General features: G+C 34.7%; 6 protein-coding genes across 8 annotated transcripts in view; 3 read left to right on the plus strand and 3 right to left on the minus strand.

The window, feature by feature from the left end:
- Nucleotides 1-4661, plus strand: part of LOC117914289 (40S ribosomal protein S8-like) — a 4892-nt gene extending 231 nt beyond the window's left edge. Inside the window, exons 2-5 of one of the 2 annotated variants that reach the window (XM_034829553.1) lie at nt 1-20; nt 1593-1923; nt 4005-4180; nt 4271-4661. The exon at nt 1-20 is cut by the window's left edge and continues 53 nt beyond it. In XM_034829553.1, the coding sequence (XP_034685444.1) occupies nt 1-20; nt 1593-1923; nt 4005-4180; nt 4271-4355 (612 nt within the window). In that variant the 3' untranslated portion in view covers nt 4356-4661. The remainder of the gene's footprint in view (nt 21-1592; nt 1924-4004; nt 4181-4270) is intronic. The other variant, XM_034829554.1, reaches the window with a different exon arrangement.
- Nucleotides 4662-7534: 2873 nt separating this feature from the next.
- On the plus strand, nt 7535-42911 carry LOC117914989 (protein transport protein SEC23-like). The gene is made up of 12 exons (XM_034830527.1): nt 7535-8492; nt 8594-8767; nt 8914-9075; nt 22108-22250; nt 32100-32175; nt 32328-32500; nt 32602-32683; nt 35920-35997; nt 36461-36622; nt 36714-36977; nt 38512-38616; nt 42214-42911. Exons 1-12 carry the CDS (start codon nt 7743-7745, stop codon nt 42358-42360), a joined length of 2316 nt encoding a protein of 771 aa, XP_034686418.1. The 5' UTR covers nt 7535-7742; the 3' UTR covers nt 42361-42911.
- Nucleotides 42912-46739: 3828 nt separating this feature from the next.
- On the plus strand, nt 46740-54615 carry LOC117915226 (protein PUTATIVE RECOMBINATION INITIATION DEFECT 1). Its single transcript, XM_034830789.1, has 9 exons — nt 46740-47162; nt 48237-48346; nt 48449-48624; nt 49300-49611; nt 50073-51042; nt 51127-51841; nt 51921-52201; nt 52293-52962; nt 54078-54615. The coding sequence occupies exons 1-9, from the start codon at nt 46740-46742 to the stop codon at nt 54291-54293; spliced, it is 3873 nt and encodes a 1290-aa protein (XP_034686680.1). The 3' UTR covers nt 54294-54615.
- Nucleotides 54616-55165: 550 nt separating this feature from the next.
- Nucleotides 55166-58316, minus strand: LOC117914941 (pentatricopeptide repeat-containing protein At4g14190, chloroplastic). The gene is made up of 2 exons (XM_034830465.1): nt 57808-58316; nt 55166-57434 (listed from the first exon to the last, which is right to left on the minus strand). The coding sequence occupies exons 1-2, from the start codon at nt 58177-58179 to the stop codon at nt 56286-56288; spliced, it is 1521 nt and encodes a 506-aa protein (XP_034686356.1). The 5' UTR covers nt 58180-58316; the 3' UTR covers nt 55166-56285.
- Nucleotides 58317-59001: 685 nt separating this feature from the next.
- On the minus strand, nt 59002-73118 carry LOC117914939. 2 transcript variants are annotated; one of them, XM_034830463.1, is made up of 6 exons: nt 72936-73118; nt 72124-72327; nt 71481-71717; nt 65689-68289; nt 64826-65290; nt 59002-59723 (listed from the first exon to the last, which is right to left on the minus strand). In XM_034830463.1, exons 1-6 carry the CDS (start codon nt 72973-72975, stop codon nt 59494-59496), a joined length of 3777 nt encoding a protein of 1258 aa, XP_034686354.1. In that variant the 5' UTR covers nt 72976-73118; the 3' UTR covers nt 59002-59493. The 2 variants fall into 2 exon arrangements, with proteins under 2 accessions (XP_034686354.1, XP_034686355.1); XM_034830464.1 differs by having other exon boundaries at nt 64826-65281; nt 72936-73117.
- LOC117914942 (L10-interacting MYB domain-containing protein-like) lies at nt 61734-64634 on the minus strand. The gene is made up of 3 exons (XM_034830466.1): nt 64518-64634; nt 62499-62825; nt 61734-62414 (listed from the first exon to the last, which is right to left on the minus strand). Exons 2-3 carry the CDS (start codon nt 62823-62825, stop codon nt 61800-61802), a joined length of 942 nt encoding a protein of 313 aa, XP_034686357.1. The 5' UTR covers nt 64518-64634; the 3' UTR covers nt 61734-61799.
- Nucleotides 73119-110027: the final 36909 nt, after the last annotated feature.

The raw sequence follows: 110027 nt of genomic DNA on the forward strand, positions 1-110027 counted from the left end.
GCCTGGAGGAAGAAGCGAAAGTAAAAAAAAAATTCTCTGTATTTTTCCTTCTTTTTTTTTTTTTTGTGCCGAATGATAGTACAAATTACCCCACCTCCACTGTTTGTTTGCTGAGAAAATGAAGGAAAAGGGAAGGAAATAAAATAGTGCTTTTAACCTCTTCTTGCTCTGTTCTTTTAGTGTCTTGGAAATGAAATGAGGAGCTCAATTTTGTTGGATAGTTGTACTAGGCTCCGTGGATTCCCAGGAATGTTAATCGTGTTTTTATTGGTTTTCTTCCTAGGTTTTCTCGGTAGCCAAACGTCATTTTTGCATTTTTGCATTCTAAGCTAGTTTTTTACAGGTTAGAAATTTCTTACCTTGTGGATGTTATGTTGTGCATTAATGTAGAGGCGTCTGTTTCTTTCAGCATTCAGTGTCATAACTTTTTGTCATTCTGAATTTATTTCTCTTCAGTAGCAGATTCACACTTCATTAACAACATCTGTCCTTTTTTTTTTTATTTGACGATGATGTACCCAAGAAACTAGAGACCTTGATTTTGCAATGCCTATGCAACTATTTTTGCTTTGGTTTGTTGAGTTGAGCTTTTGCATTTTCAAGAAATGAAAGTAATGGAAATTTTTTGCATAGAAAAACAACCAGAAGAAACAGATGAATTTTTTATATGGTGAAAAATAAATATGAAAAATATGCAAACATAGCTATATATATCGGAAGCATGAAGTATAGAGTAATATATGATCAATTTCATGAAAGAAAGTAGAATTAAAGAATTAAACTATATATACCATATGAAATATGAATCATTAATAGGCCCGTCACAAAATCTACACAAAGTAAGCTTTTTAAATTTTCAGATATGATTTTTAGTTCCAAATTCTAATTAGGGATGTATACTTATATGTTGATATATATGTCTGAATATGTCATCTCCAAAGTTCCAACTCTTCATGCTTGTCATCATTTAATAATAATAATATTATTATTATTATTATTATTATTATAAAAATAAACTTAGTATATTAAGTTTTTATTCACCAATTGTTATTGTTTTCAATGTGAACATCCAAATAAAAATTCTCCAAATTGTAAGAATAAATTTACTTAACTTCTAGTATGATTTTTAACGACAAGAATGTAGTTTTTCATGTAGAATTATTTTGCATCTCTCCTTTTTATGATCAATTTCTCATGTCACTATATATTTTAATAAGTTAATAATATAATTCTTTCAATAAAGAAAATTTTGAATTTGATTTTTGTTAAAAAATTTAAACATAGTTGAAGGTATATGTATTGTTTTATCATTGTATCACATATTGTATATGGTATCATATGGATATCATAAGATGAGTTTAAGATAAGAAAAGGATTGTGATATATATTAGTTTCTACAAAAAAAAAAGTGTATTGTATCGTTGTATCATGTCATAAGGTTTTAACAACTTTGTAAATAATTATTAAAATTGCTGATGGACCTTTTTATTTTAAAAGACTGCGTTTAATTTTTGCATGCTTCCATATGCTTAGTTACATGGCAAATTTTTGGTTAAAGCATCTGATTATCATTTCTTTCTGGGTCTTTGTAGGTATGAGCTTGGTCGTCAACCTGCCAATACCAAGCTATCAAGCAACAAGACAGTGAGGCGAGTTCGCGTGAGGGGAGGCAATGTGAAGTGGAGGGCCCTCAGGTTGGACACTGGGAACTATTCATGGGGTAGTGAAGCTGTCACCCGCAAAACGCGTATCTTAGATGTGGTTTATAATGCCTCGAACAATGAACTGGTCAGAACACAAACCTTGGTGAAAAGTGCAATTGTTCAGGTGGATGCAGCCCCATTCAAGCAATGGTACCTTCAGCATTATGGGGTAGACATTGGTAGGAAGAAGAAGACTACTGCTAAGAAGGAAACTACAGAGGTACCATAGATGCTTTCTTAAAATCTACATTTTCATATATGCATATTCAATTATTTGCCCATTATTATTTTTGTAACAGCTACATTTGTCTTTTCTGTAAATATCATTTTTTTTGTTTTTGACAAGTGAGTAAAAGTATCTTATTACCATTCCTGTAAATTTCAATTGCACTTTCATGTCTCCAATTGATGGCTCATAGAGCAAAATGTCTGCTTTGTCACCATAGTTCTTGGCTTACAATACACATTCAATGTAAAAATGTTTTTGTAGATGCAACTCAATCTTTCATTGCATACTCTAGTGTAGGCAGTTCTTGGCTTACAATACACATTCAATGTAAAAATGTTCTTGTAGATGCAACTTGATCTTTCATTCCATACTCTAGTGTAGGTAGGTGTCCCTCTTGTTCTAGCAACCAGATAAATCTGTCTACTTTGATCTCATATAGTGGATTGTAGATTAAAGGTCTTGGACTCCATGGTTTTTTATCTCCACAGTTAGTGTGGGGGTTTTCCATGTAAAAATTATTGTGTCTCTTGCTTGATCTTTAATTACTTTGATTATCCCTAATATCTGTAGGTTTAAATTTAGGTTATTTTATTGAACTCTTATATTGTGATCTTTAAAAACACCCACTCACACCCTCTAGGTGTTGCCCTACTAGACAAACAGTTTTTCAGTTTCTTTTATGGGGTCGAATGTCGGGGTGGTTCATTGGAAAGATGGTGAGACTACTAGCCCCAAAGGGAGAGAACCTCACACTAAGTCTTGTGTCTTATGTTCAAACCAAAACATGTGTCCTCTTAGGAGACGGTAATATCCTTAATGGCATTAATTTAAATTATCATGGGGCTGTATGTAAGGCATTTTTAAGACTGGTCTTTCATTTCTTAGCATAGTCTCTTGACAATGTCACAATGGCTCCCTGTCGCATCATCTAACCATTCTAGAAGTCCCCCTTATCTTCATCCATGGTTCCTTCAAATAATTATCCATGTTTTTCTGAGTGGTCTTTTCCATTCTCTGCCATCTAGAGAACAACAATCATCTTTTCTGTTAAATATATCCTTCATGTTAGCTATTTGTCTCTTTTTGGGAAATTCATCGTGGTGAAGGTGGAAACTTGGCTCACTGAAAATTTATTACTGTTGAAATTTTATTCTTCTGTTGAAATTTTATTCTTTGTTATGTACCATTTGCATATTCATTGAATTCATTCTGTTTTTGCAAACATTTTAAAGAACATTGTATGTCTAGCAGGCATTCTCTAGGGTCCTTAACAGTAACATGAGAGGCGTGAGATTGAATGCGATTTGTTGATTGTTTTACAGGAACTACAGTTTTGAGTTTGTTCTATTAACTGCAGCATTACTGCCTGTTACTCATCTTCTGAATACTTGTTTAATTGGAACATATTGTTTGGCAATGCAATCAAAATTTGCTATTCCAGATTCAATCGTCATCCACGTCTAGACAGCACACAAGTTGACAAGTTTACTTAAAACGCATTGTCCTTTTGTGCATCACTCTTGCACAAAAGTTAGCCCCTCCCTTGATGGATCTTTATTCCAAACTCCGTCCCAAACTATCAAAAACATTTTTGACTTGGCAGTCTTTTGCTTTGATGTATGATGCAATGGATTCCACCAAATTGATCTTGAAATCAATCATTTAGATCAACTATTCCGATGCTCTTCAGAGCTTGATACGTGAATCCACCGAGGATTGCCCCCACAGCAAGGGGCTAATAGCACTATTATTTAGCATATCTATTTGTGTTGACATAAACAGAAAATACATGTGGACATGTATGAGCACACCTATGCATGTTTCGATTTTTCTTGAGATTGTATCGGCTTTGCTGTTTTGTGCTGGTTTCTTGTCAAAGCATCAAGGTTTCACCTCTGTGATTGGTTCATCCTCTTCCAGCACAATATATCTAACCTTTTACTTCCTGGGTACATGCCTCTACTCCTAAAAATTGGAATTTTGCTGGGGCTTGTCCTTTCAAGACTAGATGTACTGTTGTCTATTTTTTATGGTATATTTTGCTTTAAATAAATGAATTTCATATGTATTAGCAGGAGGGAGAAGGTGGTGCCACAGAGGAAACAAAGAAGAGTAACCATGTTCTCCGCAAGCTTGAGAAGCGCCAACAAGATCATAAACTTGATCCTCACATTGAAGAGCAGTTTGGCAGTGGTAGATTGTTGGCTAGCATCTCTTCCCGACCAGGTCAATGCGGCAGAGCTGATGGGTGAGTTAGAAGAAACACGATATTTTTTTTGCATTCATACTCTGTCTGTTGGTTTACCTGAAATTGTTCCCATCAAAATTCCAATTGCAGATACATCCTGGAAGGAAAGGAACTGGAGTTCTATATGAAGAAGATTCAAAGGAAGAAAGGCAAGGGCAGTGCTGGTGCCGCCTAATTAAATGTGCAAGCTGGTTTCTTGTTCTTTCTTATTCCTCAATGGGTTGTCATTTTTTGGTTATGGTAATATCATAACTGATATAATTTTGAGAATTTTGCATGCCAGACAAAATGGTTTTACTTTTTCTCTTCGGGTAGTTTGATTCTTGGTTTTGTTTCCCATACCAATGTTTAGCAGAACATGAAATGTATTTGGAAAGCATATCTTCTTATACAGGTGTTGTTTGCTGTTGCTTAGGCACAACTGTAACTTTGAAAAACATCCCTCTAAAATGGAGGTCTTTTGGAAGTGATCTTGAGAGAACTAGAAACGCCTCATATTACTTGAAAGCGAAAGGGTTTCCTTGTAAGAATTAGGTGTTTGATAAACTTATGAAAATCATTTCGAAAAACTTGGAGAATCACTTGAGTGATTCGTGGAGGGTCGCATTATAGGTGATTGTTCTAAAAATCACTTAGATGGTCCTTCCTGGTGCCTTTCCAATCACTTGATAGCATTAAGGCTGATAAAAAAGAGTCTTAGTTTTTATCATGGTTCTCGCTATTTGTATCTTGACAATGTTCTTATTTTCAGTATTTAGGTTTTATTTCTTTGTGATTTGATCTCATTTATTTGAATTAAATTTATTTAACAACTGAGTTCTGATCATATACATCAATAAATAGAACTTAGATTGAAGTTTAGTATTGATGCCATAGGATTTTTTTCTCATATTCACTGGGTTTCCCAAGCAAACTTTTGGTGGGCTTTTGTTTTGGTTTGTTTGGTTTTTTTTTTTTTCTTTCTAATTATGAAACTTCCATTTCTTTTCTAAAATTCATTGGGATGAAATTTTTAAGTGACAATTTTAAAATTATTTTAGGCTATGTTTGGTTCCCCAAAAATACTAAGAAAAGAAAAAAAAAATATTAAAGAAAATGACTTTTTTCATATTTTGTTTTAACATGAAAAATATGAAATAAAATCAAATATAATTAAAATTAAATAGAAATATATATTTAAAATTATTTAATCTTTACATAGAAGATGAAAAATAGGATAAATGAATTTGAAGTAGTATATAAAATAATTTATTGATTTAAACTTAGTTTTTATTTTTCTTCATTTTTTATTTCTTTATACTTTTCTTTTCTTTTTTTTTTTTCCTTCGCATTTTTTTTTTCATATTTTTTGAAAACCAAACATAGCTATTATGTTTGGTTCCTATAAAATTTGAAGGAAAATGTAAGGGAAATAAAATATAAAGGAAAAGTAGAAGGAAATAAAAAATGAAAGAAAATAAAAAAATAAATTAAAAGTTGATAAATTATTTTTTTTTGTTACTTCAAACTCATTTTATTTATTTTAACTCATCGATATAAAAATTAAATAATTTAAAAATATGTAAGTTTTTAATTAGTTTTAATTATATTTGATTTTATTTGATATTTTTTATAGGAGAATCAAACATGCAAAAATTATTTTTCTTTACATTTTTTTTTTCCTTAGTATTTTTCGGAACCAAACATAATTCTTGGAAAGTTTTAAAGGGAAAGAAAATAAGGGAGACAATTATAGAGGAGAAAAAGGTATAATAGAAATTTATAAAAATTTTCCTCCATTGTCCGGAATGTATTATTTTTTAAATTTTCCTCGTCTTTATTTAATAAAATTTTTTGTTAATTATTTTTTATTTTTTATTTTTTGTTTTGTTATTTTCTTGGTTCATAAGTATTAGAATTTTATAGTAAATTTGGTAATAATTTTATGAAAAAATTATAATCTTTTTAATACTTAAAATGTAAAATTTGCAAGTGTTAAAAAGATTAAAAGCACTTCTATAATTACTATCCAAATACACTCTTAATTTTTTTAATCTTTTATTTCTTTGAGGAATAAAAAATAATGGATTCAGTCCTTTTCTTATAAATATGTATTTTGGGTTACACTTGCATACTTTTTTCTTCTTTTTCTTTTTCTTTTTTTAAAAATAGATTAAATAAAATGTATACAATTCTACTGAAAAGTTAGGCACATATCTTATATATTTAAAAAATATTTGAAATTTTAAATAAATAAAAATTTTAATTTCCTCAAAATTTTAAAATATTGAAAAACATTTTTAAGAATATAAGATATATTTTTAGTTTTAAATATGGAAAATATATTCAATTTGGTATAGAATCCTCTCAATTAGTGGGATCTATTTGGGAAAGTTTTCAAAAACAATTCTTAAAAGTAGTTTTTTAGAATATTTTTCAAAAATAGTTTTCTGAAACAAAAGTCTATTTGAGAAATTGGAACAATTTCGAAGTGTTCCAAATTCGAAGAATTTAAAAATATGTTTTGTGTTTTCAAAAAGAAATTAAAAATAAATTTTATCTACGTTTTCTTTATCATTCTCTTGTTGGTACAATTATTTTTTTAAATGATCCTTAAAAAGTAATTATAAACCATTAAAATATGTTTTTAGAAAACATTCCATTTTCATAGCAAATTTTTAAAATATAATTTTTTTGTCAAAAAAATTGTCAAGTGTGTTTTCAAGTCTAGAAAATAATTTTTTGATTTTTAGAAGAAAAAAAATTAAAAACAATTCTCAAACAAATTATTAGTTTCTTAAAATCAAAAACTTATAACAAGGTTGGAAATTACCATTTTAGAAAACATGTTTAGTACAAAGCTTCTTGAAATATTATTTTACATTGTAAAAAAATTTAGCCCATTTTTAAGTCATTGAGGTCGTTTTTAAAAATAATTTATAAAATCAAATTTAAAAAAACATGATCAAACGATACTTATGTTTTCCTTTTGTTTATAAAAATGATGAAAATAATTCCTACTTATTCTTTAAAAATTATTTACAATAACAATAATCAAATAATGTTAAAAAATTTTAAAAATAATGTTAAAAAATTTTAAAAATAAAAGCCCGCTCTTAACATATATAAATATTTAAAAATAAAACTATTAAAAAAAATATTTAGATGTGCTTAAAAAATGTAAAGCTATAAAGAGGATTTAACTAAAACCCCAATTTTTTTTTCTTAAAAAAGAAGAAAAAAGAAAGTGCAAAATTCTGGTGATCCCTGACATGGTATATAAATACACCCCAAATAAATTAGAAAATGGAAATTGAATTTATGAACCAACAAAAGTAAGGAGGAAGAAGTGATGACCAAATCCCCAATTACCCAATTACCATAGAGATGCACCAACGCATTCGTCACATTCTTCACATCCTCCCAGAAAACTAAAAGGCTTCGGAACCTCTCTCCATCTCCCTCTCTCTTTCTTCCTCTCTGTCTCTCTCTTGTATTCAATTTCAGCGGCAGAGAGAAAGAAGAGAAACTAAAAAGAAAAAACCAAAAAAAAAGAAAAAACACTCACACAGAGAAAGGAAAGATGTCGGAGATGGGCGCAGATCAGGAGGGCATCGATGGAGTTCGGATGACCTGGAACGTCTGGCCCAGGACCAAGGTGGAGGCCAGCAAGTGCGTGATCCCAATCGCTGCTTCGGTTTCTCCGATCCGATCGCATCCTGACATTCCCACGCTCCCCTACGCGCCGCTTCGTTGCAAGACCTGCATCTCCCTTCTCAACCCCTTCTGCCGCGTAGACTTCGCCGCCAAGATCTGGATCTGCCCATTTTGCTTCCAGCGCAACCACTTCCCACACCACTACTCCATGATCTCCGAATCCAACCTCCCCGGGGAGCTCTACCCGCAATACACGACCGTTGAGTACTCTCTTTCTAACCCTGGGGCGGTTCCCGATGTCGCCGCGCCTCAGTCCATTCCGCCGGTGTTTCTTTTTGTGCTTGATACGTGTATGATTGAGGAGGAGTTGGGGTTTGTGAAATCGGCGCTTAAGAGGGCGATCGGATTGCTGCCGGAGAATGCGCTAGTGGGGTTTGTGTCGTTTGGAACGCAGGTGCAGGTTCACGAGTTGGGGTTTTCGGAGATCTCGAAAGTGTACGTGTTTCGTGGCTCCAAGGAGATTTCCAAGGACCAGGTTTTGGAGCAATTGGGGCTCGGCGGCGCAGGGCGGAGGGCGGTGGGTGGGTACCCGAAGGGGGTGCAGAATGGGTATGCGAGTTCGGGGGTTACGCGGTTTTTACTGCCGGCGTCGGACTGCGAGTATACTCTTAATTCGGTGGGGTTTTTGGAATTATGCTCCTGGTTTTGTGTTTTGGTTTTGATTCATGGAGAATTGGGATGCTAATTTTTGGGACTTTTTTTTTTTTTTTTTTTCAGTTATTGGATGAATTGCAAACGGATCAGTGGCCGGTGCAACCAGGTCATAGGGCGTTGCGGTGCACCGGAGTGGCGCTGAGTGTTGCGGCAGGTTTGCTTGGCGCTTGTTTGCCTGGCACTGGTGCAAGGATTATAGCTTTAGTTGGGGGTCCTTGCACAGAAGGCCCGGGAACGATTGTAAAACCTCTAATTCTGATGTTTTTGCTTGTTAATACTTTCTAAATTTAATGATTTAATTGTGTTTGTTTTCTGTACAGAAATGAATGCTATATTTTGCATGCCACAATTCATGAACTTGTTAATTTTATTGTTTTTCACAGATTGTATCAAAAGATTTATCAGATCCAGTACGTTCTCATAAAGATCTTGATAAGGATGCAGCACCATATTTTAAGAAAGCAGTCCAATTTTATGAAAATATTGCAAAGCAAATGGTCAGCCAAGGTCACGTCTTGGACCTTTTTGCTTCTGCTCTTGATCAGGTTTGTCTTAGCCTTTATATTCTGTTGTAAATTCTAAAATTCCTGGCTTTGTTTTTGCCCATATATGCTGCTTAGACTGGAATACTTATTTTGTAGTTTGTTTTCTTACGCATCTCTTTTTGGAATGAGAAAAAGTGTTGAACATTTTTATTCAGCCAATTTATATTGCTAGGGTTGTTATTCAGGTGGCTTGGGTTGAATGCAAATTATTATTATTATTATTTTTAAATTTGCATAAAATTTAGCTGATTTTGGTTTTGAACATTTTTTGTATTGGAACAACTATAGTTAACAAGATATTACTCTTATAATATTTCAGAAACTCTTATTTCTTTAGTGTATCTTCTGAGTTATATTTCTTGGCTATGGTCACTTCTTGGGGTGGGCTGGGTTGAAGGGCCACCAACCCTACCTTTAAAACTTGAAGAGGTTGCCTAAGCCCAATACAATTCAACTTATGGGAGGTGATGTCTTGGATTAGGTTAAATAGAGAGTTTAATAACATGTATTGTTTGTCTTGGTGTAAGATATGGTGTGGGAACATTCTCCATCATGGTTGTTTCCTAAAATTTTCCATATTGCTTTTAATATATTGATAACAAATAAATGGTACTCATAAAAAAAATATTGATAACAAATAAATGAAGCAATGCCATCACTAATGAGTACTTGCAATCCTACTTGGAGAATCTCTTGTTGTTGTAGACTTCAAGTTGGTTTCCTCGAGGAATATGGGAAGGGATGAGCTGGGTAATATTGGTTCTGGGCTATGCATTTTCAAAACTAGAAATAGAATTATTTTTATGGTGAGAAATCACATACTTTCATGAGTTATTTGTCTTTTTTAGATTTCCTGATTATGAAATGGGATTTGGTATGGCATCTTACTCCCTTGCTATATGGCTTGCCATCTTAAAGAAATACTTTGCGTATGCTACTTTTTGATTGACTTAATACTGAATTTCATGGTTGGAAATCACAGTTGGTTGTCATAGATGGTCAAATATCTTGTGATGGGTGCCGTTCGTACTCACAATGGGCTTCTACTTTCATCATCTAGAACATCTACTAGGCTTTATCTCAGCCAAGATTTATAGCAGGCCTCTATCCTAGTATCAATAGGCATGTAGAAATTCATAGAGCATTATATCTGATTGTGAGACTCTTCGGGAGAGGAAGGGGTTTGGAGTCCTAGGTTCTCTAGGTTCTTCAATGACTGGGAGGTGGAAGAGGTGGAGAGATTACTTTTGACAATCCGGGGAAGGAGGCTTAACCCTCATTTGGAAGATAGAGTGCTGTGGAAAGAGACTAAGGATGAGATTTTCTCAGTTAATTCTCTTTATTGTGCTCTAGTTTCTAGAAGTGTTGTTCAGTTTCCTAATAACATTATTTGGAGTCCTTGTGTTCCTACCAAAGTGGGTTTTTTTGCTTGGGAAGCCTCTTGGGATAAGGTGTTAACTTTGGATCAACTTAAGGAGAGGGGGTGTATTTTAGCTAACAGATGCTTTCTTAGTTGTGTGGAAGAAGAGTCTAGATCATATCCTTATTCATTGCACTAAGGCAAGAGTTTTATGAGAGTTATTGTTTGCTATTTTTGGAGTTAATTGGGTTCTTCCTCTTTCGGTTAGAGATACCCTTTTTGGTTGACGTGGGTTTAATATGGGCAAGAAGCGTAGAAAGGTGTGGAAGGCAGCCCCTTTGTGTCTTTTTTGGGAGATTTGGAAGGAAAGAAATAGGATTGTTTTTGAGAATGAGGAGCTCTCGATTCATGGGTTGAAAAATTATTTTGTATGTAATCTTTGGCTTTGGACTAAGTCGGTTGTAAATGAAGGTCCTCTTCCTTTATTCAATTTTTTTGATTGGTTGGGTTCTAGGTGAGGGCTGGTGATTTTTGTATCCCCTCTTCTTTTGTTTGTGCCTTATGACGCTTTTTGTATACCCCCGTATGTTTTTGGGTCAGCCTTAAGGTGCCTTTTTTCTAATATATTTCTTTCTCTGTGTTTTTACTTATAAAAAAAAAAAAAAATCTAATTGTGAGACTGTCCAACAATCTCAAATTCTGGTGAGTCATACTTCAGGCCATAAAGCCGACCCAAGATAGGATATGACTAGGTGTTTTTGTTTTTAAACTATGTTTCCTTAACAAACTTATACAAATTAAAATAACTGCTCATTAAAAGTATTTTCCTCAAATTCCCTTTAAGAAATTAAAAAGAATCTACCAGGAACTTCGATATAGAGCATATAGGTTCTATTTCTGAACCTAGAATTGGGATATAATGATAGTTGGTCTAATCTTTCCATGGAAATGAACCTTGAACCTGGATACTCCCTTATTAGGGATGGGTCATCTGATGGTTGATACCTGTTAGCCCATGCTACCAGAGACTAGTCAAACACACAGATCTTAGAAGCAGTATATTAAGCATGTAAGCCATGAAAATTTCTTATAGTATCTCTATAAAGAATTCTTTACTTTTTCATGCTCATTGATTGAATAATCTACGAGTCCTTACCCTACCAAAAGCCTATGTTCATTGTCTTAGAATTCCTCCAAACTTAATTTCAGGTCTACATAAATTGTTATTTCTGAAACAAAGAATGATAGTTAGGAGTTCTGTAATAGAATATGTGGAGTCTTGGGCTCTTAAAGTGTTAGGAAAACTTCATTCATTGACATGTCCATTTAATGCAGTGGTTCAATTGTGTAACAATGGTTTAAGCTGTTGAGCAATATGATTGCATTGGCAAATTAATCATTAGCATGACTTACTTATGGAGATTCTAGAGATTGCTATATTTCTCTTTTGCCATTAATTCTAGAGTCAAGCAAATCCAAAGATCTGTTTTGCTGCATGGAACTGGGATCATCCTGCCTAGTTTGTGAAATCCTTTTTCTCTCAAGTCAGTGTAGAAGGTGTTTGTTTGCATTAACATGAATCTGAATCTTAATAGGCTTGTTATGATTTATCTTTGGCAGCAACTGTGACATGGTCGTTAGTTATATCTCTCATTTTAAGTAGGTGAACAAAAACAGATGAATAGAAATATAATACAATAGAGCTTTTGAATGTGATTGGGTTGGGATTTTTGGTGGAATGATCATAGCAAGTGAGTAGCCTGGCATAATAAGATATATAGTGCCATGTTTTCTTGGGTTTCCTCCATCTGTCACCACATCTGTTTTTAACATAAAAGTAGCAGTTGACTGCATTAATTTAACGGCATGTTTACTTAATTCCTTGGGAATGAGAAAGGGAGTCATTCCCTTTCCTAGGATTCCAACTTTTTACTTCATAGTTGGAATCAATCTAAGTGTGGGTCCCACCTATTTTGAGGAAACTCAGTCCTCCAAAATGGAGAATGGGTTTTCCTCATCACCCCCAAAGAATCCCATTCCCGTTCTTTGGGAAATAGATATTTGGCTTTTTTGCCCTTATCTTATTGCTTTTATTTTTTATCAATTAATGTGCAAATATTATATGAATTATGATTATCCTAAATTATGTAGTTTAATTAGAAATAAATTATTACCTTTATATTAACAATATGATTCTTAAACCATCAAAAGAGTTTCTATAAAAGATTATTCTTTTATATTAAAAATTAAAATAACAAGGAGAATATTTTTTTTTTACTTCCAATCATTTTTATTGATGTAAAATCTTTAAAAAAATAAACTAATAAATAAAATATCTTAGATTTTATAAATAATTAGACCTTAAAAAATAATTAGAAAATTTTGCTAAAGTATCAAGCTTAGTCATTTCTCAAAAAATTTCAGCTTTTACTTACTATTTATTGTAAAATATTTATTAGCACAAGCTTGTTTCAATGGGCAATTTCTTCCCTCACAAGTTGATTTGAAAAAATGAATACACTATTTCTTCCCTCACAAGGGACAGCTCGATGCACAGTCTCTACAAGAAATATTTGACTTGAGTTCCTATAAAAGAAGACTGCATGAAAACCAAACTGCCACTGTACTCTATCCTTAATCACATGTTCTGTCAGATCTTTGCCTCATGTCACTCTTCTATTCTTTTTTTTTTCCTCTTTTGATAAGAGAGTGTATTAAGAAGCGCACAAGAGTACGCCCTTTTTATTGTCTCATCTTCTAAGATTACAAAAGAGTAACGCAATACTCTGATCAAAAGTTATTTCAAATTCTAAGCTTTCTTATCCACTATCAAACACACATCAATGTGTGTGGAGCCATTCACTGCACCTGGATCTACTAAAGAAGCATCTCTGTGCAGAAGGAAAAGAGCAATTAAGACCAGGTGATTGTCTGCTCCTGGCTTAGATTTTTGTAGTATTCCTAAATCCTTGTCAATCAAGTTATTCACTGATAATCTGCTGCCAATTATCTGTTGACCACACAAAGAAGGTGGCTCTAGACGGTGTCAGAGAGAGAGGGAAGGAACAAACCATCTCTCATTTCACAACCTGTAATAGTTTTTTGTTATTCATGACCCACTGGCCAACCTCCTGCTTTCCTTTTCCATTGTAATATCGTTGTTTAATCGAATCATCCTGTTACTCAACCTCACAATTTTGCTGCCTTATACAGAGGATGGGGTTCCAAACCACTCACCATTGTTCCAGGCAGATTATTTTTTAACCCTTGCATTCTTGTTTCTGTGCCTTAAGATCTATGAAGAAGAAATTGCTTCGGAGCTACATATCAGAATGGGAGAGAGAGAGCGAGAGAGAGAGAGCGAGCGCGACAACGTGCGAGCTCGTGAGGCCGGAAAAAGGAAAGATGACGCCGGCGAGGGAGATGAAGATAAGGATGGGTCCCGAAGAAGGCGAAAGGGGAGCAGGTTTGTAGTAGAGTCTAAGGTGTTTGAGCTAGAACTGTTAGAGAGAAGAGGAAAATCCCAAATATTGATAGAGGAAAGCAAAGGGGGAGTCTCGTCTTGGGTTAGAATGGGAGTGGAGAGTTTAGGGTTCTTTTTGGAGGGCTTAAACTTCTGTATAAGGGACGAGAAGGAAGATAAATGGGTGAAGGAATGGAAGGAAAAGGGGAGATCCTTCTCCCTGTTGCGAAGTGCAAACAAAGCGGGTTGCTTCCTCCGGCTAGGGGTAACAGATTTGGAACGAAAACATATTGTATCTTCATCCCAAAAGGCAGAGGAGGAAAAAGGGATGGATTGAAATGGCGGAAAATTTACAGGCTCTGTGTAGGTCGCTGGATAGGAGGAACAATACGCAAAAAGAAAAGGTAGGGGGAAACATGGATGTGAAGAGAACGTTTGCGGAGTGGTGAGAAGACCGATTTGCAGAGTTGCAGTGAAGGTGAGAAGGGAGGATACTATAGGACTGTTACAGAAATTGGGTCATTGTGCTGTGGCGAGTTGGGAGGATAGGTCAGGGGGAAAAGATGACCTAGCGAAGGTGGGGCAAATCTGGGCAAAGTCGTGGAATCTCAAGGGTAATTTAGGGCTGGCTAAGCTGGATAAGGAAAGAGTGTTGCTGGAGTTTGAAAAATTGGAGGAGGCCAGACGCGTCGTTTCCTGTGGGAATCATAAGATGGAAGGAAACCAGGTACGGCTGGAATACTGGAGTCCAAAGAGCGGATGTCGGACAGAGGAGGAAGAGAGAAATGAAGCTTGGGTGAGGATAGTTGGGCTTCCAATCTCGCTCTGGAATCCAGAAATATTGAAGAAAGTGGGGGACGAATGTGGAGGGTTCATTGCAGTCGATGAACAGACGAAGCTGATGGGTGAACTCCAATGGGCCAGAATCTTGGTGCGACTGAGAGGAGATTTTAGACCAAGCATTCTGGAAATTGAAGCGGAGGAGGAGATTACGCGGTGTCGTTATGGTGGGAGTGCTGGCCGGTGATAAAGAGAAAGCGCAGAATCGAAGATAGCTGTCGGAACAGGGAGGTTAGGGGTGAGGAGATGACACGCGCGGGGCAGCGCGTGAGGACGGAGTGGGTGAGCGTGAGGCCCGAGGTGCAGAACCCATCAATTGATGGGATGGACGTGCAGGGGAGGGGCCGGGTCGGGTCGAGGGCTGCCCAGATCTAAACACGACATCAAGGACTTGGGCCTCAAATGGAAAGCTGCACTTTTTAAACTCATGTGTGGGCCCAAAGTTGAGCGGGCCCATGGACTTGAAAAAGAAAGGGGTGGCTGTAAGTGAGCCTGACCCAGATATAGGCCCGCCACTTAGAAAGGAAGTTGTGGGCTGCTACACTAAAGGCCCAGCTTTGCCTTTAATCAGTCCGTCAGACGCAGGCCTAAGTGGGACAAAGGGCTGCTCCCAACAGTCCGATCCTGGTGGTAATCAAAGGGAGAGCCCAAACTCGCCAGTAGCCCAAGAGGAGATGGGCTCTCTGCTGCAGTGCCTTATCCCCAGAGACCTTCATGCACCAGAACCATTCGTTGCGATGGAGTCTGAAGATACAAGGAAAATTCAAGGTGGAGTCAGGCTGACAGAGACTGATAGGGCGCTCGAAGAGGAAGTAATGAGGTATGGAATGGGGCTTAGCTCTTGGGGAAAAAGGGACTTAGGGGATTCTCATCTCAATTCTTTTAATTTTGATCGGACTCCGGAGGGGGAGTCTTTCGATCATTCTGGGGATCTGGGTGAGGTAGGTCGGGCTGATAACTCAATGTGGCTTACTGTGTACGAGGCAAGTAATGAAAGGATGAGTGGCTGCAAGGAAGTGGGACTACCCAAAAGCAGTAGTGATAAAGGTAGGGGAATGAATGGGGTTGGGGACATATATGATGTTCAAATTGAAAGAGAGGAATTGGAGGATAAATGGGAAGAGAGTGGCTTGGCGAGGTTCAGCCAGTTCCTGGGATTCCCCACGGAGGGGTTGGAGAAGGAAATACTGAATTTTTGACCAAGATCAGAAAAAGAAGGGAGAAAATTCATAGCAAAGAGCTATTGGAAAAGTCTAAATTTGAAAGAGAGCTAAGAAGGCTGGAGTGCTCAGTAAATTATGAGGGGGGGATGAAACAGAAAGGCTCGGTTCAGGGCAAAGGGCGCCAAATTGTGATTGTCCAATGAAGGTGAAAATTCTGAGCTGGAATGTAAGGGGAGCTAATGATAGCTCTAAAAGAAAAGTGATTAAGACTTTTATAAGAAATCAGAGGGTGGACTTACTTTGTATTCAGGAAACAAAAATGCAAGCTATGACGGATAGTATAGCAAGAAGTCTAGGTTCTGGGAGATTCCTTGATTGGAAAGCTGTGGATGCGGAGGGGGCTTCGGGAGGAATTTTATATGTTGGGATAAGAGGACTTTGGACATTATAGATTGGGAGAAGGGTCAATTCACGTTATCTTGCAGATTCCGTAATGTTGAAAATGGGAATATCTGGGTGTTTACGGGAGTTTATGGCCCGTTTGCTAAAGTGGAAAGGGATGCGTTATGGGAAGAATTTGGGGCAATTAGAGGGCTGTGGGAAGAGCCCTGGTGTGTAGGGGGGGATTTTAACATTACTTTGTTTCCAAGGGAAAGGAGTAGCAAAAGGAGAATTAGCTCAGCAATGAGGAAATTTGCTGAAACTGTGAATGAGCTTGGGCTGGTGGATCTTCCTCTTCAGGGGGGAGAATGTACTTGGAATGGGGGCCAAAATAATCAGATCTGGGCACGTTTGGACAGATTCCTAGTGACTCCTTGTTGGATAGATCAGTTCAGTGGGATTAATCAATGTAGACTGCCCCGTCCGGTTTCAGATCATTTCCCAATAATGTTAGTGGGGGGTGGGATAAGACGTGGGCCGACTCCATTTAGATTTGAAAACATGTGGCTTAAGGCTGAAGGCTTTAAAGAGTTGGTGCGCAGCTGGTGGCAAGAAATTGATGTAAGGGGCAGTGCTAGTTACAAGTTGGCTACCAAGATGAAGGAAATAAAAAAGAAGCTGAAAGTCTGGAATAGGGAAGTCTTCGGTAAGCTGGAGAGTAATAAATCTGAGGCCTTGCAGCAGGTGGAATTCTGGGATAGGGAGGAGGAGGAGAGAGTTTTGACTGTGGAGGAAACAGAGCTGAAGAAAGCGGCTAAAGAAAATTACAGGAAATGGGTGATAATGGAGGAAACACACTGGAGACAGCTCTCAAGGGAAATATGGCTAAAGGAGGGGGATAGAAACACGGGATTCTTTCATCGTATGGCAAGTGCTCATCGTAGAAATAATTCTCTGGAGAGAATTAAGATCAATGGGGAATGGTTATTAGAGGAGCAGGAAATTAGGGAAGGAATTGCTAAGGCGTTTAAAAATTTTCTATCAGAAGATTCGGGGTGGAAGGCGGATATTGGGAGAATTCAGATGGAGCAGATCAGCCATCAAGAGGCTGAAAACCTGGAGAGGCCCTTTTCAGAGGAAGAAATTCATGCGTCCCTGATGGAGATGAATGGGGACAAAGCCCCTGGCCCGGATGGTTTTACTCTGGCCTTTTGGCAAAGCTGTTGGGAGTTTGTCAAGGAGGAGATCCTAGAAATGTTCAAGGAATTCTACGAACATGGTTCTTTCCTAAAGAGCCTTAACAATACTTTCTTGGTGTTGATTCCCAAGAAAAGTGGGGCTGAGGACCTAGGAGATTTTAGACCCATTAGTCTCCTGGGGGGGTTGTACAAGTTATTGGCTAAAGTCCTAGCTAACAGACTGAAGACAGTGGTTGGAAAGGTGGTATCTACTTCTCAGAATGCCTTTGTGAGGGGAAGACAAATCCTTGACGCCTCCTTAATTGCAAATGAAGTGATAGACTCGTGGCAGAAACGAAAAGAAAAGGGTCTAATATGTAAGCTGGATATAGAAAAAGCCTATGATAGTATCAACTGGAAGTTTCTGTTGAAGGTGTTGCAAAAAATGGGCTTTGGGCCAAAGTGGGTGGGGTGGATGTGGAGTTGCTTATCTTCAGCCAAATTTTCAGTGTTGGTGAATGGTGTGCCTGCAGGATTCTTTCCCAGCACTAAAGGTCTTAGACAAGGAGACCTCCTGTCTCCTTATCTCTTTGTTATGGGGATGGAAGTGTTAGATGTCCTTATTAGGAGAGCTGTGGAGGGGGGCTTCTTATCAGGGTGTAATATAAGGAGTGGCAGGGAACCCTCTCTGATTATCTCTCATTTGTTCTTTGCTGACGATACAATTATTTTCTGTGAGCCAAGAAAGGAACATTTAACTCACTTAAGTTGGATTTTATTCTGGTTTGAAGCGGCGTCAGGCCTAAGGATTAATCTAGCCAAGAGTGAAATCATTCCAGTTGGAGAAGTGGTGGAGATGGAGGAGTTGGCTGTTGAGCTAGGCTGCAGGGTGGGGTCCTTACCTTCTCAGTACTTGGGTCTTCCCTTAGGGGCTCCTAATAAAGCGCCCTATTTGTGGGATGGGGTGGAAGAGAGAGTCAGGAGGAGACTAGCTCTTTGGAAACAACAATATATCTCTAAAGGGGGGAGAGTTACTCTAATAAAGAGTACTTTGGCTAGCATGCCAATCTACCAAATGTCCATTTTCAGAATGCCCAAGATTGTTGCTAGAAGGCTTGAGAAAGTGCAAAGGGATTTCTTGTGGGGAGGGGGAAATATGGAGGGGAAAATTCACTTGGTCAATTGGGAGGTGGTTTGCACAGACAAGGACAAAGGTGGGCTAGGCCTTAGGAAGCTAGCCATGTTGAATAAAGCTTTGCTTGGTAAGTGGATATGGAGATTTGCTTGTGACAAAGAGAACCTTTGGAAACAAGTGATCAAGGTGAAGTATGGGCATGAGGAGTTTGGGTGGAGGCCAAAGAAGGCTAATGGGGCAGTGGGTGTAGGGGTTTGGAAAGAGATTTGGAAAGAATCAGAGTGGTGCTGGAATAACATGATTTTCAGAGTAGGGAAGGGCAACAAGATCAGATTTTGGACAGATGTGTGGTGTACAGAGTCAGCGCTGTCCCATTGTTTCCCTCATCTCTTTGGCATGACGGTGCAAAGGAATGTAACGGTTGAGGAAATGTGGGATCAAAATTCGGGGCAAGGAAACTGGAATCTAAACTTTGTGAGGGATTTCAATGATTGGGAGATGGAGTTGGTTGGGGACTTTCTGCATATTTTGAGGGGTCACAAGCCCTCTCTGGAGGAAGATGCAGTTCTGTGGAGGAAAGGAAAAAGAGGTCAGTTCAGGGTCAAGGAAGCGTATAGCTTGCTGGCGAGGCCTGCTGATACAGATTTTCCTTCTAGGAGAATTTGGGTGGCACGGGTGCCTACTAAAGCTGCTTTTTTTGCGTGGGAGGCGACTTGGGGAAAGGTGCTCACTTTGGATAGACTCCAAAAAAGAGGGTTTCAACTTCCAAATCGTTGCTTCCTATGTGGTTGTGAGGAGGAAAGTGTAAATCATATCCTTATTCATTGTACAGTGGTTAGAGCTCTATGGGATACTGTTTTTGGTTTAGTTGATGTGAAATGGGTTTTCCCAGAAAGTGTAAAGGAGGTCTTAGCTAGCTGGAGGGGCTCGTTTGTGGAAAGAAAAGGAAAAAGATTTGGGACGCCATTCCGTTGTGTATTTTTTGGACGGTGTGGAAGGAGAGGAATAGATTAGCTTTTAGGGGAGGTGTGTTGAATGTGCAGAAGTTAAAGAATTTTTTTGTTTGTAATCTTTGGAGTTGGGCCAAATTGTATGTAGGTGAGGAGGCGTTCTCCCTTATAGGTTTCCTGGAGTGGATAGCCTCCAATTAAAGGGAGGTGATTCTTTTGTTCTTGTTGTTGTTTTTTGAGGCCTTAGCTGCCTTGTATACTCCCTGTATACCTTGTGGCGTTGTGCCTTTTGAATGAATATCCTTTACTTATAAAAAAAAAAAGATCTATGAAGAAGCATTTCAGACCAAACCAGTGCACCAAGTATCATCCTGCACTTCAACTTTTCTGCATATCTGCAAACCTTTCTTAAAGGATAAGTTCCCAGATATTTGGCATGAGTTTTTAAAAAATAGAAAAATGAAGAGGAATTTGGTGCATATTTGAGACAATATTTTATTAAATTTTGTTTATGGATTAAAAAGGAAGTGCTATAGTACCTAATACCAGTTTATCAATAAGTGGTCTCATTATTTAAATGAGTGTGACCACATTGTATTATGTGCTCAAGTAAGGAGTGTACCATCTTCCAGTTTAATGTACAACAACCCCTGTTCCATGTAATGTTGTTATAAGAGGGCTGTCAGATTTGCAAGTCATGTGCGATAAATATAAGAAATTTGAGCTAGTAGAGTGGTTGTTATGTGTATGTCTGTTTCTACATGGTTTAAAATTGTGTGGATGTCAAGTGTGGGTATATCAGACTATTAGTATATGTCTAGGTATTTGGCCCTTGAATTCCCAAATTTTAAGATATGAGTACTCAACTAAAAGGGATCTTGCAAATGGGATGGGTGCTTCAGCACAATTAAGATTTTAAATATATTGGATATTATATATTTATGCAAGACAATGTTTAATCTAAAAACAAAAATAGTACACCTAAATACACAAGACGTATACAATAACACCTAAAAGTAAGGTCGCAAAAGAGAAGCCACAAAAAACCACTCTTACTCTCAACTAGGCCCCACACAAAAAACATTTTATTAAATAAAATATATATGATTTTTAAATGTGAAGATATTTGTTGGAATTTAATTAATTTTACATATATATTTTAAATTTATATAGCCTACTATTTTGTAATTTTAAAAAATATTACATTATTTTACTTATCTTATTTACACTTTCATTATTATAAAATTTTTTAAAAGAATGAAGTTCTATTATTTTTTGGTTTGCAATATAAAATACAAGGTAAAAAGTAGCTGAGTGGAGTTGTCTTCACCTTTGGATCCTTGGGTCCAAACGTCCAAATGTCAAATCCTCATGTTGTTTTCCATTTAAAATTTTTTCTCATTGATCTATCCCATGCATTCCACATTGCACTCAGATCAGGAAAAGATGTTTATATTGATCACTCACCCAAAACAAATTGCAAGAAATAGTGCGAGGTCTAGTAGATAGTCCACATGAAGCTGGGCTTCCAGGACCCTTTTGGCTGGGCGAGTTTTGCCAAAAAATTAAAGGGGATCCAAGTTTGAACCAGCAGACCGGTTCACTGAATCAGTGGTTCACCCACCGGTCTGTCCGGTTTGATGGTAGTTTGATAGCTATTCCAGCCTAGATGGTGACCCAGACCAGATTTGGCTTCGGATGATCGTCCAACTGGTCAAACCAGCCGGTTCGGTCCGACTTTTAAAACATTGATATAAACAAACATATTCATTAAAAAGATTAAAAGTATAAGTGAAGGATGAGTAATTCTTTCCAAATTTACAAAATATGTTAAAAAATAGTGGTAGAGAAATCTTCTCCAATATACATCAAAGGGTACCTCAAGAGACAATACAAAAAAAAAAAAAAGAGAAAAAAGTGACATGTCATTCCTTAGGGGTTCGTACATTCTACAAAATGATCTTGAAGCATCATTCCTCTCTTTGCTATTTTAACCCTTTTGGTCTACATGTCAAATTCCAATTGAGTTGAATAACATTGAGAGGAATGCCTTTGAAAGTTGTAGTAGTAGTGATCCAAAAAGATGAATAAAAATAAATTATATCTAATATCATCTTTGAACTCCTTTACTTGTCCTCAAAGATTCTTGCATTTCTTTCCCACCATAGCATCCAAATCAGTGTAAGACAATTAATTTGCCATAGAACTTGGCCTCTAGTAGTACTCCCTAAACCCTTGAAGGGAATGGTCATCATGTCATTAATGTCTAGGAGAAACCCAATCCAATCTTACTACTTTAAATAGCTTATGTATGGTTCCAATGTCATCGGATAGTGTAAAAAAAGACGATCAATTGATTCTTCACTTCTACACAAAGAGCAACAATCAAGACTAAGGGCTTTGAAAGGTCACTAAGGAAATTCCTTAACCTTTGATGTGGCTTTTGATTTCCATATGATTTTTTTTTTTAAATATTAGCTGTTTCATTTAATGAAAAGAATTTTTATTTATTTTTTAGTGGCTTGTAATCATTCTTTGACTCTATTGCATGATAATTTTCAGGTTGGGGTTGCAGAGATGAAAGTTGTGGTTGAAAGAACAGGTGGTCTTGTTGTTCTGGCTGAAAGTTTTGGTCATTCCGTATTTAAAGACTCTTTCAAGCGCATTTTTGAAGAAGGGGAACAGTCTCTTGGCCTCTCTTTTAAGTGAGTTACTCATTATGATGTAGTCATTGTTTATTGTTCTTTAATTTTTCCCCATGCCTTGTTACTTTTAATGCTTGACTGTACAGTTGTGTTGCTAAGTTTATCGAACCACACTCCCACCCTTACCTTAGTTACAAGAATTGTCCACACTAAGTGATGCAGCTACAATAGAACTATGGTTTTGTCATTCTGACTTTTAAATTTTATAGTGCTTGCTGTTCAGCTTTCATGGAAGGACTAGGTGGCTAATGCATAACTTGAGTCCCAACGAAATCCACTCCTCTTTTCATCCATCAGTTCACAGCTTAAGGAAAGAGGAAAATAATACTTTCGTTCTCATTATGTTCTAAATCCTTTGAAACATTTTGGTTAGAATTTTGAAAAGGTTTCTTTTCCTTTTTTGTTTGTTTTAAAGCGATTGGACTTTGTACATATATAGGAGCTCCCTTTGGTTTTCCCAAAAACTAGCGGTAATTTGGTTTTGTTTGTTTAAGCTTTTGCATATCTTGAATGCTTTGCCCACTTATTTCATTTAGTTCATCTACAACTTTTCGTTACCAATGCTCCATGATTGAGATTTAAATTTAATCATCTTTCTACTTTGTGACAATTAGAGTGGAATGAATTTGTATTAATCTAAACTTACACTTTTTAGGTTAAACTATGTTTTTTCTAATTCTTAAGACCTTAAGAAAATGTAGATTAAATCCTAACTACCTTGTTGGGTGTTAGTGGGCTTGAACTGCTAACCTTCTGACACAAGGTCACTTGAGCATCTAGGGTGAATCCCCTTGGTGGAACTTAGATGCTAATACCCATTTCTGTCTTCTTTTTTTAGTGCTTTTAGAGTCCCATAACCAATTGCTGTCTTCCTTTTTAGTGCTTTTAGAGTCCCATAAAATTTTCTCCTGTTTCCTTAGGAAACATTTCTTTTATAATTGTGTTATAAATACACATTAATTATATTTGGGAAAACAACTGGACCAAAATTCACCAGAAAAAGTGAACTTTTAAAGCTGTTTATAGTACTGAATATGATATGCTTCCTACATGCACCAAATCAATTAATGTCTGGCTGTCAGAGGAGAATGCAATTAGGACCGGAATAGTAGACGCCTTTCATCGGTTATTAACGGAAGACTCGGAGTGGAAGGCAGATATAGGGGGTTTAAATCTGAATCAGATTAGCCAACAAGAGGTGGACATTTTGGAGCTGCCATTCATGGAAGAGGAAGTCCACTCGGCTCTAATGGACATGAATGGGGATAAGGCTCCAGGTCCGGATGGCTTTACGGGAGCCTTTTGGCAATTCTGCTGGGAGTTTGTGAAGGAGGAGGTGTTGGAGATGTTCAAGGAATTCCATGAACATAATTCTTTTCTCAAGAGTCTCAATGCCACGTTCTTGGTGCTGATCCCCAAAAAAGGAGGAGTAGAGGAGCTGGGGGACTTCAGGCCGATCAGTCTTTTGGGCGGATTATACAAACTATTGGCTAAGGTGCTGGCCAATAGGGTTAAAAAGGTGATGGATAGAGTGATCTCCTATGACCAGAATGCGTTTGTAAGGGGAAGGCAGATTTTGGACGCGTCTCTAATCGCAAATGAGGTGATTGACTCATGGAAAAAAGAAGGAAAGAAGGGCCTAATCTGCAAACTAGATATTGAAAAGGCGTACGATAGCGTCAATTGGCAGTTTTTGATGAGGGTAATGGAGAAAATGGGCTTTGGGACTAAGTGGAGGGAGTGGATATGGAGCTGCATATCGACTGCCAAGTTCTCAGTTTTAGTAAATGGGGAGCCAGCTGGTTTCTTCCCTAGCTCTAAAGGACTTCGGCAAGGCGACCCTCTATCTCCATATTTGTTTATCATGGGAATGGAGGTGCTGAGTGTTCTGATTCGAAGGGCTGTGGAAGGGGGCTGCATCACTGGATGTAGAATCCAGAGGGGTAGGGGGCAGGCTGTTAGCATCTCTCACCTCCTCTTTGCGGATGATGCCATAGTTTTTTGCGAGGCTAAGAAAGAAGATATGACCTGTTTGAGTTGGACCTTATGCTGGTTTGAAGCTGCTTCAGGGCTGAGGATTAATTTGGCTAAAAGCGAAATTATTTCGGTGGGGGAGGTGGAGGAGATCCTGGAGATGGCTGTGGAGTTGGGATGCAAGGTAGGGCAACTGCCTTCAACCTATCTGGGGCTGCCCTTGGGTGCGCCAAATAAAGCTGGCTACGTGTGGGATGGGGTGGAAGAACGGATGAGGTGGAAACTAGCCCTTTGGAAGCGGCAATATCTCTCTAAGGGTGGTAGAATCACCCTCATAAAGAGTACACTGGCTAGCATGCCATTATACCAACTGTCCCTATTCCGTATGCCTAAGGCAGTGGTGAGAAGACTAGAAAAATTGCAAAGGGACTTATTGTGGGGAGGGGGAAGTGTGGAGAGGAAAGCTCACCTTGTCAGTTGGGAGAGGGTGTGTGTGAGCAAAGAGAAGGGGGGGCTTGGCTTGAGGAAACTAGTCTTCTTGAACAAAGCCCTCCTTGGAAAATGGGTATGGAGGTTTGCTCATGCCAAGGAGGAGATGTGGAAACGTGTTCTTGTGGCAAAGTATGGGCAAGAGGAACTTGGGTGGAGAACTAAAAAAGCAAATGAGGCGTTTGGTGTTGGGCTATGGAAGGAGATTATGAAAGAAGCAGATTGGTGTTGGAACAATATGGTTTTTAAGGTTGGAAAAGGCACCAAAATCAGGTTTTGGAAGGACACTTGGTGTGGGGATGTGGGGCTGGCCAGGAGATTCCCTAATCTCTTTAATGTGGCTGCACAAAAAAGTGCCACTGTGGGGGAGGTATGGGACCAGTTTGCTGGCCAAGGAGGCTGGAACCTTAGGTTTATTAGAAGCTTCAATGATTGGGAGCTGACCTTGGTTGACGAATTGCTACAAATCCTAAGGAGTCAAAGAATTACCTTGGAGGAAGACTTGGCCGTATGGAAGGGGGGAAAAAATGGGAAGTATGAAGTCAAGGATGTGTATGGGCTGGTGACCAGCCATAGTACCCCTATGTTTCCCAAAAAATGAGTTTGGGTGGAGAACGTTCCTTCCAAGTTAGCGTTTTTTGCATGGGAAGCTACTTGGGGGAGGGTTCTTACTATTGATAGGCTTCATAAGAGAGGATGACAGATGCCTAACCGGTGTTACCTTTGTGGTAGTGAGGAGGAAAATGTTAATCATCTTCTTATTCATTGTACAGTGGCTGGTGTGTTGTGGGGGATGGTTCTTAGCCTGTTTGGAGCCCAGTGGGTCTTTTCAGAAACTGTAAAGGAGGTGATTATCAGCTGGAAGGGTTCTTTTGTGGGCAAAAAGAGGAAGAGAATTTGGAGATCCATACCGTTATTTATTTTTTGGACGGTGTGGAAAGAAAGGAATAGATTAGCATTTAGGGGGGGGGGGGGAGCTAGCTATACAGAAAATTAAATATTCTTTTGTTTGTAATTTGTGGGGGTGGGCAAAGTTGTATAATGGTGCGGAGTCCCGCTCCCTTATAGGTTTCCTGGAGTGGCTAGCCTCCAGTTGAGGGTTGGTGGGTTTTTTGTTTGTTTTTTGGTCCTTTGTTGTGAGGCCGTTGTCGCCTCGTATACTCCCTGTGTACCTTGCGGCGTTTGCCTTTGCTAATATATTTGTGTTTACGTATCAAAAAAAATTAATGTCATTCGATTTAGTGCTTCCCTAGAACTTTAATAATTGGGGGATGGATATTATTGAGTCTTTTTTTTCTCAATTTTGTAAGATAAATCAGTGAAGAGGGATGATATCAACAGAATGATTTGGAAGGAGTTGAATAATGGTGTTTTTTTTTTCTATCAAATTCCTCTTCTCTGTCTTGGAGCCAGGGAGGTTAATTCCCTTCCCTTTGGGCATTATCTGGAATTCTTGGGTCCCCGATTAAAGCAAGTTTTTTTTTTTTTTTTTTGGGAATCTAGCTTAGAAATTTTTTGACGATAGGTCAACTCCAAAAAAAGGGTGGTTGTTGGCAAATAGATCTTTTTTGGAGGGTTGAAGATGAATTAATTGATTATGTTCTTCACTGTGTTAAATAAAGGGTTCTATGGCAATTGTTTTTCTCTTTATTTGGAGTAGTTTAGGGGCTCCCCTCTACAATAAGAGAAACTCTATTAAGCTGGTAGGGATCTTTCATAGGGAGAAAATGGAAGAAGGTTTGGAAGGGCCGGTCCCCAATTTTTTGGACTTGTGGAAGGAAAGAAACCGTTGGGCATTTGAAAATGATGAGATGTTGGATAAAAAAAAATGATGAGATGTTGGATCAAAGGTTGAAAAGTTTGTTCCTAAGTAATCTCTTAGCATGGTTGGGGGGATGTGCATTAAAGAAGGCTCAATGTTTTGATTTTGTTGATTGGTTAGGATCTCGCTGAGGGAGAGTGTGTTATTTTTTGTGTTCTCTCTTGGGTGGCTTTACCTTGTTGTACCCCTTGTTTATGTCCCATGCACTCTATGTTCTCTTTACTTTGGCCACATGTATATACATCTTATATTGCCTATAAAAAAGGTGCACTGGAGGGGGTGTTTGAGTTGCACTTTACAACAGGCTCATCCTTTTCTTCAATATAAGCGTTTTTACTTCAAAACAACAAGTGCTTCAGTTGGGTTAAACTGGATGGTTGCATGGTTGGAAGTTGGACAGTTTTCTCCTAGATATGTTATGTTGTCATGAGCTGACGAGCAAACAGTTACAGAAACCTGTTTTTTGAATGTTAAATGAGAGTCATATTAATCAAACTTATTGGGGAGGCTATCCAGAACCTCCTTTGAAACACAAACAAGCTCCAAGGTCTTGTGGGTAAGAGTGTACGTTGATAGAAACTCCCAACAATGGTAGATTTTATAGATTGGTTAAGTTCATCATGAGAGCAAAGAAATGTCCATTCATTCGCTTGTTTTCTCCTTTTTTTGTGATCTTTTGTTACGAGTGAGTGTACATTGATAGAAGCTCTCAACCTTGGTAGAACTTTTGCTGCTTTTTTGTTTCTTTCCTGGCTCCCTTTGTATACTACATGTGTACTTTTGTGAGCCTTCAGTTAACACCTTTAATATATTTATTCTGTGTGCCTATCCAAAAAAGGAAAAAAGAATTGCTTGTATGCTGGCATTCATCCTCAGGACCCCACTCTGATAACATGCCAATGGAACATTTGACCTGTTTACTGGTTTTATTTCATTTGGTGAGTGGGGTTGTGGCAGATTTTGTTTCCAAATGAATGCTGCAATGTTAAAACCGACATCCTCTCCATGGTGTAATACTGATTGGTGGTAGAAAGACCAGACCAATGGAAATAATTGTCCTTTGGTTTTTATTTTTTGGCCCCAACAAGGAATGAACTGTGTGCATTATTATTTTAGGTGGATCTATGCTGGTGATACCTCAGTGTGATGTGCGACCTTTTTTTTTTATCAGAAATAACCAAATGTATTAATTGAGAAAAAAAAAACATGACAAGGATGAGAAGTTCTCCCCATGATGTACAAACCTGACCAAAAGAATTGAGTAAGCCTCCACCAAAAAAAGAAGGGTTATACAAAAAGGATAAAACGCCTATACAAGTATGACAATCCTAGATCCTGTAGACCCAACCTTAGGGTGTACATATCGAAAGTCAACTAAGCTGAATTACGCTTAAAGGATAGGGTTTAAAAATGTCTTGTACAGTAAGACCAAAAAGAATATAGAACTAAAGCAAATCCCACATCAACTTTGGTGTCTTCCAAGCATCCTTGAAAATTCTAGTGTTCCTCTCTTTCCACACAATCCACAACAAAGAGAGATACGCGATCCTCTAAAGAGTTCCGCCTCTAATAGAATTCCCAAAACACTTAAAGGAAATCACCATCATATCACTACTCCTCCTATAGAGGATGCACCAATCAGGGCTAAGGGCTTTGAAAGACCTTCTCAATTGTAGCATGTCATTGGTATTTACCTTCTTATATGCCACTAACCATGCCAATGCCATGACATTAGAAGGGACTCTTGATTTTCACAAAAAACTAGCTAGGTAGAAAGAAGTAGAACCTGAGAAATTGGATAAGGTTGAAAAAGCGATTTTACTGAGAAAGCTCTTGAAGAGGACGAAACCCAAGCTTTCGCATTTGGAACAGAAAGAGACAAATGAACACTAGAAAGTAAGGACATTAGTCTTTCAAGATCCACAATCTCTGCATCAGTTAGATTGCGTTGAAAGGTGAGATCCCAAGACAAAGAAGTGTTATTAGCTAGGATGGCTGAAATAAGAAGGTTTTTAGTTGTGGTGACTATGAACAGTCTTGGAAATTGTAAGTAACAAGGTTGATCCCCCCACCATAGCTCTTCCCAAAAATGAATTGTGGCCTATTCATCTTGCTTATATTAGCATCATCACTTGTTTTCATTTCTTGTCTCCTTTGGCAATCAAATGAAACATTGATGTTGGTTGCATGTATAAGATAGGGACTCATGGTTAGCCTACCGGAGAGCAAGGTCGAACATTTGACAAGTTTTTAGGTGATCTATCTTCACACTTGTGCTATCTCTGCTGAAAGTCATGAAACATAAAAAATGTATTTTGAAAAGTCCATTGTCATGGACAGATTACCTGAACAATTCAGGTTCCTTCCTTTGCTCGTCCCTGCACCTCTAATCACTCTCTCTTTCTCTCTCTCTCTCTCTCTCTCTCTCACACACACACACACACACACACACACACAGAAATATGTGTCCAAAACATTTCATTACTATGATCAAATTATCTTCATTTAGCTCTATTACTTATGATTCCGAAAATTATGAGGGAAAGTATGCTATATGATGCGTATTTTTTGCCTCTCTTTTTGGCTAATTAATATCTTTTGAGGACTTGGCTAAAAAGGATCTCAATAATGAGTATAAGCACTTGGACACAGCATAATAAAGAAAGAGGAAAAGAAAACCATTGGAAATCAAGCAAAAGCCAAGTAACCTTGATAAGAGCTCCAGCATATTTACTATTCTATCTTGATTTTTTCTTTCTTTTCATAAATATTTTATAAAAAGGTTCTCTTTTGCAGCCCTTGTTTCTTTCAATATCACTATGTGCTAAGAAAGTTGAAAGTAAAAATAAGAAAATGATTAAAATCAAACAGCTATATCCGAAGCAAAATAGGAGTATTTGACAAGGATCTCATACCCACACCTGTCTTGTCTCATGTTGACATGGCTATTGTTGGGTGAAGTTGGACAGTTTGGGAATCATAGGTGTATACAAGTACCTAGATAATTGTAGCAGGTACTGTATACGAGAATGTCCTGATGAACATGTTATTGGTGCATCCTCTAAAGGATAAAACGCCTATACAAGTATGACAATCCTAGATCCTGTAGACCCAACCTTAGGGTGTACATATCGAAAGTCAACTAAGCTGAATTACGCTTAAAGGATAGGGTTTAAAAATGTCTTGTACAGTAAGACCAAAAAGAATATAGAACTAAAGCAAATCCCACATCAACTTTGGTGTCTTCCAAGCATCCTTGAAAATTCTAGTGTTCCTCTCTTTCCACACAATCCACAACAAAGAGAGATACGCGATCCTCTAAAGAGTTCCGCCTCTAATAGAATTCCCAAAACACTTAAAGGAAATCACCATCATATCACTACTCCTCCTATAGAGGATGCACCAATCAGGGCTAAGGGCTTTGAAAGACCTTCTCAATTGTAGCATGTCATTGGTATTTACCTTCTTATATGCCACTAACCATGCCAATGCCATGACATTAGAAGGGACTCTTGATTTTCACAAAAAACTAGCTAGGTAGAAAGAAGTAGAACCTGAGAAATTGGATAAGGTTGAAAAAGCGATTTTACTGAGAAAGCTCTTGAAGAGGACGAAACCCAAGCTTTCGCATTTGGAACAGAAAGAGACAAATGAACACTAGAAAGTAAGGACATTAGTCTTTCAAGATCCACAATCTCTGCATCAGTTAGATTGCGTTGAAAGGTGAGATCCCAAGACAAAGAAGTGTTATTAGCTAGGATGGCTGAAATAAGAAGGTTTTTAGTTGTGGTGACTATGAACAGTCTTGGAAATTGTAAGTAACAAGGTTGATCCCCCCACCATAGCTCTTCCCAAAAATGAATTGTGGCCTATTCATCTTGCTTATATTAGCATCATCACTTGTTTTCATTTCTTGTCTCCTTTGGCAATCAAATGAAACATTGATGTTGGTTGCATGTATAAGATAGGGACTCATGGTTAGCCTACCGGAGAGCAAGGTCGAACATTTGACAAGTTTTTAGGTGATCTATCTTCACACTTGTGCTATCTCTGCTGAAAGTCATGAAACATAAAAAATGTATTTTGAAAAGTCCATTGTCATGGACAGATTACCTGAACAATTCAGGTTCCTTCCTTTGCTCGTCCCTGCACCTCTAATCACTCTCTCTTTCTCTCTCTCTCTCTCTCTCTCTCTCACACACACACACACACACACACACACACAGAAATATGTGTCCAAAACATTTCATTACTATGATCAAATTATCTTCATTTAGCTCTATTACTTATGATTCCGAAAATTATGAGGGAAAGTATGCTATATGATGCGTATTTTTTGCCTCTCTTTTTGGCTAATTAATATCTTTTGAGGACTTGGCTAAAAAGGATCTCAATAATGAGTATAAGCACTTGGACACAGCATAATAAAGAAAGAGGAAAAGAAAACCATTGGAAATCAAGCAAAAGCCAAGTAACCTTGATAAGAGCTCCAGCATATTTACTATTCTATCTTGATTTTTTCTTTCTTTTCATAAATATTTTATAAAAAGGTTCTCTTTTGCAGCCCTTGTTTCTTTCAATATCACTATGTGCTAAGAAAGTTGAAAGTAAAAATAAGAAAATGATTAAAATCAAACAGCTATATCCGAAGCAAAATAGGAGTATTTGACAAGGATCTCATACCCACACCTGTCTTGTCTCATGTTGACATGGCTATTGTTGGGTGAAGTTGGACAGTTTGGGAATCATAGGTGTATACAAGTACCTAGATAATTGTAGCAGGTACTGTATACGAGAATGTCCTGATGAACATGTTATTGGTTGATTTCTAGTCCTTCATGTGAAGCAATCAAGGGGTGAGCAATATTATCCCCTGAAGGGAGGGATTAATGGTTGCTATATTGCACACAATGGTGATGCACACGGTGGTGACATTTACAGGGAGGGTTGCATTATGTATCAAGAGATGCCAGCCTGGTCCTCTACAGGCTTGCAACATGGTGAAGCATAACGTCAAGGAAAACCAGAAACCCTTTTTTCTTTCTTTCCTTCTTTCTTTCTTCTTTTTTAGTTTGCGTTTCTCTCATTTAGCTTGTAACACTTGTCATTGTGCTTCTTTGTGTGTGATGGCACAACTTGTTTTCTGCAACAGAAAATTTCAAGCATTTGATGGAAAATGAGTCTGATGTTTTTTCTATCTCTCTGCTATTTGTTGCAAATTTGATGACCATGAAGTTACCTGAAAACTGATCAGCAATCAGCTTTAGACTTTACTTAAGATCAACATTCAAGTAGTTTTGCTAAGCGTGTTTCTGTTGTGCTCTATAAATGTTCTGCATTTTATGCATTATGCACATAGACCAATGAGCCTATCAAAAAAATAAAAAATAAAAAACATGGACCAATGATACATATTCTGCACTTTATATCTTTAGCACACAGAGCAATACCTTTGTCCTCATCCCTTAATGTTGGATTTATTCTGCCATATGCCTCATTGGTGGACAAAGCGCTACACTTGGTTTTGTATAAGCTGTCAACTCATCACAAACATTTTTTTTCAGTGGTACACTGGAGATCAACTGTTCAAAGGACATCAAAATTCAAGGGATCATTGGACCATGCACATCTTTGGAGAAGGTTAAACCATTTTATACTTAAAAGATCTTGAGTTTCTTTAGCTTCATTGCATCGAGTCTACTGTCAGATAGCTACTATTGTGTTTGGTATGGAAAAATGAAATCTCAATTATGTTGTTATTTGTGGGCTTTCTGACTTTTGAAACCTTGCAGAAAGGACCTTCTGTTGCTGATACAGTCATTGGAGAGGGGAGTACCACATCATGGAAGATGTGTGGCCTTGACAAGACTACTTGCTTGACAGTTTTCTTTGATATTTCATCTAGTGAGCGGTCAAATCCTCCAGGAACTTCAAATCCACAGTTGTATTTGCAGTTTATTGTCAGGTATGCTGGAAAATTCAGTTAGCATGTTATTAAAAAATTAAACTATTTTCAATATTGCTTGTGGCATAACTGAATTTTGATTGTCATACTTTTAAATGCAGTTATCAAAATCCTGAAGGTCAAACAAGGCTCCGAGTTACAACTGTTACTAGAAGATGGGTAGATAGTGCTGTCAGCTCAGAGGTTGGTTAGCATAAATTCCAATTTCTTGTCTTGTTTTCTATACAATGAGATGCATTTCTTTATACTTAAAACAGAAAAAAATTTGAACCTGTTCTTTAGTTGTCATGAATTAGTGACACTTGGACCTTGTGGAATGCATATTTCCTTGACCCTTCTCAATTATTGTATTAGACTCTTCTGGTGCTGTAATAACAATCCAACTAACACTTTTGGCGCTTTGTGTAAGATACTCATTTTATTTGCCTATCAAAAAAAAAAAAAAAAAAAGGAAAAGAAAGAAAAAGAAAAAGAAAAAATCGAACTATCTATGATCTTTTAATGGCAGTATTGATTGAGGAACAAAGTCTGCTATCTTTTGTGAGAAAACTGGATGTTGAATGATGGAAGATCCTTCTCAAAGTGTTGCACTAGAGAACGGTCGAACTAAAAGAATGAGCCATCAAATTAATAGAGATTATTTCTTACATAAAGAATTTGTGACAAGCTGTCTTCTGAAACCAAATAAAAATACAATGAAAGCAGAAAGTACTTTGTGACAAGTGGAGAGGAAAAATGAGCAAAAGCTTGAGGAACAAAAGGAACAACTTATTCCAATCAATAAATGGAGATAGGAGTGTCCTTTAAAGCTCCATAAAGACCACCCCCTTCCCCCTGCCCCAACCAAAAAAAATTGCCTCCTGATTGGCTGCCATACAGATCCATCAATACTACATCCCTAGGTCATTAGAAAGAGATAGGTCTTTCTTATGAATGCCAAAACTCCCAGAACTGGAATCAACTTGGTTTATCATGTTAAAGGATTGTTGTTAAGAAACTGCATGCTAAGGCTTCTCTCAGCTTTCAAATGGCACCCAACTCTTACCTTCAATGGCACAAGTCAGCCTCAATAGCCCAACCTAGTCCACTTGGTTTCGAAATTGCAACCACTATCATTCCTCTGTAGTCATGGAAATATATTGAGAGAACCTTATAGGGCCTTCTAGTTTGAAGGTCATTACTCTTAACCTTGGTACTGTGCTAAATCTTTTAGGTTTTTGGGAAGATTTTAGTCCTCCAAGTATCCTTGGTCAGAGGAGAAGCACTGAAGTTCTCGCTTCTAAAGAAAAGAAAAAGAAAGAGTTGCTCAAGAAAGTTTATTTTTCTTTCTAAGGACTGATATCTTTGATGGAGCTAGAAAGGATAAATAAACCTAGAAGGTATATCACTCTTTCTAAGGACTGACATAATTCATTGGAGCTAGAAAAGGTGAATAAACCAAATCTAAGGGATCGGAAGACAAGCAAGATCGTCAGATTATTCATCATCTCTCATGTTTCTAAAGCCACCATAGTTCCAGGATGAAGAATTAATGTTCAAAATTAAAATATTAGCAATGAGGAACTTTCTGGTCTATTGATAGTCTACAAAAATAAATGAAAAGAAGAGAGGGAGAGAGGAGTTAGACTGTGTTTTAGACATGTCGCAAAAGCACACCTAGCCCGATTCCTTACTTGCAAGTGTTCCTCTTACAATAGTTGCCAGACAGGTCTCACTCCTATTGTTGTAAGTTTGTAACACTGTAAAAATAAGACTCCCATGATTACTGGAGTCTTAACTTGCTTATGGGCTCAGGGAAGTTATATGTTGGAGATTGAATTTTTTAATCGATCACCTCTTATCACTTTTTTAAATAAGCCCATCATCTCTTATCTTCGTTAGTTTTGTTGTTTATTTATTTATATTTTTTCTAGGCTAATAGAAATCCAAATATAGACACCTAACAAAAGGAGGTGCATCCTATGCATGCAAGGCATATGCAAGAGGCACCAAAAAAAAAGTAAAAGTCACATCCCTCAAAAAAAAAAAAAAAGCAAACCTATAATCTTTATTGATAGAATAGACTATCTATGAAGTCCAAAAATATATAGTTAGTCAACCCAAGTGGAACCCTAGACCATTCCAAAAAGGACTTAACCCTCCAATTTTTTATCTGAATGCTCTTCTTAAAAATTCGGTCATTGCTCTTTCCAAATACACCAAAATAGGCAAAAAGGGGCTCCTCGCCAAACCTACTCCTCTGCTTATCCAAGCTTGGCACCTTTGAATGCAGCAGAAGCTCCTAGTTGACTATGGGAAGACCCATTGCAGCCCAAATCACATATTCTCCATGTCTCATGAACAGGGACAAAATCCTATCATCAACACATGAGGAGTTACGAAAAGATGAGTAAATTACAAAAATCACCTTATATTTCTGCTTGTCAATTTAGCACCTAGACTTTCCTTTTTTTTTAAAAAAACAAATAATGTCAACCTTAAACCATACCCAAATAGATCCTTTTTGTTAGGAGTTTCTGTCATGTGACTAGCATGTGGACATTGACACGAGTCTTTATATAATATGTTTAGATATGTTCAATATGTCCTGCTTTTAACAGGAGTTTGTTCATCCATTTCTAACAGTAAAATCCTAATAGAAGGGCCTTCTAGACATAGTTGCTTTAAAAAAAAAGTAGCGACTAAACTGAGACAGGAGTAAAATTAGAAGGGTGATTTTTGTAATTTACCCTATGAAGATTTCACTTTAAGACTCATCCCTCCACCGCACTGCTATCATCTGCTGCTTGTAAACTCACAAATTAAAGGTAGAGGTGGTGGTCACCGGTCATTGCAACTTAGAAGGCATTTTGTTTCTTTTATGCAAATTTGTTATCACAAAATGTTATAATGTTTCCCATCGCAAGTTTGTTCTGCATTAGGTAAAACATTTTTTATGTTTTCTTGGCATCTTCAAATCCCTAGGAATTTAAAATATTAAGTGGGCCTCATTAGGAAAATGCCTTATGAGTTGGGTATGGTCAAAGATCTGTTGTTTGTGCCTTTTATGCATGCCTTGGCTAATGACATTTTCATTTGACATTTTTCCCTCTTTTTACATTTTTCTTTATTTTTTATAACGAGAAATTTAAGTAATCCACCATTTTTTTTTTGTCATTATTTTGTTTTTCCTTGTTTTAAAATTTTAATGATACTTTTTCTCTTGGTTGAACCTTGTTCCATCCTTTTTGGTGTTTCTATTTATGATCTTCATCAAGTTTACAGTTGATGAAATGCTATGCATTTTTCGTTGTCCAACCATGCCATAGACATTGGTTTTGCTCTGTGTGCTTTGTCTTTTTTCTTTTTCCTTTTTGTTTTTCTGGAAAGGTTTCATTTGAACAGTTGATACCGATATGGAATAATGTTTGCCTTTATAGGAATTGGTGCAAGGATTTGATCAGGAGACTGCTGCTGTGGTAATGGCGAGATTAACTTCTCTGAAAATGGAGACAGAGGTATTTCCTAAATTTCAGAAACTTCATCCTTCTGCTGTTCATTTCCTAAATATATTAAGTATATTTAGTTCACCATTTGGTCAATTTCATTATCATTGTGAAGGCTCACTAGTTTAATTTACAGAAGCCCCATTTTCATTTGTTTTCAGGGAGACAGTGGTGATGTTATTTGTACTCGATGATTCTACTGTTATTTGAAACTTGAAATTTATTCAATAATCTTATTTTGTTCAATCAGAAACTTTATTTTAATTTCACATTGTGTTTAAGAACCACAATCATATGCATTCCTGTCTCTATTAAAAACTGCTTTTTAGTTGTCTCTAATTCTACTTCTTTAAGATCCATACTCAATATTCTGCTCCAAATCATTGATTTGATATCTATTCTGTAACTAGTGTTCTTGGGCCTTTTGACTGTAAAACCAGGTTACCTGCCTAATAATGGTTTTTATGTTTACCAGGAAGGTTTTGATGCTACACGGTGGTTAGATCGGTCTCTCATTCGTCTCTGTTCCAAATTTGGCGATTATCGAAAGGATGATCCAGCATCCTTTACATTAAACCCTTGTTTTTCATTGTTCCCTCAGTTTATGTTTAATCTGCGACGATCACAATTTGTACAGGTAATTTTGACATGTGACTCTCTTCTCTTCCTTCCAGTTTTAACTTCTAATTACTATAAATTTATGTGTGTTATTATTTTTCTTTTGGTAGGTTTTCAACAATAGTCCAGATGAAACGGCCTATTTCCGTATGTTGTTAAACCGTGAGAATATTCCAAATACTGCGGTCATGATCCAGCCATCTCTAATATCATATTCATTCAATTCACTTCCTGCACCAGCATTGTTAGATGTGGCTTCTATTTCAGCTGACCGAATTCTTTTGCTAGATTCATATTTCAGTGTTGTTATTTTCCATGGCATGACAATAGCTCAGTGGCGTAACATGGGTTACCAGAATCAACCAGAACACCAGGTATTGATTATTTCCATACTATTATCTTTCTGAATCTGATTGTGGAAGACATGTGAAGATATTGGATCCATTAGCTCCAAAATGACTAATAGCTCATTTGGAGAACATTGTAATCTCCTTCAGCTTTCCAGCAGTGTGTTCTATCTTGGATGCCAGCTCTTGTTATGCAGGATTAATTTTGCTTGCCTGCATGAGCAGCAAAGCATGACCATATCCAGATATTCTATTTGGATTTTCACATTAAATGTCTCTTCTGCATCTTCAGTTTCTCAAGGATATCTATCTTAGGTCATGATCAAGTGAATACCTCATCTCTGAGGAACTAGTATCCTTAATGAAGCCCCTAACTAGATGGCCTCTTGGCTCAGCCGTAGAGAATCATAAAATTAATCAATGAACTGACAAAGGATGATATGGATGGAAATAATTTAAAGTTTATTAATCTTTTGGGATAGATAATGCTTCTTAAGGAGTTGTACACTATCCACCTAGTCTCAAAATTCTCTGATGAAATGGTTGAATGCCAAATCCTTTTATTGGAACAGTCTGAAGGAAATGTGCCGAAATCCCCAACTAAATTTGGTCTGAATCTTCAGAATGCTTTATCACAGACCAAGAAATAAGGATCCAACTCTCACAAGGATCTTGTCTATGTAGATTATGAATTGTTTCCAAGCCCTTTGTTGCTTTGAGCACTCCTTTTTGAATCCATTGATCACTTTCATCCAAGTATTTTTCATTTGTCATATTTGTCTCCGACTCTCCTTCCAATAAGATGTGAAATGTTGCTATATGGAACTTCCTATCATCTTAGACATTTCAAGTTTAGTATGTGTAGACTGTAATTCCTTTTAGCCTACTATCATGAGCATCACAAAATGGATCCCTAAGGAGAGACCATTGCTTCCTTATATATATATATATTTGGAAGGTGTCAGCATGTATATCTAAATGTGAAGGTTTTATTACTAATGCACATGCTAAAGTTGTTGGCTATGTTGTACAAAAGCCATGTGCAAAAATAATGATTTTGAAAATGCTTGGTGCATAAGTTGTTGTTGTTGTCATTGTCTTTTAAAGTTCTTTTTGTTCATAATTTGTAGAGATTTTGCTCTGTATGGGAATCTTCAAATGCTCATTTAAGCCTTTGCAAGACACTTTAACTAGAAGTTATTGAAGATAATGCCATATTTGAGAAACCCCCACCCTTGTCTCCTATGGCCTTTAAATTCACTCAGAAAATGGTGTACTTATTTCAGTTTGAGCCTAAACTTGGTTATTATGGTAGTTGGATGAGATAGTGTTATACCTATATATTATGGATAGAGATGCATATACATACAGGCTCATGCAGGAGCACACATACACACTATTTATGTGTGTATGTGAGTGTGTGCGCGTGTGTGGATAGATTGATATAGGCAATATTATTGAAATTTTTTCGGTCATGGCAATTTTGAGATTGGAGCCTAGTGTGCATATGCACACTAAAAATTCTCCTTTTGCTTATTCTCCTGATATTTGTTTCTTACAGGCATTTGCTCAGCTGTTGCAAGCTCCTCAGGATGATGCTAAACTTATCATCCATGATAGGTTCCCTGTCCCAAGATTGGTGGTATGTGATCAGCATGGCTCCCAGGTCAGCACTTTTTCCTTCTTTTTTTCTTTTGAACTCAGCCTTATTCTTGTTAAGCAGTACTTTACTTTTGTATTTAGTAACTCGTCTTATTGTTTTTTGCCCTAGTTTGAAACATTTCAGTCAACAGACTGAATTCTCTAATACATTTTAAGTTCCTTAAATATGTGCACAAAATGGTACTGTTTTACTGGATTTGTGCATTGAGGCATGGATTTGGTGAGAAAAATGACATGGGTTGGGTTGGCTTTGTGCGGGGCTTCTTTTGGTCTTCTCCTTTGTCTTTAATGTTTTTGGGTGTCCCTTGTATGCTTTCCATCTAGGTAGGGTTTGCCTACTTATTTGTTCTTCTTATACATGTTGGTTACCTCCTTGCAAGCCTAACACTAGGTTCTAGGTTCCATGGTTTTATGGAACCCTTTGGGGCTAGAAAAAGTGTCCTGTATTTTTTGAGATCCCTAGTTGAGGAGCCTGAAGTGAACCACTTTTCAATCTACTGTAGCAGGTTAGTTCCATGTTGTAACTTCAATCAAGTGCACCATATTTACCCTAGTATTGAAATTGAATTACTTAGGGCTTTTTGGCTCCATGCTAAAAGAGTTTCCTTCCCTTTTTCCTTAGATAAAGGTGTGGAAAGTTTGAGGAAGGGATTGCTCAACAATTTAATTTTCTTTCCCTCAACTTCTCCATCAACGTGAAATAAGAGAAAAATTTTATAAATTTTTCTTTCATTTTTATTTCTATATTTTTCCCCTCAAATTTTCCAAAAAACAAACATAATTTTAGCCTGTTAGGGCATTTGCATTATGAGCTCTATAATTTTAACCTTTTAAAAAAAATAAAAAATTGCAGATCAATTTTGTTGGAGCTCTGGCATATTGCTGCCACCTTTGGTTGGGGCAAACAATAGTTATTTTATGATCTTTTTTACCTCTCTAAAGAAATGCCTGCAAACTTCATGTTAACTGTGCCCTATCCAAACTGATCTGTGGTGTAGGTTAGAGCCATTACTTAGAATTAACTTCAGCAGCCCATAAGGCTACAGGTTTTAAAGTGGGGGGAATATTTAAAGTGGGCCTAACTCAGGAGGAGGATCGTCTGGCAAGGGTGGAGGTATTAGGGGGGTGGGGTTCTCTGGATGTGGCTAAGGGAATGAAGGGTTTGCTAGGGCTTCTCAATGGGGGTGGTTCTTCTAAAGATTTCCATGAGACCAAGTAGAGGAATCGTGTTGGAGATGCAGTGGAAGGGCAAGTTCTGTTGTTAGTGTTGGGGTTGGAGTGGTCCTGCGTGGCACTCACCGATGAAGCCCTCGTGACAGGGGCGAATAGGTTGTTTCCTCCTCTCTTTAACTCGGGGCTTATGGACTTTTGGAGTTGGTGGATGGTGCTTCAGGATGGTAGTTTGGTGGAGATTCTGGGAAGTGATTCAAAGGATCCTTCAGGCAAGAGTTAGTGATTAGAGCTGCAGAGCCAGAACCCTCTAAGGTGCTAGAGCTCTCTTGTGTTTCGGAGGACGATATTAGCCTTCCTAGTAAGTCTGTTAATTTTAGCAATTATGTGGGGATGTCAAAAGCAGGGTTCGAGGAGATATGTTCCCTTCTGAAGGAATTTGGAGGCAAGAAAAGGGCGAGGGGTAAAGGTCATAGGTGGAAGGAGGAAGCACCTCTCAGCATCCCATTTTGAGAGGGAATTACGAAAACTTGAGTGCTCAGTTAACTATGAGAGTTTTCCATGCACTTTCAGGGAAATGGGAGGAGCACTGGGGACTCAACACCCAGGTTGTGAGGTTGTTGCTTTCTTTTTGTGTTGTTAAGAGGGTCTGGATGGAGATTGGGTTCAAGGGGCTGGGTTTCTTGTTGAGGTGTAGGTTCTTTCTTCACTTTTTTTTCTCTTGCTTGCCATATGGCCTTTTTGTATACTTCATGTGTACTCTAATGCGCCATTTTCCAAGCACTTTTAATATATTCTCCTGTTTTACCTATCAAAAAAAAAAAAGAAAGGTTGTATACTTCATGTGTACTCTAATGCGCCATTTTCCAAGCACTTTTAATATATTCTCCTGTTTTACCTATCAAAAAAAAAAAAAAAGGTTGTAAAACTACTGATTCCACACGATAAATTAAAGAATAAAACAGCCCTTGAAATGTTGTAAAAAGGGAGAATAATTTTTTAAATTTCCCTAACTTGAGGGTGAGTTTTTCAGATTGGAAAAAAACTAAAAATTGCTAAACATGAGAGTCCTGGATAGGGTGCTTTGTGAAGTTCATCAATGGTTTGGATGGTAACAGTTTCTAGGGTGTTTTAAGCTGTTTCTTTCCCTTGTTTTTTTTATTTGTATAGTCCATGTATAATTGCTCCATACATGGTTACTCACACCCCCCTTTAGTGCTTTCTTGAACTTATTATCATCTGTCAAAATAAGAATAAACTTAAAAATTTAAAATTAAAAAGCAAACAAACAATAAGAAAAAGAAACTGGCAATCCTGATTCTGTAGTATTGGTATCATAATGGCTGAAGTATTCATTATAATTACTGCAGGATGAAATCACCCTTAATGAAGTTTTAAATAAGGACTAGATTTAGGGATATGTAATTTGATTTTGATGGTCACTCTCATCATCACATGTTTAATTTTTATGTTCAATCTTATCCACATTTAAAAAAAAAATTGTAATGCTGCAGAGGCCTTTCCCTATTTCCCTATTTTGTTTTGATAGAGAGTAAGCCAACATGAGAGTCTAGGTTGATATGCACACATGGTTGTGAGATCTGTCATAAATCTGTTATAAAGTTATAGTTTTGTAATTTTACAATTTGTGATGCAATGACATTTATATTGATCTATTAGGCACCTCTGCATCTAGCATAGGGTAGTTTAGTCAACATTTGTATGTTTGCTGCAACAACATGATGTTATTTGTAGCACGTAGTTTGTTGGTTGGTTAATTGGCCACCTTTTGGCTTAAGGGTAGATCATAATATCACACTTATTTTATGGTCTTTATACACTAACTTGAATATTAGAGACATCCGTAACTGCTCATTGTTTTTTGACATGGATTTGCACCAGCTCTACTCTCAAAAACAGTTCCCAATCAGTCCAAAAATTCACATAGTGGCTCAAGTGAGGAGGTTGCTATTTAATGATAAAAAATGGCTTAGTTTACCCCTGATATACAACTGCATTGTGAGGATCTTGACTGATCTCATCATCATGATAAAAAGGAAAAGAGAGTAGAGAAAATAAAAAAGAAAATTACAAAAGAAAAACAGAAAGTAAAGCTTTAAACAGAGGAGAAAAAAAAGGGAAAAAATTGATGGTCAAACTGTTCATTCCAGCTTTTAGTCATTAGTTTGGCTCTGGGATCTCCACAGTTTTGATGGACAATATAATGAATTCATGTTGTAAACTAAACCTGTTACTTGGTATATTTTATAATGTCCCCATTTTGTTCTTAACCAGAAAGTTCCCTAGGACTTCTGGTTTTTCTCTTGTGGCACCGGCAGTCCCACCAAATGGACTGGAAACTGATCCTTTTGCTGTTGGTGTTGTGTGGAACTTATTTTTGTTTCCTTATTTTTCATGATGTGTTATGCAGGCAAGATTCTTATTGGCAAAGTTGAACCCATCAGCTACATACAACAATGCCCATGAAATGGCGACTGGGTCAGATGTGATCTTCACAGATGATGTGAGCCTTCAAGTGTTCTTTGAGCATCTCCAGAGGCTGGCTGTGCAATCATGAGAGCAGAAAGGAGTTGGGATCTAATACACTTAAATCTATGGGTTGGTTTGTGTGGTGAAAATTCTCTTGTCCTCTAATGTCTGTCCTGGTTCCAATGAGTTTTCCTTTCTTCCCCATGTTAAAATGTTGAGAAGTGAGACCCGAGATTATTTGAAAAAGCAAATAAGGAAAGCATGTATCATTCTTTAGGGGTGGTTGGGGGAAGGTATTTGCTTCCTTTGGTAGAATAAGAGACACAAAGGTTAATATTGAGTTATACGGAAAGAAAGGTTTGATGCTTGAGCGCTAGGAGGTCAGTCAGTGAGGGCTCAGGAAGATATTTTGGCAGCTGTTCTCTCTTTTTTTTGGTTTCTTAATTTTTTCTTTGTTAATTAGACAGCCAGGTTAGAAGAACATTGGTGCTGTGTATTTGAGTTTTTTTTTTTTTTTTCTTTTTTCTTTTTTAAGTTATATACTGAAATGGGGCATATGAAAAAGTTGGGGAACTGGATCATTTGTTTTTTACCCTTACAAATTTTAAATACAGCTATCAATTTCCTTCCTCATTGGTTCATATTATCCTTCAAAATCATGAAGCCCATGTCTGTGTTTTGTGGGGAAAAGAGCGTGGGAATGATAACCGTTTGTTTGTTGGTGAAGTGGCAAGTGTTAATGGATATGCATCTTTATATAATTATTTGTACAAAATTTAAAAGTAGATTTGAAACTCAGATCGACTCTAGTCTGATTGTCTATTTTCTAGTGGGAGTAAAATGTGATGGACGAAGCAACAACTTCCATCTGCTCATTGTGAGGGCCCATGCATCCCCCTCCTCAACTTCGCATATTGGTAATTTCACATTGTTTTGAAGGCCCCAAAACACCATCAATGAAAAAAAAATTGTTAATTTCACAGGTTTTGAAGATGATGCATCTTACAACTATTTCACATTGTTCTTCTCCTTAATGATCACAAATTATTCTTATCAAAATGACATATTGGTAAAAGAATGAATCAATTGAAAGGAAAACCCTAATGCTCCTGAGGTTAAGAAAATTGTGTAGAAAAGAGTAGTCCTCAACCATTGCTACCTCGTATCGTCTTTAGATTCTAAGAGTACAATACTTGGTATTTTGATAATAGTTGTTCTTGACACATGATTGGAAATAAGAAATATTTCTCAATCTTCGAATTATTGGAAAGGAGAAAAGTTGCATTTTGCTTTTATCATCTTAACCCAAGGATGGCCGCCTTCGCCAACTTGATGTGAATAATGTCTTCCTTTATGGTTCACTAACTAAACAAGTGTTCATATTTAAACCTCCTAGTTTTGTTGATGACTCACATCCTTATCATGTATATCATTTTTATAAAGCTAGTCGTGGCCTTAAGCAGGCACTTCATGCTTAGTACAAGAACTCCAAACTTTTCTCCTAGCCTTTAGATTTGTTAATTCTAAATCAAATTAATCTCTTCATATACTATTATATTATTATCACAATTTATTTCCTTGTTTATTTCAATGATCTTATTACTAGAAATAAATGGTAAGGCTACTATGGAAGCAACCAAGTTAACAAATTTGAAGATGTACTTTATTTTGAGAATCTTGAAGCGAATTTCATAACAATTTGCCAAATGTGCAACAACAAACAAGTTTGTGCTTCACTCAACAACCATGCCTAATCAAGAATGACAGGGGAAGAGTGCTTACTTGTTAGCAGTAGGACATCCAATAATTGCTATACACTAGCTACTAATTCTTCTCTTCTACTTCCATTGAGTATAGAAGTGTAAAGTTAGATCCTATTAAAGCTAAAGCATCATAGAGTAAAATATCTTAACCTTATGAATTTGGCTAATTTGGCTAGGATAGCAAACGAGAAGCTTATTAAAGGAATTCCTAAACTAGGAAAGCTAAGGGTCTGTTTGGTTGGTGTTTTCAAGAACTGTTTTATGTTTTTGAAAACAAAAAACATTAAAAACTTGTTTGGTTGAGAAAATTGTTTTTGTTTTTCTTGTTCTTCGTGTTCTCAAAATGACACTTTTTAGAGAACAAAAAATTTTTGTTTTCCCCGTTTTTTTTACTATTTACAGAACAAAAAAAAGGCATAAGAGAACAACTGTTCTTCGTGTTTTTTTTTTTTCCTCGTTCTCACATTTCCTTTTCTCCAGCACAGTGGTGGCATCTCCAATAGCACGAAACGAAGGTAACTCTACCAACACATTTGTGCTTTCCTTTTATTTCCGCATATGTTGAAGTTGTTTTTGGTAAATCTAGTAAAATAGGCTTATTTTGGTAACATTTGTTAAGAAAAATGTTAGATCTGGGTAAAGAGATAATTTTTTTTTGGTATTGTATGTTTGTTTTGAAATCTATTTTTATTTGGAATGGGATTGTTTTTCAATTCTGTTATTTGAATGAGATCTGAGTTTTTTTTTTATCATGTGTTTTTAGGTTTTTGATTTTTCCGGTTTGGATGCTAAGAAAAGTGGGGAACGGGAAAGAAAACAAACAAAAAAAATTCCTGATTTTTCCCGTTTCACAGTTTTGATTTTTCTTGAATTGTTTTATTCAAGAAAAACAAAAAACCTGCTTAAGAACATGGAAGAGAAAGAAAACAAGTTGCTTATTGAGAGGGTTTTGCAGGTGATTTTTTTCTCAATTTTGAAGAAGATGAGAGACGAGAGAGTGAGGGTAGTAAAATGTAAATAAGAATGTAATTTTGGGTAAAGACTTTTCTCAAGATTGGAATGGTTAGAGATATTTTTAAGGGACATGAAGGTCATTTGTATGGATAAAATGGTTGGTAAAATAAAATTCATATATAAAGAGAAAATATATTGGTCAAAGCATATTTGTTGGTAAAATATATTTGTCAACACAAATATAACATCAACTTCAGTCGTGGGAATCCCTTGGAAAATGACCATCTTCAAACTTCACCTTACTTATAACTCAAACAATAATGAACAAAGTGTCATTGTAAATAATTATTGGCTAAAGCAAATTTATTAAAATAACAACTTGGCTGCTTTGACTTCAATCATCCAAATAAAAATTATATTTAGATTAATTACTAAAAATAAAATTTAGAATAAAATTTTTGTTTATATGAAAACTAAAACTTATTTTGATGATTTCTTTGCATTCTTTTTTCTACATCTCAAATGGACATATTTGCATTTATTTTTATGTCCTATATATTCTATATTTATTTTGTTTTTAATAATTTATCTCGAACATCCTCATTGTTTTATATGGGTTGATGATTATAATCTACAACAACTTCAATAACTAGTTGTCAACTGATATAAAAATTTTAAAATGAAATAATTTTTTTAATTTAAATGAATTGTGTATATAAAAATTATTTATAAATTTATCATATAAAGTTACTTGAAGAAAACACTTTATTAATTGGAAAAAACAAAAAAAAAAAAAACAACTTTCAAACATGTTTTTTTGTTTTTTGAAAACAAAAACTGTTTTCCAAAATTCAGTTCCTAAACATAATTTTTTTTTTTTTTTTGAAAACACCAAAAATTGTTTTGAAAAACTGTTTTCCAGAATAGTTTTAAAAAACAACAACCAAACAATCACATAAGTTCTAGTTGTTATTGATGATTACTCTACGGGCACCATCCACTACAATTTGATGGTTCAAGGTGACCACTTTGCTTGAGTTGGGTCAGGCTTCAAGCTCTAGAATAGTGTGTTGATTTTGTTGATTTTTGATGTACCATTTTGCCCCTCACTAGACCATTTGGAATCTCAAGGATGATCTCATGCGAGTTTGTTATTACTATCTCTCTGTTTTAATCTATCATTTTTCCAACCAACTTTGACATCTACTCACATAAATCTCCAACTCTTTATCATTCCATCTCCATCTCACTCCCCCCCTTTTTTTTTTCTCAAATCTCCTAAGTCTTCTTATTAGACAAATAAACTTTAAATTAAATCATACTTATTTTTTTTGGATTTGACATCGAGTTTAGTAATTTTTGAAACTTACTTAAAATTTAAAAATAGACTTAATCACGGGTTATATACTTCACAAACTAAAACGAGCCAATAATGGCTTTGTTGATTTTTCTACCTGTAAAACCGTGTTATTGTCATTTTTTCATTAGACAAAGAAAGACTTTAGATCCAATAAAACTTGAAACATTGGATTGCTTAAGAAATTTAGCAATGCTTAAAAATAATTTGGAGTAAAAAAACCAATCCAATTATTAGCTAAAATTGAATCAAAGTTGTTGTTGTTTTTTTTTTATTCATTTTTTATCAAAATAATTTTATTTCAAACTCAAAAATAAATTTGGTGGTGTATATATATTTTGCCATCCTACATAAGGATTGGGCGCCAAAGCATTTGAAGGCAGTGGGCAGAGAATGATGTTGGAGGAGGAAGAAGAAGTGTATCCAGCAACATGCTCACAGGGCCATAGATCCACCCTCATCCTCCAAACCATGGAAGGAGGCAGAATCTGCCTCATCTGCTTCACCAACCTTCTCTCCAACCCTACTTCCCCCACCTTCCACGTCTCTCACGCCCTCTCTCAGCTTTCCCAGGCCCTCTCTCACCCCCCTTTTCTCCATTCCCTTCTCTCCCTCCACCCTCACCTTCTCGTCTCCCCTCTTCTTCACTCCCTCTCCTCCTTCAACGACCATTCCATCGCCTCCCAGATCATTCATCTCGTTCTCTTTCTCTCTAATTCTTCTCATTCTTCTTCCCTTTATGGGGAGTTTGTCTCTCGGATTGCCTCCATCCTCTCAGGTTCTAAGCTCCACTGGAGTCCGCGCCAGGCCTCAATGGTACCCTTTTGTCATTTCCCGCTTCTTTTTTCCTTCTTTCATTTTTCTGTTTGGTTTCTGGGAAAATTGAGGGTCAAATTTTGGCGTAACTAGTTCTGCTAAGCTATTTTATGTGCCGAGTGATTTATTATGTTAAAAAAAAAATGGTAGATACTATTTTTCCACATTTTTCTCAATAACCAAACAGAGTGTGATAGAATGCGTCTCACCTCTGTCTGTGCGCTCCCCTTTGTTTTCCCCTCATTTTGTGTTTCTTCTGTTTGGTTGCTGGAAAAATAGAGGGGAAGAGTGGAAATCGTGAAAAACCTTAGCAGAAGTGGTTGTGTTTGGCTATTTGGATACCGACTTATGAATTTTGTAACAAAAATATGTGAAACTTAATTTTCCTCGTTTTCTCAAGAACCAAACAGACATAATCGATTGTGTCTCACCTTGCGTTTCCTAGGCTGGAGCGGAGTCAGGATAGTTTCATCTTTCGCTGTTGGTACGTTAGAAAATGGTGGAAAAGAGTAATGATTAAATCTATAGGAAGAATTTGTATTTGGTCAATTTTGGTGCCGACTGATGGATGTTATTAAAAGATTTTTTTTTCAAAAATTCCTTTTCTATGTTTTCTGGACAGCCAAACAGAGAGTCTCAAATAGTAAAAATAAAATAAAATATTAACCATTGAATCATGGCGTCTCATATATCTATATTACATCTTTCAATTTGTATGGGCAGCAAAACAATAATTTACAGGCAAACAGACATAATTTTCAAGCCCCATGGAGGGGCCTTGAATATTGGTAGAACTAGGGAACTCAAGGATATACTTGGATTTGTATATTGGTTGAGTTTAGTTCATTGTATGATTAAATGAGTTTCATATTAATGAAACATTTTAATTAGTTGTAAAATTTAAAAACAAAAAAGTAGTAGAAAAAGGAAGAAAATCTATGCATCAATAGGATTAAATGATCTTTTCCATTTTGAGTTGGACACTATGAGTTTCTTCTGGGGTGATGTATCCTTTGACAGTGAATTCATTACTTCATCTGAATAGCATTCATTTTGGCATTTCTCCATATGCAGCTTCATTGCTTAGGGGTTCTCTTGAACTGTGAGATGAATAATCCTTATGCCCACATCAAAGACAAAAGTGCCCTTGTCTTCAACCTTGTTGCAGGTCTTCAGTTGCCTAGGTAACAACTAAAGCACACCCAGAAATTATTCATCTTCTTTTACTATGCATCTATTGTATTGTATCTTTAGTACCTTCTTTCTTTGTTTCATGTTGAATACAGTGAAGAGATCCAGGGGGAGATCCTGTTTGTTCTGTACAAACTATCTATCCTCCAATATGCATCTGAGGAGGGTGATGGGTCTGACCTTTTATTTTCCTTTTGCCCCAAGCTCTTGCACTTGTCAATGGAAGCTCTTATGAAGACCCAAAGTGATGATGTTCGTTTGAATTGTGTAGGTTTGTGAATTTCCTTTGGACATTTATTTTACTTCATTTCTTGCTATCACATGGGAAGCGCCTAGTTAACCCTTGGTCAGAATGAAGTTAATTCAGCATATGCCAGGATTTTTTGTTCCAAAATAAGTTTGCCTTTTGCATCCTTGGCCTTTTGTCCCTTGGTTATGATTATGTATTGACAAAATGCAAAGAGCAACTTCAGAAACCCAATTTTCACATCATATATGCTGTCATGTGAGATGGGAATACAATGATGTTTGTCGGTGGCGGTGAAGTCCTGATGACCGCTTATGACAATATTCCAGACTGGAAATATTTGGTTCTTAAGCAGAGCGATAGGAGTATGTATAGTAACAAACTATTGAGCTGGACCACTGCTTAAGTTCCATCTAAACTATCTCCCAGGTTAAATTACAATATGATTATATGACCACTAACTGATCCCATGCAAAACTAGGACTCCTAGAAAGTTGGAATTCTCAAAAGCTATGCAGGGTATGACTATTAACTGCCTGTATTTTAGTTTGAATCATATAAATTGGGACCCTTCAGACAATATATGCTATATGCAGTAGTCATCCTGAAATGTCATTGGAATGCACTCATGCACAGATGCACTTATATCTTTCATTTTCATATTTTCTCAAGTGATAATTTCCAGTTTCTCCTGTGTAGCACTCTTAACAGTGTTGGCTCAAAGGGGTTACTTTGAGAATGCATTTGCTAATGACATAAGCATTAGGGATTGCTGTGAAGCTGATAACTTCATGGAAGTGACAGAACATGAAAAAGATGTGCTTCCTCTGAATATCTTGTTTGCTGAAGCTATCAAAGGCCCATTACTTTCTTCCGATAGTCAACTTCAACTTGGCGCACTGGATTTGATCTTCTATTATTTATCATGGGAAAGGGGTTCAAGCAAACAGATTCAAGTCTTGGTGGAAGAAAACATTGCAGATTATGTATTTGAAATACTAAGATTGTCAGGTAAATAGATTTGCCTGTCTAACCAAGAAACTCAAGGTGGTAGTGTCCTTTTGAGTATGGCCTACCATTAAAATGTGAAACAAATCTATCATTCAGTATCTCAGCTGTCAACCATTCCTTCTATATTATGTTTTTCTTGGAATGCCACCACAATTTTCTAATTATTGATGCTATAAACATCCACAATTTTCTTTTGGATGCTATGAACTTCAATTTCTGCATGCCAGTAATTGTCATGAGCATAATTTTCTAATTACTGAATTGAGTGAATATAATATTATCATCAGCATACTATCTGGTCAACCTTCTGAATAGTCTGATGAGTGTATGCTGTATTTCTTCATGGCAGTAGTTACCTCAAATCTCTATAATTATGTTTGTGATCTAAAAATAAACTTAAGACTCTTTTGGATGCTGCAAATTCTAGTTGTCTGAGTATTGAAATTTTGTGGTAATTTTAGAGTGCAAGGACCCAGTGGTTAACTCCTGCCTTCGAGTTCTTGATCTTTTATCAATAGCTGAGCATGCTTTTGGACAAAGACTTGCTATTGGATTCACTACACTGCTTCCTGTTCTGCAGTATGTAGTTGAAGTTCCTTTTCATCCTGTTCAAACTCCAACACTGAAGCTTATTAGGAATTGCATTTTGAACTACCCTGGAATGGTATCCATTACACAAATTGAAGAAATAGGTCTTATCTTGACAAGGATGCTTAGAAGACATATTAATGGGGACGTGGACATGCTTCCAGAGACGTTGATTATTGCATGCTCAATCCTTGTAGATCTCATGAAGTCTCCTTCTTCTCATGAGGCTTTAACTCTCAGAACAATAGTTCAAGAATCAGTTAGACATGCCATTTTAGCTTCTCTATGCCTCTATGAGAAACATCCCAATCAAATTTTGCACTCCCTTTACTTACTGAAAGAGGCATATGCATTCAGTCATGAAGGGAACTCCACTAAAAACGAAGCTAACCTGGAATTAGGAAATTGTATTATTGATGTTTGTAGAACACATTTACTACCTTGGTTTGCAACAGCCATCAATGAAATGGAATATGAGGAAATTGTCTTGGGAGTACTGGAAGCTTTTCATTCAGTACTGCTTCAGGATTCTTATGCACAAGCAAAGGAATTTGTGATGATTCTGGTTTCATCCTCTTGGTTCAGTTTGTCATTTGGATGTTTAGGATTATTTCCTAGTGAAAAGATGAAATGGAGAGTATATCTGATGTTCAGTTCAATTGTGGATGTTCTTCTGGGAAATGAATCTGGACAACCCATTAGAGATGCGGCTTTATATCTACCATCTGATCCTTCTGATTTGTTGTTTTTGCTGGGTCAGAAGAGCACCCAAAATCTAGAATTATTGTCTTGTCAATCTGCAGTTCTGCTGATACTATATACCAGCTCTTTATATGATGAAAGGTACTCCTTTTGCCAATCCAATAGTCATCCTAAGGTTTACTTAATAAACCATCTTTATCTAAATCCTTGATGTATTCTTCCCAGACTTGCAGATGAAAAGCTGGTTTTAGCTTCTCTGGAGCAATACATTTTAGTCAACAACAGTGATTTGCTATGTGGAGCTGCTGATTCAGTGTCAATAACACGACTGATGAATCTTTACGGCTTGTACCGGGGTCTTGCAAAGGTCGGCTATCAAATTCCCTACAGTCCAGAGGCTGAGAGGATCCTCTTCGAGCTAGTGGCTCAAAATGAATGGGATTTGTCTTCTGCAACTATACACTTCACATCATTGAAATGGTTGTTTCAGCAAGAGAAAATCATTAAGCCATTGTCTTATCAAATACTAAAATTCTGCAGAAATAATAGCTCAAGTGGGTCACACATCATCATCCATGGAAACGACAGCCAAAACATAGATGTACAAGGACTTGCAAAGTTGGTAGCAGCAGGAGATAACTTGGGTGCAGTGCTCTTGGTATCTTTATTGCAACAGCTTATAGAGGAAGAAGGCAATGAATGCGACATCATTTCAGTAGTGAATCTCATGGTAGACATCATCAACATTTTCCCGGCTGCTTCAGACCAATTATCCATGCATGGCATAGGCAATGGGATCCAGGATCTTTTTTCCCATTCGAGCCATTCTTTGTCCCAACAGATGTTTGTTGCCATTGCAATTCTAATTTTTGACATTTTATGGTCAGTGCAACCTGAAACACTTTCTGATGGTGAAACTTGGCTTTCAGTGACCATGAAGGTGACTAACTCAAGTGTGCTTTATTTCAATTTGTTCTCTATTTCACTAAATTAATTGGAGAATTCACCTCCTTTTGTAGTTGATGGGGTACTTGATCCCCATGGTGACTGCAGGGGGGTGGACTCAAGAAAGTCTCTTAGTACTTGGTATTCTTTCCTTGATCTTGCATCATTCCACCAACCAAGCCCTTGTAGAAGCTTCAAAAGCCATACTTCTGAATGATTCCCTTGTCTCCATGATCAACAATGTGATCCATACAAGCTGTTCAAAGGGACCTGCTCTAATTGAAGATGATGAGGAAACAAGAAATGGAGAAACTTTAACATTTGTGCTTTTACTGCATTTTTTCTCTTGTAGAAGGTCAGTGCTTCACATGAGTCATGGATTCTCCTCAGATACAATTACAGAACTCCTAGTTATTATCAGAGCTAACACTTTTTGTTTGCCTTAGTTTTAATGCTGTTCTACCAGGTACTCTGGACTGGCAAAATCTCCTCAATCCATCAAACAAGACTCAGCCACTTTCCTTGATTAGTATTCACTGCCATGACCTGTGCAGGCTGATGCATTTTGGGTCTCCTCTGGTCAAGCTGGTTGCTTCATATTGTCTGATGGAGTTGTTTACCAGAATAACAGACCTGAGAAACAGAAAACACGATGAATTAAAATGGAACATGGGGCATCTAATTTCTGTAATGGCTGTATTAGAAGGATTGGTTTTTTACAGTGACATTAGAGTGGCTATGAACTGTGCCCTCTGCTTATCAATGATTCTGGGGTGGGAAAAGTTATGGATGCAGGACACAAAAGTAATTGGAAGGTGTAACTGGTGCAGGCTAATTGTTGAAGAGCTGGCTATGTCTTTGGCAGTTCCTTCTTTGGCGTCAAAATCATTTATGAATCATCACAAACCTGCGGTTCATGTAGCTGTAGCATTGCTGAAACTGCACAGCATTCCTGGGTGGATGAAGTCTGTGTTTGATGATTCCTGCATTTCTGGTATAATTGAAAACCTTTCAGTCAGTAATGTGAGCATGGAGACAGTGCTTCTGTTTCGAGAATTACTGAACCATGAGTACCTGAAGGATGAGCAAATTGCCTGCCTAAATCGGGTTTTCCAGGTGAAATTTTCTTATCCTATCTCTTGCTCTATGCACTGCTTTTCTCTAGTTTGAGAACAGAATCCAAACCAAAACTTGTTTTTTAAAAGATTTATATTAATGAAAATGGTTGTTTGTTCAGAATTTACCTAATGATTGTCCCCAACTATAAGATATTGAGGTCCTGTTTGATAACTATTTTTTTAACACGGTTTTAAAAAACAGTTTTTAAAAATCCGTTCTCTAATGTTTTATAGAACAAAAATCTGATTGGGAATTGAAAATGTTTTTAATTTGTTTTCAATGATTTTAAATATATTTTAAAAACAATTTTTTATCTAGTACTTTATTTTTAGGCATTCTTCATATTTATATAATTATTTTTTAAAATAGTTATTAGAAAACAATTGAAAACAATTAAAATTTATCTAAAAACACCATATTTTTTATTTTTAAGAATAGAAAACAAAAAATAGTTTTCTAATTGTCAAACACGTTTTTCCTTTTTGTTTTGGAGAATAAAAAACTGTTCCAAATAGGGCCTATGGTTCTCTTTAGAGCAACCATACTTTCTAGTGAAGTGCTTTTTTAAAAAGAAATGTAAGAAACTTGCGTTATATTTGATTCTTGGAAAGTATTAAAAAAAGAAAAAAAAATGATAAGAAAAATGATTTTTCTCTTATTTTGTTTACCATAAAAAAAAATAAATATAATTAAAATCAATTAAAAACTTATATATTTTAAAGTTATTTAATATTTTATATGAAAGATGAAAAATAAATAAAATGAGTTTGAGAAGACATGTAAAAATAATTTAGTAATTTTAAATATGTTTTTATTTTACTTCCTATTTTCTTTCCATCCATTTTCCACTCTATTTTCTTTCTTTTGCATTTTCCCACAGATTTTTCAAGATCAGTTCATATTTCAATATATGAAGCAATTTTAAATTCCAAGCTGTTTTCCAAAAGCATCCCATCCCTAAAGGGCTGCCTAGACAGGCCCCAATCCTCCATCCTTTTAACTTCTTGGCCTTAAAAGAAACTACAGGTGAAGCAATTAAAAAAAACAAAGAAAGAATATTGCAGAAACCATAAAATATAGATTTCATGTTTGCAGTCTCTTCAAAAATGCAGGCATGCAGAAAACATATTTATAGTGGGAATACACAAGATGAGAGCAGAGAGGAGAATCTAGAGAAGGTGATTGCCCTGCCAGATGATTTGGGAAAAGCTTGTGAGTTTCTCATTCACTTAATGTCACCCAATTCATCTGCACATAAGGGGAACAAGAGATTGCTAGAAGAAATAGAAATGTTTTCCAAGAGTCTAACACTAGAGAATGATGGATAAGTATATTTGTTAAATCCTTATTTTCTTTACTAAATCAATTGTGAACATGTATTGATTTGCAACACTCACACAGGGCTCTGGAAAAAGAAAAAAAAAATACATTTGTGCACACATATGATAGACCAACACATTCATACAGTTGAAAAATGAAATGGGTTGATGGTTTGCTTGGTTAGAGCATCTGCATCTGGGTTATTTATAGCATATGCAATAGCTCATTGCAATGTAAATAAATTTTTGCTTGCCTGCCTTCTATGGAATTGCTCCATCTGGTCTCTGATTGAATGTGCACCTTAAAGAAAAGGGTGAAGAAACAGGAAAGAAAAACAAGTTTGAGCTTTAATCTAAATTAAATTTTCCTTCACTGGTTCTGCTACTTTATTATCTTGTTAAATACTTGAAGTAGAGAAATTAATGATATTAAAATGCAAAGAGTTTTGAATATTTTTTGTCATATTTTATTTTCATTTATATTTTTTTGTCACATCTGTCTGGTTCTTGTCCATGTAAAAACCAATGTAAATGGTGGATTAGTTAGTAGTAAATTCTCTTGTTCAAGATAGATGAATAAATAATAGGCTTAATGTAACGACCCTTCCTTCTCATGTGGATATTATTTAAGTTGGATCCAATACACCCAAAACGAACAATATCTACATGGAGATGACAAGTTTTTATACTTAAAACGTCTTTTTGGGATGAATACCTTGGACTTTACTTCACATCCATTTGTCTAAAACACAGTGCCTCCTGAGGTTAAAACAATTTAAAAATGAATGAATAAACAAAAACCTTACTCTTAGTATTTTAGTTTATAACCAAGCACACCGTAAACTACTTCATCAATGGCATCCACGATCATCAAAATAAACTGCAGCAAATGGAATCTTTTAAATTTTCTCCAACAGGGGAAATGGTTGAATGTCAAAATAACCTGATCTGGTAGGTGATGGTTGGCATGCTTAGGCTCTACCTTTATACACAATAGGAGGAACAAGATAAACAACCCTCCATCTCCACAAGCCTTTTTTGCAGAACCACCACTATGCTGGCAGAGATCCAGATCCATTATCCCTACCATTACTGCATTCTGGGGAGCTTCTGAATATTCTGCTCTTGCTATGAAATTAAAAAATACGAGTACCATTAAAAAAGCTCCTTTTAATAGCATCCCATTACTCAAAACATAATGACAACAATGTCATGATCCAATGGTACCCTGAGACTCTAGCTTCAGTGACGGTTACAGGAGGGGAATTTACAAGTTATACAACTGAAAATGACTCCTAATAACTTTACACAGTAAAGGAAATAGGAAAGTTGTTACTTAGCAAATGGACAAAAGGCTGAAGGTAGAAAGGATGAACATTCAGAAGGTTTATGATTATGTGCTTACATAAACACGAGCCCCTTGCCTCTTCATCTAACCATGGTGTTGTCAAGTGCCAAACCAATGTTCAAGAACCACTGCTCATCGGTTACATATGTAAGAGCTTCTTCAAAGATTTCATATAGGGGTGCCACAAGATCCTGGGATCTTGATAAATGGATTTCCCATAGTATTTCCTGCATGACGACTTCCCATCAAAGTTCCCTTTTTCTTGTTCCACTCTTTCCATTAATATTTTCCCTGAAACATCAATCTTTCCTTGTTCTTCTAGTGCTGTTTGACTTAAAAAGCTGGTTTCTGATGTTACTAACATGTACAGAAGATTTCCTTGCACAATTAATATGGATAGTAGACAAAAATAGTTTTGCAAAAACAAACTCAAGAGCATAGATATCTTGCAACCAGTCGGGTTTTCCTTGTTACTGTTTTTCCCAAATAACAACCCCAATAAACTATCCTGGTCCATCATGAGAGAATCACTCAAGATGTCTATAGAAAAAACCTATGCCATTTTTTGGGACTGACCATCAACTGTAATCAGTATATTTTCTTTATTTCCAGTAGGCTGCCAAACTTAGTGACTGCATTCAACTCCAATGAACTCAATTTGGCCCTCCTCTATTGTTAAATACCAAATCAATCAGATTCTGATATGTCCATATTTTCTTTTTTCTGGCTTCAGGTTCAAGGGAAGAGTACCTCTCTTCACAACTTTGAAGGAAATTCCCTTTTCCAAATGCAGAGAGAACCAGAGGATCAGTGTTCATTTCAACAGCTTCATCAAGAAATCCTGTCCTTCTCCATGTATTTAAAGCCGTAGTTCCATTAAAACCAATCCTATTAGCATCAAATAGAATCCCAACAGTGACTATATCTGGTTTCACATGACGGGTTGATAGTTCCAACAGCAAGATTCTCAAGCGCGTAAAATCTTTCATCTTCAAGTAAGCTAGCAAGATCGTATTTGCCACTGTTGCATTCCATGGAACATTTTTTGCTTCCATTTCCTTAACAATGGAGTCCAAGCCTTTTCGACTCAATAGACAAGCATGAGAAAGGAGACGCAAACACCAAACAAGATCAGTTCTACTGGTTACCGAAGCAAGATCGAGTCCCATGTCAGCTAATCTCGAAAACTTGTAGTTTTCAATGTAAACTTCAGCCAATTTCCTAATCAAATCATCCTTTAAAGAGGTTTTTGAGTTCAAAACCCTTCTATAAGCATTTTCCATTTTCTCTATGATCCCAAAGTTGGCATAAGCCTCAAGCATCACAACCAAAGTAGAAGATTGCAAACCCATCTTCTTTGAAAGCACAGTCTGAAAAACCCGTTCCATTCTTTTGAGCAACCCACCACGGGAAAATTCTTGAATCAGCAAATTGTAAGTAATGTGATCAGGTAAACACCCATCTGACTCCATTTTCTTCACACACTCATCAAGCTCATCATACATTTTGTATTTTCCATAGGATTGGATAAGCCCATCATAGGTTTCAGTATCTGCAATCAAATTATTCTCCTTTAATTCGTTGAGAAAATACAAAGCTCTATCGAACTCCCCCTTTCTAGCAAAACAATGAATAACTAAATTGTAGATCTCCAAGGAAGGTTTAAGACCATGAGTTTTCATCTCTTCAAGTGACAACACTGATTCTTCTGCAAGATCTTCTTGACTTAGCAATCCTATAATCTTTGCATAGTTGAATTCATTAATTCTTGATTTGTCCATGTCCTTCCACAGATGAAACACCTGTTCACATTTCCTAAAATTTCATTATTCAATAAGAATTTCCAAATCCCTAGTACCCATTTCCCCAATATTCTATTTGCTTAAAAAGTTAAAATTTTGAAACTCGGATTTTTTTGTTAGTGGCTAAAAATACACCCCAGGCAAATGCGCCTGATTCAACTATTGAACTTAGTTGAATCCAATTTCAGTTTCTTCTCTTTTTCCCAGCTTTCTCAGCAACCAAACAGAGGGTAATTTTTCTAGCTAATCACAAAAAACGTATATCCAATCAGCTAATGCCGAAAACCCCAGAATCGAATCTTTTTTCTTTTTTGATTTTTGGTGTTACAATATGAGAAAGAAAGTGCAAAGGAAGAAGAAGCAGGAAAATCACCGGAAGAATCTCGCTGGACCTGGAGGCATCTTTGAGGAATCGGATGACAGCCCAGAAGTGTTGTTTGCTCCAATCCCCATCATCTCTGAGTATTTGCAGAGGGCTTGAGTCTTTGTTGCTGAGCTTTTGAATCAAGACCCCGAGCCTCTCGTCCTCATGGAGGGTTTCAACAAGGAGGGTGGTATGTTTTGTGGGATTGCTGTTGTGGGATAATTGGAGATGGTGAGTCTGCAAGTGAGAGTGGGAATGTGAGGAGAGAGAGGAAGGAGTGAAGAGGGTTTTGGGTTTTATGATTAGGATTTTGGAGAAGAGGATATTGGTGTTGAAAAGGCAGGTCTGTCTCAGTGTCGCTCTGCAACAATGGATATCCATATGCTGCTGCTATTCGTTTTCCACCCTCCGCTCAAATGGTACGCCGTGTGCTTTTTTTTTTTTTCCCCTTTCCTTTTCTCTTTAATATTAACTAATAAATTAATCTAACTGGCCAAGGGATGCATATGGGCTTGGACTCTGGGTGGGTGAGTGGGTGGAACTGCATTCTCACACCTGAGCCAGGGCCCAGCAACTCCCAGAGCAAGAGCAACACTTGAATTCGAAGTTGTAATATAATAAGATAAATGAAGAAGAGAATCAATCACATGGCTTTGTATTTCTCCAGAAGATTGTTGATTATCACTGCACTGTAATGCCAGCCATGTATTGATCAACATATCCTCAATCATTGAAAAAATAAATCTTTAAATATTAAAATTAATTGTTATAAATTCTTTTTTTCCCATAGTGTTAGATAACTAACTTTAAATTTTAATTCCTAACCAATAAAATTAGAATGGGCAATACATAAGATTCTAACCCTCCAAAAATTATTTTAAGTTGGTAACTTAATAGATTTTTTTTTATTATGATATCTTTACACATGTCCTCGTTCTATAGGTTTTTTTATTGTAATATCTTTACACATGTCCTTATTCCATAGGTTTTTTATTGTAATATTTTTCCACATGTCCTCATTCTATTGGTTGTAATAAGGAGGTACGGAATCGAAAAACACTTTTTGGCACCAAAGCAAAACCCTTAAAATGGAATGCTTTTGGCTCTATAGCATGGGAGGAGGTTCAACCAAGCTCAACCCATAGATAAGTGAAGTAAGCTCCAAGGTATCTTAGAACCCATCAAAATCCTTGCCTCTAAATATGTGATAAAAAGATTAAAATTCAAAACTATAAACTAACAAAACTCGAATACAATCGACCCGATCGATGATGTATTTTCGATAGCATAACAAGAACTCAAACTGAAAACAACTTTGGCAGTCATCCCTTCAGAAACATGAAACTAACGCTACCAACTAGGCATACAAAAGACTTGAAAGGATGTGCCTCCAAATTGATCTACCCTTTATTCAACATGCTGCAGCATACCACACCCATCCATCAATTTAATCGAAAGAAACAACGATGTTGATAACGATAACATCGATAACCATATACAACCCCAAGTCTAAGACTTGAGGCAACTGACCAAGACCTTATGTACCCATAATCTACAAATCAATGCTAATACCACACAAGTATATTTGCCTCATTAGGCCATAGCTTACCAGCAGAAGCTTTATCCATTAAAGGCAATGCAGTTGGATGGCATATCCATCTATCACATATTGCGATATTGCTGAGGACATGGGTCCTAATTTACAGATGAGCAGCATACAAAAGGCGCCCAGTATGGTCTCCCCTTAACTTTCCTCTTCTCTCTCTTGCTGTCGACTGGATACCTTGCCGGAGAGTTCCATTCCTGTCCCAAATCCTTAGCAGGCTCAGTAGTGGGAGCTTCAGGACCTGGAATCGAATTCACTTTTGTGGGAGGTGCGGCACTGCCATTTTTGGCTGGGGCCTCATCTTTTTGAGTCACCGAAGCTGAGGGCCTGTTTGGTTGCTGTTTTTGAAAACTGTTCTGAAAAACAGTTTTTGAGAATAGTTTTTAAGAACAGTTTTTGGTGTTTTTAGAAAAAAAATTGTGTTTGGGAACTGAATTTTGAAAAACAGTTTTTGTTCTCAAAAACAAAAAAAAACATGTTTGGCTTAGTTAATAAAAAAACATGTTTGAAAGATGTTTTTTTTCTTTTCCAATTAATAAAATATTTTTTTCAAGTAACTTTATATTATAAATTTATAAATATTTTTAAATACACATTTCATTTAAATTTAAAAAATTATTTAATTTTAAATTTTTTATATAAGTTGATAAATTATTAAAAATAAAATAAAATATGATGTATGTATTTCACATGGGTCTTTTGTCCATCCTACTTGTACAATTATAAATTAAATTTATAAGCAATATTTAATCATTAGAAATTATAACAAACATCACATAACACTAATGAGAACTAGTTAAGTTAACAAATATATATAAATTCTAACAAAACACTAAAGTGTTGACAAATATTTAAAATTAAAAATAAGATAAGTCATGGATTGACATTAATATAATTTGCCCACATCACTTCAGCAATTTGATCTCTACAAGCTGCCATAGCTGCTGCACTCTCATCTGATAAATCAATTGAATGGTTTCTGCTACTTGTGCTCTCTTCTTCACCTTCGATTGAAAGGTCTTCTACCTCATATTCTCTAAACAATTGATCATTTCGAGTTGATAGACGAATCCAATTATGAAGGGTACAACATGCAACAACAATTGATGGTTGCCTACTTGGCTTATAACAAGGCATCATCCTTAATATTGGAAATCGGGCCTTCAAAACACCAAAACATCTTTCAATAATATTTCGAAGAGATGAATGTCTATAATTAAAAAGTTCTTTATACCTGATAGGTTGATTACGTCTACCCCGATATTCTTGTAAATGATATCGCTCACCTCGATATGGTGGCAAAAATCCAGATACACAAGGATAACCAGAATCAACTACATAATATTTTCCTTCACTTGGCCAAGGAAAATTGACTTCTGGTCTAGTCAATGCATCTAAAAAGACACGTGCATCGTTTGCTGTTCCTTCCCAACCAGCATAAACAAATGTAAACATCATGTCAAAATTACATGCACACATAACATTTTGTGTTATAACTGTTTTTCTACCTCTAAAACTGGTTTGTCTATCAGCTGGGACCCATGCACTAATATGAGTGCCATCAATTGCACCAATACAGTCCTACAACAACAAACATTTATTATTATTAAGGAAATAAATTAAATAATCGTCATGAAATTCACATTTATAAATATTTTTTTATAAACTCTTACCTTAAACCATGGAAAATATTTAGGATTACTAGCAACATATGAAGACACCTCATTGGTCATATTGTTAGGACATATGAGAATTTTTCCAAGTCGACATAATGCACGTCTAACTTCTTTAAAGTGTCGAGCGACAGTCTCTGTGGAGTGTTGAAAACGGTCTGCTACAACCCTCATTCTCACATTATGTCCTACGATTAGTAAGAACATAGCCACTGCCTCTTCAACTGTGACAAATCGTGTATCCTGTAAGTTTTCATGTCTCTTAAGATGATCACAAAGGTTCATAAATGTTTCTTTATCCATCCGAAATAGTTCATAGCATGTCTGAGGATGACCTTCTATCATATCTCTTACAAATTGTGCACCACTTAACATTGATGTCCTTTGAGGTGTCTTGCATAAAAATATTTCCTCATACTCATTCATAATGTGAGCAATAAAAATTTCATCTAAATCATCACCCTCTTCAGAAGATGAAGTTGAATCATATAGTGAACCACTGCTTGTGCTATTATCATCCATTGGTTACTACATAAAACAAATGAACTCACAATATAAAATAGCACGAAATGAATATTAAAGTAGTTATAATATAAGTTTCATAACCATAAATAACATCCATACAATGACAAACTAAAGAGCATGGTAAAAGATTCTAACCAAAAGATAAATAGTACATATTACAATGTCATCATAATAGTTATGCATCCAAACATTCACATTTAAAGTCTATCAAGCCATGCCATTTTCCTCTCATCAGGCATATTCATAAATATCTCTCTCCACTCCGGCATTGTGAATTTCTCAACAGCTTTTAAATATTTGTCATTATCTAACAATTCAATGGTTTGTAAGGCTGCCATGCACCTTGTTATGCTAAAATCAGTGGTACCTCCACTAGTAGCTTCACTACTAGTTCCACTCTTATATCTGTCCACTCTAGCCAATAATGCCTCAGTTCTAGCTCGAGATGTTTCTGTTCTAGCCTTTGATGCCTCAACCCAAGCTTTCAAAGCATCTCCCATTTGACTTAATCTGGATTCTTTCTTACCTCTACGCTCTAATAGAGAATCAGTTACACGCTTTCCAGAACGGGTGGTCACTCCTCCTGCCATTTCTGGTTGTGGAAGATCATCAGGGATCTCAGTATCTACATCCACATGCACTCCACCATGTTCCAAATTGTCATCCATCTCATCTTCATCATCAGTGTTTGGTGGATCTTGGGTGGAAGAGTAGTGGAGGGCACCGGTTGCTGTTGATGGATTAAAGATCAATCCCAACAAGTTGTAGTTTGGGCATCCCTTTGAGCGGAATCTTTTTGCATTTGGGTGTGCCTAATAGAAGGAAAAAAAAAATTCACTCTTAGTGTTTACCAAATATTTAAATTAAAAAGTAATTAGTTTAAAAGTTATTTTTACCCGAATGTAATTTTGCCAGGTTTCCTCTAGAGCATGCACTGTGTTAGTTTCAGCATCCCAACCAAATCCAGTATGCTTTAAAAGATCAGAGAACTCACGGTGCATTGCACGTAGTCTATTAAACTTTTGTTTAAGCTGCTTCAAGTTGAAATTTCTTTTCCCTTGACTATTGACCTCAAGTAAGATCCTTCTCCATGTGTTGGTACTAAATGTACCACTATCCATGTTACCTTTATTAACTTCATTTACCATGATGTCAATAAAGATTTTCTCTATATTACCTCTCCATGTTCCTGCATCCTCAACATCTGTTATCTCAGTTGTCATCTGTACAATCCCATCACAAATAAAAACTCTATGAGGAGACAGCTTTTAAAACCACCAATAGAACTTAAGGCTATGTTTAAATGAGAATTAAGATTGTTGACGTATAGTGTAGTGTATAAAAATATGAAAGAAAAATAAATAAAAATAAAAATAGATTTGATATTAATTAGATTTTAAAGACTTTTTTTTTTTAGTTTTTATAAAATTTGAAACAAAAATTGGGGAAAAAAAATGAAAGAAAAGTAATTTTAAAATTAAAATATTTTTTTATATTTTTTTAAAATAAATCAAACATGATAAAATCATTTTTATTATTTTTTTATTGATTTAATATTTAATTTTATTAAAAATTATAGCATATTCTATTAAGATGAGATAAAAAAATTTAAAAAGAATTAATTTAATATTTATAACTAATCTAAATAAAATAAATAAGTCATAAAAATAAATACAAGTAAGGATATTCCCCTTTGACCGTTTGATTTCAATAATTTTGATTTCAATAATGTTAAAAAATTAATTTTTTAATGTTTGATTTATTACAAAAATATACCATTAAAATTAATTAAAATTTATATATTTTAAATTATATAATCATATGAAAAAATTAAAATAATTTTTTAATGTTTGATTTATTACAAAAATATACCATTAAAATTAATTAAAATTTATATATTTTAAATTATATAATCATATGAAAAAATTAAAATAATTTTTTAATGTTTGATTTATTACAAAAATATACCATTAAAATTAATTAAAATTTATATATTTTAAATTATATAATCATATGAAAAAATTAAAATAATTTTTTAATGTTTGATTTATTACAAAAATATACCATTAAAATTAATTAAAATTTATATATTTTAAATTATATAATCATATGAAAAAATTAAAATAAGTTTGAAGTAGTATATAGAAAATAATTTAATAATTTTGATTTTATTTTTTATTTTTATTTTTTACTTTATTATAATTTTTTAATTGTTTTTGCTTTGATGAAATCGGACGGTGGGAAGAATGGAAGAAGCAAAGAGGGCTTTGGAGTCTGGATGAGAGAGAAGAAGAGCAGATCGAGAAGAAGAGCAGATTGACAGAGAGAAAGGGTTCTTAGTGATTCAACACCGGGCTTTGGAGTCTGGATGAGAGAGAGGAAGACCAGATCTACAGAGAGAAAGGGTTCTTGGTGATTCTCTTCTTCTTCTGATTCTCTTCATTTTTTCCATTTTCCTTGAGGTATTTTACCCCTCAATCCTAGATTTTCCCGTTTGATTTCCATGTCTTCAAGGTTTTTGTTTTTTTTTTTAACAGAACAACTTAAGAAAAATCAAAACGGGAAAAAATCAACAGGAGATTTTTTTTCTATTTTCATTCTCGTTCCCCACTTTTCTCAGCATCCAAACAGGAAAATATAAACGGAAAAAAAAAAAAAAAAAAAACTAACAACAGGTGATAAAAAAAAAGCTCAGATCTCATTCTATTTTCATTCTCGTTCCCCACTTTTCTCAGCATCCAAACAGGAAAATATAAACGGGAAAAAAAGAAACTAACAGCAGGTGATAAAAAAAAAAGCTCAAATCTCATATGCGGAAATTACCCAGATCTAACATTTCCCTTAACAAATATTGCCAAAAAAAAACCTATTTTACTAGATCTATAAAAAATAACTTCAACATATGTGGAAATTACCTTCGTTTCTTGCTACCGGAGATGTCGCGACTGTGTTGGAGAAGAGGCAACGCGACTGTGCTGGAGAAGAGATGAGAATGGGAAGAAAAAAAAAACACGGAGAACAAGCCCTTTTTTTGTTGTTTAATTTTGTTCTGTAAACAGTAAAAAAACGGGGAAAACAACATTTTGTTGTTCTCTAAACAGTGCCATTTTGAGAACACGGGAAACAACAAAAACAAAAATGACTCTCTCAACCAAACAAGTTTTTGGTGTTTTTTGTTTTCAAGAACAGAAAACAGTTCTTGAAAACACTAAACAAACAGGCCCTGAATTTCCTTTTGGAGTTGGTGACTTCAGCTTGGTTTCAGTGTTAGCTTCAACCAAAAGATTTTTCAATGGTGTGTGTTGCTTCCCTGGGCTCCAGTTAGTAACCTTGGCAATAGCCTCTTCATTCTTCTTTCTCCCTTGTGATTCATTCACAACATTAGTAAGAGAAGGAAACCACCCAGCTTGTGAAGATGCAGGGTTTGGCTGTTGTTGGCTCTGTACAGTCTGGATTTCAGAAGGGGCAGATTTCAGACCATTCCCACCACCTCCAGGTTCAACCAATGTGGCAAAGGATGGTGGCTCAAAGACATCCGATTTGTCAGAATCATGTGATACAGACGCATGTTTTGGCTTTTTCAAGGTATCTTTCTCTGACTTGGGAGGTGCTTTGGAACCAGTCAGTTGCAATGCTTCAGTGTCGACAACCGCCAGTGCATCTGATTGAGTTGAAAGGCCTGTTCCAACTATCACAAACAAGTAAATAACTTGAATTTATAAGAGTTGGACTTATCACAAGATGGGCACAACTAGGAGGTTATTTTTATGCAAAAGCTAATGAATAAAGAACTCAAGACCAAAAATCAAAAGAAAAGATTAGCTGAGTTGGAACAATCTGGATTGGTAACTCTGGAACATATGCTAAACATTGACAGGGCAGAGTTGACCCAAATTCTCTAACCACCCTAATCTTTAAAAAATTTAGAAGTGGGCCAGTTTGTTGGGTTCTGATGCTTCTTTTGGAAATAAACGTAGAAAAAAAAATAGGATGGTTGAAAACTCAATTTTAAACAAAGCTGGTTTGCTAAACATGAGAAAGCTGCAGTAATATTTTCCACTATATAAAAGGGAAGTGTTAACTTACCTGAAACAGAACCCCAGTTGCCTTCCAAACTATCAGTTTGACTACCTGAATCAATTGAAACATCAAGTGGCAAAACACCAAGCTGTCTATCGATAATGTTGTTATCACCTTCCACTTGCAATGTCTCTGACTTAACACCAGAACCATTCCCACCAAGCACTTTAGTTTGATCATCTTCAACTGCTGTCGTTGACCTTTGAACAGAAGATTCAGCATCAACAGATGAAAGCTTTGGCTCTTTTGTTGATGAACTAATACCAGAGGTATCCCCAGCAAGCAATCCAGTGCAATCATCTTCAACAGCAACTGAACTCTGAACAGAAGATTCAGCATCTCCAGATGAAAGCATGGGCTCTTTCATTGATGAACTAATACCAGAAGCTTCCCCACCAAGCATTTGAGTATGGTCCTCTTCAACAGTGGTCAAACATTGAACAGAAGATTCAAAATCTCCAGTCTTCTGCATTGACAGGTTTTCTGCATTCTGTGTTAATTTCTCACCATCAAGATTTGACTCAGCAACTCCACAGACTGCACCCAAACATTGTACTTTTACCTCATCATGCTTACTGATATCAAGTCCTTGAGAACCTTTATCCTGGTTTTGAAGGCAAGAATGTGTTTCTGTTATATCGATTTCAACTCTGCTTGGATCTGAAACTTCATACAAATCCTTGTTTTCAGTTTCAGGTAAGTTCCTCACGGGCACATTCATATCATCCTCTGCAGCAACCTGGGATTCAGATAGACTGCTTGCAAATTCAGGGGTACTCATCACAATATTTTCCTCTCCTTCCCTGCTTTCCTTTTCTGTTATCTCACATTTTTTTATTTCAACCTTGTCATGATTACCAGCACTGTCACCTCCAAGTGCAATATTTTCCTCTTTAGATCCTTCTGTGCTTTCCTTTCCAGCTATCTCACATGTTTCATTTTTGACATATTCAAGATCACCAGCACTGTCACCTTCAAGTAGGTTGATAGTTTGATTAGCTTGGGAGTTAGAGACAGTGCTCACACATTCAGAGGCTGTTTTCCTGTTCTCTGTAAGATTTCCCTCAGTAGCTCCTTCAGTAATGTTACTTCCAGCCATATCATAATTTTCAATTCTAGCCTTCTCATGATCACCACCACTGTTGTTGTCTACTAAGTTGGTTTTTTGACAAATTTCAGTGTCAATGAGAGAAACCATTGTGTCAGGTAAAACCATTGTTGCATTTTCTGGCCAGACCTCAAGTGATTCCTTGCTAGAATCATGAGGTCCGTGTTCTTCAACAGAACAAATTGTCTGATTTTTATCGAGTTCACTCCCAGAGTGCTTTGCAGGAGCACCAAATTCATCTAATCTAGGGTTTTCACAGATTGCAAACTTGATTTCAGAAACACCAGCTTCCCCTTCAACAGGCACGGTAGGATTTCTGCAAACATCATCCTGTTTAAGGTTATCTTCAAAAGCTTGAACATCTGAAAGAGATGGACCTGTGCAACCAGCCAATTGCCTTGACTGGATACCAAGATGGTTCTCCTCAGAAACAGGCACAGTAGTATTATCTCCCATATCCTTGATCAATTCACAAGAGTCTAAGGTCACAGGTACGTTAGATTTCACCACATCATGATCGCTAAAATATTCAACTGCAGTCACAGGATTGTCTACTGCAGGTATACCATCAGGATCTGAAAGCACAGCTTCATTCTCTTCTCCCTTTGCCTTGAAAGAATCAACCAAATCACCAGAAGTTACTAAATATGATCCCTGTGCAGCAACAGCCTGAATGCAAGCAGTATCAGCAGATGTATCTGTCTGTTCAATAGATTTAAGGCCAGGGGAGAGATCCCTTGGGGAAGACTTGAATACTACCCCACCACTTTGGTCTTCCTTTACTTCAACAATTCCATCAACTGCCACAGGATCCAAAGTTTTTACATCTATCTTCTCTGATTTCGACCCTACCTCAGATGTTTCCCTTGCATCTTCACTCGTTGAGACTGCAGTGTCCAGTAATTTTCCATCGATCACAAGTATATTTTCGTTCTCTTCTCCCTTTGCCTTGCAAACCTCAACTAAATCACCACCACTTGCAGAATATGTTCCCTGTGCAGTATCCACCTGATCATGAGCAGTGTCAGCAGATGCATCTATCTGTTCAACAGATTTAGGGTCCAAGGAGAGACAAGTTGGGGAAATTTTAGCTCCTCTCCCATCAGTTTGATCTTCCTCTGATTGAACAATAACATCACCTTCCACAGGATCCAAAGTTTTTTCATCTGTCTTCTCTGACTTTAACCCAGCCTCAGATGTTTCACCAGAATTTTCATTGGGTGAGACTGCAATTTCGAGTAATTTTCTGTCTACATTTTTTTCTTCATTCTCCATTGCATCAGTCTTCTGCTTAATCAGTGCCATAGGGCTTTCCCCGATATTCCCACTTAAAGGGCATTCCATGATGCCCTCAACAGCATTAGTCTTGCAATCCTCTTGTGGTGCCTCTGTTGGTGTTTCAGGTTTGATGGCGGACAAGTTGCATGCTGAATCATTTCCATCCCCACTAAGCCATAAAGTTGATTCTTTAGTTAAGTCTTCTGAAATGGATCCTGCCACTGAACCAAGGGAAGAACTTGGCACATGTATATAGAATTTAGGTTAATCTTAAACTTCAATCTTGTACATCAATTCAAGCTTTTGGTTATCGTATTTCGATAACTTAATTTAGAATACATACAGCTACATTTTTTGGTTTTTTTTATTTTCCTTTCTTTTTATAGGCAAAGACGCAGTAAAGAGTATATTAAAAGAAACAAGACGTCCAACAGCAAACCTAAAGCATATAGAAGGTATACAAAAGGTGCCTATAGGCTAAAAACAAAAGAAAGAGGGATACAAACAACTAACCCACCCTCATCTATAGCCCACCCACTCAAAAAAGTTAACAAAGAATTAGGGCCATCAACAATACAACACTTGGACCAAGACCACAAATTGCTAACAAAAGAATATTTCATCCTTTGGATCGAAAGATCCTCATTTTCAAAAGCAACCTTGTTTCTTTCCCTCCAAACCATCCAAAAGTGGCATAAGGGGGCTGCTCTCCAAACCTTCACCCGTTTCTTGCCCACAAGCTGCCCATACCACCCGAGAAGGATCTCCTTCATTGACGAAGGAAGCACCCATAGTACCCCAAAAAGGTTAAATAACAAGTCCCACAAAATCCTAGCCTTGGTGCAATGAATTAAAAGATGATTTATAGACTCTTCAGCAGCCCCACAAAGGTAACATCTATTCAGAAGAGCCCAACCCCTCTTCTTTAGTTGGTCCAAATTTAGAACATTACCCCAAGTGGCTTCCCAAGCAAAAAAACTGACCTTAGTAGGAACATATGGGCTCCAAATAATACTTTTTGGAAACGGGACTGTGCTGCTACCCTCCAAATCACTATAAAAGGATTTTTGTTTTTTTTTTTAATCAAGGCCTACCATTCAGTGACTTTAAAGTTTCTTTTTGGACAAAATTTTAGAATATAATTTTTGGGTTTTAACAAACGAATATAAACCGTAAACAATTAGGAGGTTTGTGCTTCAATCATTGGAATGATCACACAAATAGGTTTTGAACTTCCCTTCTGGAGCAAGAGATACAATTTCTCAATTTGTTTTAATTTTTAAAGCCCATATCATCCATCATTTGATTTCCAATTCTTTACAAGCAGATCATACATCAGACTTGCACATTTAGATTTTCTGTCCATCATGTAGGTCTACCTCATCAAAATTGAACATTTCAGAACAATAGTATTTCGATGTGCGAAACTAATTTTTGTGATATCATTGTTTCATTTAAGGGGGGAAATTTTCGCCAAAATTAAGAAAATATAATATACTTTATAAACTAAAGTATAAATAACTTTCACACAAAAATCCTTATTTTTTAAGTTTCTTCGCTTTATCTTTTATTTATTGTGAGAAAGAAAATGCTTATGTTTTTTCATATAACTGTTTAACTGTTTGAAGGATGTTTTAGTAAAAACAATTAATGAAAATTAATAAAACTTATTTTTCTTTGAATTATTTTCCACCAACAGTTTACCATAACAATTTATATCACAGATAACTCGTGTGATTAATGTGTTTTAACTTTCATAACCATATTTGAATGACTTATTGACTGATATTGAGATTATAGTTGGAAAATTTTCAAAATATAATAATTTATTAAATTATTGTATAAGTTTTTAATTTAAAATTCTTATCTTATTTATCAAATATCATTGTTAAAATTTGACCCTCTAAATTGTACTCATGGCCCTGCAACTGGTTTTGTTCATGTATGGTTGATGAGAAGAATTCAATTAAGGTAATGATTGATGATATATTGGCATGCTATTAAACAACGATAACTTAACCTCCAAGTAAGACAAGAAGCCTTCATTGAATTGAAATCAGACTATAACAACAAGAAGGTATTATTTGATGATAAGACACACATGAAATTTCGTCGCATTTTCCTTCTTAGGACTGTCTATATTTGTTTAACTATTAGAATACATAACTTTTTTATTTCTCACCAAACTGCTAACTATCAAAGAAACCAATATTTTAAGAAGCAAGTGAAGAAAAAAGACAACAAAAAATAACAATCATAGACCTAAATCTTGAACGTCTGTTTGTATTGTTACCAGGTTCCCTGTCTTATCCCATTACTCTAGGTTAACACCTTCCCTTGGCCAACAGGATTCAATTCTGTGCTGCTATTTCTTTTTCCTTTTCATGTCCTATGGGCATTCCCTGCCTCTATATTTTACACGTATCAAAAGGTTGATCCCAACCACTATATTTTGTTTTTTATTTTTTTATTTTGCTCACTTTTGATCAATCTCATAGTCACTTTAGGTCTTTGATTCACATGACCAAATTATCTTACCCAATTTTACCTTATTTGGAAACTTACACGGGCTAGTCTTAAGGGTCATTTCATACTATAACTTCTGATTTTTTGAATATCCATAATGCATTGTCAAAACATCAACATAAATTCAGCAAGTCCATGGTTTTTTTGGCCTGTTAACCTATTCAAGGCCATCCACACATCACTTTAAAACAATCAAATGATACTAGAAAAGATGATGACAAATATAAGAATACAATAATAAAATACCATACACTATAAGTTTGAGATTATCTTAAGATTATGTTTGGTTCCTGGAAAAAGTGAGGGAAAATGTAAGGGAAATAAAATAGAGAGGAAAAGTAGAAAGAAAGAGAAAAAGGAAAAAAAAACTAAAAATAGATTTAAAGCCAATAAATTTTATATGCTACATAGAATTCATTTCACCTATTTCAACTCTTCTAGCCCTAAGGACCTAGGTCAAGTGGTAAAGAGGTGAGGAGGGTTTGTGGGCGGTAATAGGTTCAAGTCCTAAAGTGGATAAAAATTTACCTAAAAAAAATCTTCTATATAAATGATTAAATAATTTCAAAATGCATAAGTTTGTAACTAATATTAATTATACTTGATTTCCTTTAATATTTTCCGTAGTACGTTAGCACTTTTCGGGAACCAAACATAGCATAAGTCTTTATTTAAACATGCCTTTGGCAACTATCAACCCCATTGTTTTATATTCTCGGTCCCACATAAGAGAAGTGCAACAACTGATAAGTTTTTTTTTTTTTTATCAAAGATGAGCAATTATTTTTTAAACATAATCGAATATACCATCAGATCATATCCTTATCAATGAATCATTAATTATACTTAAATTAAATAGTTATTCTTCAAACCATTAAAAGCTGACCTGTAATTGAATTATCTTTAAGCGGTTGTTTGGCATCGAAACCATCCTTTGCTACCTTTTCCACATTAGTAATAGATTCTCTAGCATCCTCCAAAACTTGTTCAATTCCAGGACCAATTCCACTGTCTGAAAATTCAGTAACTGCATCCGAAAACACTTCATCTTCCATTCTATTTGATCTTTCCCCGATTCCACCGGTACCAATCCCATTTTTACTTGTCTCCACATTTTTTGGACCTGACAGAACCAAATTCACCATGTGACCACATTAATTAATTCAGGAAAATTAACTCTCATTTTAGTTTACCGGAAAAGTGAAGGAAACAGAAAGAAAATGAAATTAGGAATCTTCTGTCCCCAAGAACAATCTTTTGTTTGGTTCTGTTTTAGTTCCAAAAAGTGACAGCTATACTGAACCAGCCAAATGTTTCTATCAGATACAGTTGAGGACAACTTTATATATCTCTATCTTTCTTCTTTTTTTTTTTTTTCTTTTTGTCTCAGAGTGCTCAACATTGAAACCTTCAAGGTTCGAAATTCTATTCTCTGCTCTTTCCCTTTATCATCCCAGCAAGCAAACAAAGTAAAAAAAAAGAAAAAAAAAAAAAAAAGAAGGTTCATTAAAGAAAACAATAATTCTTACTAGGGGTTTTATGATCATCATCTGAGGGGTGTTCATCATCATCTGAAACTGCTGAATGGGTGCTACCTTCTGAGTGAACAAGCTTATACCCTTCAACTTTCCCACAGACTCTCTTGTGGGCTCGTCTGTGCTTCGCACTCGGATGTGGGTTAGGGAATGGCCACCCGCATTTGTGACAAAGATAAACTCCATGACTCTCTTGGCCTGCAAATTCAGCAAAAACCCCATCAAAATTCTTCCACAAAAAGAGAAAATTTCCAAATAAAAATACCCAACCCCCGTTTGGTTGGTCAGAAAACCGTGGAAAATGCAGTAAAGGTCGGGATCTTATGCCTTTCATCATCGTATTCTCCAAGAAATGAAAGACCCAACTCAGCTACTTAGGTTACAACTAGGTTTTCCTTCTTTTCTTACACTCTCTCACTAACCAAACGAAACAAATCAACAACCAAACTTTACAACAAAACCCACTAAAGATCTTTCATTAGCAAGCAACCCCAGAAGAAAACAAACAAAAAAAAAAATCAGCAAAATCTCAATTTTCGTGCGTTAGGTTAAACGCACTTCAAAAGATTCACAACTCATTTCTTTTCCTCCCCTACATTTCCTCACCAACCAAACAGAGACAAATCACCAACCGAACTAACACAACCGATTAAGGATCTTCCACTAACAACCAACCCCAAAAGAGGAAAAGGAACACAAAAACAAAAATCCAGTAAGCGAGAGTTAAAAACTCAAAAACCAAACCCCCATCTAAAAAGAAAAAAAAGAAAAAAAATCAAAACCTATGAATAAAAACTAATACAAACCTGAATGTTGGGTAATCTTGGCGTAATCTTTGGCATCCATTGTAGAGAAACGAGGGAAAGAGCAAGAGGAAAAAAAGAAAAAAGAGAGAAAAAGAGAGGAAAAGACTTGAATCTTGAGTGAGAAAAGGTTGGAGTTGGTCTAATAGTGCGCGTGGACTCTTCGTATAAATCTCGGTATCCACACTAACAACTTAGACCGAGACAGACGCAAGGATCATGTAGAGAGAGAGTGAGGAGAGAGAAAGTTGTACTAGTCTCCCCATGTGCCTCTGCGAAGGGGGGACGTCATGGCTACAATCTTCTGCGATTGGGCACACGATACACATGCATGAACCCCTGCTTTACGTTGTTGTACTCTTCGATTACTCACCTTTTTCTATACGGTGGTACACACAATTTAAGCATGTCAGCGTCGAAATCTGAAAATGAGAGTAGCACGTGCCATGCATGTGCACTCATAGTCCCGCAAATTTATGATAATATTTTTAAAAAATGGAGAAAAAAAGTAGCTTTTTATGAGATATTTGTAAATGCAGGGACCCTTTAACTCCTTTTTTTTTTTTTTTTTTTTTCTAATATTTAAAATTTTTAATTTTACATTAAAAATATTTTTTTTATGAAAATTAAATATTTAATAATTTTTTTAAAATCTAAAGAATTATTACCAAAAATAATATCAATATTTTTTTATTTATACCCAAACATTAAATGTATTTTTTTAAAAATTAAGTGGGATAAATTTTTTTTAATAACTTTTAAAAATTTAAAAATTATCTAAGTGTCACATATGAGTCTAATTGGCAGCGGTTTTTAAGAATTGTTTTTTGTTCTTTAAAATAAATAAAAATGGTAAAACATGTTTCATAATCAAAAAACTGTTTTGTATTTTTTATTCTTAAAAATAAAAAATAAAATATTTTTAAAAAACATATTTTAGTTATTTGCACTTATTTTTTATGACCATTTTAAAAAATAATTTTATAAATAAGTAGAATAATAAAAAATAAAACAATGTAAAAATTATTTTTAAAATATTTAAAACAAATTAAAAACATTTCAGATTTTCAGAAAACTTAAAAGAATAGTTTTCAAAAACTGTTTTTTAAAATTATTTTAAAAAATAATCATCAAAGAGGAAGTAAGTGATTCTTTCAAAAATTAATTGTTTTATATAACATGTTATCAAAATATTCTTTTATTTATATCTAAATATTAAGTAATTAACTTTAAAAGCATTTTTATAAAACGCTAATAATAAAAGCACTTCAAACTTAAGCACTTTGACTAAAAAGTAAAATCACTTTTAAATGGGTTGTAAATATTTAATAGTTACTATTTAATTCTTATTCCATTTTATACTATACTACTTAAGACTTAAGAGTCCGTTTTACCTCCTTTATCATCCGGGATTCTAAATTAATTTAAGCTCAATTAAGACAATATTCAAGTTAACAAACGTATTGGGTTAATAATGGGGAAAAATATTTATTTTATTACATTTTTTTGGTGCTTTGTATATTTTGTTTTTCAAAATTTTAAAATTCTATTTATTTTATTGTAAAAATTTTATTATGAGATAATATGATAAATTTGTTGAATTATGAAGTCTGAATCAGTTTTCTTGCGCTTCTTCCAAGATGTTGAGCGTCGAGTTACGCGAACAACTCATAAAGAGCTTCATCATTATAATTTTTCTTATTCATTTTAATTTGTGGGTTATACTTTATGAATATAAAGATCACATTCATCGTCAAAATAATATTAAAAATCTTGTACTTTTATTTATTTTCTATTTTTGCTTTGATTAACAAAATTATATAACAAGACTTGTACGTGTGGACAAAGCCGTTATTTCATGCATTGACCAAACTCAAACCTATGATACAAAAAATTAAACGTACGTGATATGGCAAATAAATTCTAAGAGAAAGACATTATTTAATAATTTATTATTTTACTCTTTTATATTTTAATCAAATGTAAAATATGTTACATTTACATATAGTGGGGAACATAAACATCTTTCATTAATGTAAATTAATTAATCTTTAAAGTAAATATTAGATCTTTTCATACTTTAATTAATACATGAATCATCATCCAAAAAAAAAAAAGTTAAGAGTATAATTTATAAATAAAATGATAAATTTTAACATCTTATAGTTGGAGTTTGACACTTATCCATTCTAATAGATAGAAAATATATATCTAAAAATATGATTTCTAAGAAGATATAATATTCTTAGATATTAAATTTTTTAAGTTATGTTTTGTTTCCTAAAAATATGAGAAAAAGAAAATAGAAATGAAAAGTAGTAAAAAATAAAAACAATGAATTTAAAGTAAATAAATTATTTTTATATACTATTTCAAAAAAATTTCACTAATTTAACCATTTTATATTAATATTAGATAATTTAATATATAATTTTCTTAATAATTTTAATTATATTTAACTTTCTTTCATATTTTCTATAATAAAACCAAACATGATAAATTAACGGTTTTTGTTCATTTCCAAGCACTTTCCAGAACCAAACATAGTATTAATATATCATATTCCACTAAATAGAAAATGCGTATTCAAGAATATGATTTTCGATATGATATAATATCCTTAGATATTAAATTTAATGAATATAATATTGTAAGGTATTATATTTTATATATTTTATGATATATTTATATTTATTTTATAAAATGAATCAAAAAATAAAATAGAATATGTGTTATTTTTCATTGTTTAAATTAAAAATTATATTGTATTCCAATATTTTTTATTTTTTAAACAATATGAAATCTTTATTGCAAGTTCAATAATATTTATGATTAAAATATTGAAGTTATGTTGGGTTGTTTGGATATGATGTGGAATAAAATAATAGAGGATATAACATATCATATCCTAATTAGTAATGAGATAAGATAAGTTACTTCATTGTATCCTATTTATAACCAAATATGAAATACGATAAGTGTCACCCTCCTTTCTGTATCCCTTCTATATGAAATACGTTAATCTTAAGTTAAGATGTATGATATTCATACTTCATAATTAACTACATAAGATGTAGGATATCTTATCCACCCTCTTTTGTTATTAATTTTTTTTTATAAAGTTTAATACAATAAAGTTTAACAATATTCATAAATTGAGTTTATATTACGGTAAACTTTATAAATTAAAAAATTATGTTATGTTATGTTATTAGATATATACAAATAATATATAAATATATATATATAAAACGAAAAATTTAAGTTTTTAATAAAAAAATATTTATTTTACAAAATAAACAATATAAAAAAAATAAAATTTTGGTAATAAATTTATGATATATAGGAAATGTATATTGTACGTATTAGCTCAAAATTAACATATTATATGTAGAAAAGATATATATAAAAAATGTATAATATATCCTAACACTTATCTTATATCAAGTGATTCATTTGAATACATGATAGGAAAAGTAATGAAATAACTTATCATATCCTATCACCAATTAGACATGCAGACATGTTATTCACTCTTTTAACTTATCTTATATTATATCTAATCAACCAAATATAGTCTTATTGTAAATTAAATATAATTATACATTCAAGTGGGGTTTGACTTTTATAATTCACTTTTAATTTACTACTATTTATTATTTTAAATAAATTTTCAAATCAAAATTTATTGGGACAATATTTATAAAATATTAATAATTTCATATTTGAAAATTAATTTTAATTATTAATTTTTAATAATTAGTAATGATTTGTGTATCAATTTTAATTATTAATTTGTAATAATTAGTAATGATTTGTGTAGTATCTTTTCATACTCATGTCATTCTTAGTGATTTTTTTTTATTTTAAATGAATTTTAAAATTTTGTTTTATTTATTATTAATAATTATTCTTGTGTTGGGGAGGGATTTAGAGTTAATTAACTTTTATAACTACTATAAACAATTTTATGTTTTAATTGAATTAAAAAGTTAAATTTATAAAATAATTTAGGGATTTTATGAGTGATTTATCATTTTAATTTTTTTTATATGGAGATTTTAAAATAATTAATAATAGTTATTAGTTTAAATTTTAAGTAAATAATATTTTTAGTTAATTTTTTATAATTATTTTTTTATCTTTTATAATTAAATTTATTTATTTGTTTGATTTTGTGCATGAACGATTTACATTTATGAAACTAATTTCTTTTTGCTTCATTATTGGGTTCCAAACACAAGGTTAAGGAGGAATAATTTTAAAGTTACTAAAATAGCCTTCCATAAAAGGTTGTATTTTTAAACAATATTTTAATTTCAAATTACATTAAAATTGCTATTATTTTTTATTTTTTAACAACATTTGATAGATATAAAGTAAAGTAGTACTAAACTCTAAAGCATAGTTCAACACTTGATTTATCTATGTGGTTGAATAAAACAAGAATTTTGAAAAAAGTTAGAAAATATTTTTATGCAATTAATTCTTTTAAAATATCAATTTTTTTTTAAACTGTAATATTCTACATTGGATTTTGGAGAAAGTTACTAGGGTTATATATGTATAAATTACTCTTAATTTTGTAGACACATTTTTCAAGCCGAAAGGATCCTTTGGACTAAAGTGAAGAACATTTACACGGTTGAGTGCGAGTGAATAAGAACGTTGTATTTATACGAGGGTGTTTATGATGTCCAACATTATCGGATATGAAAAAAGTAAAAAGTTTATAGACTTCTCTTAATTTTATAAACGTATTTTAAAGTGGTGGGTGTTTCTTTTTACCAGTCCAGTTAGATACGGGTTGTTATAAAAACATTTTTAAAATGTGATTTTGATAATAATAATAATGAGAAAAATGAAGATGGTGAAGCAAATTAATTGATAATGGGATGTTGGGGTTGGTGTGGTGTCTTAAAATAAATGTGGGTTTAAGGTGGGGACAGGAGGAGTGGGCATAATTTAGTGGGACCCACTCGAAAGATTTTTGTCCTCTCATATTCTTTATCACGTGTCTTTCATTTCTTGAGCAACTAAAGCCTTTCCCCATTCTCCACCAAACCATGCAATAATTTTTTTATTCATTTATTGTCTTTTAAAGCAACCCCTACTTGATGAATACTTTGACATTGTTTGATTTTTTTTTTAAGATTTTGTATTTTTTTTTGGTGCAAAATTGTTTTATTTTAAATTCCAAGTCCCTCAAGAGCATCTCAAAATTAGATCATCTTTTGTCTTTCTGAGTACCTTTTAGTTAGTTTTGAATGGTTTTTTTTTTTTTTTTAGAGTTTTTTTCAAAACATAATTATACTAATATAACTAATGATTAAAAATAAAATGTTATAAATAAGAATTATCTTTTTAAAATATCTATAAATGTAAAAAAAAAATTAAAAAGATTTCAAATTCTCAAATAGACTTTTATTTTAAAAAATATTAAAAAATCGTTATAAAAAAATTGTTTTAAGAACTATTTTTCAAAAAGGCTTCCCAAATAAATACTTAGATCTATTTGATAATATTTATATATATAGATTTCAAAAATGATTTTTGATAAAAGTTCTTAAATATTACTTTCAAATTGTTTTTAAATATAAAATTTTGTTTAGGATTCAAATATGAGAAAATGATTTCCTGGATTTATTCTTTGTGATGGCATTGTGTATTTATATATAATTTTTAAAGTTTTTAATTTTTAATTATTTATGAGTACGATTTACAAAAAAAAGTCTAAATGTATTGTACATTTATATACAATGTAAAAAGTTCTAAAAGTATTCTTCCCATTTTTAGTTGTTTCTTAATATCCTTTACAAAAAATATGAGAACATCTTAAATTCGTTCTGATAAATAAGTTATTTAAAAAAAATTAAAATTGATTTTAATAAAAAATTTACCAAATATCTTGAGAAAAGTGAGGTTTGATTCACTAATTTTTAAAAATATAGAAAAAAGTATCTTAACTTTTATAAATCAGATTTATATTTATTTATTTAAAAATATTTTAAAATATATGCTTTATAAGTCACATATTTATTTCCTGAAATGATTGTTTACTTGTAACAACAACCGACAATTTTTTAAAAACTTTTTAAACTAAGAAATTGAAAAATACAATTAAAATTAAAAAAATTTAAAGCTAAAAGTACGAAAATAAAATATTAACTTTCACTTTATTAAATGATGTAGTAGACAATATACATATTAAGAAAGAGTTGAAAATACAATGATAGTCAATATTTTATTTTTAAAGTTTTTAAGTTTTTTTGGTTTTAATTGTATTTAATTTCTATTTTTTTTAATTTTAATTTAATTTTAATTTTTAAGTATTTTAGTTTTATTTGTATTCTTAATATTTAAAATTTCTTCTTTTAACCGTTGATGTTAACTAATATTTTTTTTAAAAAAATTTATTAAAAAAAACAAAGAGAAGATGAATATATTTATATAATACAGTATTTAAAATCATTATTAATTAGGATATTAGAAAGATTTTATTTATCACTTGAGGATAGTGAAGAATTTTTCCAAAATGATTTGTATGTAATATTATATAATAAAAAATTATAATATGTTTATTTATAAGATAATTTTATCAAATTAAAATGATAAAATAATTTTTTAATAATTTTATTTAATATTATCAAATAAAATAGTATTTTAGGAAATAAATATCTTACTTATGAAAAGTGCATATATTTTAAAATATTTTTAAATAAACCGAATATAAAACTAATTTATAAAAGTTATGGTTATTTTTTTTATATTTTATCAAATTAGCGAGTCAAAACCCATTTTTTTCAAATATCTTTTTAAATTAAAAAATTATTTTAATAAACAAAAACCATTTTTAACCATAGTTTCCAAACAAGACTTCACATAAAATCTTAAATATAAAAGGTTTTTAGATGTAATGCTGACAAAATAATTTTTTGAACAACTCTTAAGAATAAGTTTCCGTGTTTTCAGAAATGAAATTATGTTTGTAAATTAAATTCTAAAAAATATTTTTTTTGTTGTTAAAAATTGTCTTTGGTTAAGTTAATAAAAACAGTTTTATAAAACAAGTAAAATAAAAAAAAACTCGTTTGGATGTTCTTTTTTAAATTAAGTGTTTTCTTTAATTAACTTATTTTGTAAATACAAATAATTTTTGGATTTCCATTTTATTAAAATTTTAAAAAATTGTATCTATTTTTAAATTATTTAAAAATAAATTTTTTGCCTTGTAAACATGTGTATTACATTTGATTTCCAATATTTTTATTTACACATATGGTAAACTTCTTAATTATTTTAAAAACTTTTTTTTATACCATAAATGCATCATATTGAAGCATGTTTTTATTAAGACAAAATTTTAATCCAAATATTATGTGTTCACCAATGCAACCAACATTAATACCCATTAATGCTATAAGTATTTGATGACAATTTTGAGATAACATATACATTCACTTATTAATAATGATAATAATTAAAAGAAAGATAATAAATAACAAAGAACAAACTATGATGCTACATTCACAATAACCAATATACAAAAGATAACTTTGAATATTTGTTATAAGGAAGCATTGGACATCGTAGGTTGGCAATTGGTGGTTGAGATTGTTTTGGGTCGAACTCGTTAACCCATATAAATGAACAAATGTTCCTACAATAAAAAATTGTTAGAAAGAAAGATTTATGTTGTGTATATTTCATTAATATCAATTTCTTTTTATGGGCTTATGTATAGCATAAAATCAACAACCTTAGTTTTTCTCTATTTTTTACATGAAAAGGTGCATACCACTGCACCCACAATAACACATGCACCATTTGTCCACTCCCCTTTTATAATTGTAAATCCAAGTTATAAATAATATTTAATCATTATCAATTAGAACAGTCATCTCATGTTACTAATGGAAACCATTAAATATATATATATATATATATATATATATATATATATAGAGAGAGAGAGAGAGAGAGAGAGAGAGGTTGTAGATTAATTCAATATAGATTATAAAATTCAATATATAATTGAATAAGACACATATTTAGAATTAAATAGATTATAGGTCATAGATTAACATTGATATAATTTGCCCACATTACTTGAGTAATTTGATTTTTATTGGCTATCATAGTTGTTGCAATCTCATTTGATAAATCAATTAAATGGTTTGTGGCCTATTCACTTTGTTCTAAAAGATCTTCTACCTCATATTACTTGGCCAATTGATCATTTTGTGCTCGAACGAATCTAATTGCGAAATGACCAATATGCAATAGTAATTGAAGGTTGTCTACTTAGGTAATAACAAGACATAAATCATGTTTTTAAAATACTAAAACACCTTTCAATAATATTCCAGAGGGATGAATATTTGTAATTAAAAAGTTTTTTTTTTTTTTTATACCTTTTAGGTTTATTATGTCTATCATTATATTCTTGTAAATGATATTATTAACCTTGACATGGTGTTAGAAATCCAAATGCATAAGGAATACCAAAATCAATTAAATGATATTTTCCTTCACTTGGCTAAGGAAATTAAATTTCAGTTCCAATAAGTACTGCATCCAAAAAGACATGTGAACCGTTCATTGTTTCTTCCTAACTAACATAAAAAAAACTTGAACATCATGTTAAAATCTCACACATGCATAATATTTTTATATTATAATTATTTTTCTACCCTCGAAAGCAGTTCATCTATTAGTTGGAACTATACACTACCTCAATGCAGTTTACAACAATATTATTACTATTAAGGAGAGAGAAAAAAAAAACAACTTGTGTACATTAAGTACATATATTTAAATATTATTTATATAATCTTACCTTAAACAATGGAAACTTTTTAAGATTATTAGCAATAAATGAAAACACCTCATTAGCTATATTATTAAGAGCTACAAAAATTTTGACTATTCAACATATTGTCTATCTAACTTCTTTAAAGTATTGAGCAACAATCTTTGTGGAGGATTGAAAATGATGTACAACAATCCTCATTCTCACATTATGCCTTGTTATTAGTAAGAATATAACAATTACTATGTCTTTAGTCTAACAATTTGAAAAACATGATCTTTTTATAACAATGACATGCAATCCTGAGTGGAAGGAGATTCAATGAATTAAAGGAAAAACAAATGTCACAAGATAGACCTAATTTACCTTCATTGATTTTTCGAACAAAGTTGCAAGATTTAAAGGACTAATTATTAAAAAAAAAAACACATGTTTAGAAAAGTTGTTGCACATGTGCATGTGATAGAGTTAAAAAAAAAAAGGATTACCTCATACACACATTTTGATCATCTTAAAGGCAAAATATAAAATTATGAGACCTGATTAGCACGATAAATTTGTGAGTGTTGAAATTCCAGATCCTATAAGATGTCTAATTTTACATCAAAAGTTTGGGAAACACATGATGAATGACCCTTGAGGAGCATTGAAGAAAAATAATTCATGATGTGGGATAGCAAATGCAAAAACAAGTATCATCGTCCTTTTTGTACTAAAACAGTGCAAGGTAAGGATTCTTATCCAATTTACTATACAAGAAATGACAATCATCAAGTATTGGTTTGTAATGCAACATTAAATAATCTTTGGGTGCTTTACAATTCATATCTTTTGATACGATAGGTTTATTGTAGAAATATGTTATAACATCAAGGTAGTTGAATATCTTTCTAAGTACATATATAAGAGTCATGATAGAGTTACAATTTATGTAACTGATAATAAGGATGATGTTTTAATTGATGAAATTCAATTCAACAATTTCAAAATGCTTGGTGAGTACCATCACAAAAAGTTGTATGGAGGATTTTTGAGTTTGAATTAAATGAAATATATATAATCGTTATTAATTTATAATTACACTTGCCAAACAAGTAAGTCGTCTTTTATTGGGAAACCCAAAATTTAGAAAACATTATTTATTTTGATGTTGCATCTAAAACAATGCTTAGAGAGTTTTTCAATAAATGCTCTCAAGATGATGAAGAAAAAACATATTTGTATAAAGAATTTCTAGAGTATTATGTTTGGAATAAGCATGGTAAGTGTTGGAATAAAGGAAAAAGTAGAGAAGTTATTGATTTGGTAAATAAAGCAAACCCATTTGAAGAGGATCGATGTTATTTGAGACTTTTATTGAATCATGCTAAAGGACCGACTTATTTTCAAGATTTATTAACTTATAATAGTGTTTGATATTTATCATTTAAGGAGGTTGGACAAAAACAAAGTTTGTAAGAATCTGATGACTCCATATTGGAATGTTTACATAAAGTTGCATGTTTTCAAATGCCACTAGAAATGCGTCGCCTTTTTGCAACTATATGGGTTTATTGTTAGCTTGTTGACATTAGGAAATTGTGGGATACTTATTTTGGATTGATATCAGAAGATTTTTGAACCATCCACTAATTTACACATGATGCTCAAATTATAAGCACATTGAAAAGTATTGACTTCTTGCAAAGTATGGGAAAAAGTAGTTTTGATTATGACTTGCCACTCATGGATTTAAGTGATTTAGATACAAATACCATTGAAAAGAGAGATTTTTTACGAGTTGGCTATAAACATTAGCATTGAGGATTTAAATTCTCCAACTACTTTAAATTCGAAACAATTAATTATCTATTTAACTATCTTTGGTCGAATAAATTTTAGGACAAATAGGGTTTTCTTCATAGATGGTTTAGGTGAGACTAGAAGAATATATTTATATTGTGCATTACTTGCAACTACCATATCAAGAGGAATGATAACCATTGTAACAATAACATCAAGAGTAGTGTTTTCCATAATTTTAGGTGGTCGAACATCACACTCAAGGTTTAAGACACCCATTAATATTGAATCCAATTTCTACAACATAAGCAAGTAAAATGGTATAGTAGAATTACTTAGAAGAGCAAAATTGATAATATGGGATAAAACTCCAATGACAAAGTAATGGGCTATTAAGGCACTTGATAAAAATTTAAAAGATATTATAAATACCCAATTAGTGTTTAATGGAAAGATTATTGTATTTGGAGAAGATTTTTGACAAGTGCTACCAGTTGTATCTTGAGACACAAAAGTTGAAACTATTAATGGAACTTTAGGCATGTCCTACCTTAGGCCTTAAATGAAGAACTTAAGACTAACTACAAACATGCATGCTTATTTTGATACCATTTTCAATGACTTCCTTTTACATGTTGGGTATGGTGATGAACCCATAATAAATGAAGATATGATAAAAATCCCTAATGAAATGTAGATTAAATATGAAGATGATGAGAATCCTGAAGAATGTTTGATTAACAACGTCTTTCCTTCACTAAAAAATCATGCACCCTTGGTTGAATATATTATGAAACAAGCTATCCTTGTAACAACAAATGATTATATTGATATACTAAATGAAAAACTCATTGAAACGTTTCCAAAGGAATTTAAAACATATTATAGTTTCGATTCTGCAATTGATGATACTCAAAATTATTATTAAAAAGAATTTTTGAATACACCAACACTAAACAAGCTTCCTCCTCATAAGTTAGTCTTAAAGAAGAATTTTCCTACCATACTCTTATGGAACTTAGATTCATCTAATGAACTTTGTAATGGGATTAGAATGGTTTGCAAATGTTTTGAGTCAAATGTAATATCTATAGAAATTACAACACAACAGTATGCTGAAAAACAAGTATTACTCCTAAGAATAACTCTTTCACTAGTAGAAAATGAAGGATACCCTTTCCATTTCAAATGATCCCAATATCCAATTTGACTTAGTTTTACAATGACTATAAACAAAGCATAAGGCCAAATAATCTTATATGTTGACATATATTTACTGTAAAATTTCTTCTCACAAGATCAATTATATGTTGCATTATCATGTAACACTTTAATGACAACAACAAAAGTCCTCATTAAAGAAAGCACTTTTAAATGTACCATTGGCAAAAGATCTTATACTAAGAATGTGGTATATAGAGAAGTTTTAATTCTAGGAAAGTAATGAACCTACCTATGGTTTATACTTTTCATTATTTTAATTAATTAGTTTCCCTTGTTTCATATCGTTGAATTTCTTATCCTAACTAATTTCATTTTTCAATTTTTTTTATGGCCACAACATTTGATGAAGAAATTAATGTCCGAGGCTTTATACCTCTTAACATGATTTAAACTTCTCATAGATAAAAACATTAGTTCTTCATCGACATTTAGTAGAATTGTATAATACTTCAAAAGGATTTGGAAAAACTTCAGAAGATAATATTAATGGGTGATAAGTTTTGATAAGTTTTTATTTATTTTTTTATTTTTTATAATTATGTTCATGTTTACTTTTATTTACCTACTACTTAATTGAGGTGCACATTTTAATTTTTTATATGCTCTCACAGGGTATAAGAATGCAAGAAATTTTATTTTGTGATGCAATTGACATGTTTAAGAAGGAATTCATTAAGGAAAAGACATTTTATTTCAAATGGATTGGTCAAACAAGTGAATGCTAATTTTTTAAATGTTCAAGATACTCTTGAGTTAACGTTATTTATCCATTCTCGAGTGGAGGAGGCTATAATTATCATTGACCTATCAAATGCTACGTATAACTTCATCAAATTTAAGTATATCAACTAGCATTTAGAAACCAACAATCTAATTGGTAAGTAGATATATATTATTTAGAAAATTTCATTTCATTTTTACAATTTTAAGATACTAACATTTAAATGTTTTCATTTTTCCTTCTAGATTTATCAGCTGTTGTTGTGAAGGCTGACATTTTTATTTTCATAAAGAGACATGAAACTTTTGGTGACACTAGCAAGCGCAATATCACACTCATGAATTATTGTACTCATTTATACCCTTTTAGAATTAATATTTTTTTCCTAAAAAAATATTTTTACGTTTTTAGATTCTAATAGTTATAACTTTATAACATATTTTATGTTTATTACAGTCATGATACAATTGGATTAACATCATGGGGGGATCTTACAAGAAATGAAGGTCATTTATAAGAAGAGAAAATTACTTGTAAATTAATAATTGCATTATCAAAAACAAAGATTACAACATATAAAGGTATATGTTACATGTTATTTAGTTTTTTAAACATTTTTATTTATTGGATATATATATCAATATTAACTATTTAAGAATTTTATTGACAATTAGGGAATTTATGTTTATCTACATTGTCAATTACCACGTTTTATGTCAATTTAGATTTGGCAAAATTTGCGAAAATCAAAGAATGTTATACTTTAAAAATTTAATGCCATAAAAAAAATCTCTCTACTTCACATACCAATATTGAAATAATATGAATTACAAACCTAATTTGAAAGTCAAACTCTATTATCAATGCAAGTATGCCAAGGATAGTTGGCCTAACAAAGATTATGTCCTCATAATGCATCACACCGATTGATCTAATATAAAAAGAATTATTTGAATTCCAGGTATATGACATCCTAGAAGGGGGAAAAAAACCTATTGATATTTTTTATATTCTAATACTTAAATTAATACTATTGTTTGTTTAAACTTGTAGAAAATTTATTATTCATTTAAAGAAACAATTGTCAATGTTGACAATATGGATGAACCTTGGTACAATGATGCACAAAATGTAATAAAAAAGTCGTTTGAAAGGCTAAATAGTGGAGTGTCCAAAATGTTGCAACACCAATACAAATTATTGTCGTTCAAGGTAATATCCCTCATTCATGTTGATTATTAAACATTCAAGCAACGATGATATACACTTACTAAAATTCATTTTTCTTTATTCATTTTATTGATTAATGGAATTAATATAAACGTATGCTTAGACTTACAATTGCTGTTGGAACTCACCAAGTTGTCTTAACCTTGTTTGATGTTGTGGAAAAATCTTTAGATGTCTTGTAACTAAGTTCATTGAAACTAAAAAAACAGGTGCAATATTTTGAACTTTTAACAAATTATGATCATGATTAACAAGAAAAAAAAAACTCTTATTACCTAACCTTCATCAACTTTGTATTTTAGGAAGGAATGAATAATTATTTTTATAAAGAGTTGATCCACTCTTATAGAAAGTCATTAACTTTCCTCAAAGATTAATAAAATGAATAACACAACTATAAACCCTCCATTTTGTCCATTTAGCACATGTCTTTAAGTTCACTTACAGTGTTCCACGTTAGTTCTTTGATGACCCATTATTACTCGTGTAGCTTACCTTTTCTGAGCCATTTTGGAGACTTTGGTCGAAGGGTTTATTCGGCTCCACATTATGACCTTGGTTGCCTTTCAAGTTTAGATTAGGCTTCATTTAGGTGCACTTTAAGTTAGACTTAGTTAGGCCTATTTAGACATCTTAGGCCCGTCTAGGTTCACTTAGGCCTATTTATGCACACTTGACCCATTAGACATTCTTAGCGTGACTTGTATAGTTGTATGACTTATTTATCACATTTATTTATTTATTATTATTTTTTATTATTATTGTCAATCACTTTTATTTAATCATTTATTATATTTTATTTATTTATTTATTTTAATTTATTTTCATTGTTATAAATCACTTTTATTTATTTGGTTATTATTTATTTATTTGTTTGTTTGTTTATTTATTTTTATTATTATCGATCTCCTATTTTTTTTATTTACTTATTTATTTACTATTACTTATATATTTGTTTATTATCTTGCTATTTATTCATTTATTTATTATTATCATTTGATCATTCTTTGAGAAAAATCTTTATTCATTTATTCGATTTAATAATTTGAAGTTTTATAGGAAAATCTACCAACGGAGAAGTTTTTGGAAAAGGCAGGACTCTTTAGGTGATATGCACAAATTCATTTTTGAAATTAAAAAAAAAAAGTTTTTTTGGTGGATAAGACGGAGTGTTAGGAGGGAGGAAGACTCCTTAGAGGGAATGACTTCTAATTGCTATAAAAAGCTCTAACAGATGGGTGTAGGGGTGGTAGGAAGAGATAGAGAAAATAAAGAGGTTTTCAAAGTAAGGATTTTGAGCACGCATTGAGAAGGTGGAAAGAAAGGCCGGAGTCGAAAGAGAGACAAAGGAGAAAGAAAATTGATCGACTTGTTTTCTCTTCGGAAGTAAGTTCTTCACTATAAAACTTATGTTCTCTCCTGTTTTCTTTTTCTTTCTCATCTACTATTACCATGACTTATATGATGATTGAGTGCGGCTTTTAGAGGCCATATGTTTGCTGTTGATTTTGGACCGTTATTGGATTTGTCATAGTTTGTGTTTATTCTATTGCTTTTTGTTTATATTAGAGAATGATCCGACTTTGTTGGTTTCATTGTAATATCTAGAAGTTCTTCTTCTTTCTCCTATATCCAAGCCCGTTGAAAGTGCATATATGATACATGGCTTTGAATGATTACCCATCTATGTGTTTCCTTTCTCCCTACCATCCTTCTACCTTATTTTATCACTTTTGTTCATGATATGTGCGTCGAGTTACATGAACTTATTGTTTGCCATGATTGGCATTCAAACCACACCTTTTTAACTAATTGATGTCACCGGAGAAGTCTCTGAAAGGCAGTTATTGCTTTTGATATTACAAGTGATCTGGTGGTGTTTACGGGTTTTGTTGAGGGTGTTTGGGTTCAGAGCGAAACTGCTTATCTGAGGTCCTGCATGAAAGAATCCGCTCTGTCTCAGTTGTCTATAAGATAAACAAGTGTTCTTGTTAGTAACAGGTGGAAGAATGAGCATACATGGTTATCATGTTTCATGGAATAAAAAAGGTCCATTCAACCGTGATCTATAAGAATTCCCGAGAAGTCTCTTATGTATTAAAATGGATCTAAGAGGTTGGTCAGATAAAGGATGCCGAGATAAGGTGGACATTTAATATGAGATTGGGACGACACCTAGCTGCAGGAACTGATAGAGTGAATCAATTTGTGTGAATGCCAAGAATCCTTTTCCTTTGCCTGCAATTAAGTGACCATCGATGTAATGAGACCATATTATAGACTATTCAGTCACAAACTATAGGATGAGACCTATTAAAGCCGGTTCGGAGATGATGTACTGGAAGAGATGGAGTTCTTCGCTATTACTAAACTACAGTTGTCATAGTAGGAAGGTAGCTTTTATAATTATGTTCAGAGTGGTTGCAATCAAAGAGAGTTAATGGGGCGCATTTCTGAATATATTTCCTGCCGTGTTGACTGGTTCTATATCCCTAAGGTTGGCATCTACTTGCATGAAAGATGGTGGCCTTTTCCTAGCACTAGATTTGTACACATATAGTTCGATCTGCACCTTGTAGGTTGCCGGTTAGCAAACTTGAGTCTAAGTGCTAGTCAAACACAAAACCATGACACAGGATCTAGATGATAGTTGATGGAAAGTACGACGTCCTTGCTTATCGAGAGGGTTTGGAATCATGAACTTATTAAATACTCAGGCGTAGTCTTCATGGGGTGATCCGCACAGGGAACATGGAAGCAGAAAACATTTTGGGTAGAGCGTCTACGTTGGAGATTGATTGGCGAACCAAAACAATTCTGAATCCGTTGTGATGAAAGTGAAAGGAAAGTGCTTTGGATTTAGAAGATACTAGGATTTTCACATCCGCCGACACTCATTAGCATAAGCAAGAATTTGAGGGTTGAGATGGTCCCACGATGATGCAGAGAAGTGCTTCAGAATCTAAACATGGTTCATGCCTTATTTGTCTTATTGTCCTCATCATTTCTGGAAAGACATTGATAATAAGAATGTGAGCTAACCCTTATTTTCAATGAACTTGAAGATCATTTGGGTTTGTGTTTGCTGTCACACGAGGTTGATAAATTAAAGGCACATGATCTCTAAACTAATTGGCTCACTGCTTGGTTGCATGATATGAAGGGGGAATGTGTCATATGTGAAAAATTTACCTTCACCATTTGCCCGAGTATACATGCTGCCAATTTCCACAAAATGGATAGTCTCTATGGCTCTTAAAATGACATGCGCTCCCTATTTCCAACTCCCTTTTGGCTGCATATACTTAACATTTTCTTAGTGGAACCATCATCCTCTTTGTTGTCTAGGATAGGGTGTACTTCATCGAACCCACTAAAATTTCTCTTCAATTCTTTGATAAATTCCAACTACTCACTGTGAATTTGGTGTTGATTTTGTAAATCTGAATTTGACACCTTGTGAAAGACTTTTTCCTAATTCAGTAGCATAGTTATTTTGGGAGAATAATTCTAGTGGTGCAAACAAAAACTTGATGGAACCCCCCGCATAAGAAAATGTTTCAAAACCTTTTTTTTCTTGCTGTCAGTTTTCACTCAACCATTGAACCTTTAGATTTAAAATTCGTTTCAAAAACTTTAGAATATTTTTAAAAATTTTCCAAAACTTGTATGACTTTCCTCACTTCTTGAACTTGAATTTAAAGTTTCGTTTGAGTTAGAAAATCATTCTGGAATAGAAGATATAAATGAGTCTTTAGAGGGGCTCTATTTTCACCCAGTTCTGGACATTCGAGATATTTTTGAAAAAATAAAATACAATACGACTTTTTAGATTTGATTCAATATTTTTTATCAATTCTAGACTTCTTTAAATTGATATTAGATGCATAAAATGTTAAAAAATATGTCATTTTTAGGGAGATATGATTTTTCAAAGACATACCTACTGTGCATAACGGAATTTGGACATTTGATTAGTTGGAGCATTTTAAAAATATTTTTGAGTATTACCCGACCCTAAATTTATTTTTCTTGTGATATAGATACCTTTAAAGATGTATGTGATTTTTTGTACGAATTTATGCGATTTCTTATTATTTTTTTAAAAATTCATTTTTTCATGTCACTTTTCTCATCTAATCTGGACTTTGTAGAACCTTTAAGTGTCTTTGCTGCAATATGTCCTTTGAATGAGTATTTGGCTTTCGGTATGTTAATCTAGATGTGTAAGAGTTGTTTCTTGAAAATTTTCATAATTAAATTCCATTCTAAGCCTTTTTTTTTAGAAATTGATTTGTGATGCTTCCTTTTCTAATCGCATGCTGATGGTTTTATACTTTACTTGAAATTGTTATTATTTTAGAGTCATTTGATTTATCTTAGCTCAATTTTGGCTTTGGTACTGTATATCAGACATAATAAATATTTTATATAATATATAATTTTCCTAACCACCTTAGCCTTTTTTGAGGAATTTTATAAATTATGCATGCTATCCAGGTACGTTCTTTATTAGTTACTTTTTAGAATTTCATGAACATGCATGTTATTATGAGTCTTATTTATGCTTGATGTGATCTTTAGGTGCTTAGATGTATGCTTGATTTGCTTGGATAAAACACATGTTGTGTACTATATTTCTATACTAACTTTGATGTTTTATGATAGCACTTGAGAAACAGTTCAGGTACACACTTTGACTCTCCTTTATGATCATGATTTGACTTTTTGGCTTGGCATGTTAATTCTAAAATCGCCTTAGTCTACCTAGGTACCTTCAATCAATTAATTAATTTCCACATTCCTCTCGACTTAGCTAGTAGAGACCTTTGTAGGGCTTAGAGGGTTGCTACCTTTTAGAGGTACCTTCCTAATAGGTAACCTAATCCCTGGACCTAGACTCGGGTTTTTCAAAGACTTGCATTTCCATAATTATGGAGTCACTTTTTTAGGGTTTTCTTTCTTGTTTTATTTTTCCTTTCAAAATAAAAATGAAATAAGTGGTGACTCCAACTTTTTCAAAATTAATTTTTCACAAAATAAGAGCGAGTCTTGCCGATCGAGTAGAGACGCATGTGAAAAATGCGGGTCCACAAAATTGGCGACTCCACTGGGGATTTTGAGGATCAAGTTTGAACACTAGTTGAGGATAATGTGGCGTTTAATTGGTCAATTAGATGGTACCTCATTTTTTTTAGGCAAGGTGACTTAATCTGCTTGCTTGTTTGGTTTCCTATCTTAACATGTTTGATTGTCTTGAATGATCACTTGATTGCTTGCTCACTTAAGCATGATTCACTCTCACATATGCTAGATAGGACTTTGTTTGTATGATATTTATCTGCTTGGTATGATTGCTTATTGCATGACAACTCTTGCTCCTGGATGATTGTATAATTGCTTGTCCTTGTTTACTATCTCACTTTAGATATTAGGTTTTTCGGATGCACCCACATATTTCACTGTGCACTTTAGATTATCCCTTAATGTTGAGAGATGAGAGAACTTTCACCGTTAGGAAACCCCCTAGGAAAGCGAGGAAGTGCATGTGTGGAGGTAATGACCACCTTGTATGGAAGCACCTCATCTCATTGGAGACGTGTAGAGGGTTGCGTACCGCTGAAGGGTACAATCGCTTCTACTAGGGATCCTTTAACCCACTTATTTTATCCTATAGAGCCACCTCAACCTTGTAGGCTAGCTTAGACCCAATTAAGATTTCATTCCTACACGTGGGTGCCTCTGTGGACCTTCAAAGCTGCCTTGGTCACAATTGGGTTCGATTACCCTCTCCGTAGTCTCATTTTGGTGTGATAAGATATGAGTATCAAATTGAGTACATTTGGACTATATTTCTGTGCACTTATCAGTTGATTCTTATAGAGTCACCTTCGTACTACACTTTATCTAGTGTTTCCATATTTGTAAAGGGATTTACCGTGATCAATCTGGATTCGCCTTCGTGGATTAGAGTTGGAGGTAGATTGACCAAAGTATTAGACCAGTCAAACCAGAGATCATATAAGAGGGATATGAACTCACAGATAGTTACCGTTGACCAGTTTGTTGTGACCATGGCTTCGATCCAGGAAGCTTTAGCTAGCTTGGGCCAAATGATAGATGGACAACAGATCCAATAGGTTCTAGTTCAGGAGAGTGCCCAGTTTGATACTATAGTACCACCACCCTCTCCACCCAATCAGTCAGCACCACAGCGTATACTCTTCACTTTGCATAGTCAGACCGAGATTGTCTCGCCTCCTGTCACATTGCCTATCTCGACCTTAAAGGACCCACATGCACGTATGGATAGACTTGAGCAAAGGTTGAGGTATATGAGGGCTTCACACAGAGCTATTACTTAGGAGGATTTTGATGGAGCACCAGTCGCCAATTTACCAGCCAAGTTTAGGATGCCTAAGATAGAGAGATACACGGGCATAGATTGTCACCACATCCATTTGAGGCTTTATAGTACGGTTACGAGGGCCCATGGACTGGATGATGCCCATATGGTTATGCTTTCCCCTATGTCCCTGAGTGGTACGATACAATGTTGGTTTGCTTCATTGGATGTATCACGCCGCCAGACTTGGGATGATTTGGCCAGGAGTTTTTGAGATAGTTTGCATTCAACGCTGTCATTGATGTTTCAAGGAAAGAGTTAGAGGCTTTGAGACAGAGGCTAGAGGAGTTGGTCACTTCATTTATCTCCTGCTGGAGGGAGAAGATTTCACAGATTATTGATCGTACTTCAGAGAATGATCAGATTAGTATGATTTTGAGGAGCTTACAGCCTAGATTTGCTAGACACTTTATGGGATTTTCCCATACTAATTTTGGATATTTGGTACAAGCTTTTTATGGTATAGAGGAGGGAATTGCTAGAGGATTATGGCCTGAGTCTTCCCCTACTAACTCTAAGGGGAAGAAGCCTTTAGGAGAACAGAGATTAGGAGATGTAGGTGCTATTAGTTCAGCAGGGATGAGACCTCCTGGACGCTATCAGACAGTTGGGCAGACTTCTGGATTCTACTACCCACCATCACCTTATGTGTGGTATAGGCCACCTGCTCCCTCCAGACTCATGACTCCTACTTATCTACATCCAGTCTCCTAGCCCATTTTTGTTGTACATGTCATAGAGAGACCTCCTACCCCATACACCCGGCCTTGAGCTCCGCAGACCACTACTTTTATGCAGAGGCCATCATGCTAGTTTGCTTAGTTGGGTATGCCTTTGAGTCGAGCTTTTTAAAAGGTCATGGAAGGTAGATTATTGACTTTATTGGCACCCAAGCCAGTACCGCCTCACTTCAGATTATACCTACATTGTTCTTATCATCAGGGACCAGGGCATGACACATACCACTGCAACACTCTGAGACATGTTATTCAGGATTTGATAGACCAAGGTTTGGTTAACTTGGGACAACCAAGTGTAACCACTAACGTTCTTCCTGCCCATTCTACACATGCAGTGTCTCCACCTCTAGGAGATATCCATCATATAGACCTTATAGAGAATGATTGTATACATATGTTGAGTTAGGATGATGGATTACCCGAGCCGATTGTTTTGCATGACAATAGTAAGGTTGACAGGGTTTCATTGGGTCCTTAGGTTCCCACACCGTTTAGTTTGATCCCAGACGGGGCACCATTCCAGTTGACTCATTCTACACCTTTGGTTATTGGATGCTGGGATACCTGTGTCCCATTCACTTTATGGCCAGAGGATGATGATTTAGATGAGAGAGATATACATATTGTGACTTGTAGTGGGAGGATAACTCAACCACCACCACCAACAGTTAGGCTATTTGAGGGTGCAGCCTCTCATGAGGAGGTTAGGAGAGATGATGATGAGGTTTTGAGGCAGTTACAGAGCACTCAGGCTCATATTTCTATTTGGAGTTTATTAGCATCATCCAGTACTGATAGAGATGCTTTGATTCGAGCCTTGAGTTAGATTAGAGTAGAGACTACCACTACTCCAAAGGGGTTGATTCATATGATGACGACCGATAGGGTCACTTGCATTGTGTTTTCAGATGACGATTTTCTGCCTAAGGGTTTAGACCAGGTACGCCCTCTATATATCATAGTTGATTGTTCAGGCCATAGAGTTCCTTCTATCCTGCTGGACAATGGCTTAACCTTGAACGTTTGCTCTTTAGCCATTACTATAGGCCTTGGTTTTGCACCTTCAGATTTTGGTCATTTTACTTAGATAGTTAGAGCATATGATAACGCTAAGAGGGAGGTTATAGGCACCTTGGTGATTGATTTACAAATTGGTCCAACCACATTTTCTACTTTATTCCAGGTTTTAAGGATTCCTACATCATTTAACCTGCTACTGGGTCGACCTTGGATTCATAGGGCCGGGGCTATTCCATATTCCCTTCATCAGAAGGTGAAGTTCATTCATGATGGGCAGGTCATCACGGTATAGTCTACCAAAGATATGTTTCCCTATTTCGAGCCAGTTTTTCAGATCAGTCATAGTGAGAATGACTTATTTCTGACTGAGTTTACTTTTAACAAGATATAGACTCTTGAGATTGAGGATTTTTGCAGAGATTTTGTAGCTATGTCATTTGATCAACACAACAACACAAGGATTCTTGACATGATGAGGGGTATGTTTTTTCTACCTGGCATGGTGTTAGGATTATGTCAGCAGAGACCCAATGAGTTTGTAGTTGCCATTAACCATTATACGACATTTGGACTTGGGTTCATTCCTATTGAGGCCGATTACCAATACATGGCGGGACTGCACAGGGAGAGAGTGAGGGCTCGTTTGTTTCACACACCATTTGATTATCCTATTCGACCTTATAAGATGAGTTTGATCGAATACTTTGTCAGATGATCAGAGATTCAACCCTGTCTAGAGGAGATTGATAGTGTGGTTCATACATATGGAGAGATTGAGTTTCAACATCTATTTCACCAGTTACAGTTGAGTGATGGGGCTTCTGGCATTTCTATTTCTATGGTGATTGCTCATCCGTCTATAGATCGAGCTAGTTTGTTGTCTCTATGCTTCCTAGAGGAGGTCACTAATGATGGAGTGGTCATTGATCCCACTGAGATGATTGATGGAGTTGTTTCCTATGATGAGTACCGAGATGAGATGGACATGATGACCGTGAGTCAGATTACCAGTATTGTTCAACTTTAGCCTGTTTCACCATTTGATATGTTTAGGGTGTCTACTACTGAGGTTGTTGAGGAGACCCAGACTATTCCTGTTCCAAAGCTTTTAGAGGGTGATGGTAGTTTGTTTGAGGACACTGTTAGCCCAGTTGAGGGAGCGTCCAATCTTGTGGACCCACTTCTTTCCTTTGATGTTTTATCAGGATTTGTCTTCCGCTTTGATGATGTTTCTATTGCTTCATTTACGGATTTGAGTATTTTTTAGTATTCGCCTATCTCTTGTGATAATATATCTATATCTATACCCTATTCACCCACTCCACATATATTTGATATAGATGATGAGATTGCACAACCTTATTCAGATAAAGACTCTTCTGATCATGACTCAGATCTCATAGATGAGGGAATTTCACCTACTATAGGGAATGTTGAGACTGTGGATTTTGGAATAGAGGATTAGCTTAAAGAGCTAAAGATTGCTTCACCCTTATCTACAGATGAGAGGGATAGACTTATTCATTTGCTCATGTCATACTTGGATGTCTTTGCATGGTCTTATGAGGACATGCCTGGTCTTGATCCCTCTATAGTCCAACACCATTTGCCTATCATGCCACATGCTAGACCGGTTAAGCAGAAATTGAGGCGATTGCACCCACGTTGGAGTCTACAGGTGAAAGACGAGATTCAGAAACAACTCAGTGTTGGATTTATATCAGTGGTTGAGTATCCGGAATGGTTGGCTAACGTTGTCCCTATTCCCAAAAATGATGGCAAAGTTAGAGTTTGTGTTGACTTCAAAGACCTTAATAAAGCCAGCTTTAAAGATGACTTTTCTTTCCCACACATTGATTTATTAGTCGATAGCACCGCAGGTCATTCGATGTTGTCTTTCATGGATGGGTTTTCAAGGTATAATAAGATTTTGATGGCTCTAGAGGATATGGAGAGGACAACCTTTATTATTGAGTGGGGTACTACTTTTACAGGGTTATACCATTTGCGTTGAAGAATGCAGGAGCCACTTATCAGAAGGCTGCTACTATCTTGTTTCATGACATGTTGCATAGGGATGCTGAAGTTTATGTGGATGACATGATTGTGAAATCCCGAGGCAGAGCAGATCATCTAGCAGCTTTAGAGAAATTCTTTGAGAGGATCTAAAAATTCAGATTGAGGTTGAATCCCAAGAAGTGCACATTTGGAGTGACTTTTGGGAAATTATTGGGGCATATGGTCAATGAGCGAGGCATAGAGGTTGACCTAGATAAGATCAAAGTCATACTTGACATGCTTGTGCCGAGAATTGAGAAAGAGATTAGGGGTTTTCTAGGCTGGTTACAGTACATTAGTTGATTCATAGCTAGATTGATAGACATATGTGAGTCCATCTTTCGTCTTTTGAGGAAGAACCAACTAACAATTTGGAATGATGATTGCCGGCTTGCATTTGACAAAATTAAGGAGTATTTGCTTTTTCCTCTTGTTTTATTGCCTCCCACGCTGAAATGTCCACTTCTTCTGTATTTGTCAGTTTCAGACATGGTCTTGGGATGTATGCTAGCTCAGCTTGATGACTCAGGGAATGAACGAGCTATTTACTATATGAGTAAGAGGATGTTAGAGTATGAGATGAAATATGTTATGATTGAACACCTTTTCTTAGCACTAGTTTGGGCTACTAAGATATTGAGACATTACATGACAGAGTATTCAGTTCACTTGATATCCCGCTTAAATCCTTTGAGATACTTATTTGATAGACCTGCATTGATTGGTAGACTGATGAGATGACTTGTACTTTTGACAGAGTTCGATATTTAGTATGTTTCTCAGAAGTCTATTAAGGGAAGTATTGTCGTCGATCACTTAGCCTCGTTATCGACATTTGAGGATAGACCAGTTGATGATGATTTTCCAGATGAGGAGTTTGTTGCTATGACTAGCTTATCAGGATGGTGCATGTACTTCGATGGTGCAACCAATCAGTCAAGGTATGGGATAGGTGTTCTGTTGGTATACTTTTAGAGTGATCATATTCTGAGGCTTGTTTGTTTGGCATTCTCTGATCGACATCCTACCACGAATAATATAGTTGAGTATGAAGCTTGTATCCTTGGTTTAGAGACTGCATTGGAGCTTGGCATTAGACAGATGGAGGTATTTGGTGACTCCAATCTGGTACTCAAATAGATTCAGGGAGATTGGAAGACTAGGGATGTAAAGCTTAGGCCATATCACGCTTATTTGGAGTTACTGGTTGGGAGATTTGATGACTTGAGATATGTTCATCTGCCTAGAGTGCAAAACCAGTTTGCTGACGCCTTAGCTACTCTAACTTCTTCTATAGACATTCCGGTTGATGTGGTTGTACGTCCGTTGCTGATTGAGTTGAGGTCTACACACGCCTACTGTTGTATGATTAGAGAAATAGAGGTCCAGGATGATCTACCTTGATATCATGACATTTATCAGTTTCTCATATTTGACACATACCCTGAGGTAGCCACAACCAAGGATCGAAGGGCACTAAGGTAGTTGGCTACTAGATTTGTGATTTGTGGAGATACATTTTATAGACGATCAGCTGATGGTATGCTTCTATTGTGTTTAGATCAAGATTCCATAGACCGTATGATGATAGAGGTTCACGCAAGAGTTTATGGTCCACACATGGGAGGACACATGCTAGCCCGTAAGATTATGAGGACACGTTATTTCTAGTTGACTATGGAGACAAATTGTTGTCAGTTTGTTTAGAAATGCCCAGAGTGTCAGATTCATGGTGATCTCATACATGCACTGCCATCAGAGTTACACTCTTTGACCTCGCCATGACCATTTTCAGTATGGGGTATTGATATTATTGGGAATATTTCACCAAAATCTTCCAGTGGACATGAGTTCATCCTAGTTGCCATAGATTATTTCACCAAGTGGGTGAAAGTTGCATCATATGCGAGGTTGAGATCCGCTAGAGTTGCCAATTTCATTAGGTCACACATCATTTGCCACTACGGGGTTCCTGATGAGTTGATTTCAGATAGAGGGGTGCACTTCCGAGCTGAGGCAGACACTTTGTTATAGAGGTATAACATCCAACATCACAAATCATCTACATATAGGCCACATACTAATGGGGCAGTAAAGGCAGCAAATAAGAACATTAAGAGGATTTTGAGGAAGATGGTTGAGACTTCTCAAGATTGGTTGGAGAAACCCCCTTTTGCATTGTGGGCATACCGTACCTCTTTTCACACCTCTACAGGAGCTACACCTTACTCTCTGGTGTATGGTATGGAGACTGTTTTTGCCAATCTAGACAAATATGGGTTTATTGATAGTAGCTCTCGAGCAGCCGATTTATGAGACAAAGTGGGCTTAGGCTCGATTTGATCAACTTAACCTTTTAGATGAGAGGAGATTGAGAGTAGTGGATCATGTTCAAGCCTATAAGAGAAAGATGACTCGTGCCTTTAGAAAACGGGTTAAGCCCAGACCATTACAGAAAGTGGATTTGGTTTTAAGGATTCTCAAAGGTTTGGTTGGAGACCCCAGAGGAAAGTTCAAACCTAGTTGGAGTGGGCTTTATGTTATTCAAGAGTTGACTTCAGAAGGGGCTGCATGGTTGACTGATTTAGATGGAAATCAGTTTTCAGAGCCTCCCAATGTGGATCAGCTGAAGAAGTATTATGTTTGAGATTATGGTCACATGATGGGTGACCATTATTTCGGTTAGCCTCACACCTTATCACCTTTATTAATATATTAGACTGTTGCTAGCCCATTGAGCCTCATGTGGTATGTTATAACCTTTTTCTTTTATGTAGCCCTGCTTATCATTTCTACACCCGGGTTGGGGCCCTTTGATGTATAGTTATGCTTTGCTAGGAAAGTCTTATGAGCTTTGGATTTATAGGCTTATCTTCCTCATCCTCGCTATTATCACCTCACCACTCTGTTTGTTATATTCTATTATCTTCACATTTTCATCTCAATCCTGGCTTTTATCATTGGTCGCTAGATTTCATATTTTCTTCACTTAGAATGATGATTCTTCACATTTTGATGCATATAGGGTAATCGTATCACTCTCTTCATTCCATCATCTGGAATTGATTTAGAGATTTTAGCTTGAGAGGTTGTCTCATGGGATATGGTTTCGTGTGTTCATCAGTGATTTGAGAAAGTTTATTCATTCCTTGTAGTTTCTCATTAGAGTATGATTTATTGATGACCAGGATATGTGCATAAAAAAAAATATTGAAAAAAAAAAACATAGTGATATGTTTGTACTTGATATCCTACTCCATTGAGCATGTGTTGTTATTTGAGGGTTGTTTATTGGGTTTATCATTGAGGGTTTGTGCGAGTTTTCCATGAGGACTTTTTTTGCTCTTTGAGTCACTTTCATTATGCAGTTGGAGGGATGAGAGTTTTTTTGTGAGAGATTTGAGTTTTGTGAGATACTTTGTTTCTTGGATCAGAGTTGGTATACTTTATAGGTATGGGAGTTGAGTAACATTTCACTAAGGTCTCGGAACCAGTGTTTTCTCTACTACTCCATCATGGGTGATATGATTTACCTTTGTTGTACTGATATGCGTTGTTCATCACTTCTTTTTACTTTCTCACTACTTTCATTTGATTTCCCATCATTTATTTTTTACTATTTATTTTTTTCGTCCATTTTCGATACCTATACACTTTCCCGATTCGACACATTTCTTCACATCATTTACATGATTTGCTAATGGCTTGACCACTTCTTTTTCTTTCTCATTTCACCATCGACTCCTCTTAAGTTCACATGCTCATGAGATTTTCCTATGCGTTGTACATTATACATGAGGGTATGGGTTTGATCATTGGGTATTTGAGCCTAGTTTTATTTCATTTCTTTGCCTTTTCACCCTGGTCTACGTTACGTCCTGTGTCTTAAGACCACCCTGAGGCCATGAGATTAGACGTTATTTTTGACAGTTTTCACTTGGATAGGCTTTTGTAGATTGGTTAAAGTATAGTCATCACTATGTTCTCTCTTACAGGAGATACTTTTGGAAGAATTTGGTTTCTCTCTCTTGCTTGGCATATTGATGTTTGATGGATTTTGAGTTTGGATACAGTTCATTGATGATATCGGATTCATCATTTTGTCGTGTATCAAATATCCACACTGGAACATATTTCTTTTTTTCTCTAAGGTTCCTAGTTGTTGTTGGACGGTATGGCTATCCCTATTTATGGTTATAAACATGTTTGATGGATCTTGACAGATTTTTTATTGTACATCAGATACCCATACTGGGGCATATTCCTCTCTCCTTGATGAGATTGTGTTCGGGCAGCGATATATAGATAGATGATCATTGTTGGTTGTTTACCTCATGACTTCGACATCAGACATTATATTGGGGCATATTCTCCTTCCTTTGATGAGATTTCGTTGCGTAGTAGTACAATGATGGATGCTAGGTATTGGTTATTTACCTTATGAATTTGACATCATATCTTATATTGGGGCATATTTCACCATTTTCTTTGAGTATTCTTGATATTGGGACAACGACTAGCTTGGTTTTAGATTGAGTACTAGTTTGGAGCTTTTGACGATTGACTGTATTAGGACCTCTCTACATGGATTTGTTGAGATAGAGATGGATCACATCAGGTTTCACTCGAGGAGCATGGGTGGATCCTTTAGCTAGATGTTCATGAGATAGATTTGTTTTTGTCACTGTTACCTTGCAGATTGGATTATCCAAATGAGCAGTATTTTGTGAACTTTGAGATTTGCTTTTAGATGAGCCACAATATACACACTTTGAGATTTACCTTTTGAGATTCTTCGATAGAGTAGCTTTTAAGACATAGAGAGTTCTTTTAATCTAGATTTTTCAGAGGTTTGTCATGATGTGTCGATTTCTGACCCATTGATTCCAACAAATGATTGATTTACTGATTGTTTCAACAGTGTGAGCACCCTGGATACTGAGGCACATTTCTCTTCTTAAGTTCGATAATCCGACTCTTGGCATTTTGAGTATACAGTTTTGAGCCCATTTACTTCATATCCATTTTCGTGTTGGTCTTCTTTATCTGTTTCTTCTAGGCCCTGAGCTATCCATTCCTTCTAGACCTTGAGTTTTATAGCCTTGAGTTATCCTTTCCTTTTAGACCCTAAGTCTTATAGCTCTGAGTTATCCTTCTTCCCTTAGGCCTTGAGCCTAGTAGCCTTGAGCTATCATTTCCTTAAGACCTAGAGTCTTTCCAACCCCGAGCCGAGCCTTCATCATTTTTTTGCCCATGAGTGCTTTGACATGGAGTTTGCGTATCGCATTCTCTTTCTAGCCGATCAGTCATAGAGCCCGAAGCTCATAGCCTTGAGCTATTCATCGAAACCTTGAGTTACTCATTGCATCATGATCCAGAGTCATTCATGTCATCCATAGCCCTGAGCTATTCATTGTAACCCTGAGTTACTCATTGCATCATGACCCAGAGTCATTCATGCCATCCATAGCCCTGAGCTATTCATCGTAACCTTGAGTTACTCATTGCATCATGACCCAGAGTCATTCATAGCATCCCGAGCCTTGAGCTCATAACCTAGAGTCATTTGCATCCTTCACATCCCTGAGATGTTTTGTTTTCATCATTCTAGCCACTTGCGAGTGGCCTCGACCCAACACCATGAGCCGGAAAGCATCCTGATCGGCTATCCATTTAGAGCCCTGAGCTCACGACCAAGAGTCGTTCTTCTTGTTCATGACCTAGAGTTATTCTTTCCATTTAGAGCCTTGAGCTCATGATCCAGAGTTGTTTTTTTTTTTTTTTTTTTCTTATTTATGACCCAGAGTCATTCTTTTCATATAGAGCCTTGAGCTCATGACCCAGAGTCGTTTTTCTTATTTTTGACCTAGAGTCATCCTTTCCATTTAGAGGATTGAGCTCATGACCCAGAGTCGTTCTTCTTATTCGTGAATCAGAGTCATTTTTAGCATTTAGAGCCCTGAGATCATGACCCAAAGTCTTTTTTTTTTTTTTTTGTTATGACCCAAAGTCATTCTTATCATTTAGAGCCTTGAGCTCACGACCCAGAGTCGTTATTCTCATTTATGACCCAAAGTCATTCCATATCATTTAAAGCCCTCAACTTTTGACCCAAAGTCATCCATATCATCTAAAACCTTGAGCTTCCGACCCAAAGTCATCTATAGTATTTGAAGTCCTTAGCTTCTAACGCAGAGTCATTTATCCCATCCATGACCTTGAGTCATTCTTTTCATCCATTTCCATCTTTGTGACACTCATCACATACCTTTATCTCTTTATTGTCACTCCCTCCACATAGAGTTGTTCCATCCTTGTTGTTGCAACCCCGTGTTTCGATCTTACTCTTGTCATGTGCTAGGACAAAATCTGTAGTCCTTTTTTAGTTCTTCAGTACAGTTCACTTTGTTCTACTCATTATTCATATTTCAACTCACATTCCCTACACTCGTGATCTCTATCGAAGAGGGGCATATTTGTAGACCCTCCATTTTGTCCATTTAGCACATGTCTTTAAGTTCACTTCAGTGTTCCACGTAGTTCTTTGATGGCCCATTACTACTCGTGTAGCTTACCTTTTTCTAAGCCACTTTGGAGGCTTTGGTTGAGGGGTTTATCCGACTCCACATTATGACTTTGGCTACCCTTCAAGTTTAGATTATGCTTCATTTAGGTGCATAGACTTAGTTAGACCCATTTAAACACTTTAGGCTCGTCTAGGTTCATTTAAACCCATTTAGACACCTTAGGCCCGTTTAGGTTCACTAAGGCCTACTTAGGCACACTTGACCCATTAGACATTCTTAGTGTGACTTGTATAGTTGCATGGCTCATTGATCACATTTATTTATTTATATTTTTTATTATTAGGATCAATCACTTTTATTTAATCATTTATTATATTATATTTATTTATTTATTTTAATTTATTTTCATTGTTATCAATCACTTTTATGTATTTGGTTATTATTTATTTATTTATTTGTTTGTTTGTTTATTTATTTTTATTATTATTGATCACCTATTTTTTTATTTACTTATTTATTTACTATTACTTATTTATTTGTTCATTATCTTGCTATTTATTCATTTATTTATTATTATCATATGATCATTCTTCGAGAAAAATCGTTATTCATTTATCCGATTTAATAATTTGAAGTTTTATAGGAAAATCTACCAATGGAGTTTGAGCACGCATTGAAAAGGAGGAAAGAAAGGCCGGAATCGGGAGAGAGAGAAACGAGAAAGGAAATTGATCGGCTTGCTTTCTCTTCGGAAGTAAGTTCTTCACTATAAAACCTATGTTCTCTCTTGTTTTCTTTTTCTTTCTCGTCTACTATTACCATGATATATATGATGATTGAGTGCGACTTTCAGAGGCCATATGTTTGCTGTTGATTTTGGACCGTTATTGGATTTGTCATAGTTTGTGTTTCTTCTATTGTTTTTTGTTTATATTAGAGAATGATCCGACTCTGTTAGTTTCATTGTAATATCTAGAAGTTCTTATTCTTTCTCCCATATCCAAGCCCGTTGAAAGTGCATATATGATATATGGTTTTGAATGATTGCCCATCTATGTGTTTCCCTTTTCCTTACCGTCTCTCTACCTTATTTTATCACTTTTGTTCATGATATGTGTGTCGGGTTACATGAACTTATTATTTGTGATGGTTGGCATCCGAACCATTCTCTTTTGACTAATCGATGTCACCGGAGAAGTCTTTGGAAGGCAATTATTGCTTTTGATATTACAAGTGATTTGGTGGTGTTTACGGGTTTTGTTGAGGGTGTTTAGGTTCAGAGCAAAACTGTTTATTCGAGGTCCTACATGAAAGAATCCACCCTATCTCAGTTGTCTATAAGATAAACAAGTGTTCTTATTAGTAACAAGTGGAAGAATGAGCATACATAGTTATCCTGTTTCATGGAATAAAAAAGGTCCATTCAACTGTGATCTATAAGAATTCCCGAGAAGTCTCTTATGTATTAAAATGGATCCAAGAGGTTGGTCGGATAAAGGATGCCGAGATGAGGTGGACATTTAATATGAGATTGGGACGATACCGAACTACAGGAAGTGATAGAGTGAAACAATTTGCGGGAATGCCAAGAATCCTTTTCCCTTGCCTGGAATTAAGTAACCATCGATGTAATAAGACCATATTGCAGACTATTAAGTCACAAACTATAGGATGAGACCCATTAAATCCGGTTTGGAGATGATGTACTGGAAGAGATGGAGTTCTTCGCCGTTACTAAACTACAGTTGTCATAGCAGGAAGGTAGCTTTTACAATTATGTTCGAAGTGGTTGTAATTAAGGAAAGTTTATGAGGTGCATTTCTGAATGTATTTGTTGTCGTGTTAACTGGTTCTATATCCCTAGGGTTGGCATCTACTTGCATGAAAGATAGTGGTCTTTCCTTAGCACTAGATTCGTACACATATAGTTTGATATGCACCTTGCAGGCTGTGGGTTAACAAGCTTGAGTCCAAGCGCTAGTCAAACACAAAACCATGATGTAGGATCCAGATGACAGTTGATGGAAAGTACGGTGTCCTTGCTTATCGAGAGGGTTTGGAATCATGAACTTATTAAACACCTAGGCGTAGTCTTCATGGGGTGATCCGCACAGGGAGCATGGAAGCAAAAAACGTTTTGGGTAGAGCGTCTATGTTGGAGATTGATTGACGAACCAAAACAATTCTGAATTCGTTGTGATGAAAGTGAAAAGAAGGTGATTTGGATTTAGAAGATACTCGGATTTTCACATCTGCTGACACTCATTAGCATAAACAAGAATTTGAGGGCTGAGATGGTCCCTCGATGATGTGGAGAAGTGCTTCAGAATCTGAACATGGTTCATGCCTTATTTGTCTTATTGTCCTCGTCATTTTTGGAAAGACATTGACAACAAGCATGTGAGCTAACTCCTATTTTCAATGAACTCGAAGATCATTTGGGTTTGTGTTTGTTGTCACATGAGGTTGATAAATGAAAGGCACATGATCTCTAAACTGATTGGCTCACTACTTGGTTGCATGATATGAAGGGGGAATGTGTCATCTGTGAAAAATTTACCTTTACCATTTGCCCGAGTATACGTGCTGCCAATCTCCACAAAATGGATAATCTCTATGGCTCTTCAAATGACACATGCTCCCTATTTCCAACTCCCTTTTGGCTGCATATACTTGACATTTTCTTAGTGGAACCATCATCCTCTTTGCTGTCTAGGATAGGGTGTACTTCATGGGACCCACTAAAATTTCTCTTCAATTCTTTGATAAATTCCAACTACTCATCATGAGTTTGGTGTTGATTTTGTAAATCTGAATTTGACACCTTGTGGGAGACTTTTTCCTAATGCAGCAGCACAATTATTTTGGGAGAATAATTCCAGTGGTGCAAACAAAAACTTGATGGAACCCTCTGCATAAGAAAATGTTTCAAAACCTTTTTTTCTTGTTGTCAGTTTTCACTCAACCACTGACCCTTTAGTTTTAAAATTCTTTTCAACAACTTTAGAATATTTTTAAAAAATTTCCAAAACTTGTATGACTTTCCTCATTTCTTGAACTTGAATTTAAAGTTTCATTTGAGTTAGAAAACCATTCTGGAATAGAAGATATAAACGAGTCTTTAGGGGGGCTCTGTTTTCACCCAGTTCTGGACATCTGAGATCTTTTTGTAAAAATAAAATACCAAAAAACTTTTTAAATTTGATTCAATATTTTTCCTCAATTCTAGGCTTCTTGAAATTGATATTAGACATATAAAATGTTCAAAAATATGCCTTTTTGAGGGAGATATGATTTTTCAAAGTCATACATACTATGCATGACGAAATCTGGACATCTGATTAGTTGGAGCATTTTAAAAATATTTTTGAGTATTACTCGACCTTGAATTTTTCTTGTGATATAGACACCTTGAAAGATGCATGTGATTTTTTATACGAGTTTATGTGATGTCTTATTATTTTTTTTTAAAAAAAAATCATTTATGTATGTCACTTTTTCTTGTCTAATATGGACTTTGTAGAACCTTTAAGTGTCTTTGCTGCAATCTGTCATTTGAATGAGTGTTTGGCTTTCGGTATGTTGATCTAGATGTGTAAGAGTTGTTTTATGAAATTTTTCATAATTAAATTCCACTCTAAACCATTTTTTTTAGAAATTGTTTTGTGGTGCTTCCTTTTCTAATTGCATGCTGATGGTTTTATACTTTACTTGAAATTGTTATTATTTTTGGAGTCATTTGATTGATCTTAACTCAATTTTGGCTTTGGTACTGTATATTAGACATAATAAAGATTTTATCTAATATATACTTTTTCTAACCACTCTAGCCTTTTTTGAGGAATCTTATAAATTATGCATGATATCCAGGTATGCTCTCTATCACTTATTTTTCGGAATTCCATGAACATGCATATTGTTATGAGTCTTATTTATACTTGATGTGATCCTTAGGTGCTTAGATGTATGCTTGATTTGCTTGGATAAAACATATGTTGTGTGCTATATTTCTATACTAACTTTGATGTTTTATGATAACACTTGAGAAACAGTTCAGGTACACACTTTGACTCTCCTTTATGATCATGATTTGACTTTCTGGCTTGGCATGTTAATTCTAAAATCACCTTAGTCTACCTAGGTACCTTCAATCAATTAGTTAATTGCCACATTCCCCTCGACTTAGCTAGTAGAGACCTTTGTAGGGCTTAGAGGGTTGCTACCTTTTAGAGGTACCTTCCTAATAGGTAACCTAATCCCCGGACCTAGACTTGGGTTTTTCAAAGACTTGCATTTCCAAAATTATGGAGTCACTTCTTTAGGGTTTTCTTTCTTGTTTTATTTTTCCTTTCAAAATAAAAATAAAATAAGTGACGACTCCAACTTTTTCAAAATTAAATTTTCACCAAATAAAAGTGAGTCTCGCTGAATGCGGGTTCACAACAACCTTCATCAAGGTTCATTGTAGAAGAAATCTATGATGAAAAAGATACGGACATTATTCATTCAAGCAGTAGTGACAATTTACGATCACAATTAAAGCTCAAGATTGCCAAAGACTAAACTCAACTTCACTTCTTATAAGTACTCTTGTAACATTAGTTTGTTGGTATAATAATTTCATTAGTAAAGGTATAAATAAAGCTAACAAGACATTCTTGTTTTTGTTTATACGCTCTTCTTATTTTATTGATATAAAACATTTTATAGGTACAAGTTATCTAGAAAGATGTTTATGCTTGGTTTCTTTTGAAGGAAAGTAGTTTCTAAAATGGATGTAGGTATGTGATCTATCTTCTGGTTATAGAATCTTCCATATCAGGGAGGCTTACATCTTGTACACATCTTTTTGTGCTCCAAATTGTGATTTCCAAGACATAGGGTGAAGATGAAATAATAAACTGCTCTTAGATGAATTCAGATTATAGAAACTACTTTCTATGAAAGTATGTAAACTAAGAGTTGTTTCTTTATAAGTTCCAAAAAATAAGTCACTTGCCTTTATCTTATTATATATATTAATATTTTGTTGTTGTTTATGCTATATGTTCTTTTTAAAGTATGTAAAATACCTTTAGTGGATATAACTTGACAAAGATTTGAGTATGGAATATGCATGATGTGCCCACTATTAAGTTATGCATCCAACTATTGTGTCCCACAAAGAGTTTAGTTGTAAGTAATGTCATGACATTTTCCTATGTTTATATTGGATGATCTATGATTTTATTTTTATTATGAAATCAATATCCTCTTGGTTGTTGTTCATGTTCTTCTTCTTCTTTTGTTTTTTTTTTTTTTCCTTTTCACTGGTAAAGTTTGTTTTAAACTTTTATCTTTTTGTTTTGCAATAATCACTAATCTCGACATTTTCATAACCCTAATAATTGCTTTAAGACTTAGTGGGATGATGATCTCCTCTCTATTCTTATGTTGGATAATTTATTTACTAAAAAAAAAAAAAACTATGAGCTATATACAACTAAACTTTTTATCACATCATCCCAACAATGCTTCTCATAATACAAAACCAACTAGCCTTACACAGATTTCAATTTGAAATTTTTGTTGCTCACTGAATGGATTATTATTAATGCAATGTGGTTTGCCAAATTTTAAGGGTTTTGTATGCGTTTTCCATTCCAATATAGTTATTAGATACAACATGCAAGGTATTACCTTTAGTTGTTACGGTATCTGGAAGAGTTGGCTCTAACACACCAATCAACTTCAAGAGTAGTGGGTTACCAGGGGTAATTATGGAGGAAACAGTACTTAGATATTTTTTCATGTATGCAAAAAAAATCATTCTAAAAACTCCTATAATTTTTCAAGATTGCATTGTTGCACTAGTATCGCTTTTATTTAATTTGACCCACTTTAGTTCTTACAATTGCAATCATTTGGATATCAAGAATTTATTGTACCCTTGATTTGATTTACTTATAACCAAGAATGAAAATATCGGTAATCATAGATATATCGGTACTTCGATTTTACGGATATATGAGAGATATATCGACGGATATTTTGAAAAAAAAATATCGATAAACCTAAAATTGATTAAAATTTAAAAAAATATAAGAAAAATTTCATAAAAATGTAATTAGAAGTATAATGATATTTTTAAGGTGTTTTATTAAATAATTTGATATATGTATAATATGATTTATCATATTTGATAATAATATCGTATGCATCGATAAAAATATGAATTTTATAAGTGTACATTTATTATTAAATTACATCTAATATTATGATATTTGATTATAATATGTCTAATTTTAAAATATATATTAATATTAAAATTATGATCCATTTAATTCAATTGTATTAAACAATATAAAATAAATTATGATATATGTATAATTTTTTAATGTTTAATTAATTATTAATGATATTAAAAACACTATGAAGAAAATTATATAATTTTTATATTTTTGGTAATCAATTAAAAGAAAATTTTGCATTTAATTATAAAAGAATTATAATTAATTTGCTCTTTAAAATATTTTTTAAATATTTTCTTTATATAATGAGTTTAACTATATATATGTTTAGTGCATATTATATAA

The sequence above is a fragment of the Vitis riparia genome, chromosome 5 (assembly GCF_004353265.1).
Source record: "Vitis riparia cultivar Riparia Gloire de Montpellier isolate 1030 chromosome 5, EGFV_Vit.rip_1.0, whole genome shotgun sequence".
In the NCBI taxonomy this organism is placed as follows: Eukaryota; Viridiplantae; Streptophyta; class Magnoliopsida; order Vitales; family Vitaceae; genus Vitis; species Vitis riparia.

Excerpts from the sequence above, each read along its gene's own strand:
- LOC117914939 (XM_034830463.1), bottom strand. The coding sequence starts at position 72,975 with ATGGATGCCAAAGATTACGCCAAGATTACCCAACATTCAG. Across the intron at positions 72,328-72,935 it reads CAAGATTACCCAACATTCAG|GCCAAGAGAGTCATGGAGTT; the intron begins GTTTGTATTAGT and ends CTGAATTTGCAG. Across the intron at positions 59,724-64,825 it reads AACTCCAAAAGGAAATTCAG|CTTCGGTGACTCAAAAAGAT; the intron begins GGCCTGTTTGTT and ends ACAGGCCCTCAG.
- LOC117914941 (XM_034830465.1), bottom strand. The coding sequence starts at position 58,179 with ATGGATATCCATTGTTGCAGAGCGACACTGAGACAGACCTGCCTTTTC. Across the intron at positions 57,435-57,807 it reads GGTCCAGCGAGATTCTTCCG|GTGTTTCATCTGTGGAAGGA; the intron begins GTGATTTTCCTG and ends AAATGTGAACAG.
- LOC117914989 (XM_034830527.1), top strand. The coding sequence starts at position 7,743 with ATGTCGGAGATGGGCGCAGATCAGGAGGGCATCGATGGAGTTCGGATG. Across the intron at positions 36,623-36,713 it reads GACGATCACAATTTGTACAG|GTTTTCAACAATAGTCCAGA; the intron begins GTAATTTTGACA and ends TTCTTTTGGTAG. Across the intron at positions 38,617-42,213 it reads GTGATCAGCATGGCTCCCAG|GCAAGATTCTTATTGGCAAA; the intron begins GTCAGCACTTTT and ends TGTGTTATGCAG.
- LOC117915226 (XM_034830789.1), top strand. The coding sequence starts at position 46,740 with ATGATGTTGGAGGAGGAAGAAGAAGTGTATCCAGCAACATGCTCACAG. Across the intron at positions 47,163-48,236 it reads GTCCGCGCCAGGCCTCAATG|CTTCATTGCTTAGGGGTTCT; the intron begins GTACCCTTTTGT and ends CTCCATATGCAG. Across the intron at positions 52,202-52,292 it reads CATTTTTTCTCTTGTAGAAG|TTTTAATGCTGTTCTACCAG; the intron begins GTCAGTGCTTCA and ends TGTTTGCCTTAG.
- LOC117914942 (XM_034830466.1), bottom strand. The coding sequence starts at position 62,825 with ATGACAACTGAGATAACAGATGTTGAGGATGCAGGAACATGGAGAGGT. Across the intron at positions 62,415-62,498 it reads CCTGGCAAAATTACATTCGG|GCACACCCAAATGCAAAAAG; the intron begins GTAAAAATAACT and ends TCCTTCTATTAG.